Raw genomic sequence first — 144,179 nt, 5'->3', positions numbered from 1 at the left:
GTGGCTCAAAATTACCTTCGTGGAGAATGCACCTCCTCGTGGAAGCACTTGATGAATGGAAATTGCTATTCTGAATTTATTTCTTCTCTTATAATGAAAGTGAATGAACTTTCAGATCTTTATAAAAATTTTAATTGGTTTTTATTCTATCAAAGACCAAACAACTCCAAACTTCCTTTTTTTTTTTTTTGAGACAAAGTCTCACTATGTCGCCCCCTCAGTAGAGTGCTGTAGCGTCACAGCTCACAGCAACCTCAAACTCTTGGGCTTAAGTGATTCTCTTGCCTCAGCCACCCAAGTAGGTGGGACTACAGATACCTGCCACAATGCCCAGCTATTTTTTGGTTGTAGTTGTCATTGTTGTTTGGCAGACCCGGTCTGGGTTCGAACCCACCAGCTCTGCTGTATGTGGCCTGAGCCCTAGCTGCTGAGCTGTAGGCACCAAGCCATTTTCCAAACTTTCAACGTATGTGTATTTTGTGTAAATGTATTTCTGTATACTATAAATATCTTTGTCTTTGTTTGTATTCTGTGCACATGTATAAATACACACACATGCGTATGTGGAAAAGTAAATAAAATGAAAAATAAAACAGAAGTCACAGCAGCACATTACAGTCTTACAATCCTTCTCAGTTATTTTTACAATGCACCACTGCCTAAAGAGGTCTCTGGTGTGCAATACTAGTCTGAAAATCTGACATATGGAGGTGATCCCAAGCACCCACAGTTCTCCTACGGAGCTTTGAACTGATAAGGAAGCCATGCTAGGCTGTCTCCTTAGGAACCTTTTGCAGCTCATTAGTACATGGTAATTAAACTGAGTGTGTTTACTTCCCCAGTCTCAACAGCCTGTCACCACAACCTGAGGAGAGATTTCCTCTTATCCACATTTTGGCACAAGCCTCTGGCCTAATTTCTAGAAATTAGCTCCTTTTAAAACATCACCCCAGTTGTTTCTGAGAACCCACAGGAACCACACCACATTCCCTCTAGGACAAAGAAAGGCCAGAGTTTTCAGGTTCCAGCAGACTTGTCCTGTCATGGCCCAGCTGACCTTCATGAGCTCCCAGCCCTCCAGTGGGATTTTGTTGGTGTGCTCTCGATGGCGTTGGGGTGGGAGTGTCTGCTCTCCCTCATTCCGTGGCACAACTAAGACCAGGCTATAATTTTTATCAAGAATTTCCTGAAGAGTTGACGATAACAGAAATGAAACTCAGAAGGTGGCTTACAACTGCTACTAGAGACCTAAAAATGGGCTTTTTAGCCTTGTGCAGCCTGTGGTGAAGGGCAGCTCAACCCATCCACACCCTAGCGGGAAAGGTCAGACACCCACACCTCAGGAACCAGGCTCCTTCTCTTCTGCCCAAGCTGACTGGCACAATGCCCATGTTCTAGGTACTTTATACACGCTGTCTTTGCTCCTCACAGCCCTGTATCAACAACAACAACAATAATAATCCTCTTTACTAATGGGAAAAATGAGGCTGAAGGAGGCGAAGATCACAAAGGCAGGATTTGGAAACTGCAAGTGTCTGACTTCCTCATATATACCTTCAGGAATAAGCAGACAACTGAAACTCTGATCGTGTTCAGAGCGCTTGCCTCTAACTCATAATGTAATGAAATTCTGGCAGATTCTTGTATGAAGGAGATGAGGGGGCACCTGGCAATGAAGAAGGAGCCAGGGAAGCAGGCAACAGATGATATTCTGGTTAGGCTAGAGAGGAACAGCAGACGCTGAGGTAGCCTCCTGCAGGAAATTTGGAACACCTACTATTATAATACTTTACCCTGCTAATCTCTAGCAGAGTTAAAGTGTGTGTGTTCGGAATTCAGAGGAAGAAGCCTTCCTTCTGGCTGCCTTGCCCGGTAGCAAGAATCTGCGCAGATCTGGGTACTGCACTGCCAATATCATGTGTAGCAGAGAGAGAGAAAGGAAAAGGATGGCGTTTCTGCTGTCCTTAAACAAAAGCTCCTTCCTACTCTAATCTTACAGATGTAGATGTCAGTTAAATTATTGTTCATTTGATGGCTTGGACTGTGAAGGTAGTTTTATATATAAGCCAGAAATTACAGTGTTGCCTTGCAAAGGTGTGGAATGTAATATGGAGACATTAGTGCCAAAAGCTAGAGCCTGGAGATCTCAGGCCAAGGCCAGAAATGGTATGTGAACCCCGTGAAGGAAGTTCACCATTGGAGAGGCCAGAAATCTGAAAAACAATGGGTCTGCAGCCAGTGAGCAGTCGGGAGTCAAACAATTAAGTCAAGGCAAATTCTTCACCAGAGAGACAAGCCAGAATACCAGTTCTCCTCAGAATAATAATAATGATTTATAACTATACCTGCCTGACATAACTAACTGTATATTTTATAATTACTTTGAAAATATAGCCATGTTCATCTACCCAGAAGGAAAAGAATCCTTTTATCATAAGGACACTTGTACTAGACTGTTTATTGCAGCTCAATTTACAATCGCCAAAATGTGGAAACAGCCTAAATGCCCACCAACCCAGGAATGGATTAACAAGCTGTGGTATATGTATACCATGGAATACTATTCAGCTTTAAAAAAAAATGGAGACTTTACATCCTTCGTATTAACCTGGATGGAAGTGGAAGACATTATTCTTAGTAAAGCATCACAAGAATGGAGAAGCATGAATCCTATGTACTCAATTTTGATATGAGGACAATTAATGACAATTAAGGTTATGGGGGGGAGGAAAAGCAGAAAGAGGGACGGAGGGAGGGGGTGGGGCTTTGGTGTGTGTCACACTTTATGGGGGCAAGACATGATTGCAAGAGGGACATTGCCTAACAATTGCAATCAATGTAACCCGGCTTATTGTACCCTCAATGAATCCCCAACAATAAAAAAAAAAAGAAAGAAAATATAGCCGTGTTGATGGCCCATTACTTCATTTTATCTGCTCTGTAATTGTGTGATACAACAGCTTCATCTTCAAGTCATAGCACATTTACCTTCGAGATTCTGTAAGTTCTAACAAGCAATTTGGGTGACAATAATTCCTGTAAAATGTATGAAGTGTGTACACAGGTCAAAATCCGAGCCAACGCTGGGGATGGGGGGTCATGCCTGTGATCCTACCACTTTTAGAGGCCAAGGCAAGAGCATTACTTGAGTCCAGAAGTCCAGAGACCAGTCTGAGCAACATATCAAGACCCCCTCCCCACTCCCATCTATCAAAAAAAAAAATTAAAAATTAACCAGGCATAGTGGTGTGCACCTGTGGTCCCAGCTACTCGGGATCACTTCAGCCCACGGGTTTGAGGTTGTAGTGAGGTCTGATGATGCCACTACACTTTAATTTGGATCACAGAGCAAGACCCTGTCTTTAAAAAAAAAATCTGAGCTGAGAGTGAAATGCCTTTATGAGATTTTATTGCAGAAATGTCTGTTTCCCAACAATGTGATACTATATTCAAGGTAGTTCACACAGACTAAAATACTTCTCCCCTAGTAATGATATAAATATAATATACCATATACTAATATAAATATAAAATATAATATACTAATTTTAGTAATTACATTTATATCATTACTGGGGAAGAAGCATTTTAGCTTGTGTGAACTACCTTGAATATATGCAAATAATTTCCTGAATAACTATTTTAGCTCTACCCTCAAGTATAGCTAACCTCGACTTCATAATCCTAAATTCTCAGGCCGATATCCAAAAAGAACCTTCACTAGAGAACTTCTAGATTTGCACAAGCCTCATCAGAGTAGACAAGCCATACTTGTGTCTGAAGAACAGTGTCCAGTTACCTAATACCCCATTGAATGTTTGATTGAGCTTAGTGTACGACATGGCAAGTCAGGCCTCCCACAGAGAGCAGTCTAGTAGCACTGTGAGCTGCAGCTTAACTGTTGCTGAGACGTTCTCATTAAGGTTCTAGTAACTACTAGAACAATTACTTTCCGATTTCTACTTGTTTTGGAACTACTTGCCAACTTGAGGAAGTTATGTATTTTTATGAAAAGTTATCTTCTAATTGTGAACTTTTTTTTCTCTAAGCCTTGCCTCACTTTGTGTCCTCTCCATTTGAACTCTTAATCTGGGTACATTCTTCAGGGAGGACTTCAGAGATAAGTCCAGAGAAAGTATACACAATCCTCCCCTTGAAGGTGTGAGTGAGTCACAGACTCTGAGGTTCTTTTGCTTCTACTTATCAGCCCCAGAAGGTTTTGCTTAAATAACTACATGTTTCCTTGGACAAATTTCAGGAGGGCTTCCTGTAAGAAAAGCCAATAAAACAAGAAAAGAGACCAAGTTTCCAAGGAGCACTGGCTACAGCTGTCTTTCTGAGCAACGAAGGACCAGAGGATGTGAAGCTGATGGATCTTCTAACTCCCCAGATGCAGGCAGGGGCAGGTCCCCAGAGTCACCCCCTCACTTTGCCAGAGACAGGACAAGAGGAGCCCGGACCCACAGGGCACGAGGCAGAATTTTTGAGGAGCAGTTTCAGAATGAAGCGAGAAGAGCTCCAGTTGTGCTTGAGAGGTTATTGAGTAAATGTTAGAGGGCTGTGTGTGTGATTTTTTTCTGTTCTTCTTAGAAATGGGGCTGTGGACTGTAAATTAGATACTCTTAAAAGCTTTTCAAAGATAAAAATAAAACTTGAAATAAACTTTATTTGGCGTGCATCTTTAGTACCCCAGAGGGTAGTCTATCAGTCTTCACTGTGTAGCAAATCACCCTAAAACTCAGTGATGTAACAGAACAGCTGATTATTGAGCTCTTGGTTGTATGGATTGCCAGTCTGACTGGGCTCAGTGGGACTCACAGCAGCTGGTCCAGGTAGGCAGGCATGCTTTGGGGTGCTGGTTGGCTTTAACTAGGAGCAGGGGGACAAGAAGGCACGTGGCAATGTCTCTTTTTAATGAAAAAAACTCAGAAGTCCCATTGCTTCTCTCATCAAGAAGTAGAAACACTTCTGGAGAGTCTTTCTCCAGTCCTTGAATCTGGACTGAGACTGTAACTTGCTCAGGTCAATAAAACATGCAGGAAGCAAAATTACACCATTTCTGAGCTTAGGCTTCAAGCAAGAAGCCTGCTCCTATCTGCTCTTTTTTTCCTTCTTTTTTTTTTTTTAATTCCACCAGATATCAATGAAATATTAATGAAATGCCATTGAAATCTGAATTACAATTTTGAGGAGAATGCATGGTTCAAAACTGGCTAGTTTAAGTAGAGAACCAGACTTAGACAATATTGTGTTTCTTTAATAATTTAAGGAAAATTCCATATTTCTCTTAGGAAATTGTAAACCTGCGTTAGGTAGGGAGAGGGAGGGAGAGGGGAAGATGGCACTGAGATGCTTTGTCTGTAATAGGAAGGAAGAATTGACCAGAAGGGGGCTTCCAAGAAGGAACAGATAACATGTCAAGGGGGTTTCCAAGGACTGAACAGATGTTTGGTCTATGATGGGGCCTCCAAGGACTGACCAACCAGAAAGAGGTGAAGAAAACACAAAGTGAAGATATGATCGAGGCCACAGAAGAGGGTCTTTGGAGCATGTATAAAAGCCAGGTGACAGTGTCCTGAAATGACCTACCACCAGGTCACTTATACCATTAGCATAGTAAAAATTATACCACCAGTGTCATGACAGTTTAAAAATACCATGTCAACCCCCAGAAATTACCTCACAAGGATAGGAGAGGGAAAGATTGTCCATTCCAGGAATTCTCCCCTCCTTTCCCAGAAAAAGCATGAATATTTCACTTTCAGCTTAGTATATTATTAGGCATAAAAGGACAGGCCCAAACCCTGGGGGCTGCTGTTCTGTCTTGGTCACTCCCTACTGACCTTGAGAGTGTCCTCGCCTTTCTACACTGTCTTTAAACTCAGGGTCTCTTTCACTGGCGGGAGTAGACCCGTTCCTTCTCCAGAATGTGATGTGCTTATTTTAATAGACTTTGACACTTTTCCTGCTTGTACCTACTTGGTCTGCTCGTTTATTTCATCAACTCAGTACCAGTAATCATGCTTTGGTCCTGGGAACCAAGAACCAGGAGTACAGACCTGGTATCTAGTCCCTACCCCTGACACAGTTTACACAGATACATTTAGTTTTTGAAAAATCATTGAACTACAAACTTAGGTGCACTATTTCTAATATATAACCATTAATAAAAACCTTAAAGAAAAAATAAAAACTACTTCTGGTCGGTGCCTGTGGCTCAAAGGAGTAGGGCACCAGCCCCATATCCCATATCAAACCCGGCCTCAGCCAAAAACTGCAAAAAAAAAAAAAAAGAAGAAGAAGACTACTTCTTAAATGCATCCAACATTGAGGTTTTGACATAGGCCCGCACGTGCTTTGGCTGGGTTGAGAAGGGTCACATCTAGTGGCAGCTTGTAACTGTGAGATAATATTTTCCAGAGGAAAAAATATTTCCTTGCACACTACCTGAGATCACGACTCTGGAGTACACTCCTTTTGCCAAATCCTAGAAATGAAAGAAGGATCATATAAGCACATAGGCACATAGACAATGTTCCTAAGTGCAAAGATGCTGCCAGGGGAAAAGAAGATTAGGGTCCCTGCCAGACTGGGTATAGGTCCCTGGGGAGCAAAATGAATCCTGACCTTCTCATGCCAGAGGGTGACATTGATTTACCAGGGTTTTATCAGAAATACTTCGTAATCCTTTACTGTGAGAATTGCAGTTGCAGAGAGAAAATGATTATACTTTTAAAGAATCATTGCAGGGAAATGACCCAATTCATGGACAGTTGGTTCCATCCATCATCAGGGAACAGGGCTTTGTTTCTCTGAGACATGACACTGCTTTGGCTCACATGGGTCTGGATATAGTCAAGAGGAAGTGGCAGGGCAGAAGGGACTGAAATGAGTGGGAAAACAGAATGGGCAGAGGGAAATCAGAAATAGTGAAATCTTTTAAGTTTAGCTTTGGATATACCTTTCACCATAACTCAATAGAAAAGGAAAAAAATTAAAGGAACATCCACCAAGTTTTCCCAAAATAGTTGTCCTCTTTATAATAGAAGTTACTTCTCCATTTTTTTTCTTTTCACATAATACAGGTGTGTACTGCTTAAATTTTGCACCATTTCTACATTTGACATTTGTAACTTAAAAAATTAAAGAAAAACTATTATTGTGGATCTTTGGCTACCTTTGATTTTCTGGAATCCTGGTATCTTTGTAACATAGAGAAATTTCTCTTTAAAGTTGAAGTGCTTCCTCCTAATGTCAAATGTTTTCACAGTCCAGTGAAGTACACAATAAGACAGTTTTTCCTAAGGCCTCATTACTCATTGCCAATCAATTCAGCATTTAGGAATATAACTTTTTGATTGTACTAAGAGTCAGACAGTTTTAGGTCTTTGAATCCTTGGTTTAATAGCTGGACTAGTTAATGTAATTCCAGGAGTAGAATCACGTCAGGGTAGAACAATATAGAGCATTGTGGTAGTCACATTTGGGGGATATTTTTCCCAACTATTCTAGGGACCTATAAAATATTTGATTTCCTTCCATAAAACCAATCAAAATGGGAATATGCTGTTTGCTCTCTGGGATGATATCTAATTGTAGACTTTTTGACTGGGAAAGGATTTTTAGGCATTATCTACACCGATCTCTTTTTAGATAAAGGAACTGATGCCTCCAGGGGTAAAATGAATCTGATATGTAATGAGAGTGTTCAAAACAAAAGCCACCAGAGACTAATGCATTGGTTTAAATTAAACTTCTATAAACAGATTTCTCTCCTTGGTATAAAACAAGCTTTAATATAAGCTTTAAAATTATTTTGTGAGTTTCAAAGTGCTAAAGATAAATTTTTACATTTGTTCTGTAATCTTCTGAGTTCTATCGGGTAAAACAGTGAGGGCCTCTCCCAAACTTCAGCTTACTAAATGCTTTTACTTTAAAATGCTTTTCACAGTTCTCAAGTTCCTGTCTATTCCTGAGTGGATGAACCTCACAGTACCTAAGCTAGAGTTAATATCTGAAGATCATATGGAAACAGACTGTAAGCGAGGGCCACAGAAGGTAGAAATCAGAGCATAACATCAGAAGTTATTCTTCCATTTTAGTTTTTTTTTTTTTTTTCTTTGAGACAGAGTCTCAATCTGTCACCCTAGGTAAAGTGTCATGGTATCTAAGCTCAAAACAATCTCAAACTCTTGGGCTTGGGCCATCCTCTTGCCTCAGCCTTCCATTTTAGTTTTTCAATTGAAAATAAGAAAATGGGCCAAGTACAGTGCCTATAATTTTAGCACTCTGGGAGGCATAGGCAGGTGGATTGCTTGAGCTCACAAATTTAAGACCAGCCTGATCAAGAGTGAAACCCTGTCCCTAGTAAAAGTAGCCAGGTCTACTAAAACTAGCCGGGCATTGTAGCAGGAGACTACAATTAGTCCCACCTACTAAGGAGACTGAGGTGAGAGGATTGCTCAAGCCCAGAGTTTGAAGTTGTTGTGAGCTACACTAATGAAGTTGTTAGCTACACTCTACCTAGGGTGACAGAGTGAGAGTCTATCTAAAAAAAAAAAAAAGACGCAATTATAAGAGGGACTTTACCTAGCAAATGCAAGCAATGTAACCTGGCTCTTTGTGCCCTCAATGAGTCCCCCAACAATTAAAAAAAAGAAAAAGAAAAGAAAATCCTATGAGAAAAATGGCCTCTGAAAAAGGACGTAAAGGGCTTCTATTACCCAATCTGTTTTCCTGCAGCTGGAGGATATTTATTTGATGTTAGTCTAACAGAATTTAGTCCAAAATGCCTGATTTCTAAGTTAATGCTCTTTGGGTGGCAAGATAGGAATGATCAAAGGCAAATTTAATGTTGAAAACAGGTATGATTTCTGAAGTTGGATAAGAAACTATGGTCTTGTGTGTTGAAAACAGGAAAGCATATAGCTGTGGGGAGAGTAAAAGTCAAAGGCCTGGAGTATTAAAGCGTTCTCCCGGGACTACTCTGTCAACACCTGGAATTGCCTCTTAGGGACCATCACATCTTTTGGGCTGGGCTTGCAGTGATAACTGGACTTCGGTCCCAAACAGCTGCATTTCTGATTTAATCTGTATCCGTGTTCCATCTCCATTCTTTCATTCTGTTTAGAAAGGAAATTTATGCCCACCCCCTGACCTAATTGTTTGCCTGATATATCCTCCTTTTGGCAAAATTTCACAGAATGAAAAGTTGGTTCCTATGTTTAGGAAAAGGCAGAACTGTGATATTTTAATGCTTCATGTGCTGGTTAACCCTTTGCTATTGTATACTAGAATTAAAAAGAAAAAAAAGCACACATGATAATGGGGAGAGTCCAGCAAAAATGTATTTCTTTAAAATGGTAGCAATCAAATATTGAAATCAGCTAGACAATTCTCGTTGTTATGAGAGTTTGTATCGAAGAGGAAAAAAGAGCACCATTATTTATCTATCACCATGTAAGCCCAAATTAACACTGAGGTTTGTTCCTGATAAACTAGGCTAGGAGATAGTAGAGCAAAGCCCTGAGTGTCACCCTTCTAGTTTGATATCTAGTCCAAGCACAGCCATCTCTGTCTTTTAAGTCTATCACAGGTGATGTTCTGAAGTTGTCATGGAAATATACTCCCTAATTTGACTCTCTCATCAAAACAATAGGACCAAAGTTTGGCAAGAGGCCATGGTCTCCCTATTGAGGGCCTGTTGGAGGGCTGTCGAATGTCCCTAATCCACAGAAAGCTCGTACCCAACACACAGAATCTAGTGTGAACACCTCCAGAGGACACTGTACTTAAATGGGACAAACATTGCCAGGTTAGCTTAAATCCCTCAACTGTAACAACCACACTTACTATCTCCACTCAAACCTCCATTTCTCGCTCATGATTTAGAATCTGGGTGTTGGGAGACTGAGAAGGAAAGGAACCTGAGTCTGTGGCAGAGAGGGAGGGAGGAGAGTGCCTGGCCTCATTCTGGAAAGCCAGCATGTGGAAGCACTTTGCCTGTCATCTAGAGGACACCTGTGGTCAGCCGACACACGAGACACACACTGAGGTCCAAGGAAGCTTATTATTGAGTGACGCATTCAGCTCATCCTTAGAGACAAGTTGGGTCTGCCCTTTCCCAAGCCTGAAGTTTGAAAACTTCCTTATCTTAATCTCTTTAATACTCAAGAAGAAGAAACATTACATAGGACTGTTTTGTTTTGTTTTTTTCCCCAAATGCAACTCTAAATGGCCTTGTCTTACTAAACCACTTTCATTTCCCCCCTTTGCTCTCATTTCCTTCAGACACTGGTACCCTCAGACGTGTGAAATTAATTTCAGATCAATCACTTTAGGCACTGGTGTTCACATTTTATTGATTTTTTTAAATTCATTTCCTTATTTTTCCCTGAGGGTAAATCTCTAAACAAAACATTCTCCTGAGAACACTTAAAATCATTTAGTTGGCAGGTAGCCAGTTTCTGCATACAGTTGATGTTAAGTGGCTTAGATGTACACAAGAAGCAAAGCCTAGTGTTTTATGGGCCAGTAATGAGGGCACACATTCACGATGGCATCTTAGAGGGCCCTCTTTCCCTTGCACACTTAGAATGGTGGGAGGTAGTGATAACTAGGTCTGTCATTCTGTTTTAGAGACCAACAACATTGGTCTACCAACAACAAATGTTGTTCTACCAACAACATTTCCATGAGGTAAATAAAAATGGTGGCTTGTTCCATTTTCCATTGACTACCATGATCATTTTTATCCCACCATCCATCCCATAAGTTCCTTTTTCTTTATTTTTTTTTATTTTTGAGACAGAGTTTCACTCTGTTGCCCAGGCTAGAGTCCCATGGCATCAACCTAGCTCACAGCAACCTCAAACTCCTGGGTTCAAACCATCCTTCTGCCTCAGCCTCATGAGTAGCTGGGACTACAGACCCCTGCCACAATGCCCAGATAATTTTTCTATTTTTAGTAGAGATGGGGGTCTCACTCTTGCTCAGGCTGGTCTCAAACTCCTGAGTTCATTCAATCCACCCACCTCAACCTCCCAGAGTGCTAGGATTACAGGTGTAAACCATCTTGCCTGACCATCCCATAGTTTTAAATGGAAAACAACTTTCCTGCCTGGATCAGACTCTGAAATACACTTCTCTGCTTTCCTTCCACCCTTTAAATGTGATCATCGAATAAAAAGTCTCATGGCTTGAGATCAGATGGTCCTTCAACACACTTTGGGAAGATGTCATTTCCACTAATAGAAATCACACTGAGTATTTGCATAGCACTCTGTAATTTTAAAAGTACTTTCAGAAGGTATTATTTTGATTTAAAGATTCTATCCTGTAAAGATGGCTTAACCTTCAACCTTCTTGCTGTTAGCTGATGAATTCCTCCTTGCTCTTTCGATGCCACACAAAATGGCATATTCTTGTGAAAATTAAGTGATTATTTTTCTCACTTGGAAAGAAACTAACAGGTTGTATGTCATTTTGTGTGAACTCAAAAGAGTTTAAAAAGACCTTTTCAAAATAGTTCAGGAGATCTTGGAACAATGATACATTCATATCGAATATGTTTAACAACTCAAGGTAAGGACAAACTAGTTAGTTTCTAAGTTTTGTTTTGATTTTTTTCTGTTAACTGTGCAAGCTACATTGTATTAAGAACTATTTTTTCTTTTGAAATTTTTTGAAAATGCAGAAAAGCATAAAGAAAAAGATCACGAACACTCATGATTTCACCACCCTGTACTGACACTTAGAAGGTTTTATAATTATAAAAAAAAAAAAAGTTGAAGTTCTTTTTGAGATTCCTTGACTTTCTAGAGTGTGTTTGTAGAAGAGGAATCACAGAAGAGGGCCGTCATTAATTCACAGTCTCAGTCTACGATTTCCCATTTTCCCTATGTGTGGCGACTTTGGGGAGACCTATTTTTCTGACATGACCATCTCTGTTGTGATAAGAGCTGGGGTAGAGCAAACAATTAAATTCTGGGACAATCTGTCTCCTCCACCAATATTGCCAATATGCTACGTGCTGTTTACTTAAACTGGCCATGCCTACCTGAAAAATGAATAAAATAAACAAATGGTGTAAACAACCAATAATAATTACTATTGAGCATTTTGTGGGCTAACATTTCATTCCTGACCTGGTACAAATTTCTCTATGAGTTTGGGGAGATTTGTCACTGCTCATGATATTCCAGACTATTTTCTAGTATGACAAGAAAAATACACTTAATTCCTAATTTTATAGTGCTAGTGAAGCGACACATAGACTATGACTATAATTTCCCCTCTAAGCCAGAAAACACTCAGCACTCCTATCTTTAAAAGGTAATGGGTTGATTTCTAAATTACTTTAAAGGGTGACTGTTTAAATGTTAACCTGGGTGCTAGCTTTCTCAGGGAAAGAAATAGGAAGATGAAACACAGGAACATTCCTAGAAATGAGTGTGTGATCTCTGTGGTGCTTACAGTAAATTATACGAATTCTAAATTTATGTTTATGTGTTGTGGCCCTATTAAGCTGATATAACTTTTCCATTAAGTGGGCAGGTAGATTTCCTGTAGTACCCCTGATTGCCTGAAGAGGTATATTGTTTTTTTTGTGTTTCCATTACAACATAGAGACTGAGGGAATCCTCTGTGGTATTTTCACATAGGTTGTGAATCTTTTATCTGAGGTTGTATTTGTATCTGGAGGGTGAATATTAATAGCCTGTTGGCAGCAGAGCGACTTTCTTAAAAAAGGGGTTTCCCTGTGTATGGGTGGATTAACCTTTCAAAATACATGTTTCTACTTAAACCACTTAGTTACTGTTTGATTCAAAGAGTCATAAAGACAAGGTCTTCGTATTAGACCTTGTAGTGCACTTACCTAGATCTGAGAGGGACTTTCAGTGTAGAACATGGTGAGTAACATAATGCCTTGGTCCTCTACTTTCATTTTGCTTACTTACCAGAGTTCGCTGTAACTTGAATTTCTTTTTAAAATGCTCTCAAATTAAAAAGACGTGTGTGATTGATTATGAGCTCAGTAATATTAGCAATTAAGATATGCTATTACATGTTCCAGGTGGGAAATAAGCTAGAACTTGGTATAAAAGTAAAAATGTGTGATGTTTCCTTTAAAAATATTTTAGAGTTTTCACCAGTTAGCCCCTTTGTGCACATTGGATAAAATAGGCTTTTGAAATGATACATTTGGTATATGAATGTTGTCCTATTTGCTTGATTATTTCTAAAAATTCTGTAAATAATAATTAAATTGAAATAGTCATATGAACAATTTTAGGATGCCTGCCCTCTTAGGGTACTGCAGTGCTTAATAATCTTGTTTTAGCAATGAACAGTGAAATCCACTCAGCCTGCTTCCCTGGAGGGCTAGTTTCATTGTGTTCTTCATGGTAACTATAAAATGGTGGTGTTGTGGAGCAAAAAAAGTTCTGAAGGAATGTATTATAAACATTGTATTATAATGTAATTATAAAATTATATGACTTTTATTTACATAGTCAAATTTTCCAAAGGTGATTAGAAAATAAACTTACCTAGGAATACATTAAGTTAAGCAGTCTAATTGTCCTCTAAGAGAGGTGAATTTTAAAAACCAGCAGGGGACAAAGATAGACTACATGCCCATAGCCATAGTGGCAACTTTTCAGTAAGACAGCAACAATGTTAAGATTCAGGCCTGGCCCCAAACTCCACTGCTGTGCAATGCTGAGGAGGGCATCCTTCTCTGGAATTTCAGACAATGCCCGAGGGCATAGTCTCCCAGAGCATTCTTTCAAGAGGCACAGCAACCTAACCTGTCCTCACAGCAAAGGGCCTGCGTGGGGCCTTAGCATAATAGGCAAGAAGCAAATATTTGTGGGATGGAGCAGTGTTAGTAGACTATTTTAAGATACGGTCTTCTTGATTTTTTGAGACTTTTTTTAAAAAGTCAGCATTGTAATATATTTTAAAGTCTCAGAGATAAAAAGAAATACATTTCCTTATTTTCTCTTCTTTCTTTCACTCTCTGTCTCTCTCTGTCTCTACCTGTGTCAGTCTCTCTGTCCCTTCCTGTCCCTCCACCTCTGTCTCTGTCCCTCCCTGTCCCTCATTCTCTATCTCTGTCCCTTCTTCTCTGTCTCTGTCCCTCTCTGTCCCTCATTCTCTGTCTCTGTCACTCTCTGTCTCCACCTGTGTCTGTCTCTCTGTCCTTCTCTGTCCCTCCTTCTCTGTCTCTGTTCCTCCCTGTCCCTCCTCCTCTGTCTCTGTCCCTCTCTGTCTCCACCTGTGTCTGTCTCTCTGTCCCTCTCTGTCCCTCATTCTCTGTCTCTGTCCCTCTCTGTCCCTCCTCCTCTGTCTCTCTCTGTCTCCACCTGTGTCTGTCTCTCTGTCCCTCTCTGTGCCTCATTCTCTGTCTCTGCCCCTCTTTGTCCCTCCTTCTCTGTCTCTGTCCCTCTCTGTCTCCACCTGTGTCTGTCTCTCTGTCCCTCTCTGTCCCTCCTTCTCTGTCTCTGTCACTCGCTGTCTCCACCTGTGTCTGTGTCGCTAACCCTCTTGTCACTCTGCGTGTCACTCCATGTGTCTCTCATTGTCTTTCTCTGTCTGTCCCTCCCTTTGCTCCCGCTCTCTCCCCAGCACATATACGTTTAGCTAATATGTCATTGGCTTCCAGTACTACTTACCCATTGAAATTTACAGCCACTGCACCATTCCCCAGCTTTAATAACCCTAATGAGGCATGAACAAAGAAAAAAATAAAAACTTTTAAACATGGGAAATTGAACATTAAACTCAGTTCCTCTTGTTAAAAGCACCTAAAACCATAGTTGCCAAAGAGACCCGTGGAATAGTGTAGAAGAAACAGTCAAAAGTCCCATATATTTAATCAATCAATACTTAATCATGGTACCTAATTCCTCAAAAGGCCTGTGGGTCTCTTTATCCTGGTAGTGGGGGTGGGGGTAGAGTAGGTGTGAGAACGGGAAGGCAAAATTGGTTACTAAGGGTTTTGTCAGCTTAGTACTTCCTGCTGAAGATAAAACCTTAGGCCTCACTTTAACTGTTTAAAAAAATTTTTTTTAATAATGTATATTTTTGTGTTTACTTTTGAACAGAATAATATTCCCTACTCTCTACTGTTAATATATAAATATAATCAGTAAAAAATAAATACACATCATATACACACACACATATATATATATGCCCTTAACACTACTCTTTAGCTCTTTGACCATTGATTTCTAAACATTGCTTTCTCATTAAGATTAGAAAATGAAGAATTCTCAGAGGGAAACCTGTAGTCACAGGTATTCTCCCATCTTTTTGGAGTTGTGACAGTTTAGATCTTTCAAATATTTGTTTCATGAAGGATAAAGACCTGAAAACAAAAGCAACTCACTTTTCACATACATGTCCTCAAGTCTTGAAGAAAGAAGCAAGAATAAAAAATGTCCTTCTACTGAAATTGTGCAGAACATGGGTAAAAAATCAATTATATCTGAAAACACAGCCAAGATTAAATATTGCTACGGGTTTAAAGTAAAAACACACTATGGGGGAAAAATTGTTCTAGTGGTTGCAACACACAGTCCAAACAAATGAATCCTTTGATTGATCTAAGAATGTAAAAACCCTTGGATGACAGAGAAAACAGTCACAGCGGGGCAGTTAGTACACAGTTATAGATGATTGTGGTGAGTAATCAAAATTAATCATTCTCTGTCTTTGCTAATATGACGTGTGTCCTACAAGAAGAAAGGATATCATTTGTAATATAGTACTAAGCAGCATAATTAATAAAATACATGTGAAGGTAAGTGACCCCTTTGTAGTCTTAAATTATATCTTAAATTGCAAGTATGATGAAGTGTTTCCTTTTGATGTGAATAAATGTAGGTAAATAGACTAGGTTATGGCCAGATGACTTTCGGAATGTATCCTACACTCTGGCTACATCGGTATGTGGCCAGATTCACTTGTTTTTCTTCATGTTTGGAGAATACATTGTCTTTTTAAAAAACTCTTTACTTAAAAGTTGTTCAAAAATATTCTGGAAAAAATAGTTTACACTTTTTTAACGATAAAAGGCAAAACAACTGCAGACATTAAAATAAGAGAAAGTGTATTCAGTTTAAGTGGGAAATGTGCATCCCTTTTGAACTTTTCATGTAGAGAGACACATAAAATACAGACACAGTATCAAAACAGTCAAACTTCATTTATAATGAAAAGAAATGCCTGTCATCATTTAATTGGAAAAAAATGAGCAGAAAGATTCTTAACTTCAAAGTATTTAATATAGACAGGTTTAATCCTGCCTGGATATGGGTCAAAACAATAAGATGGGTTTCTAATTTGAGAATATTCTGATGCTTGTTTAAAAACAAAAAAAAAATACAATCAACAAATACAACCGTAAGTGTTAACACTGAGATATAATTAGCCTGAGAGGAACTAGAACTGAAATTCAGTGCTGGGGACAAGTGTCATCTCAATTTTTCATTATCAGCAGAGAATTGGAATCACAGAGCTGAGATCAGTCATTGTTATTCATTACTATATGGAATGGTCTTTTATTTATTTTCATTTGAGGATCTGAGAAAGCATAGTTCTTTGTGTTTGTTAATCTTGGGATAATAACCCAGATGTTAAAATTCCAAGGATGTTAAAATTGCAATATCTGTGTCGCCCTAGGTATTTAGATTTAGCACAACTAATTTTGATAATGATAATAACAATAGGCTTTTTGAAAGAATAGTCTCTGACATGATTGCTAAAAGTTTGATGCAGGTCAGAACACACTATCCTCTTTCCTTCTGGTTACCCATGATCTCTTTTGGTGACAGCAGTAGACAAAATGGTACTATGGTTATGCAGATACCTACTGAGCTGGTTGGACACGAGAGTTTAGAAAGGTGTTCTAATCCCACTCCCACCAGCAGTGTAGAAGTGTTCCCTTTTCTCCACATCCACGCCAACATCTCATCTTACAAGGGTACATGTGAAACTTAGTAAATGTAGAATATAAATGTCTTAACACAATAACTAAGAAAATGCCAGGAAGGCTATGTTAACCAGTGTGATGAAAATGTGTCAAATGGTCTATAAAACCAGTGTATGGTTGAAAAAAAAAAAAAAAGAAAGAAAGAAAGAAAGGTGTTCTAGGATGTAGTTCTGGTGCCTGCACCTTGTGCTCTGAATCCGAAAGGCAATGATGAAATGCAGGTGAGATAGCAAGGCATTTACCTCATCTTCTAGTCTTTTTGGAGCCCTATATTCCCCTCCATCTTTTGACTACTTCCTAATGAGATAGTAGAGCTAATCCAAAGTTAAAGTTTGAATTATTTTTGTACAACACTAGCTTTTAATTTGCTTATTACTTGCTAAGATACATTCAAAATAATATATAATTGTAAAACAAAATTTATTACTTGGAAACAAAATCCGAGTGCATAAAGATTTCTGATAAATCAGCTGAGGTTGGCCTTTATTATCCTTAATTTAATAGTGAGGCTTTTTCTTTACTACCCTTTCAAGTGGGTGAGGATCTTTCTGGAAGATTACTACTATTAGCAGGAGCCTAAGGAGGGGCCAAGGCTGGCTCATCTCTAAATATAACAGAAAGATCAATTTTTTCCACAGGTTTCACATAAAACAAGCACATATTCCCATAAAACAAGTACATCTTTAATCCCACATTTTTGTGATTTTTGAGCATAATAATCAACATTCATGAATAATAACATGCCCAATAACATTCATGTTCCATGAAAATTACTTTACCTTAGGCTTCCCAATGGGTTTTGAACAGTAAATAAGACTTAAATTTCACCACCAAATTTATTTAGAGCTTACTATTTGCCAGGTAACACTAGAAAAATTATCTTATAGTGTAGATGAACTGGAAGATGCTTTTAAATGCAGTATCTTTGGAGTATGTGAAGGCTAGTGATTTGTGGACATTGATTTTGTATCCTGTGACTACTGTATTCCTTAATCACTTCCAGGATCCTGTGGTTGAGTCCCTGGGGTTTTCTAAGTATAAGATCATATCATCAGCTAAGAGTGAGAGTTTGACCTCCATTGCCTCCTTCTCTTGCCTGATTGCATTGGCTAGAACTTCCCGCACTATGTTGAATAGCAGTGGCGATAGTGGGCATCCCTGTCTGGTTCCAGTTATAAGTGGAAATGCTTTCAGTTTTACTTTATTCAGTATATGATATTGGCTGTGAGTTTGTTGGAGATGGGCTCTACCAGTTTAAAAAATGTGCCATCTATGCCTGTTGTCAAAAAGGGGTGCTGAATTTTGTCACATGTTTTTTCTGCATCTATTGAGAGAGCTCAACTACAACCTGAATTTTACCTGACAATTGCAAACAATGTAACCTAATCATTCATACCTTCATATTAATCTCAAATTAAAAAATAATAAATGCAGTATCTAGTCGCAATCATTATATTTTTTCTTTGAGGAAGGGAACTATTATCCTTACCTTGAAGAGGAGGACATTGAACTATGCCCAAAGTCACATAGCCTGATGAGTAGAAGAGACAGATTGAAACCTATATCTTTTGACTATACATCCAATCATCTTTCAAAACACATTTTTTTTGTTGTTGTTCCAGTTTGGCCAGGGCTGGGTTTGAACCCACCACCCTTGGCACATGGGGCTGCTGCCCTACTCACTGAGCCACAGGTGCCGCCCTCAAAACACATTTTTAAAATATTAATTTATAATTTAGGGTATTTTAATAAAATTCTTCAGTAGAAATTCACAATAATGAATATTTCCCAAAACAGAGCTGGGTAAAAACCCAGAATAAGAACATGCTTATCTTACTGCAGAATGAGGGACTATTTTACGGACAACATATTCTTCACAGGGTAAAAATTCTGGTTGGTAATATTTATTTCACTGAGCCTCTAAGAAACATGCATCAAGAGCAATTTTGCAACAATCCTAAGACACCTAATTTTCATAGCACGTATGTATTGGAAATACTCTTACCCATTGTATATGTCCAACCTCTTCTCATTTCAGAGATGGGGATAAATATCTTATCCAGGGATAAGAAAATTTAGTGATAGCCCTGGTGACAGGCAGAATTTTGATCTCTGGACTCTTAGTTCAAGAACTTTTCTAATTTCAGTCCCCAGGCATCAGTTTTGCATGTAGAAGAAATGCAGGGGCGCTGATGTTATTGAGCTATAGAGAATCTGTGGTGGCAAAATACTTTATTGCTATAAAACAAAAAGACTTCTTAGAAGGAAATAGGTGATAAAAGTCCCCTGATTTGACACCTTTCTCAGAAATATGAAATGGAAAAAAAAAAAAAAAAGCCTATAGCTCTTTTGGGTATTTCTTTCTTTTGGTTTAGCCAAATAAGTATAGCCAAAAAATCTCTTTCTTCTTCTCAATTTCCCTTGAGCCTTTACTGTAAATGAGAGTGGTGTATAATTTTCCTCTCCTCCAATTTCTTCCACACTACAGTCAAAGGTCGATAAGTACCTCTTAGGTATTGGAAGCACATTTTTCATTAGAGGAAATAAATGAATGGAAACTTACAACATATGCTTTATTGTTTTGAATGGCAATATATTCTTAAAAATATTGAATATTTGCCTAATTTTGCATAAAAATTATCTTAAATATTGTAATTGTATCTTATCTTTGTTCTTTTAAGTTTAGACTAGTCTTACAGTTACATGACAAGCTTTATTGTTTCTATTTCTAAGCTAAGTGGAATCCTTTTTCTTTTTTAATATGTTTGGAGATACAAGGACCGATAGGAAGTTCTAGGGATAAATTTCTTTCATACATACTGGTTATTTTATGTGTAAAGGATGACTTAGGCCAAACTGAATAGTAAAGACATTATTAAAAAATAATACTCAAGATTTTTGTATTAAAAATATTACATTCCATGTGTAAGTAACTACTGGTATACTTTATATTCCATAATTCTTATATTCCATGTTCATTAGGCATTTAACATATTCTAGGCTCTGCTCAAGGTACTAGGAATTTGGTTGTAAACAAAACAGACACAACTGAATAGAACTTAAAGTCCAATGGAAAAGAATGGCCTAGAGCAAATAGTCACATCTACCCCAAGTATTGATAGGAAATGACAACTATGTTCAATCTTACTGAGAGGAAGTGTGTACAGTAGTAAGAGGGATAACCTAAGCAATTAGTAAAGGGATTTATATAACTCAGAACATCAGGAAATACTTAATTTTGAGGAGAAGAATAATCTAAGAAAAAGCTAACAATTATAGCCGAAGGCAGTGTGGCATCTTCAAGGAATGGACAAAAAACCCGTTGTCTCTGGAAGGTGATGGGAAAAGAGTCTAGAACTTCTGGATCAATGGGGGAGAGGAAGCATTTTTGGTCATCATAATGATTGCAGGCCAGAGATGGTAAGCATTTTGGAACACTAGGAAATCTCCCACATGACAAACAACTGTCAATCCTAACTCCCTAATGTTGACGCATTAGAGAAAGGACTTTTACCACTCTCTGAAATGGAAAATCACAAAGGTTTGTTTGTGAGGGTGGGAAAAGGGATGATGACAAGATCAAATATATGTTTTGAAAAGAACATTGTGGCTGCGAGGAGAACAGATTGAAGGGAGCCATGAACAGATTGAAGGAGCAGAACACTTAGGATGTTACTGTAAAGGTCCAGACAAAACTAAGTGGTGTTCTGTTTTACAAGCATTGGAGAGAACTTCTAAAATGCTTGAGATTATTTCTTATCAACTGAAATATTTTTAAACTTTTAATTTTAATTTTTTTTTGGAGATAAAATCTCTCTGTTTTGCAGGCCAGAGTGCCCTGGTGTCAGCCTAGCTCTTGGCAACCTTACATTCTTGGGCTCAAGAGATCCTCTTGCCTCTCAAACTCCTGAGTGGCTAGGACTACAGGTGTGTGTTACTGTGTCCACCTAATTTTTCTATTTTTAGTGGAGACAGGTCTCATTTTTGCTCAGGCTGATCTTGAACTCCTGAGTTCTCTCCATATTCTGGCCTTGGCCTCCCAGAGTTCTAGGACTACAGGCATGAGCCACTGCACCCGGCCTTATCAACTGATAGAACTGAACATTAAGCACAAACAATAGTTTGTGCTAAGGATATTCACTTATTTCTACCTCTAAAAGTTGAGTAGTGTGTTTACCTAGAATCATTTGTACTTGTTCCCCTAAACTATTGGCCATTTAGCTCCCCAACTCATTTTTTCTGTTGTGTATAAGTCACTTAATTCTACTTTAAAGAGAACAAAACATGGAGAATAAATAGCACCCGTGTTGCTCTGCTCCCTCAAGAATGAACATAATTTTGATTCTCGCCACAGTCCCCAGGGCTGGCTGCACACATACTTGGTAGTCATAATCATAAAAGTTTATACTTCCAGGGACGCTAGAGATGTTCCAATTTGGCCATTCTTCTTCAGAGGGAGACTGACGCTTAGAAATTAACTGATATGTTCAAGATTACTCCTCTAGTTAATTTGGACCGGAAACAAATAAGTACAAACTAAAAACAATATGATTTCTGACCTAGTGCTTTTTGTCTTCGTGTTTTATTCTTGCCAATAACAGGAAGGACCTCAAAATTATTGTTCTCCATCATCTACATTTTGGCAACAAATATTCATGTGTTGGAAGTTTAAGAAATCCATGAAAGTTGATAAAAGTAAACAGAATTTTTTTAAGTAAATGGACGTTTTCTAAAAAAGCATAGTATTTTATTTGTTCACTTTGATTTTTTTAAAATAAGTTTTAATGCCATGAGGCAAGATATTCATTCACTTGTTCATCACAGGCCCTACCATCACCTATTGTCACCAATTTATATCATCTTCCTGACGCTGCAGGCATTTTCCCGCTCATCAGTGAGATTATTACTCTTTTCCCAGCCTTCACTCAACTCACATCACAGACTAACCGCGCTGTCCATGACCTCAGTAACACATGCAGATTGGCACTCAAGGTGTGGTGAATGCTGCAGCTAAGGATGTTCACTTATTTCTACCTCAAAAACTAGAATCAGTTTTGTTTGGTCCAGTAAGCTTTGTATGACAACTTTGCTCTTTTTTTTGGTAATTACATAATTTCAGCAAAATTTATATAAGCTGATGATACATTAATACAAAAGATTAAAAGAAAGTATTGTTTTAATACAAGCTAATTTGAATATCTTGGAAATATCCAATTAAGGTGAGTTCCCAAATTTGAACTGGATGTGGATGAGACAAATATAAAAGATGGCTAAAATATCATTAAAACTTAAAAACATTTCATTTTCAGACTGCTTTGTGTCTTAAAATTCTTGTTCCCCTGTAAAGAAACTAAAACTAAAATTCACAGAGGATTCATTGTGGGCCAGAAAGCCCACAGGAACGACCATCCCTAGATCCTTAGAAACAGAATGTGGCAAAAGATATACACTTAATTTTCAGTTATACTAAATTAATACATTAACACATTATTCTTTATGAGACTCGGTTTTAACCAATATTTTTTATTAAGTATCTACTTGGACATCTCTTACATGAGTAAGAGGGCTTTCTATATATTCTTAAATGCCAAAATGTCATTTCCAAAAAGTGAATGTGCTTTTATATATGCATGTGAATGTACATGTTTTCAGCACATTATCTCATAGAATTCCTACTATTTATTATGTATTGGTATAAGGATAAGAATGTTCACAACACTTTAGTGCTTACCAAGGACATGTCATCCTAAATGTATTAAATATGTTCAACATTTAGTTTTCAATTGAGTGAAGGCAGATACTGGAATGAAACAGTTTCTAGGTACGTATTTATTATGATTTCTAAATTGTATACCCCAGAAGGAAGTACATTTTCCACAGATAAATATGTGTAAATAAACTTGTCAGTTTATAGTCTTCTCTGTCTTAAGTAAAGATTTCATGTCTTTGATTGTACTTACATTTTGACACATTCCAACACTATAACATAAACTTGACCAACATAACAAACTTGCATAATAGTAGAATTCTTTGGCAATTTTTAACGTGACACTTTCAAGGTCTGTCAAACCTATTTGTGCAGACTTTGACTATGACTGGCAATACTCACACCCTGGTCCTTGAATCTGACTTTAGAAATCCAAGTGTGTTAAAAGTTGTCACCACAAATGTTGAAAAGCTCATAAAATTTGGTTTGCTTCCAAAAGTAAGTTTATCCTCTGAAGTTGGGTTACTTTGGAACTGTGGATTGTGTAAACTTCTGCTTAAACAATCACACAGCTTATGACCTTCCCTGATGTACTGAAATCTATCCAAGAATCCAGGACATCTTTTGGTTAAGTTAAACAGAAAATGGCAGCTGTTTCTGTAGCAGTACAGGAACCCGTATTAAACAGAGGAGGCAAAGGAGGGAGACAGGAAGAGAAAGAAGGAAATAATCAGATGATTGAAACAAAAAAAGACATGTTTGTTTTGGGCTAAAAAAGAAGCTGGCTGCCTCTCTGAAGAGGTACTCCTATTTCTGTGGTCTTTAATTGTAAATCTTTTGGTCTCAGAAACCACGTGTGTCTGGAGCCAGGCTCAGGAGTAGTACAGACCTTTAGTTCCAGCTATTTATGAGGCAGAGACAGGAGGACTGCTTGAGCCCAAGAGTTCAGAGTTGTAGTGCAGTGTGCTATTCACAGGAGTCAGGGAGGGATGGTAGTGGGGGCTGGGAGGACAGAAAGAGATTGATTTTGTATGTAGTTTATACTTGTCTTCTCCAGGAACTTGAAGTTAAATTAATAGTAAAAATATCTGAGCAACCACTCTTGGCCACAGTAAGTCCTACTGTCCTCAAATTCTTGTGTCAATGTCACTTATTTTCATTTTCTCGTCTTCTGTCTTGTACAATCACACATGACTCCTTCATTCTTTTATTCTTAAAGTATTAGGTCATTACCATGAGCTAGGTACCATGCTGGGTTCTGGTGATATGAATATAAGTCACACCTGGTTTTTCATCTCTAAGGCTTATCATCCTATTTTCACAACAGGATGATGAATTCTTTGAAGTCAAGCACCTGTATTATTACTTGAAATCACAGACTCAGAATTTTAGAGTCAAAAGGGGCCTTAGTATAATATTCTGAATCAACCCCCAAGCACCGAGCTCTCCCACTATGACTGTGACCCAAAATGGTGAACTGCCCACAATTATTTACCTCCTTCCTCCTGAGATCCCATTAAAAGGACGCACATTAACAAATGTAGTGTATTAAGTATATGCCAGGCACAACTGTATGAATTTTACACAACGTATTTAAGCCTCATGACAGCCCTGTGCGGCAGGTACTACGTTATTATCCCCATCTCATAGAAGAGGAAACAGAGGCCCTGAAAGATTTCAATCCCCCCGGCTGGAGTGGCTGGACAGTAGGCATAGATAGGAGTCGGCATTCTCCTTTCTGCGCCTGCTCTTAATCAGGTGCGACTCTGCTTCTGTAGATGCAAAGAAAAGGCATTTTATAAGGCAGTTTATAAACAAGGAAGGAAGGCAGCTCTATTAATTTTCACCATCTTATATTTTTAAACCAACTGATACTGTGTAAACTGATTTTCTCTATCTTATTCCCAACAAGACAGCTTAGCTTTTCCCAAAAATTTTCAAAAGAATGTGCCATAAGTTCTAAAAGTAATTTCAGAAGAGGGCTCTCAGCATTTCATTCATAGCAGCTTTGTTCTACCAGGGTAAATGATTTCATGGACATGCCTCTTTTAATGAGGACACGATGATCTCATTTAAAGGTTCTGTGTCCTACGGACCACAAACATGCATGGTTGGAATAATGGTTTCTTTGGTGACCATAGACATGAGAGAATGGGAGGATCTGTTGCCTTTTATCTGAAAGCTAACAGATATCAGCATACAGCAGCAGACACTGTACCCCATAACCAAGCAGTAGAAACCTGACTAGTTAGATTTTAAGAACTTATGGATGAAATGCCTGGGAAATCCGTCTTGAAAGTATTTAGATAAAATTTGCTTTTTCGTTCACTGCGTTCTGTCTAATTTGTTTGTTTTATTCAGGATCTTTCAAATATTTAAAATATCTAGTAAATAAAAAGGTTTCGAGTTATACTATACAAGAAACTGATCAACCACCATGAAAGGTAACTGCTGTACACCTGCAGAATCTGAAGTTTGGGCCATGGTGCCTCTGGGTTCATCCAATCAGGTGTTTCCCCACTTGTTTGCATATCTCCTCACCAGCCAATCAAAATTCAGGGTGTGTGTGACCTCCTCCCCCAAAAAGACTGTTTCTGTGCTCTGCTCAGTGAAAAATTACAGGAGAGAGAACTTCAGTAGAATTCTTTATCTTATGGTTTGATGTTACCCTAACTCTTAATTAGTGGAGATAAAGTTCAGAGTGGCACCCAAATGTTTGCTAAAAGCTACACTTCTGAAGTTGTTCATTTTCTCTGAGATTAAAAACAAGACACTGGTATTGAGAAGGCCCTGTGTCCTCAGGTCCAGCTTGATTTTATTTATTTGCTTCTGCTTGAAAGAGGAGCCCTTCAAATTGTGGAATGCCTTCTTTTCCAATGTCTCTTTTGTTACTGTTGAGTTAGAAAAACACGTCTATCTATAGAAATGAAAAGAATTTGTAGAAACAGATAAACTAGAGATTGGATTATGCCTGGGATATTGACTTTTCTAATTATTACCAGTTGATAGAACAATAACAAATGTAAAATTCCAGCCCAGGAAAAGACAATTTAGAAAGGAAACACAATGTTCAATAAAATAATTAATACCTTTCAGACAATACCTGTCTTGTCTGTTTCCAGGGCCTCAGAGGTATTATTCATGGATCTTAAACTATACAATTTTAAATTTGGAGATTTCTCTTTCCACATGACCTGTTTGGGGTGTTGAACTAGAATTCAAATAAAGCAATGTCATTGCCTAAGAAATATATTTCATGAGGTATATTTGTAATGTAAAAGTTTTGTTCATTACTTTAAAAATGTATTGCTATTAAAATTGATTTCATTTCAAACTTAAAATTTCATCTGTATAATATTCAATTATGGACAATAATAAAACTAGTGCAGTAGAGTCTAGTGGTTTAGTGTCCAATCCTAGATCAGTCATTAATTAGCCAAGTCATTTGTCTAAATATCAAATTCTATGAGTCCCTGATGCTCTAGGATACATGTATAATTTCAGATAAGCAGGGAAATTTAACATTTTTAAAAGTGATTTTAGGAATAATGGAACCATTGAGGACATTTATAAAACCTTACTATACAGTTATTTTATTTCACTTATTAATTCAATTTTTAAAACTTCATCTTTTGGAAATAGGCACTTATTAAAAGTCATTCTATCAGGTCACATGTCACTTGCCTTCCTGTTCAGTGCATTTGCAAAATTGTGAGTGCCACAGAACGAAGCTGGGAGTTAAAAGATAGCTGTACTAGTTGGTGGTCCAATTCCTACAACAATCCTGAAAGACATTTGCTTTCATCTAGTAACTGGCTACCATGGTGGTAACAGATGACTTTTAAACAGCTGTCACAAGCTAAAAACAAAACAAAACAAAAAAACCACCCTCCCACACTGTGTTCAGACAGCTTGCCAATAGCTGAAATGAATCCTTCCTAGAGTATTTTAACAAACGTTGTTTTCTTTTTTGTTTTTCTGAAGGCTGTTGCAATTAAACAGAAAAACAAAATTCAGACAAACTGGCTTCATGTTTCCCATAAACCTAACTCTCAAAATTTTCTAATGGGATCACAGCAATTAGTGGTTTCCAGATGCATTTAAAATGTGTTAATTGCCCGCAGGAATTGGCTTTTAAAACATACACAAATCTTCAAATTCTTCAAATCTCAAGATTCTACTACAAGTCCCGTGAGGAACTATGCTGTCGTGTAATGTTTGTCCACAGTTTGATGCTTAAGTTGACATTACCAGGAAATAGGAAAAAATGGGAAATTAAAAATTTCTGCCTTAATCACAGTTTTTTCTCCTTCTCTTTTAACTTGTCTCATTACCAGTTCCCTTGTTATCCTGAAAACCATAGAAATAATTGCTACCTCCTGCTGGAGAAAAAAGTAGCTATGAATGGCCTTCTAAAAAGAAAGCTCTTGGTGTCATTGGGCCAGTAGGGACTTCTGGAGAACTCATTTCTGTACTATGGGTAATTAAACTACAAACATGTCAGTCTGACAGCGTTAGTAGTTTACACCCTGTATGTCTGTTGGAATGTCCAGCTTTCTTTCACTTGCTCCTGGATAATTTCTACCTGTCACAAGAATCTGCCTTAACTGAAAGATTGAGGCTGTGTTTACACCCAGTGTTTCACCTTTGATTGAAACTAGGCAGAAGGTAAGCTTGTGGTCTGTCTTCTCGTATCTGGCAAGGCTGAAAACAAGACATGAGATTAAAAACATGGCTTTCAATGGAAAAAATGCATTTAACAGGTGTTTTCTCCTTCAGTGACTGACATAGATAACTTCCCTTGAGACACATCTGAGCCTCCTGTAAATACTTTGTTTTTTTCTTTTAGATTCCATGTGGACAGCTCATGAACCAAAATGAGAAACTAGTAATGTTCACCAATCAGTATGAAGATTCTGAAAGGTAATAACGTTGTATTTAAAAGTTATATGCCTTTAATGGCAATATTCTAATTGGAGCTCTTCTGCTTTCCAACAAAGATGGTGACATCTACTAAGAGTAGATGAAAATCTGTCTGGGTGGAACCATGTAGAAAAGATAGAAAAAGATGAGGACTCACAATGTGGGCTATCTGAATCCATTTTCTTTCCCTATTATCCAAGGGGCAAGAATCATGGTAGACAATGGTTATTAGATTTATAAAGTATTTGGTAAATTTCCATTAACAATACTTGATACTTAGGATAATTTAATGACACAAATTTTCTCCTAGGAAATAACTATTTCAGCCATAAGGTGAGGAGGTAGCTGTATCTTTTCAATCCTAATTTGTTTAATCCTTAGATCAGATATGAGGCGAGACGTTACTAAGTTTCTTACCAAAAAATCTCTTCCTTGGCCACTTTCCACATTCTTTCAATCTTTCAAGGTTTTTCTCAAGCCTCACTCTATTTGTTGGCCCATAGAGTTATTTCTTTGATTTCTTATTTGGCACCTTTTATGTGCAAGTTATTGTGTGAGCTGCTTGCAAAAGGTGAATCAGATACAGACCTTACTCTCGAGCTGTTTGCAGTTTAGAAGTACAAAGCCACACACAAACCTGAGTACAATATATTGTAGGATGTTTTCCTTCCTAAGAGAGACACAGATGAACTGCTCTGGAAAATTAGAGGAAGGTGAGATTTCCAGAGATTAGGATAGAATGCACCAAGAAATTGTTTGACCCAATTTCTGGCAAAGGGGAAATGAGAAGAAAGATGGAATCAGAGATTTTTTTTTTTTTTTAAATCAAGCTCAGGCAAGGCTCAAACTCACAGCTCCTGGTTTGCAAGGCCACCGTTCTAACTGAGCACAGTGCTCAGCGAGGTGGAATCAGAGAAACACAGAGTGTTCCAAACTGAAGGCAGAGTGTGTGCAAAGATGTAGTGGTAGGAACGTTGAGTACTTGTTTCAAGACCAGAGACCAGTTCATTTGGCTCCCACATCTGTCATGTAGTATAAAAGAAGGAGACTCCGTTGGCATGAGTGAGGACTGAATAGCTGGGAATGTTTCCGTTTAGAAAGACAAAACTTCTGTTTTGCAATACCTCGCAGGTGAAGAATAATTTAAAGAAGAAAAATACTCAGGTTTTTAAATTAGTGTTTCTCAATGTGAGGATTCTCAGACCCTGCGTGCCTGGAGACATCTCACGTTCTCTGTGAGAATCTTCTCATTAAAAGACACCCACACATATTTCCAAAGTGAAAATTCTGACTGAACGAGGGAGGCCATTACTATTTTGAACATGGGGTTGCTATGAGGCTAGGGCAGCAAGTGTGTTGAATAGAAATATTGATTTCTCCCCTGTAAAAATACATTCAGTATTTTTAACAGGCATATTAGAATTTCATTGTCTACAATTTAGCATTTCATTATCCACGACTCTTTATTACTCTGTAACAGTGAACTGCATATAGGACTTGCCTTTCCAATATGATTTCATCCACCTGAAGAGAAAGACCCAGTGTACCGGGTTTGTGATAGGCATTGATCTATTACATATAGATTTCTATAAAACAAAACTAAAACTTACATTTATATCACAGGAATAGTCTGAGGCCTAACTTATTATAGTAACAACTTTCTAAGATACTATAAGCACGATGGAAAATATACAATGTTGAACAATTTCCAGAGATGAATGGTATCCCATTCTCCTTTGGTAGCTAAAGTACATGTTTGACAAAATTTTACACTTCAAAAAAGAAAGAATGAAAGAGAGAAGAAATGGAAGAGAAAAGGAAGGAAAGAAGGAGGGGAAAGAGGGACCCACTGTTTCTCAGAGGCAAGGGCTACCTCACCCCACACTCACACGCCCACAAGCCGTTTCCTTCCCTGTGGAGAGCTGCAAGGACTTTATCTAAGCTCTTAAGTCCCGTTTTATTGACTCCACTTCACAGCAAGGCATATTAAGCTTCAGATTCTCTCTATTTACTAATGACAAAAATTATACCAAATTCAGTAATTAACATTTTTTGTAGTGGTTTAAAACTTGTGTTTCTGAGAGCGAGAAAGAGGCTAAGTCCTTTGATAGTGATCTGAAATGTTCAGAAGATGGTTTTCAAGTTAACCCATAAGGTCTGTATGACTGCAGGTGCAGAAAGAAGGATGAGGGGAGGAGGGATGTGCCACAGTCTATAGCTTTGTTTGGGGAAGTGGGAGAGAAGGAAGAAAGCAGAGAAACGAGAGGACACAGGGCACGAACAGAAAAGTGAGCGCCCAATGACCTTTCTCTCTGTCACTCCTGAACCGACTCCTTTTCAATTGAGGTTCTGCAAGGGTAAAACTTGCCATCGCCTGAAGGATCATGTTTTGATACTATGGTTGCCACAGCGAGCACCCTTTCAAAAGAAAAGTAAAGGAGAGGAGGAAACAACTTCGATTTTCAGTGGGTGGCGATTATCAAAGTAAATACAGTATTTTGTAGATTTTATATTTCACTTTAACATAATCTTGAAGCATATTGTTTTAAAAGAAGCCCCACGGTTATAATCCTGGGATCATTCTTTTCTGAAGTGCTTTTATAATAATGCCGGTTCCTGATTATAATTTTGCTAAAGCAGATGTTCCCCTGTCCAAACAAGTCCTTTAAAGATTTTTTTAAATGGATTATGCATTCAGAAAATTACAATCATAACCTTGCAAGGAAAACTATTATGATCATTTTAGCCTGAAGCAGAGCTCATCTCAGCAGAATCAAGTGAATCCAAGTTCTCATGATGTGCCATTGTACCTGGCATTGAACTCATTCACAATAGCAATTGTTCCACTTAATCTTAAACAAGGTCAGGTATCATCATTTATTCCTTGCCTCCTGGTAAAGATACATTGGTTTTCATCTGCCCTTCAGGAGCTCCTGTTACTTTCCTCGTATTCAAACCCTCTATGTAAACCACTGGTGTACTTTAAGAAAATTAAACGATAGTTTTGTCTTTTTTTCCCTCCATGTGAATAGCACGCTCCCTTCCAGATGCAGTATTGAGCAGCCAGACAGCTGCTGGCTATTAAAAGTCCTTTAAAGCTCCATTATTTCTCTCATAAAGAGAAGAGAAGTGTAGGGAAGTTTATGGGGTGACAGGCAGATGTTTTAGTTGGACTATGTGAGTAGTAAACAAAAGCTAAGATGATCTCTTTTATGATACCATCAACATTTTTACAATTCTTTCAGCCTTTTTTATGTTTAACCCCTTTGTATCGGACCCTACATTAAACTATTCTGGAAGGACAGAATAAAGAATCGCACATACTGTCTATCTGCTGTTATGCTTTCTCACAAAGACAGACATCTCTCATGATTATCTTCTTTTGCTGTTTTGTTCTGTGAAAGGGTAACCTATTTTGAAAAGCTGAAAAAATATTTTTTAGGACACAGAACATCATAGATCATCATTTTTTCATAAATTTTATCAATTTATGTATTTACTCGTAATTCAAATGTGTCAGTTTTCTAGAAATTATATTTCTTCAAACTAATTACATCAAAGTCACACTGGGTTTCTGGACAACAGCTTAATTAAGTTTCTTCTCTTTCCAAACTAAGTAGCTTCTCAACCATGTGTTTATGTGGAATGTATTAAATGAAATTAACTTGTATTGGATAGCCAAACTCACAGAGATTTAAAACAGGGAACTGTGGGAAAACGTATGCTTTCAGCCAGGATCTATAACGCACATTTTGGAAAAACCTGTTCCATGCAAACAAACCCGTGGAATAAACATAGACTTTCTGTTTTCCGTAGCCTTGCTTACACAGAAGATACCTATAGTATAGTGTCGAATCTTTTTTAATATCTTATGCTTACATAAACTCTAGGATTCAAAACAATTATTTGTAAAGCTGTAACTATGTGTCAAGAAGTATTTGACAGATATTGTTGGGAAGAATACCAAATTAGAGTTTCCCAAAATCGATTTTTCATTTATCTGGAAAGGATTGGTACTACCTCCCAGCATGAAATTTGTGTATCTGGAGACTAGACATTGGCCAAGTTTTACCTCAGTGGAAATGTCTTTGATAAAAACTGTGGAGGTACAGAGCTTGCCTGGAGGTCTTAACTAGGCGCCAAGAAGGCCAGAAAACATGCAGCCAGCTGAATGAGTTACAAGTCTGTTCTTCCTGTGTGTGGCAGCTTTGCTCTCTTTCTGCAGAAGACTGTGGAGTTTATCCTTGAAGCCATCTCCTCCAACTCAGTAATTAAATACACAGGCAGAACATTCAGTTTCCGCAACTTCCATTTGAGACAGTTCATAGCTGATTAACATAATGAAAGAGATTGCATTAGCAAAATTCCAGTTTTCGGGGCAATTTGGAAATTCCAAAGTCACAACTCTCTCTGCTACTCTAAGAGGAAGTCATGTAAATGTACTAGGTGAGGAAATAATGGGGGTGGGGTGGGAATAAAAGGATTGGAGTTTGGAAAATTTAATTTGGCTTTGGTTTGGATCTTTTCTCTTTCATTTGTCCACATAAATTGAAATTTTAAATTTAATACCCTTAGAGAACTGGGCTTTTTGTCTCTGATAGGCTTTCACTTGGTGCACTACTTATGTCTCTGTTCAAGCATGGGTTTACTTTAGCGAATAGGTAAGTTACTTCCAGAATTATTCCAAATGTATTTTTATTCCTCACTCTTAGTAATTTATATCATTTTCCAGTCTTTACATTGCCATAGACTAGCCGTCACTACATGTTCTGAATATACTCTTCTGTTAGATAGGATAAGAACTTAAATCGCATATTACCTCACTTTCCAAGCCAGTTGAACTAGAGAATCAATCTTCTGTTTCACATTTAGTAAGTATTTCTAAGCCAGGGACATTTCTGCTTTCCAAACCCAATTATTTTCATTGTTCTGACCATATAAGTTTTTTGATTCCTTTCATATTACCAAATTAGTGTTTTAAATTGTCACAGAAAATACTAGCACATTAAAAAAATTTAAGATTTAAATCATTTGGCAATGTACCTTTTTAAATTTTTCTCTGTGACACATCACACTTTATTTTACAACACAACAGTAAGCTGGACCCTGATACACAAACAGGAAGTTAAAGATAAATGGTAGGAACAAAAAAACTTAAGCGAATTTCATCCCATATAACATCATCATTATTAATATAATACTTTAGTATGACACAGTTGGGAGTGCTACAATTCGTGGTCAGAACTTACATTTGTGTAAGGTTTTAGACCGTTCATATCTTTTCATGTTTATATTTAAATTTAGAGTTGATTATAAGCCACATAGGAAAGTTGTTTTTTTTTTAATTAAATCATAGCTGTGTACATTAATGCGATCATGGGGCACCATACACTAGTTTTATAGACCGTTCGACACATTTTCATCACACTGGTTAACATAGCCTTCCTGGCATTTTCTTAGTTATTGTGTTAAGACATTTATATTCTACATTTACTAAGTTTCACATATACCCTTGTAAGATGCACCGCAGGTGTAATCCCACCAATCACCCTCCCTCTGCCCCCCTGTCTCCCCTACCTTTACCCCGTCCCCCTATTCTTAGGTTATAACTGGGTTATAGCTTTCATGTGAAAGCCATACATTAGTTTCATAGTAGGGCTGAGTATATTGGATACTTTTTCTTCCATTCCATTCTTCTATTCTTCATAAGAAGAATATGTTCCATCTCCATCCATGTAAACATGAAAGAGGTAAAGTCTCCATCTTTCTTTAAGGATGCATAATATTCCATGGTGTACATATACCACAATTTATTAATCCGTTCGTGGATCGATGGGCACTTGGGCTTTTTCCATGACTTAGCAATTATGAATTGGGCTGCTATAAACATTCTGGTACAAATATCTTTGTTATAATGTGATTTTTGGTCTTCTGGGTATATGCCTAGTACAGGAATTATAGGAATGAATGGCAGATCTATTTTTAGATCTCTAAGTGTTCTCCAAACATCTTTCCAAAAGGAATGTATTAATTTGCATTCCCACCAGCAGTGTAGAAGTGTTCCCTTTTTCTCCACATCCATGCCAAGAAATCTGGTCTTGGGATTTTGTGATATGGGCTAATCTTACTGGACTTAGATGACATCTCAAAGTAGTTTTGATTTGCATTTCGCTGATAATTAAAGACGATGAGCATTTTTTCATATGTCTGTAGGCCGTGCACCTGTCTTCTTCAGAGAAGTTTCTCTTCAAGTCCCTTGCCCAGCCTGTAATGGGATCACTGGCTCTTTTCTTACTTATACGTTTGACTTCTCTGTGGATTCTGGTTATTAAACCTTTGTCAGAAACATACCCTGCAAATATCTTCTCCCATTCAGTTGGCTGTTTGCTTGCTTTACTTACTGTGTTCTTGACTGTGCAGAAGCTTTTTAGTTTGATCAGGTCCCAGTAGTGTATTTTTGAAGCTGCTTCAATTGCCCGGGGGTCCTCCTCATAAAATACTCTCCCAGACTGATTTCTTCAAGGGTTTTCCCTGCACTCTCTTCTAGTATTTTTATAGTTTCATGTCTTAAGTTTAAATATTTAATCCAATGAGAGTCTATCTTAGTTAATGGTGAAAGGTATGGGTCCAGTTTCAGTCTTCTACAGGTTGCCAGTCAGTTCACCCAGCACCATTTGTTCAATAGGGAATCTTTTCCCCCACTGAATGTTTTTAATTGGCTTGTCAAAGATTAAATAACGGTAAGTAGCTGGATTCATCTCTTGGTTCTCTATTCTATTCCAGACATCTACTTCTCTGTTTTTGTGCCAGTACCATGCTGTTTTGATCACTATCGATTTATAGTATAGTCTGAGGTCTGGTAGCATGATTCTTCCTGCTTTGTTTTTATTTCTGAGTAATGTCTTGGCTATTCGAGGTTTTTTCCGATTCCATATAAAATGAAGTATTATTTTTTCAAGATCTTTAAAGTATGACAGTAGAGCTTTAATAGGGATTGCATTAAAATTGTATATTGCTTTGGGTAGTATGGACATTTTAACAATGTTGATTCTTCCCAACCATGAGCATGGGATGTTTTTCCATTTGTTAACATTTTCAGCTATTTCTTTTCTTAGAGTTTCATAGTTCTCTTTGTAGAGATCTTTCGCGTCCTTTGTTAGATAAACTCCCAAATATTTCATCTTCTTTGGCACTACTGTGAATGGAATAGAGTCCTTAACTGTTTTTTCAGCTTGACTATTGTTGGTATATATAAAGGCTACCGATTTAGGAATGTTGATTTTGTAACCTGAGACACTGCTCTATTCCTTGATCACTTCTAGGAAACTTCTAAGAGTTTTGTAGTAGAATCCCTGGTGTTTTCCAGATATACAATCATATCATCTGCAAAGAGTCAAAGTTTGATCTCTTCTGACCTTGTATGGATACCCTTGATCGCCTTTTCTTCCCTAATTGCAGTGGCTAAAACTTCCATTACAATGTTAAAGAGCAGTGGAGACAATGGGCAGCCTTATCTGGTTCCTGATCTGAGTGGAAATATTTCAATTTAACTCCATTCAATACGATATTAGCTGTGGGTTTGCTATAGATGGCCTCTATCAGTTTAAGAAATGTCCCTTCTATACCAATTTTCTTGAGTGCTCTGATCATGAAGGGATGCCAGATACTATCAAAAGCTTTTCAGCATCAATTGAGAGAATCATATGGTCTTTTTTAATTTTCTTATGTGCTGAATTATATTTATAGATTTACATATATTGACCAACCTTGAGACCCTGGGATAAAACCCACTTGCTCATGGTGTATAATTTTTTTGATGTGTTGTTGGATTCTGTTTGTTAGGATATTATTGAAATATTATTGAATATTTTTGCATCTATATTCATTAGTGATATTGGTCTATAATTTTCTTTTCCTATTAGGACTTTTCCTGGTTTGGGGATCAGGGTGATGTTTGCTTCATAGAATGTGTTGGGTAGTCTTCCTTCTTTTTCTACATTTTGGAATAGGTTGAGTAATATAGGTACTAATTCCTCTTTAAAGGTTTGGTAGAATTCTGACGTGAAGCCATCTGGTCCCGGGCTTTTCTTTTTAGGGAGATTTTGTATGGTTGATGCTATTTCCGAACTTGATATGGGCCTGTTCAACATTTCCACTTGATTCTGGCTAAGTCTTGGAAGGTGACGTGCTTCCAAGTATTGGTCAATTTCCTTCAGATTTTCATATTTTTGAGAATAAAGTTTCTTATAATATTCATCCAGGATTTTTTGAATTTCTGAGGAGTCTGTTGTTATTTCATCTTTGTTGTTTCTGATTGATGAGATTAGAGATTTTACTCTTTTTTTCCTGGTTAGGTTAGCCAAAGGTTTATCTATTTCATTGACCTTTTCAAAAAACCAACTTTTTGATTTATTGATCTGTTGTATAATTCTTTTGTTTTCAATTTCATTTAATTCTGCTCTAATTTTGGTTATTTCTTTTCTTCTACTGGGTTTGGGTTTGGAATGTTCTTTCTTTTCCAGTTGCTTGAGATGTCCCATTAAGTTGTTCACTTCCTCTCTTTTTGTTCTCTTGAGGAAGGCTTGCAGTGCTATAAATTTCCCTCTTAGGACTGCCTTTACAGTATCCCAGAGGTTCTAATAATTCGTGTCTTCTTTGTTGTTTTGTTCCAAAAATTTGGCAATTTCCTTCTTAATCTCATCTCTGACCCAGCTATCATTCAGCATAAGGTTATTTAACTTCCAAGTTTTTGTATGAGTATGCAGATTTCTGTTGTTACTGAGCTCAACTTTTATTCCATGGTGGTCCGAGAAGATGCAAGGAATAATTTCTATTCCTTTAAACTTACTGAGGTTCGACTTGTGACCTAAGATGTGATCGATTTTGGAGTATGTTCTGTGGGCTGATGAGAAGTATGTGTATTTAGTTTTGTTGAGATGAAATGTTCTCTAGATGTCTGCTAAATCCAAATGTTGGATGGTTATGTTTAAATCTAAAATTTCTTTGCTCAGCTTCTTACTGGAGGATCGATCCAACACTGCCAAAGCAGTGTTGAAATCTCCAACTACCCTGTTTCCCCGAAAATAAGACATCCTCCGAAAATAAGACCTACTTACGGGAAAGATAAGACATCCCCTGAAAATAAGACCTGGCGCATCTTTGGGAGCACATCTTAAAATAAGATACTGTCTTATTTTCGGGGAAACAGGGTATTATGGAGCTGGAGGAAATCAAGTTGCTCATGTCTATTAGAGTTTCTCTTATAAATTGAGGTGCATTCTAGTTGGGTGCATAGATATTAATAATTGAAATCTCATAATATCGAGTATTACCCTTAACAAATATGAAGTGACCATTCTTATCCTTCCTTACTTTTGTTGGTTTAAAACCTATTGTATCTGCAAATAAAATTGCAACACCTGCTTTTTTCTGATTACCATTTGCCTGAAATATGGATGACCATCCTTTCACCCTGAGTCTATATTTATCTTTTAAGGTAAGATGTGACTCTTGTATGCAGCAAATATCTGGCCTGAGTTTTTGTATCCAGTCAGCTAACCTGTGCCTCTTTAGAGGACAGTTTAAGCCATTCACATTAATGGAGAATATTGATAAGTCTGGTAAAATTTTGGGTATCAAGTTTCTCAAAAATCCAGTGGACATTTTTAATCCTTTTGCCACTGTGGAAGTTGGAGTTTGATCAAAAGTATCTGAGTGAGTTTACTTTTGTGGTAGAGGATTGGGCTGGTCATTATGGAGGATAGGTCTGAGAATATCCTGAAGAGGTGGTTTGGTTATAGCAAATGTCTTCTTCATATGAATGTCATTAAAGTATTTAATTTCTCCATCATAAATGAAACTCAGTTTAGCTGGATACAGGATCCGAGGTTGAAAGTTTTTTGCATCAGGAGATTAAAGGTTGATGACCACCCTCTTCTGGCTTGAAAAGTTTCAACAGAGAGGTCTGCAGTCATTCTAATATTCTTCCCTTTGTAGGTAATGGATTTCTTATGTCCGGCTGTTTTCATAATTTTTTCCTTCATATTAACTTTAGTGAAGTTAATTATGATATGCGTGGGTGGTGTCTTGTTGGGATTGAGTCGTGCTCGGGTTCTGAATCTGTCTTCTTTCTGAATTTCAGAATCTTTGGCATGTCTGGAAAATTTTCTTTCATAATTTCATGGAGAAGGGCCTCTGTGCTTATCGAGGCTACTTCATCACTTTCAGGGATTCCAATGAGGTGGATATTAGCCTTCTTCAAATGATCCCAGAGCTCTCTGAGAGAATGATCTGTTTTTGCTCTCCATTTTTCTTCCTCTTTGAGAGTTTGGGAGCGTTCAAAGGCTTTGTCTTCAATGTCAGAAATCCTTTCTTCTGCTTGCTCCACTCTGTTACTGAGGGAGTCCATTGTATTTTTCAGATCTTTGAGGGCTGCAAATTCTTGCTTCAGTGTCAAAATTTTTGTTGGTTTTGTCTTTAAATTCATTAAATTCTTGAGACAACTTTTGAATTTCTCCTCGAATTTCTAATTCCAACTTTTGAATTGCTGGTCGAATTTCTAATTCCAAATTTTCCTCCATTTTATTAATCTTGTTTGCAATCAAAATTCTGAATTTGATTTCTGACATCTCAGCCAGCTGTTTATGAATGGGATCTTCAGTTACATCTGCCATATCTTTCACTGGGGGGGGGGAGTGATCTATTCTGGTTATTCATGTTACCAGAGTTTTTCCACTGATTCTGCCCCATGATTGTTTTACACTGTTAATTTTTACCCTGGAGCTTTGTCGAGGATCCGTACAGTGCTATGGCCTGAGAAACTGGGGACCTGTTTGGTGTGGTGGGGCTAAGTGGTTCTGTTTTGTTTTCAGCTGGTCTCTGTTCGACCCTAGTGAAACAGTTACTCTGGGTTGAAGTCTCAGCTGTGGAGAAATACCAGCAATTAAATCACCCCCCCACACACAGGCAACAATTGGAAAAGAAAAATCAATCCTTCCTACAACCACACACCCAGTGCACCACCTGAATAGTCCTCGGGTGATTGGCTCAGTTCAAAAGGTCCAAATCAATTGTCTCAGTCAGCATCTGTCTCAGGTGGGAGAGTTTAAAAGGTCTCTGGCAACTGGATCACAGGGGTCTGGTGACTACTCTAATACAACTTGCTTCAGTGCTCTGTGGAGTCAGGAGGACCCACCCAGCAAATAGATCAGTCTGGAAAGGTTGATGCCTCCTTCCCCACCTTGCACCTCTGTCACACCCAGTCACTGATAGTCCCACAGGGCTTTGACCCAGTTTCCTATAGTGAATAGATACTCCAGGGGGTTGTACCTGCCTGAATCACAAGGAAATCTATTTCTGCTCAGCTGGGCTACTGTGCTCTGCCTCTGTCTAGCAGGGGGAGGTGAGGCCTGACAAACTCGGGCGCTTAATGGAGGCTGGCAGGTGTTCACTCAGTTCCAGCCCCACCCCTGATTGATGTTACTGACAGAACAGAACAGAACAACTTTGCGGTAATTTGTTTCTGTCCCTGCTAAATTCCCCTGCAGAAAAGAAGCTGCTTTGAATTCCCAGAGTCTGCATCTCAGGCCCTGTCTTTGCTCCTGCAGGTTTGTATTCGGTTACCTGTCAGTTCTAGCCTCCTGTCTTCCTTTGTCTATAGGCTGACAATGCCCTGAGGGCCAGGTGCGTCTTATGCTCAGTAAAGCGGTCTTCTGGGTCAGCCCCACCCTGGGAACTTCCCGGCTTTGCACATGCTTTCTAGTCCCGGCACTCCACCCAGGCCGGTACTGCCTCAGGGAAACCCTTTACTCAGGGGGCGTGCATTTCCGTCCCAGATCTATTTGTTAGTGGTTGCCACCTGAGTAGATGCCCTGCCTCCTCTGGTTGCCCAGGGAGACAGGGGGTGTGGCTTCAGAATATCTGGGAGTGAGCCCTATTGTTGCTAAAAGACGGCTGCTTGTCTGCGCATCGGGGCACCGCCACTCCGGTGTGGTTCTCTCTCAGCTGACCATCCTCTCCTCACTCCCGTTCCCCAGAGTCAGCACTGACCAGCTGCAGTTTAGGCCCTGTCCACACCCCTCAAGAAATCACCCACGAATCTGGACTCCTGGGGGATAGGCCTCCAGACCTCAGAGTGACAGTGGAGGGGAGTGCTGGGAGCTCAGAGTTGCAGGTAGAGAATATATACAGTTTTATACAGTTTTATGCCTGGCAGGAGAATGCCATGGCACCCTAGTAGGGGAGGTGGGTCCAGTTTTTAGAGGGTCTCTCCCATGGAGTGTAGCGGGAGGACCTTTGAACTCTGCTCATTTGTTTGTGGGGCACTCCGAGCTGTTCTCATGGGGGAGGGGACTCCCGTCTGCTTGGTGATGGATTTTGTACCTTTTGTTTGTATCCTTGTTGTCTCAGCTCGCCTCAGCGGGGTTGATGTGCGTTCTTCAAACTTCTCTCTTGGTGCAGCTCAAATCCACCCAGTTACCTGCTAAATTTTCTGTCCTTTAACTCTCCTTCTGGACGGGAGCCTCTGTGGAAAGCTGGCTTCAGTCAGCCATCTTGTCTCTGCCACCACATAGGAAGGTTAACATCATTATGTGGTTCTTGCTTATTTCCAATGACATCTGTGTCTTATTGATTGCTCATGGAAGTGAAGAGCAGATCACAGTGAGTGGCACATGGTCAGTGCTTTGAAATATTTACTGAATGAAGGGATAACTAGAGCCTGCCCTTAGCAGAACACTTCTCTAACCATTACACATTAACTTGCCACCCTGCCATCATCTTACCCTCTTTGCCTTTCTCTTGTTTCCTTTTTGAAAATAGTTTTTGTTTCCTAATTACAAAATTCAAGCATGAATTAAAAGTCAGTTCTTTCTGTGTATGGTAGTTCTAAGAGGTGCTATATTTATATAGAAGGCTTTTGTGTTTGCAAAATACAGACAAGAAAGAAAATCTCATGTTTAATCACACCATTCAAGATAACTACTAATAGAATTTTTCAGCTCTCTCTCTCTCTCCCTCCTATTTTTTCTTTAAATATGAGACAGTAGTGAAAAGGACATTTTTGAAATCTTTTAAAAATAGGTGTATGATTAATATTTCCCAAGTGAATATCTATAGTACCCAGTTTTATAGCTTTATTTTGTAATTACAAATTTGATTTTTATGCATCGATTCTCTGAGACATTGAGGTTTTCTGAGACATTTACTATTAGGAACAGTGCTGCACAAACATACTTGTATTTAAATCTTTGGACACAGTCACTTTTATTTTCCTGGGATAAATTCCTAAAAGTGGAATTGCTAAGTGTAGGAAAACTTAAGGCTTTCGATACTTATTTCCCAGGGCTTTCAAACAAGATACCAATTCTCCCACCCCTTCCCCATCCGTCTCTCTCCCCTTCCCTCCATCATCATAGGCTAAAGTTATGTTTCATTTTTCATATGCAAGTGTGAATTATTATTAATTGGTTTCACAGTAGTACTGAGTATATTGGATACTTTTTTTTCCATTCCTGAGATTAATTTTTATTCCCAATTTCTGTTTATTGTGGTACTGATTTTAAAGTTCTGAAGTAAAACAGTCTGTGTATTTTTGTCTTTTATAAAAATTGCCATAAAATATTCAAAACTATGAACTTGAAAAAAAAAATATACCAATTCTCCTTCCTGCTAAGATGCCAATTTCTCTTCCTTCTAAGAGTCGAGAGAATAATTTTTCTACATTGTTATTGCTCCAAATGTCACATTTCTTTACTAAAAATGAATACTACTCTTCACTAGAGTTGAGAATCAGTCTTTAACTCAGTGGTTGGCTTTCCAGATGTCTCTCTCACTGAATGAGGCAACATATCAACAGTATTTTCACTGCAGTCAATCCCACTGCTCTTTTTTTCCCTTCTAATACTCTTGACTTCTTGAGCTCTCTGTCTCTCCAATTTGTACTTTTGCTCTTTGGCCTATAGTGCAGTTTTTTCATTTTTTTAGGACTGTCTTTAATACCTCAGCAGTTCTTATTTTTACATCTTTTCTGGGTGTTCAATTTTTATATTTTCTAGTCATGGAGATTTAGGACTGACTATAGGTATTTACAGCAAAAGTGAGGGATAAGATCTCAGTGACTATGGATGACCATGTGGACTTTCACGCTGCCCCTACCTCCACCCAGCCCTGCTCTGTGCCATCTATCCCAGAACCCAGAGGCTTGTGGCTTCCACCTCCCAACAAAATCAGTCTCTGGCCGCACCTGTGGCATTAAGGCTAGTTGCCTGATTACATCTGTTCATAGGACAGGAGACCTCAGGAATTCCGTGCTCCAAAATCATGAATTTGTTCCCTTGCTTTCAACTTCTTTTTCAGTCACATCAAGTGCTCAGCCTCTCAGATTCCGTGGGGAAAATTTCTTTGCTGGCTTTCTCTTGAGAAAATTTCTCTTGCTGGTATTTAAAACCTCTAAATACACAGGTTTTAATTTTCTCTGCTTTGGTGAATCAATTATGACTTCTGCTTTTCTTCCTCCAAAACAGTGGTTCTTGACCTTCCTAATGCCTCCTAATGCCACGACCCTTTAATACAGTTCCTCATGTTGTGGTGACCCCCAACCATAAAATTATTTTCATTGCTACTTCATAACTGTAATTTCACTACTGTTATGAATCGTAATATAAATATCTGATATGCAGGATGTATTTTCATTGTTACAAAGGGGTTGTGACCCAGGTTGAGAACCGCTGCTCCAAAAATTGGTTGAAAAGAACCTTCACATAATATTGTCTGCTCTCCCAGTTCTCTTTGTCTTTGTAGGTAAATAATAGCTTAAGAAATTCATTTCTAAGGATTTTAACAGAGCTTTGAGAAAAAGAAAAGAGTTAAATTCTATACCTATTTATCAAAACCCAGGGCAAGGAGGAAGATTTGACCTGAGTGGGATGGTGAGAAATGGAGAAATAAAACCAAGAAAGACAGGAAATGAGAGATGGGAGATGGGGTGGCGTCAGAAGAACTGATGTTTCTGATGACCACAGAGGGGAGTACCTGAAACGTGGAAACAGCTTTATTTATACAGTATCTTAACAAGGGTGTGTAAATCTTAGCACATGGGGTAGAGATCATCCTTAAAGAAGAAAACTGTGTGCTTACCAATAACAAGGAAAGTATGCATGACTTTCTGACTTCTGGCAGGTGAAAAGAATGTTGTTAAAGGAGGAGAAGTGGTTGGGGGTCTCTCCCTGAGCATTTCCCAGGCTGTGGGGACCCTGCTGCCCATAGCCCACTCCCCACATCTATTGATATAATACTTACCTGTTATTAAAACAGTAAATCAAGATCAATGGTAAGAATTATTTTGTGAGACTTGGTGTTTAGATATTATCTGAGGCTTATGCTTTCTGATGTATTTTCAAATCAGTGATGGTGAATCATCAGGTATATCTACTTCCAATTAACTTCATCAAGTTTTAACAATCCACCTGTTTCATTTAATGCTTTGTACCCAAATTCTCCTTACTGATCTCAGACCCTGCCCTCTTTCTGTTCACACTTGTCTAGTATACTTTAGACCAATCCCTTATTTTTAGCCTCTCTGAATCACTTGGTTTGGGTGTGTTTCGTCTCTTGAGCATAGCTTTGTGTTTTGTTTTGTAAGTTCCACGAAAAAAAATCATTAAATACTCTTGGACTATAACTAACAAATGCAAACAACGTAACCTAATTGTACCCTCAAGTAAATCTGAAATAAAAAAAAAAATAAAAACTAAAAGCAAAATCATTACATTGCTGAATTAAGCCTTGTTTACATTTGTTGATATGACCAATATGTATAGTCTCAGTTCTGCCTTAGTATTCAAGGGTAGTGGTAGATTTCTATATTTCCGTCTCTCCTTGATCTTTATTTTTTTTCTCATTTTTAGTATTTATTTTTGTATTTAGGAAATCTGGGATTTGTTTTAGTGTCTTTACACTGACAACTTTTGAAATTCCCTTAGTCCTCTTTCCTTACTTAGACTTTCACTATTCGTCTTGTTTGATTTAAATGATGTCCTTTTATGATGCATAACCTTAGCAGCAATCATGGAGCTTATTTTACTTACTATTTTCCTCCTTCTCCTCCAATTTGTAAAATTGATTTTACTTAGAATACATTGTCCTTTGCAAACTATCTTTTTAATACTAGTTTTCACCTTTGTTTTCGTTCTGAGTATATTCTTAGATCTGCTACTGTTTTTTGATGCTCATCATTAGTCTGTTTGCCAGAGTTTCCTTTAAATTTGATCCATTTAAGACAGCTTAGCTAGATACAAAAATTCGTAATACTGTTTCATTGCTGTCTTGCTTTGTGTAATTGGGGGGTTTTCTTCTCCTAAAGAACTATTTTTTTTTTCTGATTCCTGAAAGTTGAATAATTTTACTGGATTCTGTCTTGTAATTTCCGAGGTATGTGATAACCCTTTCAACAATAAAATTAAGGTTTCATTTTGTTTTGGAAAAAGGATTCTTTATTATAGTTTTAAAAATATTTCTACCCCAGTGTTTTATTTTCTTATTCAGGAAACTCCAGCGTGGACTTGATTTGTTTTACTGTCCTCTGTACCTAGCACTTTCTTTCTGATCCTATTCACTTCTCTGTATTATTTTTGTTCCTTTATCAAAGTCTTTTATTATCTTTGGAGTCAAATATGTTTCTTCTTGGACACTTTGTGGTTTAGCCTTCGCCTATGGAATAATTTTTATCTTTTTTTTCTATTTCTTTCTTGAAGTTGGTCATAGTTCATTTTAAATTGTGCTTATTTAGAGATGCTTAGCCCTTATTTGGTTGGATGTTATATTACAGTTTTTTCCTACTCCTTAGCTAATTTGCTGAAATCAAACAGTATTTGCTATCGTATTCTTACCATTTTTATTGGATGCTGCCTATCATTTTAGAATCTTTTAAAAAGGGAACATTTTCCTTTGGTGAGAATAATAGGTGTTTCTATGTAGATAGGGTGAGTTGGTTTCTAGTTCAAGGGTACCTCTGGTGGTGGAGATCAATGCTTTCTCTTTAATAGTTGGTATATTTTCAAGTTCGATGTATCTTCTAATTTTGTTTCTGTAAGACTCAATTCCACATCTTGCTTTCTGATATCCTTTCACTACCAAGATTCGCAAGGTACTTTCTCTTTCCAAGTCACTGTCCTCTCCTTCACAGGGGCGACTTCCCAAGGCTGCCACTTTCAGGAGATAGTTCTCCAGGACTCTTTTACATTCAAGCATGTCTTGTGAGCACAGGCACTGGCTGCCTCCGCTCTGGACTATCTTTTCAAAGATATTTATAAAACAAACATCTTTTAAAGATGAAAGTAGGAGCGAGCCGGGACCCGCGGCGCAGCGGAGGGCCGAGCGCCCCTCTCTGCCAACACTGACGGTCTCTTCCTCCCCCCACGCAGCCTGCCCGCGTCCCGGAGCCTAGGCACCGGATCCCGGCAAGGGTGTGGCCCCGGGGCCGGCGCTCCCAGGGCTCCCGAGCCAGCGAGAAGCCGAGCTGCTCCAGGAGCTGAGGAGGACAGCGGGGCGAGGGCGGAGCGGCCGCGCGCCCCGGGCGTGAGCGCCCACCCGCCGCCGCCTCCCGGCCCCGGGGTCCGGCCCTGCGTGCGCCGCGGGTGAGTGCGGGCGGGCGGAGCTGTGGGCCGGCGACTTCGGAGGTGACGCTGGCTCGCTTTTGAGTGGCCTGGGGACAGCGAAGAAACCCCCCAATGGAGGACTTTTCTACCAGGACCTACCGCACCAGTGGCCTGGACAACAGACCCCTGTTTGGGGAGACGTCGGCCAAGGATCGAATCATCAATTTAGTTGTTGGCAGCTTAACATCTTTGTTGATTAGTAACGCTGATCGGTGCTTTTGTTTTCCCTCAAGTACCTCCAAAACCGTTGAATATATTTTTTGCGTCTGCATCCCTTTGAGTAGTATTACCGCCTGCATACTTACCTACTGGTATCGACAAGGAGACTTAGAACCAAAATTTAGAAAACTCATTTATTATATCATATTTTCTATCATCATGTTATGTATATGTGCAAACCTCTACTTCCATGATGTGGGAAGGTGAGGCTACCCAGGAGAAATACATACCAGGACTCTTCAATTTGACAAAATAGGACAGCGAACAATTGTTGGATATGCTGAAGAGTCTCCTGCAGAAGTCTGAGACATGATTTTCATGTTAATCGTAAATCTAAATTCCCTTTTGCAAGGGAGACATATAGATCATTTTGCTTTTCCTTTAAGAGCTGATACTGCACTTAAAATATTCCAACTTTCACTTTTGAAATTAAAATTTTTTATAATGTAACTGCATGGCAAAAGGCTATGTAACAAACAATCTTGCATTTTAAGACAAATATTCTTTTATTTCTGTTAAACTGAATATACAATTGTTCTCTAGGCAACCAACTTTTGCTTATAACTACAATTAAATTTCACATTAACAAAAAAAAAAAAAGAAAGTAATATCTCCTTCATCTCCTTCTGAACTTAAGAGCATTATTGCTTGTGGTCTTGGAAAATAGTATTTTCTTTTGTAGCAAGGATAGACATATTTATTGTCCAATATAAATTTGTCAACCTTCCCTACAACTAGGGTTCCTCTTCAGTAATGGAATCCACTACCTTGTAAGTGCCACCTGGCTCTCTTTGCACCTCAGATAGGAATTTCACTTGAGGAACTAGCCCAATTTATTAACAAGTGCTAATACTCCAGCTACTGCTATTGCTCTGAGCAATAAAGTATTTTGTCTCTGACATAAGATAAGAGCCTCCTCTCTGCAGGATCCATGAATGAGACATGTGCTAAGTTGTTAGTTTGCATTAGGCTGGTCGCAGACTCATCCTGGTTCTTGACAACCGCCTTTGTCCTCATACTTGATTTTTGAGTCCTCAGGCATATTTTCAGACATATTCTGAGAATTTTCATACTTGGTCTTTGAGTCCTTGGGAGCCAGTTCTCAGACATGTTCTGAGAATTTTCCCACCCAGAATGCAACTTCATCTTTTTCCCCTCCCCCCAAAATAGCCAGTATATTCTTTTTAAAAACTGGATATTGTGAGTATTTTCAAATACATACAAAACAGAATACTCTGATGACCACCTTAGCCATCACAGCGACTTCGCTGATTCTATTTCTTTTATTTATACCTACTTCCCCACGCTTGGATTCTCTTGAAGAAAATTCAAACTGTCACAGAAGAGACAAGACAAATAGTTAATTTTTTCATTTACCAGTTTTCAAGGTACTGAAGACTCTTTCTCTCTGGAGATTCTATTGTTGTTCATCACCACTAGACCTCCACAGGTTTGCTCCTGTTTTCGACCCAGTCCTCCCCAAACCTGCATGATTTCTAAACCTCCTAATGTGACTCTTTGGAGATAGGGCTTTAGGAGATAATTAAGTTTAAATGAAGTCATAAGGCCAGGATTCTGGTAGAGGGGGATTAGTGCCCTTATAAGAAGAGAAACAAGAGAGCTTACTCCCACTCTCTGTTTCCACATATGTGTGCACACAAGAGGCCACGGGAGCACACTGCACGCCAAGAGAAGAGGCCTCTCAATGAAACCCACCTGCTGGCACCTTCACCTTGGACTGCCTAGTCTTCACAACTGTGAGGAATAAACTCCTCTTGTTTAATCTACCCAATCTTAGGTGTTTCCTTACAGTGGTCCAAACTGACAGAGACCTATTAATGGTATAGGTGCTACAGGTGCCCATTAAGGATTTTATTTATTCTTCTTGTCAGTCTGTAATAATTTTGTAGGCTGTGCAGAGAAATTTGAGTTAGGCCAACTACTAATACCTAACAGGCATATAGAAGTCCAGGAAATATATTGGAAAGTGCTCCTTAGGGAACCACAGTTTCTTCTATTATCAAAGATATGGTTTTCAAACTGGTTAAATTTAAGACTTTTTTTTTTTTTTTTTTTTAGAGTCATAGTCTCACTTTACCTCCCTTGGTAGAGTGCCATGGTGTCACAGCTCACAGCAACCTCCTGGGCTTAGGCAATTCTCTGCCTCAGCCCCCTGAATAGCTGGGACTACAGGTGCCCACCACAACGCCTGGCTATTTCTTTTGTTGTTGCAGTTTTGCTGGAGCCAGGTTCGAACCCACCACACTCAGTATATGGGGCTGGCACCTTACCCACTAAGCCACAGGCACCGCCCAATGTAAGACTATTAAGTAATGTTCCAGAGTACAAGGATTTATTTCATCTCTATGAAATGGTAATCTTTCCTTTTTTTATTATAATGTATACATTATTGGAGGATGGTAAAATTCCCTCTCATCAATGGCTCAGGATAACTCACACCTACCCTTTTGAGCAAAGCTGATGGCAAAAGTTCTTATTTATTTAGGATCAAAGGGCATCCACTCTCTCAGGGACACCACTTTAAATCAGTATTGTGATTAAGTGTGTGGTTTCTTGAGTCAGACTCCCTGAGTTCAAATCACACTTTTCAGGTAAGTCACTTGATCTCTCTAAAACCTTCATTTTTCTCCTCTTCCTTGTAAGTATAAGAATAGACATGATGATTAAACAAGGTAATATGTACAGAGCCCCTGACACATAGTAAGCATTTAATCATCGTAGAGATGTATTTAAATCTACCAATTTATGTGTGGTGTAGAAAGTGGCTTTAAAAGATTTCACATTTTAATAACTTTCACATTTTAATAACTTTCTCTTTACATAGATGCTGTCATATAAAATTAGGTACAACTCCATTACAAAAAAAAAAATGTGCCACCAACTAGGATTTTGCAATAAGAAATATACTAAAAGAAGCACCTGGTATTGGCCCATAGTAAAATGCAATAAATATTTATTAAGTGAATATAAAAATCATGTAATAAAATAATGTGATTGATTTAATCTCACTCCATTTGAAATTAAAGGGTTGAAGATCTTCAATCTTCTACAATTGTTTAATGGAGTTTCAGAGGTATAAATACACATGATACATGCCATAACTTATTGGTCTGTTTTACAGGCTAATCTGGAAGATTTTTGTCTCCTCTGGGCTCACTGCTCCTTTTATGTATGCTTGGTTGGGTTCATACAACCAATTATACCCAGTGAGATGTCTTTTTGTGACAACAAATGTATAATCTTTTCCACACAAATTCTCCAACACCAACTGAGTGACCAACAATTCAATTCAATTTTGACACCATCAGGAGTTAGTACAGATCCAGAGGGTTAAGGCTCTTTCCTACAAGACTGTTCCCACTTCAGAAACCCAGCTGCAAGTCCAGGTGACTGCCTATGCTTCTGAGCAACTGGCTATAAATTCAGAGATTCACGTAACCCTCTCCTGATATTTAGTCATTCACTAGAAAGACTCTCAGAACTCAGAACAACACTTATATTTACTAGTGTTATATTGTCAAAGATATGGTTACTAAACCTGCTTAAATTTATAAGGGATCACTATTATAAGGGGTACAACTGGAGCAGCCAAATGAAAGGAATTCATAGGGCAAGGCATGAGAGGGGGCACTGGCACAGAGCTTCCCAGCACATCAATGTGTTACCAACCAGGGAGCTCGCTACACCTGCTTGTTCAAGACTTTCTACATCTCAGTCCCCAGCCCCCTTTCTTTCCCTGAAAGTTGGGGTAAGAGACTAAAAGTTACCACCCTCTGATCACCTGTTTGGCCTTCTGGTGGTCCCACCCTGAAGCTATTATCTTTGCACTGGACCCTGAGAGTCTTATTGTAAATTTAGATGCAATGATCAAATGGACTGCTTAGTTAAAACAATAAAAGGCATTCATTTCTTACTTGAAATTCCAAAGATATTAGGTATTCTGTACCAGGAATCGGGGACAAGGGGTATACTTTTTCTTATATCACCCCCAATTTTGGGCCTCCTAATCTAAATTGCCCTTCTCCTTGGGGTGGTTACTAAGCCCCAAATCTGGACTTGTTGCTTTCATTCACACTTACTTTAATTCAGTGTTAGAGCAGTTGAATAAAGCAATTTTTAAAATCACCAAACTTATAAAGTAATAAACGTAAGATTTAATGATATATCTCAAACCTATAGTCCTAGCACTCTAGGAAGCTGAGGCTGGTGCATTGCCTAAGCTCAGGAATTGGAGACCAGCCTGAGCAAGAGTGAAACTTGTCTCTACTAAAAATAGAAACACTAGCCAGGTGTGGTAGCAGGTGCCTACTGGGGAGGCTGAGGCAAGAGAATTACTTGAGCCCAAAGAGTTTGAGGTTGCTGTGAGCTATCATTCCATAGCACTGTACCCAGGGCAACACAGAGAGACTCTGTCTCAAAAATAAAATAAAACAATAAAATAAAATAAATATAAGGATATGTAGCAACTACAAAAAATTAATTGACCGATTCATTAATGCTTAACTATTATAAATCATTCACTCAAGGATCCTGGTTTCTACCAAACTTGAATTTAAATTTGATGGAATTTTCTTTAATTTTTTCCTGGGACTTAAAATTACTCTTTTTGATTTAGAAGTTTCTGGTTTACCATTGTGAAAGCTTAATATCTTTTTATGCTTTGAGTTAAATATGTCATTGTTCATTGGTTTTTTTTTACTGTTGTTTAAGGCTACTTTTCTCTCTATTTCTGAACAATGAACTTTCAGGGTTCACTCATCTTTGTTAATTTCCAGTAGTAGGTAAAAACAGCAACAAATAAACAGCAAACAAAAAACTCAGACCCCGCATACCCTGTTTTCACTACTAGACCTTCCATGACTGTTCTTTTCCAATGAAAAGATTTTCCTCTAACCAACCACCTCTTTGCTTTCAGCTCTTTGCCCTTTGGAGTCAATTCTTAAATTTATTTTCAGTTTGAATTGAAAGGTCAGGGAGCAACCCCCATAAATACAAAATTAGATAGTTTTGTACCCTTAGGTGCTGAGAACAAGAAAAAACCCAAGATATATCCAAACCTAACATTGTGACATTTTTAAATAAATTTGTATTTTAAAAGGTCGGACCAATAAGTTTATCTTAAACTTAAAATGCCTCTGAGAATAAAGAATAATCTGTAGATTATTTTTAAGGAACAATTTGATTATCATTTTATTTAACTTACCTGAGGATCAGGGAGTAATAATAGCCACCTTATCATGTTCAAGTGAGAATTAAGTGAGATAACCCATGTAAAGTATTTAGCAAAAGGCTTATGTTGATTAAGGCTTGTATATTCATCTACCTACTCAACATGTCTACTAGGTCTTATAAATTTAAGTCTTAAAAAAGAAAAACCTTCAAAAATAAAACTCCTCATCTCTCTAACTATCCCAAATGTGTTCTTCTCTCAGTCTTCCCTGTATCAGAAAAGGGGCAATTTTCTTTCCTCCAGTTGTTTAGTCTAAAAGAACTTGAAGTATCTTTGAGCTCTTCCTCTCTCTCCTTCTCCCTGCCTATTGGCTAAATACAAATTATTCCCTGAATCCAACATTTTCTCCTCACTACCACTCTGTCCAGCACACTACCATGCCTAGACTGCATAATTTTAATACTTGCCTAAGTGGGCTCTGTCCCTTACCCTTGCCTGCCTACAGATTATTCTAAACTAACAACCAGAATGATCTTTCCAAAATATGTCGCATCAGATCACTCTTTTGTTGAAAATCCCCATCTACTCAGAGTAAAAGCTATACTTTTTACAGTGTCCACAAGCTCTCCTTGACCTGGCTCCCTTTCCAGTATACCCTGCAACTACTCTCCTGCCTACCTCTTTATATTGCAGTCATATTTTCCTTCTGTGTTGGTCATTGGGCACACAAAGCAAGCTCTAGCCCTAGGGTCTTTGTACTGGCTAGCCTGCAGAGAATACTGTTTTCTCAATAAGCCACACGGGACTTACTTCCTGGGAGCCTAGTACAAATTCCACCTTTCAATGCAACCACCCCTTTTAAAATTGCAAAGAAAATCATTAAAACCACTTTAGAAAATAACCAAGAAATATTATTGAAAGTTTTACTGTTTACCCTTGGACCCAACAATCTAACTTTGGTGAGTTTATTCTATATAAATAAAATGCCAGTCTGTAAGAATATATCCAGACAGGTATTTCCATTATGTGTTGATTATAGTGACATTTAAGAGAAAAGTAATTAGAAACAACTTGCTATTCCATCACAGACAAATAATAAACAAATTTGCTCCATTCATAATCTTCAAATATTATTTGACTATTTAAAATATTAGAGGAATATGTATGAACTGATGAAATATTCAGAGATTTCTGCAGGAATGTAAAATAATCAAATAATTAGCAGAGTCATGTAAAACATGATTATATTTATATATTTTTAAAAAGGAAAAAAATATTACTATATGTGTGTATATATGCATACACTGTATATATACGGTACTTACTATATGAGCACAGAGAAAAATATGAAATACTGTTTTTAATACTAATTATCATAACAGAGTAGAATTAGGGAAGAATATCATTAACTTTTTCTTTGATGTTCTCTAATATTTATTAAAATGAGTGTTTTTTGTAAATAAGTATTCATAGCAGTTTTACTTGTAACAGCAAAATTCATCCTTCAACAGGTGAATGGAGAAATAAATTGCCGTATACAATACAATGGAATACTATTCAGTAGCAGAAAGAAACATTGATATGTACAACTTGGGTGGATCACAAAAACATTATTCTAAGTAAAAAGAGTAGATCTCAAAAGTTTACATACTGGCCAGGTACAGTGGCTCATGCCTATAGTCGCAGCACTTTGGGAGGCTGCAATGAGAAAATTGCTGAGGCCACCAGACAGAGACCAGCCGGGTCAACAAAAAATATGTAAAATTTAGCTGGGTACAATGGTGCATGCTTGTAGTCCTAAATACTCGGGAGGCTGAAGGAGGAGGATTGTGAGCCCAGGAGTTCAGGGTGTAGTGGGCTATGATAACAGACTGAGTAACAGAGCAAGATCCTGTCTCTTAAAAAATAGTTCACATACTGAATGCTTCCATTTATATAACATTCTTAACGTGACAAAATTAAAGTGACAAAGAACAGATCAGTGGTTGTCTGGGCGTGGGTTAGGGAGAAAGTGTGACTATAAAGTGGTAACATCACAAAATTTTGGGGAGTGATGGAATAGTTTGTATTTTGCATGTAGTAGCATTTACACAAATCTACACGTTATAAAATTTTACAAAGCTATACACAGACAGTTTTTACAAGCAGTGCGTGAAATCTGTATAAAGTCTATACGTCAGTTAATACCAATGTTAACTTCCTGGTTTGATGATATACTGAGGATATTTAAGGTGCTATGGTGAGAGGAAGCTGAATAAAAGATATGTTGGAACACATTATACTATTTTCACCACTTCTCCTGAGTGTAAAGGTGTTTCAAAATTAATTTTTTTGAAATCTTAACTTAAAAACAAAGCGCACCAGACAGGACGTTTTTGAGATTTTGTATTATACTTTAGCATGGCCAAGGCGCTATTGGTGTCAAAGGAATACCCAGGGAAAGGAGCATTTAGAAAAGGATAGAAAAGTTCACCTTCAAAGAGAGCTAGGGAATCAGACTTAGGAGGTACTGGCTGGCCAAATAAAAAATAATAATAATAATAACAATGAGGACTCAAAATATATGCAGTATAACCAAAGTTACAAAGTTTACATTCCTAGTGAGAAAGTAGCAACTTATTCACATGACTGCTATATTCACAGAGCCCCTGCCATAGCTCCAGACATCAACCAAGCAAAAACTTGGGATAATATTATTTTATTCAGGTGTCCAAGTTTATAGGAAATTTTCTCATCTTATTATTTGGGGGAGCAGATCAGTCAGGGTGACTGTGATACTTCTGATTTATCTCACCTTGTTAATGAAAGCTTGGCACTTGTCCACAAAGGTACATCAGAACAAGAACAAGTGGTTGAGAAGAAGGAAAGAGAAGTTTATTACTTTACTGACAAAGGAGGAAATATGGAAGTCTATTGTCTCAAAGTCTAAATTTTCTGTACACAAGCAAAAACACAGTTTTTAAAGGGAGCGGGAGGGCCCTTGGTTTTAGGCTATCATTGTTTAATTGCAATTGATGGTTTTCTGAAGATAATCCTGTCACCTTCCCCCTACCTTGGAGGCCCACCCAGGCACTAGGCCTCCATCTGGACAGTTCAGCTGGACCATTCCCTATAGCACAAAGAAGAAACATTCCTCTGCCCCTCCCAACCACCACAGCAGGCAGGCATGCAGATTTCAGTTCCCAAAAACAATGAGAGAGGTTCGAAAGAGACAGAAAACATGTTTGCCATTTTTTTTCAGGCCATTCCCTCTGTTACATATTTCCTACTCTCAGTTTCACACTTAAAAATCTATGGGAGAATGGGCAACTACCCTGTTACATATTCCTCCTTATCAAGTTTACCTTTCCATATCTACGGGAGGAGGGTGATACAGTCTTGAGCTTCTTACTTCCTGCTGAGATGGGGCAACATGTTAGGTAGAAGATTTATACTTGTGTATACACGCCATTGTAAAACTTGTGGCAATATATTTATAACAACAGATTACCAGGAGAAAACATAATAAGCAACAACTAGAACAGTGAGGATTGACTACATGAAATAAACTGTCACCTTGGACACAGTGTCTGATACGGGGCTGGGTTAGAAAAGAAATGTGGGCCTCGGAGTGCAGAGCTATTACTTGCATTTGTAGGTGATTCGAGAGACCAGTTTCTGTAAATTCAGAAATCATATACAGCATTGAACAAGGTCTAGGATGACAAATCCAGCAGCAAGATGGATCTAGGGTATTTACTTTAATTTACATATGAGAAAAATGAGATCCTCATGCACATAGCAGGTTCTGGTATATAGCCACTGAATAAATTAATGCAGGTATTAATTAATATACAAATGAATGAACTAAAACTTGCCCAAATTATAGCCGGTTAGTTAATCTAGGACCTATGTCTTTCTATGACAACACAAGCACAGGAGAACAACATGCAGATGTATATTGCATGAAGCCATGATGGGCTCAGCTAAAAACACTCTTAAAAACATTCTAGCTCTAAATTTGCCTGGAGCAAAAATCATGATGCCCATGTGGAATAACCATATTTATGTCTTCCTCTTAGAATACCTATTGTATTTTATTTGGGGGAGGTTGTTTATTTAATAAGGAGGCACGCAACACAATTCTTAGAGAACTAATTTTAAACACATGAAACACAAAACAATGCCTAAATAGCCAGATGTTCTTCCCTGGCCCCTGCTGTTCTGTAAGAAGCCAAACTGTGACCACATGCCATCTTGCACAGAATGTCTTCATTGTTTCTGTGGTGGGTCCTCCTGTGGCCCTTCTAAGCCCTAAAGAAAGCATTAGCATGGCCACCCTATTGTTTCTTCTCATGGAAGATTTGATTAGCATGTTTTCTGAACTTTCCTCCTACCTCAAGACTTCCTTTCTTGCCCCCTCCCCATCCAGACTCATCAGAAATGTCCATTGACATAGCGTAGAGTCCATTCACAAGTTAACTGTAGTCATCATAGCCACCAAATTTCCCCCTTGACCTTCAACTCCTACTCTCTTCCCTAGCACACAGTTCCACTTTTACTAATATTCAGAGTGTCTTACAAAAACTGGCCTTTACTTTCACTCTCACCTAGCAGATCCAAAGAGCCAGTTTCACTTTGTGACACTTCCCTTGGTTTAGTTCTACCCATGGTAAGTTATTTTCCAGTACAGTTAGGTTTGTTCCCTTAACAAAGCCTGAATGGAGGACTTGATTGGCCAGCTGGGCTGGAGTTGAAATCTGCTGGATAGAAAGGCACAAAAAGCCCTCTGAGGAAATTTCAATACAAATAAACAAACAAAACGTCTATGGGGGAAAGGATAGCCATGGGGCCTGATGGCTGGAAGTAACCCTCTGATTATTGAATTGATAACTTTGGCAATAAGTGTCAGCCACATTTCTCTTTGAACTAGATTATTCTATCATAGGAAAAGACAGCACTTTGTTGGTGGTTACCAAAAGCACCGCTGGAGCCTGCTGGCCATGGCATCTGTGCTCAGGGTCTCTTTATGAATCCAGAGACTGCTAGTGACCCAACAGCTGCCAACTGCCAAAACTCTGTGTGAAGATGAAAAACGTTGCTCAGAAATGTGGAAAACCCCCTCAGCCTGACAAGTTCTAACTAGGTACAGTTTTGAGAAACTAGGTCTAAATAAAGACTGCTGAGGGCCCTACTATAGTTTTTGAGAAATCCTGGACAGTAAATATTCCTCTTCTTAATTTAAGACTGTGCAAAAGGGAATTTGTAATTTTTGTAGTATCTTCTTTGTAAAAAATCCTTCCCCAGTTGTCCTAGTAGAGCCATTGTTCAGCATTCTCAGGTATGGTTGGTGTCATCTATGTGGTGAGAACAAAAGCAAGGGGAACTTCCTTCAGCATATCTGTGTCCATTTAGCAGCAGTAAAGGAACCCGGTGAAAGTGGTCATGATATTGCAACATACAAATGGAAAAAATGCCAAATGTCAGCCCAATATTGCCAGATAAGGGCTCTGCCTCTGACAGTGGTTTTGGAGAGAGACACGGTTTCCAGGTTGCCACTAGCCTATATAGAGCATCTTTGTGTAATTGAGAAAAATGTGCTCCAAGTGTGTGCAGCTGGGACAAGGGCTCTCTTGGCTTAGCAAGTGGAGGATGGGCCACATTCCAACCTTCCCAACTAAGCCAGGATCTCTTACATTGGGTGGCCAATGTGCTCAGGTAGCTGCCCTGACAAATTACCTGTTCTAATGTCGCTCCAAAAGGATTAAGCTTCCTTTGCTTCCTTTCTTCCCTGGAAACCAAAGGAATGCTCACCACTGGACATTGTGAACTTAGATCTACACGATCAGCTTTCTCTGGAGCATTCTTTCTCTGCTTGTTACAGTTTGGCACACACATTTGGTTCTAGTTGAGTGTGGGGGAATTCGGGAGATAAAAATCAGTTCAGTGATATAAGCCTGATCTCACATCTCTCATCTTGTCATGGGTTGAAATCTTTAATCAAAGCTTCCCAGGTGCCACCTCCTCTTCCAATTCATTGACCCCCCTCCTTTAACCAGGGACGTTGGAGTCCTTGTTTTTTCTGCTTATCTACCTTTGCCAGACCAGGGTATTTCCAAAGTAGAAGTATTCTTTTCTTATAGATCCCATCATGACTTGTTTTACTTTTGAATGAAAACTGCTGTCTAAGTAACAACCAACTCTGTGGCTGTCTTTAGGCTCAATACCCTGTCAATGTTACAAATAGGTTCTGAAATGTTTCCTAGCTCTAGCGTTCATCCTTCTGACTCCCTGAGGTTGTGCCACCACCATCTCCACCAGCATTTCTCGGGTTTCTTTTTCTCTGGATTTTCTGTAGATCATCTGTTTTGTTTTTCATTTTGTTTTGTTTTGTACTGTTTTGCTTTGGACTGTCTCCTCTCTCTTATCCTCACTCAGTACTTTCATTTTGGACCTGCCATGTTGCATCAGGGTTTTCTCAAATCTTTTCGTTTAGTTGGTTGGTTGGTTTTTGAATTTCACTAAACTTCCTCTTAATTTTTTTACAACTTTTTATCTCTGGCCATCAAAGAGGATCTCTTTAAAAAAGATCTTTCCAAAAGATTTACATGTTAAAAACAATCTCTTTCTCATACCCTCCCTAATTCTACACTTTTATTAAAATCATCTAAATGGCTCAGAGCTATCTATCTATCTATATATATATATATGATGACATAAAACACTAGATACTCATATGGATCACAACTTGACCCCTAATTGCTTTTGAAAACAGGAATTGTTTGCATAACATATTCCATGATTTTATTAACACTTTCTTTGAAACTATTTATATTTTTCAAATAGATCTACTAATTTTTGACTTTACCTTATATCAATAAATCTTCTTAATAGTTGAGTTGACCTTCACTAGATCTGTCAACACATGTTTATTAAGGAACTTGACTACTATCTCCAGCAAGATTTCTAACTTGGTCCTTGAATTCCTCGAGATTTCTTGGGTGATTGTTGATTCCCAGTATTTTGTTATATTTAGGCTTGTTTTTGTTTGTGTTTGTTTTGTCGTTGTTGAGACAGAGTCTTACTTTGTTGGCCAGATTTTGAAAAGATCCTTTGAGTACTTAAGCTTGGACTTAGGCATTCTTAAAGCGAGCAGGGGTGTAGGTATATCCAAAGTCTTTGACAGTAAAGCCAAAAACCTTACTGTTAACTTTTAACAGTCATCTGCTTGTCCTTTATGAGTACAAATTTTACATTGCCCCACTGCTTTCTAGTTGGTTTTTGCCCATGTTTGGTGGACTTAGAACATTGTGTTTTTTAAAATTTATTAAGATTTTTAGTCGAGTCTATTTGTGTTTGTTTTTGAGTGCTTTAAACTGAATTTTTATTCCACCCATGGATCTTTTTATACACAGACAGAATAAGAATTTTCTTATTTTTTATTTATTTCAACAATCTGATGATACATTAATCAGAAAAAGTAAGAGGCTTGGGGACATAACAAAAAAAAAAGAAAAAGTAAAAACATAAAGCATTATATATCTCATCTCAATTTTTAAAAATATGTACACTAATACAAAGAAAATAGAAGCAAATCTACCATGATTTTATTAGAAATTTTCTACTTAGAAATTGCATTATTATGATGATTATTACAAAAGTATTTATACAAAAAATTAAAGTATTTGTTATCCCTATTTGTTTATTTATCCAGCATTTGTTGAGATTTTCCTTTGCCAGATATTTACAGTTATTTTTGGTATAAATGTATATTCTTAAGAAATTATTAACTATTTTCAAAGTCAAGGCTATATACTTTATATCTTAGATAATTTATAATTCCATTAAAAAATTGTGACAGATCATTTGGTTTTCCAAATCTCGCTAGAATTCCAAATTTAATTGTTATGATTTCCATTGCCTAGTCAACCACATACAATTACTTCCTGCACCAAATCCTGATTTTTAGCTCCTCAAGACCAAGTATTGAAAATCTATTTCTCTTCTTACTCTTTTTTTACATATTATATTTGTTATAAAAAAATACTATTAAAAATTTCTGCCTCTGCCATTATCACCAATCTGTCTTAATTCTTTACCTTCTGCAATTTATAAATACAGTTTTAAAATAGATTTTTATCACAACATTATTTTTAGATACAAAAACTATAAAACAAAGTGTTATAGACCTTGTCATTTATTTCTGAATATGGAAAATGGATCATTTAATCCTGGCTGAATACAATGTTAACAGGTCACGTTGAGCATGTAACTTAATTTCTTAGTTAATCCTCAACTAGAAGACTAGGAAAAGGGTTTCTATCTCAAGGTGGCCATCAGTAGGTGGAATAAAATCGAGCATGTGGTGTTTAGTGCAATGCCTGCCTCCATAATCCTGCCATCACTGTGACCAGCCTGGATAGGAGGTCTGTGTATTTGTGTATATTTCAACAAGCAGCAGTTGGGTGAGGGTAATGACCATTTCTTTAGTAGAGTGTGACTGTTTTCCATCCATCCTATCATCACTCACAAAAACAATATCACTTTACCCATCTGCTGGCCCATTTCTGCTGTGGAATGCTATCTGGCCCTTGTAGGTTACCTCTCAAATGCTAGTTATATGTGAGACATGCCTGCTGTGAAGTATTTAACTTACCTAGTTTTAGGGATTTTTCTTCAAGTCTTTTTATAGTTGCATTTTTACAAATACCAGTGTTGGTTTTTTTGTTAATGTTATAAAAAGATATATGAAGAACAAAACAGTTTTATACCAGATAACTGGTTTACTTTCAGTCTCTCGTGGTTGTCATGACCCTTGATGATTTCCATCTGAATTTAATGGTTTTTTATGTGGGTCCCTACAAAAGTTTTGAGACAGACTGTGTTATGGTCCATTATTTCACTTCCAAGAAACACATTCAACAGTGTCCTTTCTGATTCACCTATGCAAGTTTGAACTTGCCCAGCTTTATTGGTATTGCTGGGAGGGCTTCATTTGTTTCCATTCATACTGATTTTTACTTTTCTTGATTTTTGTGTATCTCAAAACTTTCATAATGACCCCCAGATATTTTATAATAAACAAAGAGAAACTAATGTGTCTATTATTTTGCATAAGAATAAATGATCCACTATCTATATTCAGAAATAGACAAGGCCCATAGTACTTTGGTTTTATAACTTTTGTATCTAAATGCAATATTGTGATAAAAATCTATTTTAAACCATGTGATGTTCTCTGATGTCAAGGCTCATAACATTGTGTGGGTTTTTAAAAGTAATTTAAAGACACTTCTTTTATGCACATTTCTTTCTTCTGGAATCTCATTCAAAATCATGGGGCTTGATTTTGAATGCAATGCAAAAAGCTTTTGAAAACATTTTTATTGAATTGAATAAGAAAAGTCTTTTATGGGTTTTGTTTTTTCTGTTATGCAGGGATGTTAGCACTGACCCACAATTCCAAAAGCAGGGTTCTATAATCTGAGGAATTCAGCAGAGCCTATTTGTTTACTATAAGAAGTCCACGGGGAGGTGAAATGCCAGCCATTGTGTCAAAAGTGAAGACATTCAAGGTTTGGGAGTTTTGTTCCTTTTGTGTTTTCACTTTAAATATTATGGTAGGAATATTCATTTTATTTTCTGGAATCTTTGGGCTAGAACAGACCATCAAAGTAATTTATTTCACACAAATGCTATTCTTCCACATCCTTTTAGAAAAACAAAACAAAACACTAAATCATCTTAGTTGCTTTGGTTTGCACTAATCTCACAAATTCCAATTAAGATTTATTGGACTTCATCTTATTTCCTGACACGTAATGAAATGCTGATTTAATATTTATAAAGTGATTTCTACATTGAGCAATTTAGATCTCATTATGAAGTTTAATATTTTAAGTACCTTCTCTTGAACTTTTAAAATAATTTCAAATTTACCAGAAATCTCTAAGAAGTGAACAAAAATATATTTTCCTCATCCATTTGAAAACCATTTACCACTGGGTTGACTTAGCATGCATGTCTTACAAACAAGGACATTGTCCAATTTTCCACTAGATGGCCATTAAAATAAGAAACATCGGTAAAGTAGCACCATCTAATCCTCAAACCCCATTTGGATTTTTCCAGTTATGCTGTCAAGATACTCCACAGAAGAAATGATCCAATACAGAATCATACATTCCATTTAGATTTCCATAATTTTCAGTCTCTTGCAATCTGGAGAAGTTCTTCAGTTTTGGCTTGAATTTCATGACCCACTACTTTAAAGATTATAGGCCTGATATTCTACAGAATGTTTCTTACTTTACTTTTGACTAATGATTCCTCATAGTTGAATTCTGGTGAGATCACAGATGTGAAGCTGTTTCTTTTAATACATATGGTCACAGTTTGGGTTTTTCTTATTACAGGTGACTTTAGCATTGCTCATTTGATGACGGTGGCATCTGCCAAGATACTCTAGTGAAAAGTTATTCTTTAGTATTTCCTTTACAATTCACTAAGTATTTGGGGGGCAGTATGAAATTATGTAAATATATCATTCTTCATCATATTTTCAGCCCCTAGTTTTAGCATCCATTGATATTTCTTATTTGAATTGTTAATATGCTGTTTGTGATATAGTGTCATTTATGCTCCACATTTATCCGTAGGCATTCCAATGTAAAGAAAAGCTTTACGTGATCCCCATTTATGTTTACTTGAAAATTCCTATTTTGAAGAATTATAATGCATTCTTATCATTACATATTAAATATTTTGATGTTCAAAGTGTCCCATATTTAATCAATTCTTTGAGTACTTCCTAATTTCTGTTACAAAAGAAATTCCAGGCTCATCAATTTCACATATGAACAAAAGGCAAGAATAAATATGGATTATTGCAATTTTTATAAAGCTAGCCTACATATGACAATGTAATGTCTCATTTCTGGTGGCACTTTCCCAGGCTTTTCATCTAGCTAATAGAGCACAAGCTACCTTTCCTCAGATCTTTGCACTGGTTTTTGCTGGAGGCAGAACAAAATATGATGAATCAAATCATGATTGTTTATTTTAATGCATGGGGTAAGTCTATGTATTTAATTAGAACTGTTTCTGAAAAGCATCTGCACATAGGAGGAAAGCCATTTGATGTAAGTCTATTATGTAAATGTCCAACAATAATTGCAAATTAAGAAAAACTTCATAAAAAAAAAGTGCTCATTTCAGCAGCACATATCCGAAAATTAGAACAATCCAGAAGAGTTAGCATGGCCCCTGTGCTAGGATGAAGCACAAATTCATGATGCAGTCCATATTTTAGGAAAAGAAAATGAAAGAAAGAATTTTTATTAAAAGCTTTAAAATAAATAAAACAAATGAGCTATAATTATTACTCACATGTTCACCACATAGTCTCTAGCCCCCTAACCCTTACCCTTCTTCAACTCAAAATTCAGAATGAAAACCTTAAGAAAAAGTGTGAGCAGCACTTCTGAACAGCATCAGAAACTTTCTCCCTGAACTGATTTCAGGGTGCCCTCTAGAGGCATCACTAAATTGATGCAGTATTTCCAACAGTAAATGAACTCAAGTGTAGATGCGGATTGGAAAACTGCCTCAGCTATCTATCGGTCTGCATCGGCCCTCCATTTGAAGACCCAGACTCAAAAAACACTGGTGAAGTGAAATCACGAATTATAATCATGTCTTGAAATGAAATTCCAAAGCAGATGTGAAAAAAACACATTAAATTCATGTTTCAAATAAGTATTATTTAATAATTAATTATATAGGAATCTAAAATATGTCCATTATAAAATTGTTATACAATTGCAAAGCATGCAGTGACTAAACAATTTAATACCTAAAACACAGCCATAAAACGCATATATTTCTCACCATCTTTGCTATAATTTAAGAGACTTTGTATACAATTATTTTATTAATAGTTGTTTCTTAAAGAAAAAAAATTTTCAAATATGTGCCCTGATGATCTTCAGCTTTAACAGTACTGGTTTGAATTAAGAGGATAATTGTAAGATAGTAATGCTTTTTGTGATGATAATTTTTACTTAAATACATAGTTAAAAGATAACAATGACATACTAGCAAAAATATTGTGATTATTGGAAATTGAATGTGGCATTATTCCTCTCCGAGCTTTTGTGAAGAAGCACTCTGAGAGTGTTAGGGAAGTAATAGTTGCCTTCAGTTAAGGTTTTAGCCTTATATTCCCAAGGAATCTGTTATTGTTGTTGTTTTGAGACAGAGTTTCATGTAATGAATAGTTTGTAATTAAAGGTACACTTAGCTACAATTTCCCAGTTGCCCTATGTATGGAGACTTCATGGGCAACTGTTGGGATACTCCACACAATGAAGAATAAATGTGAGTAAGCAGGCAATTATAATACAACAAAATGTAACAAGCTGCATAATGGAAGAAAACAAGTTGCTATGGAAACACATAGTAGGAGCATCTTCTTCCATCTGGAATTCAGTTTCCCTCCCACACAGACGGTGAGAATTGGAGGGTGGGTAGACTGTAGCCAGACAAAAAGGCCAAGACATTCATGTATCCAGGTATCTGCTGTCGAAACACATGTATTCACAGACTCGAGGTTCTGTTTCGACCTGTCACTCTGCTTTGTGAACAAGATTGCAGCACCCAGGCAGAACAGTCCTGATACTGAGGCCAAGCCTACATCAGTGGGATACTTGTAGGAGAATATGATGTTCACAAAACTTTGTTTGCTGCTAACCTTTCCGTGGGTCTTGCACCAACAGCTGCAGCTGCACTCTCTGTCTGCTCCAAGCTGGCTCCTCTGCTGCCACAGTCCTCCTGGGCACAGACACAGGAAGTCTGGCTCGGATGTGCAGCATCAGCACAGTGACCTGGGACATCCAAAAAGCAAAGAGGAAATAAACAGAAGTCCAGCCGAGAAAGCAGAATAAAGACGGGGACAGAGTCCATGCTTGCCAGAAACATGCGCCCATCCTTTGGGCTTTCATTTCATTTTTAAGCATTTGTTTAAGTTATTAAACCACACAACTTTGGGTTAAACTTGAGGAATATTCACTCTTGCACAAGGACAATGCTACTTTTAAAAATCTCTGAGCAACATTTTTCTTTTCGACTGCCTTTTAAGCCACAACTATTAATATTTCTAATTACCAAAATAATTAAGATACCTGAACTTAATTATCTAAAACACACATATATAGAATGATTTCCCCATGAAGTAATTTGTTTCTCCCCAAAGAGCCAGAAGCAAACTGAAAGTATGAATCATAAGAACAAAAAGTAAAACCTGAAAATCACTATTGGATTAGAATCTTTTCAGACAACACTTCTCATTCTGGGTCATCAGAATTCCTGGTCTTTGAACATTTGGAAACACTTCCATTAGAGAAGAACCTATTACCAATTTTTCTTTGTCTTATATTTAAAAATGATATTTATTTTTCAGAACCTTTTCTGAACAGAATGAGCTGTAACATAAGATCAAAGTGGAAGCTGTGACTTTGGTGGTGGGCTGGGAGGAAACGTGGACATTTGAGGAGAGTGAGTGTGTGGAGGAAGGAGGAATACTGGCATCTTGAATTCTTGCCCTGGCTTTACTGCCACCTGAGCCTCATTTCCCTGTCATCCTAAATGCAGGAGATGAATTAATCATCCTCGGGTTATTTCCAAGACTGTGGTTATCTGTTTTGTCTATTGAGTATAGTCTTTTTCATCAGGAATGTATACCACTTGCCAATACTAATGAGTCAACCATACCATGGAACCATAAAACCAAGCCCAGGGGTTTGAGGCTGCGTGTTCACCATGTGTCATTAAAGTCAACTGTATAATCAATGGTCAGAAAGTACCAATATCTAGGGGTTTTTAACATACAGTTTACAAAATGTTGAAAACATGACTTTCAGGTAAACACAAAATGAAGATATACCCAAGATTTAATTCAACACATTAATTAATAAAGTATCCAGAAAGAAAAGGAGGCTCATAGAAAGAGGATTTGAGGAGCTTAGTATTTACAGGCAATTCAGTAAAAGAATGTTAGAAGAAAATGGTTCGATTAGATACAAATCTTCTCTACAGAGCAGTAGACTATAACCTTTGAGGTGATCTTTTCTACCAGACAAGATTCTATGAGTTAACAGTGCATAGGCCATAATCAACTAGTGAAATTTAAACAAACAAACTTCAGACAAGCCATGCCCAAGCCTTGGACGTGTTCAAAGACATCCTGCATCCTTTAGGTAAGTTTTTGGAGATTTTTGTACTTGAGACCTTTGAACAGATAATATAAGTATGAGGATTCCAAAAATACCTGAAAGCCATTCTGTGTCTTTCTCTGGCCTTCCTGGTTGCTCACTGGTGTTATAAGACAGATTGTTACTTCGCAGTGTTAGTCTAAGGATAAACAGCTCACAATCTTGCATGACTTCTGGGAAACTTTTTTTTTTTTTTAATTTCTCTTGTTGAATTGGCTTAACCAACTATCCTATTGGTAAAATCTACTTCACTGCAATATTTCTATTTACTTTCTGTGTTGATTTATTCTTGTGAATGAAAGGTAGGAAGGAGGGATTACATGAAAGGAGGTTTTTATCTGTCAGTTTAAAGTAAGCTGTGAATAAGCCAAGGGCCTAAAAGGATTTAGCAAGTGTCATTAAACTCTGTCACCCTCCCCTTGAACTCTTAGCCTAACAATGTTGCCTCCTCTAATTCTCTGTTCACCTGCAATTTAGTAAGGAGGCCACCTCAAATAAAGATTTTAATAATTGTGTTTGATTAAAAGATCCATTTCTGAGTTTTTATGGTTCGTCCATGGAAGAAAGAAAGAGGGAGTGGAGGAAGAAAGAGAAAAGGGAGGAAAGGAGGGAGGGAAGAAAGAAGGAAGGGAGGAAGGAAGGAAGGAGAGAAAGAGAGAGAGAAATTTCTTAGACAAAAAAAAAAGGCTCCATGAAATTTGATTTTAAAGTCATCACTTGTGACAGTAACAAAAGCAAAAGTTTGGTCAGTGTGTTCCAGCCTTCTAGTGGTAAATGAACTTGACAAAAAACTATAGACTTTGTCTTCAGAAAGAAATAATACATGCATAATTTTTTATTTAGTTTTATTTGGGATGATTTACAGACTCCCTGAATCCTATCCAAGTCAAGAACTCACAACTTAAAAACTAAGGAGTTATCAAAAAACCAAACAGGCCAAGAGTGAATTCTTGATCTTTATCTCATTTCTCTCAAGCCTCTGCTAACATCTGACTTTACAAGCCACCTACATTTAAATTGGAGGCACCAGTAGGTTGTTTTCTCTACACCTGAAGGAGAAATGCCTGTCAAAATGGAAAATCTAAAACAGATTATTTGGAGTAATACAGCCGTCCATGGTTCTGCTGTACTGACAATTCCTAGCATCACTATAAGCAGAATGGTAGAGTGAAAAGCCGTGTGCTTCAGCATGAACACTTACCCTACCCATCATCAGTTATCATCAGTATCTTTAAAGAAGATACTTAACCCCACTGACTCTTAAGTTTCCTAGCTGAAAAATAAAGATGAGTAAAGGCTAGCTAGGACTGGTGCATAGACCACTAGAGTCATAATACTCAATGAGCTGAGTAGATTCAGGGACAGATGCCACGGTGGAGATAATATGTACCTGGTAGAACTAATGCAAGGATTATGCAGGATTTTTTCCGTTTGTGTTTAGTTCAGGAGGGCATTTTTCCTTTTCTATTCTGTTGCCAACCTCAAGTCTTAGTGTTATTTTAAAAGTATAAGTATGTTGGATGAAATTATTAAGTGATTTGAAGAAAAAAGCAGGGTTTATAAACTTTAATTAATTCTACTCAATTGTCATAATTTTGAACTTTTTAGGGGAAAAAAACCTTGATAAATACTTTCTTTTGTAAAATAAATCTAGAGCAAAGTGAAATTCATGAAGCATAATGAATTTCACTAGTTAAAACCAGGATGGTAAAAATATTTTCACATACTAAATTCTTACATTAATTAAAGGATAATCCAAAAGATTTGGTAAGGATGTTCCAAAACTCAAATAGATGACATGATTGTTCTTTATTTAAGGGATGACTAAACTTTTTGACTATCTTTGAACAAATGGAAATTTTTTGCTTTTTTAACTTTTTTTTTTTTAAGTAACATACTAAGTTCATGGCTCCCACTTTCCAACCTAGACTGTTTTGTGACTAGTAATAACAGTAGTAGCAATTACTGAGCACCTAATTACCTGGGACTGTGCTAGGCATTATGCTCATGATATCACCAATCCTGCATTGTTTTCTTTTTACGCACCAGACCAATAGGGCTCACAGAAGGTAAGAGACTGACACCAGGTTCCACTGTCACATTCACCTTTAGAAGCCTATTTACTTCTTGCTGCATCACAGCGTCTCTTGGCTTCATATGTAAGTCTGAGGCATACTCATTAGAGTGACAGTGGCAATGGAAAAATACTGGCAATGAGACAAGAAAGTGAGTGCAAATCCTACCTGCGGTGTAATCCTTGGGGCTCCCTCCTGTGTCCCTCCAATTCCCAGATGGGTTCCTGGGTGCTCAAGCCCTCTACCTGCCACAGTGCTCATCCCTGAGACCCACCCTCTCCATAGGTGTGGCCAGAGCTCACCACCTCCTGGCACCACCAAATGGGTCTCTTCTCTTTGCTGTCATTTTTCCTCTTCCCAGAGTGGCCAAAGGCAATGATGCTGAGGTCAGCACCCGGAGCCTCAGTCTCCGCAAAGTCCAGAGACCCACCATCCCCTGAAGGGCAACCCTGTGGCTATGGTCCTGATGGACATGTGCAGAGCTATGTCTGCAAAACGGAGTGAGGGCCTCAGCTCGGAGGCCAAAACTTCACACACCTGTCCAAGGGAAAAGGGAAGGGTAACTGTTGGCCTCTAAACACTATTAAGGCTGAAACACTTTAAGAATCTCTGCATGTGTTTATTTCTATAAAAAGTCATTACCTTCAAATAGTGGATACTCAATTAATTATGGTTGCATTTTTTTTCTTTTTTTTATTGTTAAATCATAGCTGTGTACATTAGTGCAATCAAGGGGCACAATGTGTGGGTTTCATATACAATCTGAAATATTCTCATCAAACTGTTCAACGTAGCCTTCATGGCATTTTCTTAGTTACTGTATGTAGGCATTTGTATTCTGCATTTAGTAAGTTTCACCTGTACCCATTCTAAGATGCACCATACGTGTGGCCCCACCCAGTACCCTCCCTCCACCAAAACCTTCTGCCTCCCTTCCCCTTCCTTGGCCCTTTCCCCATAGTCTTGTGCTATAGTTAGGTTATAGCCTTCATGCGAGAGCTATAATTTAGCTTCATAGCAGAGCTGAGTAGATAGGATACTTTTTCTTCCATTCCTGAGATACTTTGATAAGAAGAATATGTTCCAGCTCCATCCATGTAAACATGAAAGAGGTAAAGTCTCCATCTTTCTTTAAGGCTACATAATATTCCATGGTATACATGTACCACAATTTGCTAGTCCATTCGTGGGTCGATGGACACTTGGGCTTCTTCCATGGCTTAGCAATTATGAATTGGGCTGCAATAAACATTCTGGTACAGATGTCTTTGTTATATTGTGACTTTTTGTCTTCTGGGTATAAACCTGGTAAAGGAATTATGGGATAGAATGGCAGGTCTATTTTTAGGTCTCTAAGTATTCTCCAAACATCCTTCCAGAAGGAACGTATTAGTGTGCATTCCCACCAGCAGTGTAGAAGTGTGCCCTTTTCTCCACATCCACGCCAACCTCTCTGGTTTTGGGATTTTGTTATGTGGGCTACTCTTACTGGGGTTAGGTGGTATCTCAAAGTAGTTTTGATTTGCATTTCTCTGATGATTAAGGATGATGAGCTTTTTCTCATGTGTTTGTAGATTGTGCGTCTGTTTTCTTTAGAGAAGTTTCTCTTCAAGTCCCTTTCCCACCCTGAGATGGGATCACGTGTTCTTTCGTTGCTAATACATTTGAGTTCTCTATGGATTCTGGTTATTAGACCTTTATCAGAGGTATAACCTGCAAATATTTTCTCCCATTCTGAGGGCTGTCTGCTTGCTTTACTTACTATGTTCTTGGCTGTGCAGAAGCTTTTTAGTTTGATCAGGTCCCAGTAGTATTTTTGACACTGCTTCAATTGCCTGGGGAGTCCTCCTCATAAAATATTCACCCAGGCCGATTCCTTCAAGAGTTTTCCCTGCACTTTCTTCAAGTATTTTTATAGTTTCATGTCTTAAGTTTAAATCTTTTATCCAGTGAGAGTCTATCTTAGTTAATGGTGAAAGGTGTGGGTCCAGTTTCAATCTTCTACAGGTTGCCAGCCAGTTTACCCAGCACCATTTGTTAAATAGGGAATCTTTTCCCCACTGAATGTTTTTAATTGGCTTGTCAAAGATCAAATAACAGTAAGTAGCTGGATTCATCTCTTGATTCTCTATTCTGTTCCAGACATCTACTTCTTTGCTTTTGAAGGCAGTAACAGCTGAGCTCAAGTGTCCATTCTGAAGTTGCTGTTAGTGTTTCCTTGCCTAATGATTTGCATTTCATTTTTTATCAGTCCTGTGAGTTTGAGGTTATTTTGCATACATTTTAGAGAAGCATCTAACTTGATGGTTAGATTTGAATTAATGACTAGATGTTGTGAGTTAAATCTCAACATGGAGTCACATTCACTCCATAACAAGTACTTATTGAGGTCCTACTATGTGCTAGGACAATAACCCCCAATGTTTTTGACACCAGGGACCAGATTGATGAATGACAGTTTTTCATGGACTTGGGTGGAGAGGGGAATGGTTTTATGAAGATTCAAACACATTACATTTACTCTGCATTTTATTTCTATTATTATTACACTGTAATGTATAATGAAATAATTCTATAACTCACCATAATGCTGAATCAGAGGGAACCTAGAACTAGATCTTCGCAGGTGCAATTTACAGTTTGCACTGTAAATTCTCACTCCTGTGAGAATCTAAGGCCAATGCTGATCTGGGGAAGACAAAGCTCAGGGAGTGATGTGAGCAACGGGGAGTGGCTATAAATACAGATAAAGCTTCATTCCCTCACCTGCTGATTCCTAACAGGCCCAGAGCAGGATACTGCTCCGCGGCTCAGGGATTGGGGACTGCAGTGCTAGGAGACAGCAGAGGATCAAAATAGACCAAGGTCCTTCCACCACAAGACATATGCAGGACATACATGGGAGTGAAGGAGAACAAAAATATGTAAACCAGAAATCAAAATGATACAAAGTTCAAAGGAGAAAACAAAACATAATTAAGGGACAATAATGATGGCGCTGAGAGAGCCAGTTCAGTTAGGACAGCCAGCAGAGGCTTTCTTAGTAAGGTGACATGAGAGCTAGGGCCTGAACGAAGGGAGGGAGGAAGTCACGCAAAGGCAAGAACAAATGCCAAAGCCTAGAGTGGGAACTGCCCTTGGCTCGTTTGATCAAGTGTGAAGGGCAAACATGTCTGGAAGGAAAAAAACCAGGAGGAAGTGAGCACAAAATGAGAATCAGAAAGAAAGCAAGCAGCCCACAGTATCTGGGGGCTTGGAGATCAGAGTGGATCATCTCAAAAGGATCCTGTCTGAGGTCTGAAACGCCTCAGCAACACATTCATCACAGAGGGATGTAATGTCAGAAGTACTGTGCCCTCTTGGAAGACCAGTCAGGCTCAGAATAGATCAGAAAGCTACCTCAGGAGCTGAACATTTCATTTAGTCCATTTCATTGTTCTTTGGGAATCTAATTCATCTGAAAGATTTAGGGCAGTTATTAAAGAAATGTTGTGACTCTCAGGGCTATAAGAAACCTTGAAGATACGTCCAAACTCAATCTCTGCGTGTACAAATTTAGAGGCTATGAAGGATTTACTGCACACTCAGCAGCTTGTCTCTTAAAATGGATCATATGTGGGACATTTCACAGCCTAAAAAACAAAGATAAATAATGAAGGTCAAGGTGCATGTTTAGGGATTTTTTTTTATTTTAGATAACAGAAACCAAGCAAAGCTAGCTTTAAAGAAAAAGTTAGAGGTATTCATTATAAAGACATGGAGTGGTTTATAGAATCCAAGTATAGGGAGGCAGCTAGACCTCAGAAAATGCTTCTTCTGAACTAGAAAATTGTCAATATTCTCTCCATCTCTCTGTTCTGCACTTCTCTACCCATCTGCTTCATTGTCAGCTCATTCTGCACGCAGAAGAGAATCTCACTGGCGAAGATGAATCGGTGGTTTATTCTTGTTCAAATCAGTTATAACCAAGGAAGCAAGGTCAAAGTCATTTCAGCAAGCATGACCATCAGAGCCTACCACCGGGAGCCACTCTCAAAGAAGGTGGAAGATCAGGCAGATTCATGATCAGGCTATTCATCTACATATATAATTTTTCTGGAGACAGCTTTGAGGAGTTCTCCTGTAAGAATTCCTTCCCTAGTCCAAAGGGTTGTTTTAGGGGATGAGATAAGATAGAGGTAGACAAAAAAAGGATTCAAAAAAATTATACAATTAATGCATTTTTCTGGTGAGTTACGTTTTTAATGAGAACATTTCTCCATCATGCCAACATGATATAAAGGGAAAGAAAAATCTGATTTGGGAGAAGGTCTGTTTTAAATCTCAGTGCTATCAGTGAATGTGACTGTGAGCAGATCGCTCTGGTTCTTAGCTAATGGAAGCCATTGGACTAGACTCACCTTAAGTAGCTTCCAGATATTTTTTGACTATAATATAATATACATTTGGCAGCAAGTAATTGTGTAGGGATTTGTACTCAGGTTAATTGATGATACACAACAAAAATGGTTAAGACAGGCTCTAGCATTCTATAGATCTAAGTTTGATCTTGGCCTGCCAGTGTTTCACAGTTTGACTTCATCTAAGTTAGTAAGTTAGTTAACTCCCCACTCAACTTTGTTTATCTGTAAAATGCAGAGGACAGTGACTGCTTTGATGGGTTGTTATGCCCATTGAATAAGAAACTATACTGGGTGCCTATAGTCCCAGCTAATTGGGAGGCTGAGGCAAGGGGATCTCTTGAGCCCAAGAGCTGGAGGTTGCTGTGAGCTATGACACCACAGCACTTACCAAGGTGGCAAAATGAGACTCTGTCTCAAAAAAATTAAAAAAAGAAAGAAAGAAATTGTACCAAAGTACCTGGCTCACTGTGGGTGTTCAATGCTTGTCATTGTTGTCATACTGTGACAATCTCTGAACTTATCTGTGTCTTTCATTACCACTTTGTATGAGTGTGCAAGTAAGGAAAAATTGAACTCTAAAATACTCTTTGAAGTGATCTTATAGCATGGACTAATGAAAACAAAATGGGGTTAGAGTTTGGGAGACTCCAAGGTATCATACACAAATAACACCTCTGTGTCATTCATAGGCTCACTGTATCCTGGAATAATTTTTAATTACCTTTGTGAAATGTGACTTTCCCATTTCCTCCTGGACAGATGTGAAAGCATGGAGCTGGACAAGAAAATCCGGGATCTGATTGAGGGAAGTACTTCTCTTGACTCAAAAAGGGTCACCCCAGAGGCTGTTCCACGTCACCAAAATTCATGTTCTCCAAAGGTAAGAAAACACCTTTCAGGTCTTTCACCTCCACCTCAGTGTGCCTTTGGACAGTTGATTCACCAAGAAGAATTTATGGGGACTGTCCCCAAATCATTTACAGTTAGTCATGTACTTCCTTGTCGCCTGAGAGGATAAAGTGAAGCAGTATAGAATTTCTCATACACAGTCACTTCCTGTTGCTGAAGAAATGCTTCAGCTGAAGGCACTTTCCAGTTTAAAGTGTTCAGGCGGCTATGACTACAAGAAAGTGAGGAAAGGATCATGCTATTAGAAAGAATATTTAATACAGAGACAACTCTTTGGGGGAGAGGAAGTAACCCAGTTAAGTAAACCCATTTAAACTGGGTTACTAAAGTCAGCACACTGATGTCCTTGGATTTGTGTAGTTGTTGTTTTTGTTTGAAGAAAAACGCAAGGTTATACTGATTGAAGGAACTGTTTGAATTTCCTCTTGTTTTAAGATATTTGTCTTCATGTAAGCAAATAAAATTCAAGGGTAAGTTCAAGCTAGGAATTTTGTGAACAACTTTCTACAAATGCATCATACATAACAACAGGAACTCAAACTCAGGAGTTCTCCAAATTAGAAACCATCTTTAATGATGATGACAAGAAACTTACCAGTAGATTGGAAGCACAGCTGACATAAAAGGATTAAATAATTTATATTTTTGTTTAAAAATAACTTCAGTTCTTCTTTCCAAAGTAATTCATGCTCATTGTAGACAATGTATGCTGGATAAATAGAGAAAACTACAAAAATCATGCAGAGACAGATTTACTATGGAAATAATGGAGCTTGGGCTCCCTTAAACAAGTACTTGCATTTTATAACTAATGTGTATCCAAAAAGGTCTATTTTTTTCTTTTAGAGGAGGTCCCAGAAGCACATGGGTCTCAGGCCTTACTAAACATAGATCGGCTTATAGGAAGCAGCCGCAGAAGCACCACTTGTAAAGAGCATCTTTTAGCATTTGGGAAGTCCCTGTGTCTTGTCACACACACACACACAATCTGTTTTGCTACCTTTTCACTTAGTATGTTATGTACCCTCCATGCCTCTTTCTTTCATTCATGTAGTAAATGGTACACATTCTTAAGGTAGGCATTTTTTCCTGTTTAAAGACTCACTTCTTCCTGAGAAGGCTGCCTTTATTTTTGAAGTTGTAAGTGAACCTTTGCTACTGGTTAGGGGGTCCGAAAAGGCTTCCTGCTCCTCTCACATTGTCCTACGCTCACCCCAACTCCCAGCCTTCATGTATCTACCTCTATCTCCCAACTAGAACTCTGTTCTTTGGTGGAAATGTGTGCATTTCCCAGTGATTTCATTGTCTGAGCCCAGGAAGAAATTTCTCCCACTCAGTCCCATCCTCACATTCTCTGGTTATGGTCCTCTAAGATCCGTTTTCTCCGGACTGACTGCCCTCCCCATTCTGTTCATGCTGCCTTCTGCATCCTTCCCAAGTGATAAAAACTTTTTTCTCTGTGCTTATGACCGTACTCTTGATAACAAACTGTGTCTCCTGTTGGTGCTTAACTGAAATTTGTGTCTGCCTCTAAAATGCTGCTCATTGGCTCATTGATAGGATTCACTCATTCTGTACTCCACATGCCCAGGCAAAGGACAGTGGATTCTTAGCTGACATTTTCTATCCTCCTTGTGAAGTGTGAGGCAAAGACATCTATTGAGATTGAGAGAGCAAGAGGTAAGGTCCAAGGTTTAAGGGCATTGGGGAAGATATGGAAGGGCCATCAGGGGACAGGGAGATAGAAAAGATGATTAAGACTGAAGTGAGTTACTGGGTGGCAGTGAGGACCGAGATGAGTTTGAAAACCACCTCAGTACACCAGGCGAATCACTGAGTGCTGGGCTTCCTATATCCTCAGCATCTTCATGACCTTGCACCAGCTGAGAGTGGGCCCATTTATCCTCCACTTTAGACATATGTGAGACCCCATACTATTTTATGGGTAGTATTCTAACTCCTACATAGAGTTAGTTTTGTTTGTTTGTTTTTGAGACAGAGTCTTACTCCATCACCATGGGTAGAGTGCCCTAGAACCATCACAGCTCACAGCAAGCTCAAACTCTTGGGCTCAAGTGATTGATCCTCTTGCCTCAGCTTCCTGAGTAGCTGGGACTACAGGCAGCTGCCACAACACCCAGCTAGTTTTTGTATTTTTAGTAGAGATAGGATCTTACTCTTATTCAGGCTGATCTCGAATCCTTGAGCTCAAGCAATCCACCCATCTTGGTCTCCCAGAGTGCTGGGATTACAGGCGTGAGCCTCCATGCCAGCCTCCAGGGCCAGCTTATTGATCACAGCATCTAGGCCCTTCCTGCTTCTATCACACCACTAATAGCCTCCACCTAGATTCATCCAAAGGTCACTGCATCTTTATATTCCATTTATCTTCTCATGTGTATTTGACTCTATTCACTAATTCAGCATTCCTAAAATGTCTTAGTTCATTGACATCTTTTGTCTCCAGCCTCTCCTCCTCACTCCCCTTCACTGGCTTCCCTCCCACCACCTGTTCCTGTCACAGCAGTGCGCTTCAGGGATCTGTCCATTAGTTCTTGGCTCATTAACCTACAAAATTTAAGACAATAACTCCAGACACACGTACTTACTAAACATGGAGTTCTTTTCTACATGCTGTTTAATTTCACTCAGTATTCCCAAAAGTTAACTCACATCCTATATCTACATGTCCCACCCCCATGAACCCCTACACACACATTTTCTATTCCAGTTAAAGGATCACTATTCACCCTGTCTTCCAAATTTGAGTGTAACCCTGTCTTCCAGAGCCACCAGGCTGCATGACTCCAGGTGGCACAATTCATAGAATAGTGCCATCTTCCTTTAGCCCTGGATCCTTCCCTAAAGGTGTTACCTATTCTTCCTTTATAATATGTTTGGACTTTGTCCCTTTTCCTTTGTCAACATAGCTCTTGCTAAAGGACAAGTGCTTAAAACTTCCAGGTAGGTTTTTGCCTATATCATAGACTCCAAATGACTTTGGATGATGTATAAATTCCTTCATGATATAGGCTCTGCCCACATTTAGAACAAACATTAGAAGGATCTAATATTTGCTGAGCATCTATCATGACAGGTTCTGGTGTAACTATTTTATACTTTTCTTGATATCTACAGCAACACTTAAGCACAGCTATCTTTGTCCTCATTTTCCAGATGAGGAAATTAAGGGTTGTAGATTTTAAAACATTCCTAAATTCACAAAGTTATACAATATAATTTCAGGGTAAAAAGCCAAGCTTGTGCGTATTTTTTTACAGTGTTATGTTGTAGTCTCCAGGCTCTGCCATTTCTCAGAATGCACCCTGTGTTCTAGCCACTCACCATCCTTTCCCAGCCCTTGAAGTTTTAAGTGCCGTGCCTGTCATGTGCTGTTTGCCCTTGCTCCCTTGCCCTCTGGATGAACTGTCTAGTATGCCAATCCAAACCCTCTGTAATGCCTCTTCTGCCCTCCCTCATCCCGCACAGCATCACTGGAGCCCCTCCCTGCTTTGTCCCAGACCTCTACCTTCTTTATGTGTCATTCAAAGGCTTTGTCACTTTAGCTTCACAGTCATTTATGTATCCATGTGTTTTCCTCTCCTAGTCATAAACTTCTTTAGGATGGGGTACAATGTGTCACATGAGAGTATAACGTATCACAACATAGATTTTTCTAAAAAGTGCAGATAGTAAACAATTGGTTTGATTTCATGAGCCACAGTAAAGCTGGATTTACTATCATTTTATGCCTAGAATTCATCTAGAAATAGTTCTCACGGTGTGCAGGGGAGTGTCGAATGTACACTCACAAAGAAAGTCTCTCTGTTCTTGTGTGGAAGCCGCCACCTGGCCTTGCCCATCCTGCTTTCCTGGCGTTACTGTTGGTTTTCAGGTAGTTTCCCATTTGTCCCTGCTGTGTCTAAATGTCTGCCCTGCCACTCTTCCCAGCGCTGTTGGGTGCCGCTCTCTGTGCCAAGTGTGCTCACTGCAGGGTATATCCCCCTGAGTCCCAGATGCAGCAGAACAGTACTGCTCCCACCACTGAAGTGGAGACACTTGTTCTTTTCCCTACCACACCCCCACCCCACCGTCTTGCACTTCCATTGTTTGCCAGAATGTCCAAGTCCTTTCCGTTTTCCACTGTTTGGATTTTCCTGCTGCCTGTTGAGTGCTCTGGGCCAGCACTTTGCAAAGCATTTTTATACCTTAGCCCACATAATTTTTACCTTTCTACAGATAGGGAAATTGAGGTTCAATGAGGCTAAATAATTCTCTCCTAGTCTTACAACTAATAGTATTTAGATTCTGGACCTAAATTCAAATCTTTCTAACTAGAACCATGGCCATATACTTCTCGCTTTTAACTTCCCCTCCCTCACATATAAGTTATTTGGGAACTGGGCCAGAGTGCCAATTGTTATTCAGGAACAGTACTGTCACCACTATAATCCCACCTCTCTGGGCTTTCAGGTGTTTTAGCACCACACTTGGATCAAGCCACCGTGACTTCCCTCTCTCCCCAAAGACAGAACAGCCCCTGAGAGTCTCCATTCTTCATCTCTATAGACCTCTAACATATCCTTCTCAATTGTCCTCCGAAGGTATCTTTTAATATTTGACTCCTTGAGAAAACACAGGTTAGTTTCCTGCTGGAATCTCTGCTGAATTACTATTTACACAATAGCACTCTGCAGAAAGAAATCTTGTATTTGGAACAAAACAAAACTGTTTACATTGTTGCTGAGATATTAATAGAACTAAAAAATATATATATAAAAAACTTCCATTCGGTTAAGACAAGGGTGAGCCAAGAACAAAGGAACTGTGGAGGGCTTTTTATACTTAAGGATGAGCTAGACTCCCTTTCCATAAGCAGGAAATTTATTTTTTTATGACTTTACGAGATGGGAAGGGTGTGACTGAATGAAATATGATTTAATGAAAAAGCCTGAGATATATGTCAAGTTCCCTTTTTGCTCAACTTCTATTGCCAAGAATAGGGAAAGAGGGAGAATTACTATAAGCAAAATGAGCCGACTGACTCATTGTTTTGAGGAAACAGGAAAACATTATTGATGAACATGAGGAACTCCACCAGCATAAAAGTACACATTAACTCTCTGTGAGAGTTGAAGAAAGTTAGCAAAAGAAGGTCATTTGGTCTTCTACACAAAGGAAAAACAATTATCTAAGTGAGAATAATAATAAGATTCCAAAAGAGTATTAAATCATGGTTATACATGACCAATATATAGTTCTAATACTATGAGAAAACTAATATTGAAATATTAAAATATAAACCTATAATTACATGTCTTCAAATACAAAAGGAAGGGATGAAAGTCTTGAAATGTATTTCTTGGATAAGCAAACTCATTTCCAGTAATGTTCGGAAACAAGCACAGAAGCTAGGAGTGGGGAAAGAAGCTTCTGGCAACCTGGGGGAGGTCATTTACTTGAGCTGTGTATATTTCTTTTGTCTGCCAAATTTGACTAAGATTTTAGTCTTCTGATTCTAAAAATATTATAAAGGCTCAAGATTAAAGAGATTTGTAGGTAAACTGGCCATGTTGTGTTTCCCAAAATGTCACCATAGAGTTAGTTTGATCCCATGTAGAATTTATAGCATATTTTTCCTTCCATTCATTTCAAGGATTTTAAAAAACTTCCATTGTAGTGAGTGTCAGGTACACATCCAGGCAAGGAGATCTTGCAGTGTATGCTCAGCTGGAACCCTGTTTTATAGTGAACTATGCCACTGGGCATTATGGGAAAACAGACGTGGCTCTGTAAGCTAAAATTGGGCCCCAAGACAAAAGAATTAAAACTCTTTAAAAAAAGAGACAGAAGCTCTCCCCAACTTTTGAGAGGGGTCTACTTTTTGGAGAGAAGGTTCTATTCAAGATAGGAGAAGTGAAGCAATTGGAATATAAACTGAGGTTCCCTCTCTGGATAACGAGGAAGCACTTTTTTTTTTTATTATTATTTTTTTTGTAGAGACAGAGTCTGACTTTATGGCCCTCGGTAGAGTGCCATGGCATTACACAGCTCATAGCAACCTCCAACTCCTGGGCTTAAGTGATTCTCTTGCCTCAGCCTCCTGAGCAGCTGGGACTACAGGCGCCCGCCACAACGCCCGGCTATTTTTTGGTTGCAGTTTGGCCGGGGCTGGGTTTGAACCCACCACCCTCGGTATATGAGGCCGGCGCCTTACCGACTAAGCCACAGGTGCCGCCCTCGAGGAAGCACTTTTGAGTAGAATGGTCACTTTCTTTTTTTTTTTTTTTTAATTGAAAAGTAAATTTATTTCAGGTTAATGTGAAGGTACAGATAACCAGGTCAAAATATTTGATTTTGTTAGGTAGAGTACCTATTGTGATTATATCCCTTACACAAAAGGTATGCCAAACAGCCCCCCCATGCCCATTCAGTGAGAGCACCCCCATGCCCCCTCTTTACCACTCCCCCCAACTTGAATTAAAATGAGTTTTTCTCCTATGTGGGCAGGCACTAGATCATCTACTGGATTCATATTAGTATTGAGTACATTAAATACTTGCTTTTCCATTCTTCTGATATTTTACTAAAAAAAATGTGTTTCAGCTCCATCTAGGATATTATAAAAGATGTGAATCTCCATCTCTTTATGGCTGAATAGTATTCCATGGTGTGCATGCACCACAATTTGTTAATCCATTCCTGAGGGGATGGGCATTTAGGTTGTTTCCATGTCTCGGAAATTATAAAAATTGGAATGCTTACTTCTTACTCAAAGGTTGTCTGTTCCATCCATCACTGGGAGAATTTGCCCCAAGTTCTATTACAAGAAAAAGGGGAGTTATAGGAAATTGGGAAGTGCATGTTGTCTTCTGGAAGATGGAAGCAGTAGGTGAAGAGGACTCCCCCTGCCTTAGTGGAAATGGTACTGGCCACTCCAGTTTTGTCACTGGGGTAGTCAGGGAACAGCAGGACAACACAGGGATGCTGGTGGCAGAAGGCCCCGAGACTTGCAGTGAAGAGCAGCATCTGTGCAGAAATCATACAAGTCAATTAAAAGACTATAAGGCCCCCAGCACCCTGCAAAGAGAAGGGTTTCTACTAAACAAACACACCAAGTCAAAGGTATTATCATTACTTTATCACTCTACCTTTGTTTTCTCCCAGACTTGTACAATTCCAAAGTAAATCTGAAGAATTCTGGACACGTATCCCATCTTATGCAAGGAGAAAGAATAGCATAAGCCTCTGGGTTAAGAAATTTGTGAACTGATGACAACATTAAGGAAGCAAAATATTTGTCTTGGGAGATGTCAGAAATAACATCTTTCCGAGAGATTTTAGCAAATGTGTTCTTTATGTTCTTGATCTGTTTAACCTTGCGACAGGATGTGGATCTCTCTTAGGGACTTCCAAACTCAAGCTGGGTTTTGGAATCTAAAGCCTCAATAAGCTTGCTTTCTCAAATAAGCCTTCTCACTCCTAGTTTAGTTAAAATTGTTTTAAGTGAGTGTGGGAAAGGTACTAGCAAAGTGGACACTGTCAGCTCTTGTTAAATAACACATCAGTCTACTGTCCACCTTCTAGATGAAATCTATTAAAAGTCTTTTCTTACCTGATTTTTTACTTGTGGAGAAAATGAGGCATGACCCACAAAGTTTATGAATGTTTTCCTATAGGATTCTGGAATAAGTAGAACAAATTAGATCACTTATTCTTTTTTTTTTTCCAGTAAGGAAGACAGCTATACTGATTTCTTTTTAGAATCATTTATTTCACCAGTGTATGGTGCCCCATGATCACATTAATGTACGCAGCTATGACTTAATAAAAAAAAAAAAAGAAAAAATAAAATCATTTATTTCTATTATTGAAGAAAAATTAGCAAATGTTTGCGGCTTTTTCAGGGTAGCATAGTGGGGGATTTTCTTCTGACTCAGGCCCATTTTCAGAGAATATGCCCATGATATGCGTTCTTGGTTATCACCCGTGTCTGGAGTCCTCCCCACAGGCTTCCTACACCTGTCTGTCATTTTAATATGCACATATTTTCTTAATTTTTATAATTATAATTTTTGTTATCTAAATATCGTATCTCAATCTATGGATATATTGTGGAAATACTGGCTCAGAAAGAAGGTAGTCTTATTTTACTGGAAGTATTTATATGAATAGAGATGACTACTTGGCAGGAATAATGCAGAAAGGATCCCCTCATCAATGGAATGGTCCCCTCTAATCTTTAATCAGATTTTATATTCAAAAAACAGAAAATATGTGAGAGACACGTGTGTTTTGCTCATCATTATATTCTAGTACTTGGCACAGTACAAGGTCCACAGGCCATAATCAACAAGTACTTATAGTAGGAATGCATACATGAATGAAGGCGAGGTCACTCCAGGCGCAAAGTACAAGAGGAAAACAAAGGGTTCTGCACTGACATAAAATAATCAGAGATTCATTTCCTTCCAGAGAAGAGAGTTTTGTTTTGTTTTTTAAATCCAAACACAGAATTACAGTTTTTGAAGGCTAAATTTCTCTTTTCTGACCACTAATTTTTGGCAGTAGAAATTAATCCCTAAGCAAACAGTGGTGGGAATTGGCAAGATTTTGTTTGACTAGCACTTCAGAGCTCAAGCCAGCTCCTATCTAGCCCTCCAGAAAGTTCAAGTTCCATGAAGCTTTCTTGAATTATATGTACCTAATGACTTGGGCTCCGGCATCAAACAGGGAAATGATATCTTGTCCAAAAATGTTTAGGTGTGTTATTCATGTCTCCTGCCCATAGGTAAAAAGTTCTTTGGGGGAAATAAAGCAGGGGAACCAAATGAGCTCTGACATAAGTTCAGCCACCCACTTGTCCTGTAATGACCAAAGGCGAGTCATTTACAAGTCTAAACTTCCACTTTGTCCTCCTTAACATCAAAAACGCCTCTTCTGGAAACCTCACAGGATTGTTAACAAAGTTCAAATTGAAGCAGATAAAATGTTTCAAACCACAGAATTCATTTGTGCAAAATTGTACTTTTCTTTATTTTCTCAACTAAATTTTTAATTTAGTTCCTGCATCCTATCCCTTAGAAAATAATTTAACCTAGCTAAATGAAGAAAATATCTGTCACTTCAGTGTTTTCTAGGCAATTTATATTTTCTGTATACTCATGCACAGGAATTCTCACCTCGCCCTTCCCCTCGTGGCATGTAGTATGTAAGGGTTTATGGAGCAGATCTTGTAAAGTAATTTGGGTCCAATAGGTGGCCAGGCATAGCAAATACAAATACAGAATGCTCACTTAAGTTTGAATTTCAGATGAACAAAATATTGCACAGGGCATACGTATTCAAAAAACAAAAACAAAAACAAAAATCATCTGGCCATTGCATATTTCTCTGGCACTTCAGTGTGGATTAGCAATCTACCACATGACACTGCAGTGGCACGGATGCAGTCTACCCCGATGTCTTTTCCTTGGTCTCTATCCTCAGTAGCAATCACTTAAGCTTCCAGGTCATTTAGCACATCTCCTGTCCTTAGGTCCATGTGGTAAATGCTACATTGTCTTCAATCTGATGCTGAGGCTTCCTTAAATCCATTAAGCCTGTTAGCCCCTTTTGGATCCTTCCCAGGAACATAGGAAATCGCCGAATCTGCTTCCATAGCATTCTGGGGGTTGAGATGTCTCTGAGTCTTTCTACCTAGGCATGTCACAAGGCCACCTCAGAGCTGGGTGCATCATGCTGGTGAGGGGGAAATTCTCTTCGAGTCTTGCACCTTCCCTGGACTTAGCCCAGGAGAAAGGCTGACGATCTGGGCAATTTGACTGATGATGGATGAGTCCCCAGAAACAGGGGAGTACACTGAGTTTCCTGGAGAGGATTGAGCAACATTCAAGCAGAACTCTTTCCTCCTCACCCCACCCTTTTTAAAATTTTCCCCAGGCAATGAAACCTTCACCTCCTCTAGTGGGGCAGATGGTGGAAATGGTGAGGATGAGTTACATTGACTTTTCCCACCCTTTCTTTCTATCAGATGTTCATGGTATAAGTTTTTATGCCTTACTTCAGGCTTTTCCCCTAACATTTTATATTATATTAAAACTTCAAATGTAAAGCAACATAAAGATTTCATGGTATACACCCATATGCCCATCCTCTAAATTCTGCCGTTCACATTTTACTCTGTTCACCACATAGCTGTCTGTCTATCCACCCGTTTTCATCCATCAATACTTGTTTTTTTTAACACATTTCAAAACAAATTGCACAAAAGAAATTCACTTTTAACTTTTTTAAAATTGTTTTGAATATACTAGCTCTTGCTATTCAAATGTTTGATTGTTAAGATGGTCTCTAGAGTTTGGAGCCTCGATTTTGTAATTCATAGGCCAAACAGGGGTTGTTTTCCCCTAAAAATGGGAAACTTGTGATAAACTTAATCAGTCCTGAGGCAAAAGATATCTCTGACTGAGCAAAGAAAGGACTAATTACATAAAATAAAGAGCAATATGTGTTTGGGAGAGGGTCACCAGTTAATACTTCAAGGTGTTTATTTATCTCATAATATGTTCTATATATAGCGCTGTGCAAGTGTAATATTGAAGACTACAGTTATGCGTTTTTAATTCTCTCCCTAGTATGTATAATGTTTATATTGTTTATTAAATATTCATCAAGATAAAGAGAAAAGTTTTAAAGGAGCTTTTGTGTGGAGGCTAAATAATATTGATCACATAGCCAAAATAGGAAAGGGTGAAATATTTACCTAAACAGGAACATTTTTTGTACAGAGGGGATCTCACTATGGTGCTCAGGCCTGTCTTGGACTCCTGGCCTCAAGTGATACTCCCACCTTGGCCTCCCAAAGTATTGGGATTACAGATGTGAGTCACCACACCCAGCCCAAAGACACATCCATGTTTACTCTACCGGCCAAAGAATGCTTCCGAGAATTTATAGGGATGTGGCGTGCTCCTCTTGAACTAATTCTGAGAGAATTATTTTCAGGTAGAATGATGCCAACTATGACCCGTGACTGATAGCTCCTTGTTCCTTTCTTTCACCATATTTCTCTTTTTGATTTTTTTGTTCTATATATAATATTTTAGTTACTTCAAAAAAAGAGGACTCTTTTCAATAGCCTTGGAGACCTGGAAGGAAACCTCTGTTTCTCTGAAAGTGATTTCAGCTAGTGAAACTTCTCATGAAACAAAGCTTGACTAAAAGCCAGACTCTTCAGATCCCTGGCAAACATGAGAGGGTGGAGGGGAGGTGAATAGAGCATACGTAACAGAACACCCAGTTCATTCCTAGGGCTGGCCCATTGGAAGCTTCATTTTTCTCAAACCAAACCTGGGGTTCTTCAGAAGAGTTATTATTTATTCATGAATAACTATATAGCTCTCTGAGCTAATAGAAAATCTGTTTGTTATTTATCTACATAGCAGAAGGGGCATGGTTATTTTAATGAACCATGGAAAGGTATGGGATTTCCATTTAATAGAAGCCATCATCCCTAACAATGTGTATGCATCAGAACACTTTTACCAGGGAGACCCAAGGACAACAATGCCAAGGATCATATTTCCTGGGATGAAAATGTTCTTTCAAACCACTTTTCTAGGTCAGTATTACCACATCCACTGGATTATTACTACCAAGTACAAAGATAAGGCTGAAGTAAATCTTAAACATTATATAACTACAGTATACATGTGTGCATGTATGTTTCAGAAGAAAAATGTTTTTACATTACCTTTTTTTTCTTTTCTCATGATCAGATTTTAGTGTTGATAAAGTGTCACTTTATTTAGTGTTGATAAAGTCTCCAGGAAATCTCTGCTTCTATCTCAGAAAGTCAAACCCTTATGTGAATTATAACTTCGTTTTTAGAATTCCAAATTATTTGATTCCCACCTGTATTTTTGAATACTGCCTTATGGCAACCTTACTCTCTTTCACGCAAGTGAAACAGACCAAGAAACCATAAATTGTGTGTATAGTTATTTAGTTAGTCATTCATTTATTCAGCAAAACATGTTGAATACATACTGTGTGCCAGGCAACTCAGTGCAAGAGTGCTGTGGATGCAGAAATGAATACAGAAACATATAAATATAAGATTTTACTACTTAGCAAAGTGCTCTTATGGCTTGTTACAGGAGGTCAAGAGGAGGTCAGAGGGCAAAAGAGGCATTAACTAGATTTTCCAGGTCACCAGGTTGGAGGGAGGGTCCAGGAAGGGGGTATTGAAGGTGGCAAGGGTATAGAACAGCATGACTCATTTCAGGAAACAGAGGTAAATCAGTATGGCTGGAGTGCAGGGGAGAGTTAGAAAGTGGGAAGAGATATTAAGGATAAAGAGAGGGCCAAATCTTGGATATCCCATGAATGATTCCTTTTTAAAGGGCTTGAATTTTAGTAGTTCTAGGCTTCCTCCTATGCATGGATATTTTGTAGGCAAGACTAATGAAAAACTTCAGTGATGGACTGTAAATTCTTTTTTTTTTTTTTTTTTTGAGACAGACTCTCACTATGTCATCCTCGTTACAGTGCTCTGGTGTCACAGCTCACAGCAACCTCAAACTCTTTGGCTTAAGCAATTCTCTTGCCTCAGCCTCCCAAGTAGCTGGGACTACAGGCGCCAGCCACAATGCCTGGCTATTTTTTGTTGGAGTTGTCGTTGTTATTTGGCAGGCCCCAGGCTGGTTTTGAACCCTCCAGCCCCTGTGTCTGTGGCTGGCACCCTAGCCGCTGAGCTACCAGCGCCAAGACATGTAAATTCTTTCTTTACTCTTTTCAGCAACACATTCTTTCCATTTTTGTATTCTTTGCCTCTTTATTTACTCTCTTTCCTCCAGGTTTAGAGTAACGTCTTCCACTCCCTCGTAGTTGATTTGTGCACCTCCAAGTATCTGTCATTTCCATGTTTTTACCTGTACCACCTGTTACGGTCCTCCTCTGAGTGAGAGTCAGCTAATTAAAGCTAAAATGTTAGTGCAAAAAAAAAGATTTCACTTCAGACGGGTCGTGAAGAAAATCTCAACCTGACCTACAGAAAAGATAGTCTTAAACTTGAGAACCAAGTCTAACCTTTCTGCTGCATGGATTAGATTTGCAAACAATGCCTACTTTTCTGTGCAATAAATTATTTTCTCTTTTAGGTCTGTAAGAATGAGGAGCACTTACAGAATTATGTATGACTCATTAAGTTCTACAAATCTAAACTCACATTTAGAAAGCATTGCCAGAAAATCTTACCTTGAGGGAAACAAGTAAGCGAGCTGTCAAAAAGTCAACAGTTACCTAATTGCTCTGGGAAATATAATGAATTTGTAACAGTTAGGCTACTGAAGAAACAGTTGGATTGCCCAGGCTTTCTGGGGTTGTGAACTTCCTCCTCCAGTGGGAGAAACTACCAGTAAAGGAAGAATGGCAATTTACATACCATAGCTAGGCTGAGCTGCCCCAGGGCTTAGTCACAGCCTGCCTATTTGAGACATCCTGGGAAATCCCGATTTGGAAGAGAACAAAAGTTAAAATCACAGTTGTTGTGCCTCTAAGTTTATTCTGTGCAATTCATATTCAGAGTTACTTCTGTTTATTTTTCATAAAAAGCTATTGCTGTTATCTTCTATCATGAGTTAGCTCTCACCCTAAAAGATACTGTAAGAGACATATTTTTCCTTGTTTTACTTCCTGCTTTCCAAGACTCCAGGAAAAACAGTTTCCATGGCACATCTTGCAGAGGACACATCTAGAATGAGTGCAGCAGAAAGTTCTACGGAGCATGCAGAGGTAAGAACACATTTCTAGAGGATGAATTGATCACATCTTGCACGGATACCATTTCTAGCAGTTAACTGTGCATTGATTAATACGAGTAGAAAGAGCTAGTTGTTTTGGTTTGTTTTTTTTTTAAGATAAGATTTGCTTTATATTTTTAATCAATGTTGTTTAACGTAGAAAAAGTATCTGGGTAACTGATACATTGCCTCTAACTTCTCTGAGCTACATTTTTTCTTTTACAAAATGAGAGGATTAAATGTGTCCAAATTCCTTTCAGCCTATTCCTGTCCTAACTATATAGGTTCCATATTTTGCCACTGACTTACAAGAATTTCATTCAATGTGAAATCTAAAAAGAATACTATTGCTATGGTTAGAAATAGAACATATTACCTATGGTAAAACTATTACATATTTTTCTTTAATTACTGCAACAGTTACTTGTTAATTAAATGTAGTAAAGTGCTTTCTTGAAGTTTTGGGGATTTTTTTCTGTTTTTTAAATAACCAAGGTACAATGGTAAAATAAATGTAACTCTATTGTTGATTTGGGTATTTGATCTAGCAGTCAGACATTGAATATATTAGAAGCTGGTATGGCTGTTATGGTAGATAAATAAATGCCCAGACACTTCGAACACAGATTACACTTTATAAGGAATAATTATAGGGAATTATTTATAGGGAATATCACTCTGTAAGCGGATCTTTACTAGAACCACTGAGTAAAAATCTTTATCAGATACCTTCACTAGCAACTGGAAAACAAAATAAATACAAATGGAAAGTTCCCCCGAATCTTTATATTTAATTGGTTTTGCTTCATTTTAATGCACACCTGAGGCATATGAACCAGGGTAAAACGCTGATTAATTTTCAGTGAAAGGCCTGGTGATACATGCATGGTTTACAAGCCATTCCTATCCACTGGCTTTCTATCTTGCTCTTTCCCCTCCTCCCCTGCTTATAATTGAACGTACTTCTAAGTTTCAGAAATATGTAGTCCTACCGTTATCAATAGCTTCTCTTATGGATTTAGTAACTAGCTTTTCAGTAATTCTTGTTCATAAAATAAAAATCAAGGGTCAAATAATTTACACTTTTCTTCCAGAGAAAATTACTTTGGAAGGGAAGAATTTTAAAAAGCACAGTCTCTTATTGTTCCACACCCGGATTCCCAGAAGGCAGGGACAAATAAATGTTCGCTGGTCACAATCTTTATATCAGAAATAGAAAGGAGACTTTTTGAGGACCCCAAAATCATGTTTCCAATCATGATCTAGAATGGAAGGATTTTGAACTTTAGTATGAATCAGGATTACCTAGGAAATATATTGAAAATAAGAGGTGCCCTGGCTCTCCTTCCAGAAATTCTGATCCATTGTTCAGGAAGCTTTGCCTTTAGCCTGCCTAATGGTGACTGATACACTCCTGTGGTGGGAACCACTGTTCTAGGATCCAGTCTCACCATACCTCTCCTTTGCTGAGCTTAGGTCACACTAAGTAGGACTGGATCACAGCATCTTTCAGATTAAAGACTCTTAATGTTTAGTCTGTCGTAATCCAGAATGGGTCCAGTTTCTTAGAATGGACCCATGTCTCTTCAATGACAGCGCCTAACATACTTGATACCTGGGTTTGGAGTCACTCTCAGTGCTTAGCCAAACCAGGTTCTTAAGGTCAAGAGCAAGTATAACCAATCATTCTGCATTTATTGACCCACAGAGAACTTTCTCTTTTGAAATGTAGTCTTATCTATAACACAGGTCTAAATAGGAAAAAGCTTAAGGAAATGAAAAACTCCATCTATACAGATATAAAAGATCATCAAATCCTAAAAGGCTAAAACCTAAGTAAGCAAGGATAGAAAATACAATTTTATAAATAATTCTTATTGGAAAAAAGCCCTTGAAATCCTGATGATTGCAAAAGAGCTATTTCCTATAAACATTTCAGGCAAAGGTCAACATGTTTTGAAAATGAATATTTTTTGCTCATGAATATTTTTAAGTACTTTTGTATCTACAGTAACTATGGAGCCTGATACTGAATGCAGGTGTAAGGGCTATCCTCATCTCCACTTCATTGTATACTTCCGTGACTCAGATATGAGATGGTAGTAAGACGATTGACTTACAATACAGGAACCAGTCCTTTATTTAAGTCAGTTTTGCTGGTGGTCAATTTAGGCAGATAGCCATTTCAGGAGCTTTTGTTCGTTCTTTAAATGAATACTCCCAATCCTGAAAAATAAATATCTAAAATGAAAGGGGATTAGCTTTTCCATGATAATAATAATTTATTAGCCATCTAAGTTTGTAATCTAATGACTTTATTCAAGGAACTGACTAAAATTATGCAGTGCCAGTTAATCTATGCCCACCCCTATAACATACTTATAATCATGGTCATTAAAGATTTTGGTTTTGGGGGGAGGTTAAATTTTATTTATTTTTATTTTATTATTATATATATATTTTTAGAGACAGAATCTCACTCCATCACTCAGGCTGGCGTGCAGTGGCCCAAACATAGCTCACTACAACCGCAAACTCTTGTGCTTAAGTAATCCTCTTGCCTTATCCTCCAGAGTAACTGGACTGCAGATGTGTGCCACCACGCACTGCTAATTAAAAAAAAAAATTATAGAGACCCAGGATCACTAGGCCAGTACTGGGATTATAGGTGTGAACCACCACATTTGGGATTGAAGTAGTTAACTTGTTCTAGGTTTGGAATCAATTTGCTGCATTTCAGCTGCATGTGTTCTTTATACTTGATTGTTCTATGTGGGTGGCTGTGGAAGTTTTGAGACAGATTATGTTATGGTCTATTATTTCACTTCCAAGAAACACAGTCAACAGTGTGTTTTCTGATTCACCTGTGCAAGTTTCAACTTGCTCAGCTTATCAGTGTTGCTGGGAGGGCTTCATTTGTTTCTGTCTGCACAAAGTTTATGTTTCTTGATTTTTGTGTGTCTCGAAACTTTTGTAATGACCCACATATTACTATTCCGACTTTTGTTAGGCATACTCTTCAGAATCTTACACACATGTTCATGGACACAGCTATTAAAATGACTTTTTAGAAATAGTTACTATGTAAATATCTGAAATGTACCCATGAAACTTACTTCATTTCTATGAATTGTCATTTTTTTGGAAAAAGATTGAAATCTACATTCATGACTTGGCGCCCATAGCACAGTGGTTACGGCGCCAGCCACATACACTGGAGCTGGTGGGTTCGAATCCAGCACAGGCCTGCCAAACAATACAACTCCAACCAAAATATAGCCAGGCGTTGTGCCAGGCGCCTGTATTCCCAGCTACTCGGGAGGCTGAGGCAAGAGAATTGCTTAAGCCCAAGAGTCGGAGGTTGCTGTGCTCTGTGACACCAAGGCACTCTACCGGGGGTGACATAGTGAGACTCTGTCTCAAAAAACAAAACAAGAGATCTACATTCATGAAATTTGCAATCCTCATCTCTGTCTTGCCCATTACAGTTTTATAGATACATTTATATTTTATTAGAGCATTATTTGGGTAACTAACCCATATAAAAGAGTCTAAAATATAATGTGAAGCTGATTCATTAATACACATGCACTTACAGTGGAGGATTTTTACTGGTAAAATCAGATATTTTTATAAATCACAATTTGAGAGTTGACCAAAATGCCCGAGATTTGTGAAGGACAGGGTTTCTCCTGCTTGTTTTATAAACTGTTTTGTTTTAATCTTGTTTCTTTCTTTGTTTTAAGTGCACTCAATCATCAAGAAGAAAGAATGGGACAAATTCTCTTGAACGAAAGATAAGGTGTTTGGAAAAACAGAGGAAAGAGGTAATTTAGAAGTGTATTTGAAGCCATGTGTGTGGTGGGTTAATGCTGAGTATGAAATAGTGTATTACCTCGTGCTTTTTATTTTTATCAGGGCATAATATTTATTTCTAGGATACTAGAAAGCACTATTTTGAGAAAAAAAATTTTTTTTATTCATCCACGTATCTTGTACTCAGTCTTTGTGTTTGTGCAGTGATGACTGAAAAATAACAAAGTCATAAATCTGGTAATCATAATCCTGAGTTTCTCAAAACTTAGATGCTCGCTTCACATAGACCATGTGGCTTATCACCTGTATCCTGCACGCCTTGCACCTTGACACACCTTGAAACTCAAACTGTTAAAGACTTTAAGTACAGATGACTTGTAATTTTGTTTCTCATGCCTTCTATTCATCTTTTATACTGCATAGAATATTTCCATCTGGAAAAACTATGGCAGAGTAATATTGCTGTGGCATAGAAATATGAATCTCTAAAAATGCCAACAGATCAGATATATTTATATAATAATATGATATAGTCTTATACTAAATAACTGTATCTATTTCCAGCATAAAACATACCTTGTAACTGCCACTCTGGATTAGGTATTTTGTTTTGTAATTAGGAGGTCTTACTGTTTTTCAGTCATGGGATATATCTTTTCAATGTCTGTTCCATGTTGATACGTGTTGGCTTTTCTCTTAATGTAGGAAGGGAAAACTCCCCTGCAAAAATGCTAAACCACAGATCATAAGTGTTCTTTCTGCCTTCTAATTAGCAGATAGTTTTAAGATCCACAAATTGTTTGCAGCCTAAAATTTTCCTATATATTTCCTATGACAACACTGTTATTCCTTGAAAAGCTATACTTTAAAAAAGGTGATATTGGCTCCGCGCCTGTAGCTCAGCGGCTACAGGGCCAGCCATACACTGGAGCTGGCATGTTCGAACCCAGCCTGGGCCTGCCAAACAACAATGACAACTACAACCAAAAAATTAAAATAGCCGGGCATTGTAGTGGGCGCCTGTAGTCCCAGCTACTTGGGAGGCGGGGGGCAAGAGAATCACTTAAGCCCAAGAGTTTGAGGTTGCTGTGAGCTGTGACGCCATGGCTCTCTACCGAGGGCAACATAGTGAGGCTCTGTCTCAAAAAAAAAAAAAAAAAAGCTGATATTATCCATTTGTTGAGAAAAGCACATTATTTCAAGCAAATGACTATCAGTTAATGGAGTCTAGGATTTGTTAATATAAATTCTGTTTTCGAAGAGTTGGAAAAATATTTCATTATAATAATTAAACACAGAGAACACTATGGAAAAGTTTGAGAAAAGATCCTTTATACATTAATGAATCTTACCCAAAACTATCATTACTTGCAAATTTTTGTCAGATTGTGATTGGATTAAACAAAAAGATGAAATTTTGAATTAAGAAAACTTAAAAGTTGCTATTTAACTAGTTTGTCAAGATGTATCTAAGACTTAAAAGTTTTTCATACGCAAACTGATTATTAAAAGATGATTCCAAGGCCAGGTGCAGTGGTTCACACCTGCAATCCCAGCATTCTGGTAGGCCAAGGCAGGTAGGTGGATTGCTTGAGCTCAGGAGTTCAAGACTAGCCTGAGCCAGAGAAAGACCTCTGTCTCTAAAAATATAGCCAGCATTGTGGTGGACACCTGTAGTGCCTAGCTACTCTGGAGACTGAGGGAAAAGGATTGCTTGAGCCCAAGAGTTTAAGGTTTCTGTGAGCTATGATGCCATGGCACTCTACTGAGGGTGACAAAGTGAGACTCTGTCTCAAAAAAAAGATCATTTCAATGAAAGGGAGAGCGTTTCTTAGCCCAATCAAAATTTGAAGGAAGGAATCTCGTCTTCACCCATGGTTTCTAAAATTTCAGGAATGGTGCATCTTAGAATGGGTACAGGCGAAACTTACTAAATGCAGAATACAAATGCCTACATACAGTAACTAAGAAAATGCCATGAAGGCTACGTTGAACAGTTTGATGAGAATATTTCAGATTGTATATGGAACCCGCACATTGTACCCCTTGATTGCACTAATGTACACAGCTATGATTTAACAATAAAAAAAATTAAATTAAAAAAAAAAGTTTCATTTTGACCAAATTTCTAGCTGGGCAGAAATTCTGTTTGATTCACCAAATTTTAATAATTTCAGCTCCTAGAAGTTAACCAGCAATGGGATCAGCAATTTAGAAGTATGAAAGAGTTATATGAAAGAAAGGTAAGCAACTCCATTTGGTATTTTCTTTAAATCAGTAATTCTGGTGGAACCAAGCCTGTGAACACTCACATTGATTTCAGCTACAAAGAGACTTGTGGGTAGCCAACTGTTGAAAAATGAGGGGAGGGATGCTGAGTATAATATTATTGGCCTCTTGGTAATGAAGATTAATGATCAGTGTCAGTGAATTGTCTTGAGCCTGGTTAAAGAAAGGTGCTAAAAATAGCCTTCAGCAATGTATCAAGAGTTCTTGTGCACATTTGTCATGATTTCAGAGTATCCTGGCCTCAGCTTTGTCACTAGCAGCCATACACACACAAGATTACATGTGATATGAGAGATGGTTCAAAGTTCACACTGTTTTATGCAAGTGTTGCTCCAGTTCCTTAATTAGATAGCAAAAGCTATTTTCCACAGATAAACAGTGGTAACAGTGAAAGTGTGAGGGAAAATGGGGCATTCCCCTCTTTCCTCTAAAGTACATTTGCTGTCAAAAAGCTTTTGCTTTAGTGAGAAAGGAACTTTTTGGAGAAAATCTCCTTTAAAAATTTAAAATCATTCTATCTTCAAAAAGACAAAAGAGAAAGTAAATTCCCTTAAATAAAAGAAACTTGACCGCAAATAATTCAGCAGCATTTGCTCCTTTCTTCCCCATTTTGATACCCAGAAATACTAAATTTAAAAGGTGCAGGCACCAGGCAACGGTCAGGCCGCCTTGCAGTTATCTATGCTGCCCAGAAAGAACGTTTAAACTGCTTTCCTGAAGCATGCAAGCGTGCGAAAACACGGTGCTAGCTATGGCTGTAACTCCCATTTAGGGAGATGCACCCATCTCAAGAGTCTCTCCCGGGACCGTGGTCACTCTAACGTCTAATTTAGCATCTAGTAACATTACGCGCTGCAGATCACAAAATCAAAAGCCACGTGTGTTTTTCCTCTGGGCTAGGCATGTTCTACCGATTCCCTGGCGCTCGTCGCCTTCTACGGAGAGTTAAGAATAGAGGGACAAACCTAGAGACCTAAGTCTGTGACCTAAGTCTTTATTTCCCCTGGGGTGGGGGTGTCTTGAGGGAAGGAAGAGCTGGAGGCTGTTGGGGGGGGAAGGAATGCGCGCTTTCCCCCTCGGACCTAGCCCCCTTTTCAATGCCAACATCCCGATCTAAGTTAGCGGGGTGCAGGTAGAACCTCTCCACGGGGAAGTCCGGAGTGGGCGTCTCCGTCCCTCCGCGCCCGGCCGGGAGTCTGTCCAGGGCGGTGTGAGCTTCCCGAGAAGTGTCTGCAAGTGTCTGTGAACCGCCTCGCAGGTCGCAGAGCTGAAGACGAAGCTCGACGCCGCAGAAAGGTTCCTCAGCGCCGCGGAGAAGGAGCGTCTCGAGATCCCGCGAGAGGACGAGCGGCCGCGGGGCCCGAGCCGGGAGCAGCGGCGGCGCGAGGAGGTGGGGCCGGGCCGGGGCGACCGCGCCCCCGGGGAACGAGCGACAGCCGGGACTGGTTTCCCGCTGAAAGCCCACGGTTTTATTCACCTCGGCTGGCTGCCGGGCCACCGACGTGTGCGGGTGTGGGGGTTACGCAAGTCCCTGAGAGCCACAAATAAGGCCACTTCTCCGGAATAAGAGGGAAGGCCGTGCCCTGCCCGCTTCCTCCTGTGGCCCGAAAGGGCGGGCAGTAGTTGGTCATCCCTACCCGGAAAGGGAGAAGTCAGCTGCAGATCTGCTGATACCTTTCTAGGGCACTTCTAGGTGAAAATTATAATTTTTGTTTTTATTCATATGCAGTATTTTTATTACTAGTATTAATAATATGGCAATATCTTGTATTTATACCGTATAGCGTACAGAGAGTTTTACAGATAGGTTTTAAGCTTGAGATCATAAAGATATTAACTTTTTTTTTTTCCTGAGACAGTCTCACTTTGTCACCAGCTGTAGAGTGCGATAGCATCATAGCTCACAGCAATCTCAAACTCTTGGGCTTAAACAATTCTCCTACCTCAGCCTCCCAAGTAGCTGGGACTACAGGTGCCCGCCACAAGGCTCAGCTATGTTTTAGAGACGGGGTCTCACTCTGGCTCAGGATGGTCTTGAACCTGTGAGCTCAGGTGATCCACCCGCCTCGGCCTCCCAAGTACTGTGATTACAGGCATGAGCCACCGCACCAGGCCAATACATTTTTTAAACGAATGTTATTTCTGCCATTTATTTCCCACTTGTGAGAAAAATTATTTTTGCCATAGTAAAGATGAACAAGCTAAGAAGTAAGGAGGTTGGCTTGCCAGTGTTCATAAAGTCGTTATGTTACAAAATGGGACTTGGACCTAGTTTCCAGATTCTAAGGCTCCATTAGTCGGGGCATAGCACTGGGTAATAACAATTGAGATGACAGTTTCTCCTAAAATGAGCTGTTTTTCTTCCTGGTTTTACTCTAAATTATTGGACTTCATGAATATTGTAGAAAATGGGAGGAAACCTTAAATTCTTAAATTTTTCTTCGTTAAGAAAAAACGAAGGTATAAATTTTCTCAGGTGAAACCTTATCGCTGATATCTTGGGGCATTGGCAATATTTTAAAACAGGAACAAACCTTAAGGCAGTATTTAAAATCATCACAGACCACTCCAGTCCAGGTTTTCCTACCTTACTGATGATGTTATTTGTCTCAGTGAGACAAAACAGGAAAACAGATTTTGGCAACTCCCTTTCTGCCATGCAGTAGTCATTTTCTTTTCCAAGTACACCCTAACCAGGAATCTTTGTCATTTTTCCCTTCTGCAGTTGGGACCATTTTCTAGTTGGAATAATTTTCTCTTAAATTTTCTAAATTAGAAAATAACTGGCTCATTTTCTGAGTATACAGGTCCACTCTATTAACTAAAAGCAAATAAAAATGTTTTCACTTTTAAAGAAAATGAATTACCTAAAGTGGATTTTTAAAATTTCATTGTTGTTTGGGAAATATGAATTACTAAAATCACATACTTTAGCACATGTATTAACTATTTTCTCATCTTGAGTTACCAAAATTGTGCAATATTTGTCTTTACCTGGTTAAAATCTCAATCTCATTAAGAATCCAATTTACTTTACAAAACTTTTGCCATCTGATGTATACCACTAAGAGATAGGAGACTTATTGTCTGAATCCATAACCTGTTAGTGAGTGTCTAAGTGCGGAACCTTTAGTCATTTAAAATTTTAAATGATGATCTAAAAAACAGAAGACTGGTAGGAGGCAATTGAACTAGTTGATTCCTACATTTGAAAAATAATAATCGCAGCAATGTAGTGCTTTGGATAATTATATTTAGTGAAAGGTTTTATTTGTCTAAAAATTGTCCTCTCTTCCCTTTCTGTAGTACAGAATGGTGTATAACTGAGCTTTGAGATATTTAGTATTGTTTTATTGCAAGGACAGTTTTTTTCTATTTAAGATTTTCAACTATTTTTCTGATTCACTTATCCATCACTTTAGTGACAGTATATGGGAACCTGTTTATTCTACAGACCCATGTATTTGACCTTTGAAAGTAAAAATTGGGGATCTTGATTTTTTTCCCCTACAGAACTTCTAAGGTACTCCACTAAGTTTGGATAAAAGAAAAATTTGTTCAATACTAACACCTGTCCACCCAAAGAATATTGCTCCAATGGAACGTTAAGTGAAAATCTTCCAGGTCCTGTTATTACTTTATTTCAAAAGGGTGACCCTTTCAATCTGCCACAGCAGCTGATGTATCAGGATTTCTACAATATCATCTCCTTTAACATTTATTGACTTTGTTTTCTTGCTTTTTACCTCAGAAGGAAAAAGAAAGCCTAAATGAAGAATTACATGAATTGAAGAAAGAGAATAAGCTTTTGAAAGAAAAAAATGCTCTTGCAAACAAGAAGAAGGAGCATTTGGAATGTGAAATAAAACGCCTTAATAAGGTATCAGGCTGGGCTACGCGTGGGAGATCAAAATGAGAGCTTCCTATATAAAAGCACATTCTTACTGAGAGTCACAACAAAATCTAGCCTGCATTGTGGGTCCCAGCCTTGGGGGATTGCACAACACTTTCTCTGTGATTTTAGAAATCACTCACATCTGCAGCTTTCAGCCCTCATTGGGTAAAGAGGCTTTAGAGAACGTATGTCCCTGCAAAGAATTATCACAAGAAAGAGAAATAGGAGAAATTATAGAAGACTCTTTTTTATAAATGCCCCCCCCCTTTTTTTTTAGTTTGAAGAACCACATAAAGCAAGTGGGTGTTTGCGAACAATAACGTATCTCTTGGTTAACCACAAAAGCTTCCTGAGGAAATAAGCTGCTCTTTAAAATTATCACTATGGAGTTAGGTGTGATACTAACTATATGGAAGGAAGCATGCAAAATGCCATCCCCCAGGCTGAGATGGCGGCTATCCCAAACCTAAAACTAACCTTTATTGGTGTGGGGCAGGAAAGTGCAAGTGGTTTAATACCTTAGCTCCAACTTAATTCTTCAAAGGTACTGCCTGTGAATTGCAGCAAAAGAATGGTGATGATGTGTATGTGTGTATTGTTTTATGGATGTATTACTTAACTATTATGGGGAAATGGTGTCTGACTAATTCGGGGGGGGGAAAGTCCTTTGCAGTTAACTTTTCCAAGAGCCAAGCCTCATGCAGAACATAGGAATGCAGTAGCACATGGTTGATTTGAGAGATGCACCTCTCAACTACATAGCTTATGACCAAAGCCATAGAAATGGTCTTTCTTCTAAAACAAGAGTAAGTTTTGGCCTTAAAAATGTGCTCAAACCCTGCATTTTGGACTGAGTGCTCATGGCCGTAGTTAACGAGAGTTCAGAAGTGTCATTTAAAGATCCTCAAAGCATTAAGTACATGCCTGCCTAGCTGATAGGATGTTTTATTACAGATGTGATCCTATATTAGGATCACAAATTATTCTTCGGAAGAAAATGGGAAAGTGGAGATTGACTTCATAAATAATATACTTTATCCTCTAAGAGATAAAAACAGTGTTTAAACATACAAATTCAGGGCAAATACGTATCTTTTTTTCTTTTATTCTCTGCTGGAAAATCTTCTACAAATGAATTAGAGGAACTAAGAATAATTGAGATTATATTAAAAATCCCTCCCATTTTTGACTCCCTATTACAAGTTTTCTTACACTTTCTAGTTCATTTCCCTAAATGTGGGCACGAAGATGTAAAGCTTGTAGGTATCAGAATAGCCAAGAATGCTGGTTTCCTGCTTATGTCCATGTGCACGGCTCATGTTTGTGTATCTGTATTTATAGTTCACAGAAAATTTTCTAAAGTTAGAAAAGTAATAATTTTATCATTCTGGTAAATATATCATAAAATCTCAATGAGAAAAATTAATTTTAGTAAAACTCAGATTTCTATACAAATGTCACCTCCCAAAGATGACTTTCTTGGTTATCCTAATTAAAACAACATACTCTACTGCTGGTATTTCCTGCTTTAATTTTTTCTTGGAATTTATTACTATTTATGTTTAATGCCTTACATTTAATGTCTTATTTGTTTTCTATCTCTCAATCTTGATTGTAAAAGCTCGAGAACTGCAGAATTTTGGAAAGCTATTTTCTTCACTAGGCACAGTAGGCACAGTGTCTAGGGCCCATAATACTTTATGGAGCCCATAAATATTTTTACTTTCACTTAAAATCAGAATAAATAATAAGATTTTGTTGAAAATATGTTTTAATATGTGTAGTAGAGCCTCCAGAGTTGACCACTTCCCTACATTGACCACCACCTTACGTTGACATGGTTTTCACAGACCAGACACACGCACCACATGTACATATCAGCACAGTAGGCCTAGTTCCTTATGTTGACCACATCCCTATGTTGACCAGTTTGTTATAGTCTCCCTAGGGTGGTCACCTTCCAGAGGCTGTACTGCATTTGTTTCTATAACAAGACAGTTATAAAATATAGTTTTAATAAGTGGTTTTATGGAGAAAGGGACTCTCAAAGGCAATGTGTTAATGTGGTCCTGAGATTTTTTTTCTGTTTTGTTCATTGCTTTTTCCTTAGTGCCTAGAATAGGATTTGCTTACAATAAGTTCCTAACTATTTCTTAAATGGGTAAATGAAAGAATGGATGAATAAATGAATTTAATTAGATAGTATATAATGTGTTCAATAGCCGATTTTGAACCTAAGGTTTATGCATCAATGGCAATACATTACTTTTGAATAGTAAGGAAAATAAAAGGACACTTAAAGCCAGAAGAGATTTATTCCACACATCTGTACCTTCAATTGTCACTTAAAAACACAGATATAAAGGGATAGTTATGAAAAGGGTTTTTTCTCAGTTAGCACATGTATTATGAACCTAATGAAGTAAGATGCTATTGTTCTTCTATTTTACAACAAATATTTTTCTTTTCTTTTTACCACTGTTATAGAAGTTACTCAAAATGTTGACTTCAGTGGCTGATTGCACACACCACTCCTCACAGCATGGAATTTGGGTCCTACCCTACTGGTGCAAGCTGACTGCCTGCTGACCCAGTCCCTCAGCAACAATTCGTAATATGTCAGCTTAGTAATTAAGTTAGATTTTCAGAAGTTCACCCAACTATGTGTACTCAAACCAGTTTATTTGCTTTGAAGAAAAAATATCCAAGGGTCTTATTTTCATCAAGCCCTTGAGGAGAAGCCAGATGTTTAAACAAAGTGATAAAAATTTATCTGAGGCTAGTCAGCCAGTGCTGCCCATGGGCAAAATTGGTTTGTCTGCCATTTCACTAGTGTGAGATGGGTAGGTTTGCTTAGTAGACCTGCACTGATAGAAAACAACTATTCTAGAATAGGTTACAGGTTTTTTGTTCAAAGAAATTAGGAAACTGCAAGATGGGATAAATATCTATTAGACTCACCTTTCATTTATGACTCATTTGCAAAATTTCTGGAATGCTGACTAGCATGAAAGTAGACCAGGAAAAATAACAAGACCCACAAAAGGACTTTATCTGTAGGTATGGGATAAGGACCCAGCATATTTGATCGCCATCATTCACTTAGCTCACTCCACCCTAGATTCTCTCTACTACTATTCAAACATTTTTTAAATTTTTTAACTATTCTGATATTTCCTAGAGCTTAATATAAATCCTCACCAACATAAATTATTAAACAACTTTTATTGTTTCTTTAAATTCTTCCCAGAGGAAGAAAAAAGTTTTTGTTTTTAATACAACTTCTTAAAAAATGATAGTCGTTCACTAAACAGTATTTATAGAATTCTAAGACATTCTTTTAAGAAATTCCCAGTCTGTCCACACATACTCAAAACCACTAATTTGCTTTTCCTATCCTACCTCTATGACCACATCGTATAGTCATGCAGGAGAGTGAGTTACCACAAATATCATCAAACAGACACCATTGAAATTACTGAAGAAATACTCACAAAGGAAGTGAAATTTTCTTATAGCTCTGAAAATGAACCTTTTCTATTTGCACAGAGGACTCATTCGATAATGAGCAAGTAGTCATAATGTGGGCTTTGAGGCCACGCCAGGATGAGAAATGTTCCATCATAATATATGGAAGTGTATAATAATTGTATTGAGCTCATCATGATCCCAAAATCTTCAAAATAGAGGCAGTGTCTTTTACGTGATATGACCAAATACAGTATATGTAGACTATCAGAAGCTAGTAAGGATGATAATCTTTTGCTGGTGAACATAAGTATCACTTATTTTCTTAGTCCCCTCATCCCACAGTAAAAAGATCAACTTAGGGTGGCACCTGTGGCTCAAAGGAGTAGGGCACCGGCCCCATATGCCGGAGGTGGTGGGTTCAAACCCAGCCCTGGCCAAAAACTGCAAAAAATAAAAATAAAAAATAAAATAAACTTATACTGGATATCAGAAAAGCAGAGAACTCTCTCTTCCCTGTAGTGAGTTAAAGAATGTTTTAACAAGAAATAAATAGGACTTGGCTAGGCCAGAGCAAAAAGGCAGCATAATAGAGCTGGTAGATAATGAATCTGCATAGACTCACATTTCTGTGTATTTTCCTTTCTCCTGTTGGGGACATGGTACAGTTATATAGCAGAGTATTACTCAAAACATCATCTGGGACCAGAAAAATCAGCTTTGAAGCATATTCTCAGACCCTACTCCCAGATCTAATTCAGAATCTTCGAGGGGCGGTGGCTAGGCCTGGGTATGGTTACTACCTCTGATGCTTCCTAACGTTTTAGCATCATCTATTGAATTACTTTTAATTAGGTCAGAGAATCTAGAAAGGGCAATAGATGTATTTTCTTTTCCTAGTTGGTTAGGTGGAGGAGAGGCCAACACCAAAACCCCCTAAATATTAACAAGGATTGAATAGCATAGGCATCATCAGGGAGAAAAGGCAGATTCTTAAAAAAAAAAAATATATATATATATGTGTATACCAAAAAAAACAGAAAAAAGTAATGTAAGCAGCATCATAAATGAAATTCTACCTTTGGGTGCATTTGAAATGATTTTAGCAATTATAAAGGAATTCATATAACATGGGAAGTCTTAGATCAACAGTATGCTCATCTTCTAACATAGGCTCTTCAGGATGCCTTGAAAATAGAGTGTTCTTCGTTTCCTGAGGACTGTTTAAGGAAGTCTGAAGAGTGCTGCCATGAAGAGATGAGAACAGAAATGGAAGTTCTCAAGCAGCAGGTGAGGGTCTGGAAGCGGCATAAGCACAAGGAGAAGATAGGGCCTGTTTTTCACACGTCTTTGGACACTTGTCTTGCTGCTCAGAATGTGTCAAAAGTTTTTTCATTTATTTTGATTAGAATTGTGCCATTTTAAGGCTTGATAGGAATAATATAGAGCAGGAATTCACTCTCACACTTTATAAAATAGGGAATTGAGTTTCAGCTGGATTAAATGGCTTACCCAAGATCGCAGTTAAAAGAGGGGCATGCTAATTAACCTTTGGGAGAGAATCTATTAGCATTGAGTCTAGAGAGTTTCATGTAGACCTGGTTTATTTTAAACTCACTACTATTCCAAATTCTGGACCTTCTCAGAAAATAGTAGAAGCCAGATTGTGATTTGGCGTCTGCTGGCCTCCAGGCCTTTGAATAGTAAGGGCAATTTTAAAGAAAATACTTTGCACTGAGTATAATCACAGAACAGCCAGGTTTGCTCAGCTGTTCCAGGTATGGATAGCACCACCTAGTAATTTACTGACACACAGCAGCGTCCTCCTGCCAACTTGCCCAACCTCACACTGTTGCCAAGTGGACAGCAGGAGTAAGGAGCACCTGCACTTTCTGCCCATACCTATTGGCAGCACGGAACTGCAGGCATATAGCACTGTCTGGACTACTTGTGCCTAAATTGCGTTCAGTCGGCTGGTGTTCACTTAGCTGAGGGGCCAACCATGCATATCCCATCTCTTTTCCTGTGAGAGGTTCTATAAACTAAGACAGGTAAAAAGCTGGAACTGTTGATAGCAGTATCAATAAATACAGGATACGTATAAGAAACCTAATCCCTGGATCATATATTATCAATAATACCTATATTAGTAGTGGGGGAAAGGATGTCACAGAACAAAGAGTTGAAAGTATTCTTGTTCCTGGGTATGATTTGTTGGCTGTTTTTGCTCTGAGTAAGTTGCAATTACAAGGGTTTTGAAGTAATACACACACACACACACACAAAACTGAGCAATTGTGTTATTGTTGTTATTCACTTTATTGTTATTATTTCACAGGAAATAGCCCATCTGTAAATAGATCCAAAAATTCCATAACATTTGATAGTGAAGTTGGGTTTTCTCTTTCATATATTTCATTTGAATAATCTGCTTCATTATATTCAGGATTATATACATGTAAGGTCAGATAATTAGGTTTGTGAACTCATTCTAGAAAAAGGTGCTACATGTGCTATTGCTAAATATCAGTGCAGTCACCTTTGAAGTACTCCCCTTGGGAAGCTCTGCATCAATACCACTGCCTAGTCTGCCCTTCACTAGTTCCCAAAGCAGTTTTGTTTATGACATTTTTTTTATTGTTTGGGATTCATTGATTACATTTGTTAGGTAAAGTCCCTTTTATAAATGTGTCCCACCCCTAAGAGGTGTGCCATGCACTGTGCCTCCCATCCCTGCTCTCTCTCCCACCTCCCCTCTCCTTGCTCTCTCATTCCTCTACCCCCCACCTTGTATCAAATCATCTACTGCCTTCCTATTGGAATTGAGTACATAGGATTCATGCTTCTCCATTCTTGTGATGCTTTACTAAGAAGAATCTGTTCCACCTCCATCCAGGTTAATACAAAAGATGTAAAGTCTCTATCTTTTTTAATAGCTGAATAGTATTCCATGGTGTACATATACCACAGCTTGTTAATCCGTTTCTGGGTTGGTGGGCATTTAGGTTGTTTCCACATTTTGGTGATTGTAAATTGAGCTGCAATAAATAGTCTAGTGTAAATGTCCTTATGATAAAAGGCTTTTTTTTTCTTCTGGGTAGATGCCCAGTAATGGGATTGTAGGATCAAATGGGAGGCCTAATTTGAGTTCTTTGGGGATTATTCCCCATACTTCCTTCCAAACAGATTGCATTAGTTTGCAGTCCCACCAGCAGTGTAAAAGTGTTCCCTTCTCTCCACATCCATGCCAGCATCTGTAACTTTGAAACTGTGTGATGTGGGCTATTCTCACTGGGCTTAGGTGGTATCTCAGGGTAGTTTTGATTTGCATTTCTCTGATGATGAGGGACAATGAGCATCTTTTCATATGTTGGTTAGCCATTCATCTGTCTTCTTTAGAGAAGGTTCTAGTCATGTCTTTTGCCCAGTGATCTATGGGGATTATTGTCTCTTTTTTTGTTGATTAATTTGAGTTCTCTGTAGATCCTAGTTAGCAAGCTTTTGTCCAGTTCATGATATGTAATCCAAAGCAATTTTGGAACTCTTTTTATGGAATGGCCATCAGGTATAACAATTAAATTCATAAACTCTTCCTAGAAAAAGTGCTACATGCCTCATTGCTGGATATCACTATGGTCATCTTCAATGTATTCTCCTTGGCCATCTGATGACCATAGTGATATTCATCAACGAGGTGCCCAGCACTTTTTCTAGGATGAGTTTGCAGACTTCATTGTCTAACGCCCATAGCTTGAAAATAAACCCATAAAGAGAATAAGGGTAATATACCCAGTGTCAAATCTCTGTCAAATTCTCAACCTTAAAGTACTGTTGGTGCTAGCCAGTGTTCCTTTGCAGGGGGAAAAAAACCACACTGGCTATGTTCAGACATTTTGTCTTGGTTGCTCATATATAGTGTACATCATGTGCAAGAGTCACTCTGACTCATGGAGTTTACAGTAATGTTTTAGTTCATATTTTATATATTTGTATATAAAATATATATAAATATATATTATATATATAATATTTTATATATTTATAGACCGTGGCAGGTACTAGTTTTTCATAATCCCCAATGGGAAATCCATCTTCTTAGTTTAGGGGTGGCTCCATTGATGACTTTCTGCACATGTATCTTAACTGCACATTTCTTTTTTTTTTTTTATTAAATCATAGCTATGTACATTGATATAATCATGGGGCATCATTCACTAGCTTCACAGACCGTTTACCAAGTTTCACATATACCCTTGTAAGATGCACCACTGGTGTAATCCCACCAATCCCTTTCCCTCTACCCACCTCCCTCCCTCCTCCCTCCCCTCCCTTTCCCCCTTCCCCCTATTCTTAGGTTGTAACTGGGTTATAGCTTTCATGTGAAAACCCTAAATTAGTTTCATAGTAGGGCTGAATATATCGGGTACTTTTTCTTCCATTCCTGAGATACTTTACTAAGAAGAATATGTTCCAGCTCCATCCATGAAACATGAAAGAGGTAAAGTCTCCATCTTTCTTTAAGGCTGCATAATATTCCATGGTGTACATATACCACAATTTATTAATCCATTCATGGATTGATGGGCACTTGGGCTTCTTCCATGACTTAGCAATTATGAATTGGGCTGCAATAAACATTCTGGTACAAATATCTTTGTTATGATGCTAACTGCACATTTCTAATTGGGCATATTTCTGAATTCCTGATACAGGCTCAAAGAGGAAAATGTAGAGAATTGCCACCCTAAGTGAGGTGAAAGATAAAATTAAGTTGTCATTTGTATTTCTCCATCACACCATGATGAAATATTTATGAAAAGAGGGTAGAAATGTCTCAGGTTGGAAAGGCCTAGATAATAGCTTTTCTGAAATCTTTTAAATGACTTAAGCGTAAAGGAAGCTAATAGTAACAGCCAGTTAATATTTCATAGGTGCAAATATATGAAGAAGACTTCAAAAAGGAACGATCGGATCGGGAAAGACTTAATCAAGAGAAAGAGGAGCTACAGCAAATCAATCAAACTTCTCAATCCCAGTTGAATAGGCTGACTTCTCAGGTACAAATCAAAACAAAATAATGTTTTCCAGGATATGTGTATTTTATTTGTATTTTTTTCATTTAAAATAATGAAGACTTTTTGACTTCTGTTAGTTGACATTGGATTTTCTTAAGAGGTTAGCACCTAGGACGAAATCATTCTTAAACAATCTTGTAAGGAGATGAAAATGACTAGAAATATATTTTAACTTAAATTTATTAAAGAATTAACCAAGAATTTGGATTCCAAAGTCTTTTATAAAATACAGTTCATTGATCTTTTTCTCATAATATTTATCTTGGTAGTTCAACTAGTTCAACTACCTAGTACTCAAATAGAATGAAGTGGTTTCTAAAGTCTAGTTGTTTTCTTTGAAGAGCTATGTGGGAAAGCTCTTGTCTGCCAAAAATGCACATATTTCTAAACACCATTTACATGTGAAACTGAGGATTTTGTTCAGTGGGTTCCCAGCTTTAATGTAACTGGAGCACTTTCAGAAAGCCAGATAACAGTCACCAGTTTATTAAAATAGAATATATTAAATGAAAGCACACTAAAATTGGGCATATTAGGATAGATTAAAGTAGATGGAAGAAGTTGCCCTGATGGGTAAATACTGATGTTAATGAAGGAAAATGTAGCTAAGACAATTCTGGCTTAAAAAAAAATGAAATGTAACATTTTTGATTTGAAAAATTATCCAATGCTTTTGAATAAATAGAAATTATGGGACGTGCTGTGGCAGCCCTTAGCCTTAAGAATCTTACTTAGTCTTAGAAGAAATTTTAAACTATTAGTCATCTTCTTCCTCCTCCAAATACAAAGTAGGTGATGAATTAAATTTAATTTCTTTTCTGATTTTTATTGAAGGATTAACTTGAAATTCCTGATTTTACAAAGAAAAAACTTTCAGCAGAGAATCCTAAGAAATTAAAGGAATAAAATAGTAGCAAAAATATAATTAAGTAATTTTCTGAAAATAATTTATGCAACCTAATCAGTAACTTATAAAACAGTAGTTACAAAAACATTTTGGTTATTCTTGGTAAAGTAATCACCCTCAAGTTTATTTCTTACATGCAAAACATCCTTAATTTCTTTTAAGTTGTGACTGTATAAATAATTTCATTTCCTGGTATATTTTAGTTTTATTCATTCTACTAAGTTCAGATTGGTGATAAATTGGTATATAAGACTGGCAATGTCCTTGCCATTACAACTTTTTCATTCTAACCAGGAATGTATATTCTTTTTTTTTTTTTTTTTTTTCCCATTTTTTTTTTTTATTGTTGGGGATTCATTGAGGGTACAATAAGCCAGTTACACTGATTACAATTGTTAGGTAAAGTCCCTCTTGCAATCATGTCTTGCCCCCATAAAGTGTGACACACACTAAGGCCCCACCCCCCTCCCACCAGGAATGTATATTCATCTATGTAACGGTATATACTGTATAATCCACAGATCATTTTCTGTGTCACCTGTAAAGTAATTTTTGCTTTATATCAACAGAATAAATGTATTCCCTAAATACAATAGGGTATAATTGTGCTTATTAACTAGGGAACAAACTTAACGATCTCTAAGTGTTATCTCACAACATCAAAGCTTTTCTTTAAAGTAATTATAGCCCAATCATTTATTTTTAAAAAGTGTTCCTCCCTCTGGGAAGAGGATGATAGAACTCATAAGGAGATATAGTAGATGATTTCATGATCTAGGTTAAATATATGTACAGCAGGTTAAATGCTATGATATAATAAAAAGTACGGGCATTACTTTAGTTGAATATCACACATATATTATTTTTTGTCCAAGTAGACTTTAAAGGGATTTTTAGGTCCAATCATTCTGGCACTAGTTGCATATATACCAGAATATATTCATTCTATCACCAAGATGTTTTTAAACCAGCAATAATGGCAAAATAGAAATGTGGTGAAGGGAAAAATACTTAAGGTACCGAGGAGGAGAAGGAATTTAGGGGGAAAGGAACTGGTGTTACCACCATTCTTAACATTCAGTTGGTATCACCTTGAGCAAGTTCTTCAACTTTTCTGTGATTCCCTTTATTCATTTATAAAATGACAAATTTGGACTAGATGATCTCTAAAATTCTTCTTCTAACTCTAAAGCCTCTGTCTTTAAAAAATAAGTTACCTAACCACTCTCAGTATCCTCGCCTGTAAAACATGGATGATGATACCTACTGCACAAAATTGTTCTCAGGGTTAAGTGGGGACGGGAGGGCTCTATAAAAACATCTATCTCAAGTCATAACTCAAAGATGTGTCATAAATTATTTTACTCTATTAGAAGGGCATGCGTTTAGTCATTTCATTTAGTTATATAGTTAAATGCTACTTTCAGTTCCTTGGACTCTAATTCCAAAGCTTGCTTTCTGCAAGACATTCTGCTTTATGCTTTAGAGAAATAAAATACTAATTCCTTCTTGCTATGAAGGAATTCATAATATAATAAAAGAGATATATACAGTCTATAACATTCGCAAATGCTATATATGTGACTTTGCCAACTCAGTAAAATGTATTTTCACTCCCAAATCAATGTTTGTGGTGCTCTCATGATGCATTCTCAAACTCGAGCAGAGCAGCAGGGAAGCTGAGTCACCTGACATGCACATGTCCAGCTGAGATCAAACAAGGGATGCTCTGACTTCTTGTTTCACCTCTTACTCTACAGAAAGTTTCTTTTTCACATTTTTGTGGGTTTTGTTGATGATTTTACTGTTTAAAATGGCCACCAAGCAGAGTGCTGAAGTGCTGTCAGTGTTCCTAAGTGCATGAAAGCTGTCATGTGCCATTGCAGAGAAAATGTGTGTTAGATAAACTTCATTCAGGCAGAAGTTATAGTGCAGTTGACCATGAGTTCAGTGTTAATGAATCAACAATACATATTAAAGTGTCTTTAATCAGAATCACATATAAAACAAGGTTATGTATTGATCAGTTAACACAAATATTTTGACCAGAGGCTCGCAAGAACTGCACCCTGAATTTCCCCTAGGAACAATGGTTCAGTATTCACTAATTCAGTATTTACACTGACTTTGTGGAACATAACTACTGGCAGTAGCAAGAATTAACTATACATAGTGTACATTGCACAAAGTCAGATAGTAAACATACAGCTCTACCAGGGAGGACCACGGAAGGAGGGAATAATTCTGATGAGTGGGACTTGGGTAAGTATCACACAGGTGGGACATTTGCCCCTTTTAGCAATGTGGAACATGAGGTATAGAGATGAAGATGGCATGAAAAAACACATGATTGCAAGAGGGACTTTACCTAACAATTGCAATCAGTGTAACTGGCTTATTGTACCCTCAATGAATCCCCAACAATAAAAAAAAAAAAAAGAAGAAAAAGAAAAAAAAAAATCAGCTTTGTCTAGGTGAATTGGGTATGGGGAGACCCCAGGGTTGTTGACTTTGCTGCATGTAGCTGGGTCTTAGCAGTGAGAAGTCATAAAGTATGACTTTGAGTAAGTTACTCAATGTCTCAGATTTTGACATCCTCATCTCTTAAGATGGAGATAGTAATATTAAGTATCACACGGGGACATTGGGAGGATTCAATAAGTTATTGTATGCAAAGGACTGAGATAAATGTCTGGCCTCTGCATTAAGTGCATATACAATTTCCAATATTTATTGTGGAAGCCTTTGAAAACCAAGATGACCAATTCCAACTTCATTTGGTGAGCAATGGAAGCTGTTTTTATATCTAATCTAAGTAGATCAAATTAATACAGAGAATTACAGTGGCCTCAAAAAGTTGGAATAACATTTAAAACTATGCAACTTTCCAAACTTCATTTGGAAATTTCAAGATGGGATCAATGCATGAGTGGAAAAACTGAAATGTGACTGTTTCTGTTGGCATTACTGTTGTCAGTGCCTCAACCCTTGAGCTTCTGAGTAGGTCATTAACAGCTGGGTCAAGAGTATCTTTGGAACTAATGACACGAACTCTTCCTGATAAACAAACCCCTTTGTTTTGTCCATAGATAAAAGCTTATCAGATGGAGAAGGAAAAACTAGAAAAACAATTAAAACAGGTATGTTGGTGGCTACTTAAGCCCTCTTATCATGGTTGAAAGGGCAACTTTAAGTTTCACTTACACATTTATTCTCATGTACAGCATTTCTCATGGTCCCAATTAAAGGCACACTCTGCTACAGATGGCCTAGAACAACCCATGTTTTTTCATTATCAGCTAAACCATCAATAGATGGACCATGCTTAGGAACCACCAAGGACTTTCAGCCCTAACACTCATGAAAAACACATGCTTTACAGAGCACATTTCCAGTAGCATAAGCCTTGGTGTGAAAGGAGATCACTTTATAGACCCACAAACATCTGGGAAATACATTTCCTTGGTATTTCTTGCAGTTAGTTGCTCGTACAATTTGCAGTGGAAAACGGTAGCAACGATTTTGCTTCTTTCAAAAAAATAACATGTCTTCTTGGTCACTGAAGCATTCTATCCCATGGGTTCTCCAGTTGTCTTAAAGGATAAATGTTATTTCTCTTAGTTCCTAATTTTCTCTCTGGCCTTTAGTTGTCTCTGGCTGAAATCTAAGAAAACTTATTTTATGACTCAATAGATGGTTTTTTCCTTCAATGAGGACCCTCTGTGAAAGTAACTCAGAAACAAAAAGTTAACTCTATATGCTTTTCAAGTGTTTCTGATTTCTTCAAAATGAAGAAATGATTATAGCTACACTTTAGGCAAAATTTGGCCTACGATTCTCATTTGCATCATTCCTGAATCTATGTTAATATATTTACTATTTTGAGTTAGAATTATTCCAAATTAGACGAAACCTTAAGATTAAAACCAAACCTTGTTGTATAAGTAAGTGTCATTGTGACTCCCCGGTTTCACCCGCTGCCAGTGAGCCAACAACATTGTTCTTCCCAGATGTATTTTCCAACCTGTAACTGTGGCTTGGTTTTCCACCTGCGGGATCTGACCCACTCTGGGGCTGTGCAGAACCCACTGGAGCACCCAGTAAGTAAGAATTCTCATTTTGACACACAAATATTTAGTATTCTCTTTAGCAAAAATTACATGCATCTCTGGAGTTTGGGCATGTAATATTGTCTATAGAAATAGCTTCTATTTTCTCTCAGCCTCTAATTTTTACAGTTCCAATGGTCAATGTACAATATAATTATCTTTGAGACACTGAATCCACAGGACACATAGATATAAATAAATTAACTGAAGGATATCAAATTGAGGTAAAGATTTCTTAAACAAATGTAGAACACTTTATATGAGTCATTTTCAATTGGCATACCTGACTACCCCAAGGACATTTTTATATATAAAGAAAAGCAAAGTAGATACAGCCAAACAAAAAAATGAGATGCTTTTTTTTAAGTTGTAAACTTACATTGAACTATTATGGATATGGCTGCATATGTACAAAATACCTTTTGACATTTTCCAATTGAGAGGATTCTCTTATAGGATCCAAGAAACAGTGACCCACTTAAACTGTTCTCCATGGCTGGGTCTGCCCAAGAAAAATGAAATGAACAGTGGAGCAATTACTTGTGAGTGGAATTGATTTGGACAATCAACCTGAATAAGTCAGACCCAAAGCACCCTTCCTTTTCTTCTCAATAGCACTATTCCACCCACCCCCTCCCCACAATCTGAATGCTTGTATCTCCTCTCTATGTTGCCTACATAGAGTCTTTATCCGGGAAAAAGAATTATTCATTTTTCTGCATTTTAGATTTGCTTAGACAGTTCACCCCTTAGTTTTTATCATTTTCTAATGATAAAAAAAAAAATTGAGATTTTTAACAGATTTTCCTGGAAAAGCACTTGCAGAGAACAAGTAGTTTACTTGAAACCTCTTAAAATTTTGTACTTGAGTGTGACTCAAAGTCCATTTCCCTGGGTGGCACAAAGATGTCAGGATTTAATGAGTATCTCTCATTTGACCCCGGTATGACACAGCATACTGCTGAGAATTTAGTTCTTCATGTTACCCGTTATTTTCTCATTTTCCTCATTCTTTACCTGCTTATTTAGTTTTCAGTCTTTACTAAAAGCATTTCTGGGAATCTTCAAACACAGCCATGATTCCTTACATTTTTTTTTTTAAGAATGTGGAAGTAAACTAAGATTATGGCAAATATGAAAAGAAACTTACTTCTGAGTTAGCTACTATAGGTTAGGGAAATGGAGAAATATTCTTGTAAAAGGTTAAGCATAAAATCAACAAGTCATTCAAGTTTAGGAGGAAAATGGCTATTTTTGTCAATCTTTATTTACAGAAGGTAAAAAAGAGTTTACTTTTTATAGCTCATTAAACTTCTCATCATTTAGAAGATCACATGAAATTATCACCAAATAAAGATCTATATTTGAGGAACGGATTCCAAGCCATGTATAATGGCTTCTCAATAGCACTATTGAGAATAATAATACTAATCTTAGTGTAACAGTAGAGTTTACTGTCATATTCAGAGTTAATTTTAAAAGCATATTTCATATTTCTTGCTTTAGCTAAGCCTGAAGTCAATCACATGCAATGATGTTGGTAGCATTACAGCAGATTTACCTTCTTTTGGCATGTCTCCTAGAATATTTAAAATTTGAGGCTCACGTCACTTATCCTATGTGTTATTTGAGATATCTAAAAATAAACGAGAAGATAAAAAACAGAGGTGATCTCATTTCCTCTTTTAGCTTTTTCACAAGCCAAAGAAATCAAGAGCCTAGGTGCCTGAGTGGGGGTAAAGTAAGGTCAGACTGTAGTAAAGCCAACATTTCTCCGTGTCTTGGCAGGTAATTGAACATTTTAGGCTACTTCAGTGGTCTGGCAGCCTTGCAAATGCTCCCTGTTGGCTCATGTTAGGTAAATTTTCATCAAGTTATCTTTAGGAGATAATTGAACAATAGAACAGAAGATCTGTATCCTGTGTCATGTGCAGAAGTAGGAGGCAGGGGTGAGTGTTCAAAGCAGAAAGACAGACCTATATTGTGACCAGGTAAAGCTGAGATTGCTCCGTTGCAAGAAATCAAATACAAAGATGCTGGCCTTGAAGCTATCATGATAATTCAGGTTTATAGGTTATTGTTAATTCCATGCAATTTGTTTGACATGTTCCCTGACATTCAATATCTAGCTGTTCTTAACTAGCGTAAACCCAAGAGAAAATCCCAAGAGAGAAATCTAGTCTCTCTAGACTAAACTGTCAGAGCAATTTAGAGAACAGGTTCTGCTGAAGAACATTCCGAAAGGAAAGATTTGCATTGCTTCACCATCCTGAGCCTTTGTATGCCATGTCCCCACTTCATAGCTTAGATTTCTTCTTTGAACCACTAGAACACTTACATTAAACTTGTATTTTTTTCCTGGCCTTCTCATTGCCTCCAGGGTGAGGGTTTTTTAAAGAGTAATTATTGACACTAAAGTGCTGTATTTTATTTATGGACTATAGTAAGTTTTACAAAAGTGTTTATACTTCTGCATATATCCAAAACCCATCTGTTTTAAAAAAAAAAAAAAAAAGAAAGAAAGTAAACTTGTCTCAACTCCAAAGTAGGAGAAATTCTAACTAAACAGAATGGATTTTAGAGGGATGGGCAGTGATGAGGGAGGTAAGCAGGATGAGTGAGATTGGCGACAGGTTTTAGATAAAAATGACTATGTGTTCCTTGCTCAATAAAAGCCACGTAGCATGATGACATTTTTTTAACTTGCCACTCTGTTTTATTTGAAGTCCATATTGCTACAATAATGTTTTATTGTTCTGCACAGCCAGACTGTCAGTGGTATGCGCTAGACCAGCTTCCGCCAGATGTACAGCACAAGGCGAATGGTAAGACCGCAGATGTATTGAACATTCTTTCATGTTTACATTTTAACGGGATGTGCAGTCAACATATAGTCATTCGTACTCAGGGAGGACTTACTATAAACTTGTGTTACACACACAACTTTAATTCGATGCACCTGGGGTTAAATTGAACTCCTAAAGACAAAGAAAATGTGCAAATGCAGAAATGCAGGAAGCCCAATTCTGGCTTCTGTTCCTATTCCAGGCTCAGAATTCCATCTGGGGTTAGAAAAGAAAACTTTAAGCATATCTGTATTATAACAACAACAACAACAAAGCTCTGTGATGGTACTATAAAGGACAGATGTACATCCTCTATTCCAGGTTGAGTTTGCTAGACAGATGTTTTAAATGTCACTGGCAGACAGACAGAGGAAACCAAAGGCTCAGAACTGTGTTCCCTTATGACTAAATGTCAGACGCCAAGGCAGAGCTGTTAGGTTAGAGCTATTAGGGCAAAGTTGCCCACAACACCCACCTCGAAGAATACTGGGGAAAACTACAAAGTCACCTATAAAGCATTCATAACTAAGAGTACTTTTTAATCTTATTTTTCTTATTTTACCATTCTCCTTTTTTCTAGAATCTGCTATATTTTCTATTGATTGTTTCTAGGGTCTCACATGGCCATCCAGAAGTGGGCTGTATAAACTGAGTTATGATCATAAACCACTGTTGATTCTCATCACATATAATCAGAAGTCATCAATGTCTGAAACATGTCTGAAGTCTCATGACACACAGCTATGACTCTAACTTATTAATTTCCAAAGATTTCAATCTATCTAAAGAAGCTGAAGATGAGTTATTTTCTAATTTCAGGCCATTGAGTTCAGAGCTGAGATCTCGAATTCTAGTTTTTAATACAGGGAGTCTATTGTAGAGCAAAATTAAGGAGCCAGGGATACCATGTATAGTTTTTCAGGTTGTGAACTTCACAAGTTCTGCTGGGGTTGTGATTGTCGTCCATATGAATGGAGTCTCCTAGAGTTGTGCAGTACACAACCTGAACAGCTGTATACAGCAGCACTGGAAGTGTTAAAGTCCATACTTTACTGTAACATCATAGAGAAAAAATATAAAATGAGGGAATGCTATAATATAATGTCCAGGTATTAATCAGAAAACTATAGGACTTTCTTTTTTTCTTTGCTTTCTACTACAAATACAAACAGTGGTGTTAGTGAAGTTCTTGAGTTCCAGCCGTAATGGAGAGCTTTCATAGGAAAAGCATGCTGTTCCAGAATAATCATTGCATAAGGTCTGTGTTTTGAAATCCATTGTTGTATAATAGCTGAATTTCCACCCAATACAATTTTCCAGTTTATATTGTTCTGGCATGAATATTAAAGATTATTTTCTCCTTGAGTTGGAGTTTAATCACTAGAAAATACAGTTACTCAGGTAGAGAATTTATATACCACTTTTGGAGTCTTCCTGGCTCAATGATAAAGAAGCTAATAATCATGAAAAATAAAGATGAGTTGTGGTGACATTCAGAAACTATAATATGCAAAAATTAAATTTCATGGTCAGTGTATGAGCCCTACTGATTTTTGTCTACTTAGGAAAACTATAATTAACTTTGTGATGTATAAACAACTGTGTAACAGTGTCTTTACATATAAAACTATAATACAAAATAAACCTCCATGATGTACTCACCTAAGTATTTTTTAAAATATTACTTATTTGAATCTTCACAACAATGCTATAAAATAGGTTTTATTTTAAACAGTTTTACACATGAGACTGAGGCTTGAAGAATTGAAGTAATATATCTAAACCACATAGTAAAGAGTAGCACTTGGATTAGATTCTTTGGTGTTCAGCATTCTAAAACCTCTGCTTTGAATCATATCCCATAATGCCTTTGAAAACCTGCTCCTCCCCCTATATTAACATTTTCTTAAACTGTAGATATAAAGGTGAGACTAGGGTTCTGATTTGCAAATAAAGTGACTAGCATCTAACTCTCAATAATCTCATCTTCCTGTGAACCCACAGCATACATTATTTAGGCTGCTTACTTGACATTTAGAATGTTTCAAGTAAAAGATGATACTAGGTAAGAGTAAATGGGTAGTTAATACACTGTGAACTAATGTGTGCATGGGCAGGTCTGGTAGAACCTGACAGGGGTACATTGCCATTTGAAACCTGTCATTTAAACACCAACACAGCCCTGTGACTTATCTATACTTAGGAAGAGGGCTGATCATTACTAGGGTACCATCAAAGGAATTCCTTACTCAGAAATCTGCCCACATGGGATTCCCATTGTTCTTTTTCTAGCTTTCATAACTGATGGTATTTCATAGCTCAAGCCAGGTCCCCTGTGAACTGACAAGAGCTCTGAAACCACCCTTGTCACAAATGACTCACGTGGTATCATATAATTTCAGTAGTGATTGTTACTGTTTTTTGTTCATTTAATTAGAAAGTTCCTTTTGATCTGTAGATTTAACTAAATGGCTCAGAATTCCAATACAATAATGTTGTGGTATTGATTACTAGGGAAGCATAGTATTAAAAATCTTTTGATTATACAAATATTTTTGTTACAATAGTAGATATTGTTTTACTGTATACCTAATATACTTATCCACTATTCAAGAATATACTACTAGTCAATATACCATATTTTGAGCTAAAATTATGAAAATTTAACCCATGGAAAGAAAAAAAAGTAGGAAAATTAAACTATTTCTGATAATCTATAAATAAAATTATTTCTTAAAATTCCTATTTTATCCTTATGATAAATACTTATAATATTCTACTTATATTTAAAAGAAATGAACCTTTCAGAAGTATGGATATTTAATTTAATATTGACTAGTATGTTGTGCTTTATAGATCATTCAGTTCTGCTTTTGTTAATTTCCTATAACTCCTGAAAAATTCACTTTTCTGACCCCCAATAATGTATCACCTATTTTTATCTTACTATCTTCCACTACAATTATTCTCCTTATGACAATTAAACCTGAAATAGTAGCTCTATTAAATGTGTATGGAGAAGTAGCTTCATGTATTTTAAAGGTGTGGCAGGTAATGAGTGATTGAATTTCAATAATACCACTAAATTCCCCTTTAACATTTCTGGGGCCTAGAGCAGGAATATATGGAGAGCTGTATGCTGTACACACACACACACACACACACACACGCACACACACACACGATGCCAAAAAAATTTACATACATTTTAAGAAAGGAAAAAACTGTATTAAAATTTTTTTGTGTGTATGTGTATATATATATATATATATGTATGCACAGCTATACACATAAATGAATCAATCTGAGAAGCTGTTCGAGTACACTCTATCCTCCTACCTTGATAAATATACAGAATATTTTCTTCTGGGCTTCCAGAATAAAATTTAGAAGGCTCAGATTCAAAACCAATTCTGTGCCAGAACATGTGGCACAGGAAGACCTGAGTTCAGGTGTCCTGCCGGGAACCCACCATTTTCTCTTCCCACTTTCTGACTAGGAGGACTGCTAAGTGTAGACTTGGGGACAGTCCAGTTGGCACATCCCAACTTCATCCATATGCTCCTCACTACCCTACAAACAGCCCTCCTTAGACAGCCTTCAGGCCTGGGAAGAGGACCACACGAGTCCTGGAAGCAGGCCCAGGGTCATGAGGGCAGGGAATTGAGGGGGTTGTGTTTAGGTGCCAGGATCTTGTTCTAGAAGAAGAGGTAGCAATGCTGCAAAGAGTGATGTGGCTGGTGTGGGGCCAGAGCACAGTCCTCTGACGTGTGGGACCCTAGGAAGGGGCCCCTAGCCAGGGACTAAGGGCTATAGGTGCTGAGTACCACATCAAACAGCCTTCCGGTTCACTAATTTTCACCTTTGCTCTGTTACTATCTGTGGTCATTTTAGAATATTTTGGAGACACATTAAAAATCAACTTTTCTTTCAAAAACTAAAGATTTTAAATAAAATTTTTCAGGACTTGGGGGACATGGATTTTTATCTGTAAAGCATTAAATAATGATGTTTTTAATATATCAAAATCCACAGATGTTGAGTTATAGTTTCTGTTTAGAAATATATGGTTTTACAAAGAACATTTTGCTCTAGTTCTAGCTGTTACCAGAATCAGATGCAAAATGATTTCCATGTTTCTAGAACAATTATTGCATAGTACAGTTAATATAACCTTGAAAAATGTTGTTTGTTTCTTCCTTTGTGAAATGCCAGAAAGCTATGTTTTCTGACTGCTTTGCATGCCAGCCACTTCTGTACATTTCAAATTTTTCATATGGTACAGAGTTTAACTTTGTCTAATGAACTTGAGCTCAATTCTTGCATATTTGGAAAGGTATGAAATGTAGGCTTGTGAGATTGCTTTGGGAGCAAACATAATTATTTCTTTACAATATAGAAGATCAAAGCCTAAATATTATAGTTGGCCTGTGCAAACATCTAATAATCATCTGAATACTGACTACATTCACGTCCTAGGACTGCCATAACAAAATACCACAAACTGGGTGGCTTAAAAGAGCAGAAACTTTTTTCTTCATAGCTCTCGAAGCTAGAAGTCCAAAGTCAAGGTGCTGGCAGGGTCGAGCTCCCTCTAGATCAGTGGTTCTCAGCCCATGTGTCGTGACCTATATGAACTGTGTTAAAGGGCTGCCACATTAGGAAGGTTGAGAACTGCTGCTCTAGATCCTCTAGAGAAGAATCTTTCCTTGTCTCCTTGGGCTTCTGGTAGCTCCAAGTGTTCCTGGGCTTCTGGCAGCATAACTCCAATTTCCACCTCCATCTTCATGTGGCCGTCTTCCTTCTGTATCTGTGTTTGTGTCCAAATTTTCCCCTTCTAATAAGTTCAACACCCTAATCCAAGGTGGCCATTTCTTAACCTGGTTACATGGTTAAGATGTAATCATATTTCCAAGAAAGTTCACATTCACAAGTTCCAGGTTGAGAATTTAAATACATCTTTTGAGGGGACACAATTCAACTCATAACACTAACTATATGCCAGAAACTACTTTAGGTACTTTGTATGTTTATTATCTCATCAAAACTTTATAGCAACCCTATGGCATGAGTACTGCTATTGTCCCTGTATCATAAATGTGAAAATTGAGGCACAGAGAGATGATGTAACCTGTCCACATCTACACAGCTTATTATTGTCTAGGACATGACAAGCCCAGTCTGACTCCAAAAGCCCAGATCATAACCACTAAATAATATGGACTATTCTAAGGTATATGTTAGGTAAAATATAATAGTATTATGCCTTGCATATACATTATTCAAATAAAGTCTGATGGTCCTGTCCTGAAAGCCAATACTATATCTTTATTTCTTTGTCTTTGTCTTTTTATAACTACCTTTATATGTCAGCATCACAAATACTTATGTTAGCAAAATGGCTAGATTCATTTTTGTTTTTCTGTCAGTATGAAAAAATAAAGAAACCACTGTAAATCGTAAGAGCTAGAGATGTAAGAAACAGGAAACTTAGAGGCTTACTTTAATATAATTTTTAATATAGATGAGAAAGTATTAAGAATATTTTTCTTTTGGGCGGCGCCTGTGGCTCGGTGGGTAGGGTGCCGGCCCCATATACCGAGGGTGGCGGGTTCAAGCCCGGCCCCGGCCAAACTGCAACCAAAAAAAAATAGCTGGGCGTTGTGGCGGGCACCTGTAGTCCCAGCTACTTGGGATGCTGAGGCAAGAGAATCGCTTAAACCCAGGAGTTGGAGGTTGCTGTGAGCTGTGTGAGGCCACAGCACTCTACCGAGGGCCATAAAGTGAGACTCTGTCTCTACAAAAAAAAAAAATATATATTTTTCTTTTATAAAATGCAACTTCTTTCTTAGTTATTTTATGATTAGTGTAGAAGATTAATCAAAATTTAGAGATAGATAATTTTATTCCTGTTTATAGATTATTAAAAAAGAATTGCAGGAGAATTGCCTTCTTGCCTCTATTATAATGCTATAAAAGTCAATTTATTAGTCAACTAGGTGATTTAGTTGAAAAAATATTAAAGCATAAAAAATGTTTATACATGCATGAACATACATGGTGGTACATATATTCCTATTTAAAACTAGACTTTATAAGACCATACTAAACATTCTAATTAACACAGAGCCTAGATTAAAAAAATCCATGCAGTAGTCTAGATTAGTCACAATTCCACCGCATAAATAAAATGTCAGTAATTCTCTGAAATGGGATATTAAAACCTGTAGGGGAAAAAGCAAGACCTATATTAAATGTTACATCCCAATTGGGAAGAACGTTCACTTACCTAAGTTTTGTTATAGACCATGCCCAACCGTGTACATTCTAAGGGGTGAGTGAAGTAGAGAATAGAGCCACGGGGTCATCTGCCCAACTCTGCTGTTTACCCCGCCCTGCCAGTACCAACTGAGCTTCGGATTCAGCCAATCCTTGACGTGGTGTACAGACAGGGCCTCTGCCACCAAAGACCCTGGGTCACATTCAGATCACTTCCACATTGTGCTGTTTAACCTACACTCTGGTGAATGCAAAAGCACAGAATGTAACATCAATAAAGAATCAGGGGCACAATTACCAAGTGTTCTTCACCAACCAACAAGGTGAAGCTGACTCTCTCTACCACCATGAAGACCCATGATTCCCTTGGGGAATTTCTCTTCCCTTGCCATTATAACTACACTGAGCCAAGTCTCAGGGCAGAAGTTTCTTCCCACCTTCACTGTACCTATAGAGAAATTTTGCCTTCCCTTTAAGAAACTAAGACCTGTCTTCGTTTTTGTTCAGATTTTCATTCTGCCATGGATTAGTTCATGAGCTGTGTCTCATGGAGAGCCCTCTCTCCATCTAAAACATGGGATAATGACCCTTGATTCTATATACCTACTGCCCAAGAGCATTGTATAAATTACAAAGGAGTTAATTTTTTAAATAGTTTAAGATACCTAGGGATACGTGCCATTAATGAATTAAATTTTAACTTCAGGTTGGTTAGATCAGTGACTTACTTATATGTGGTATTTCTGCGTCCAACTGTGTATTCTCAACACATGATTTTTTTTAATGTCATGACCACAGTTCTCAGCAGCATATTTTTTAAGCCTAGAAAAGTAACTTATTATCTTCCTCTTTGTTTTTTCTTACCAAAATAATTAGTTTAGCATGTCTTTGGTATACCTAATGCAGAGTAGAAAGTATAAAACTTTCAACATACTTTTAAGTTATCATGAATGACACTGTGCTTCGTGGCATTTCTGTGGTTAACGTTCCTGTAGCCATAACTAAACCATCATGGTACTCACTTGTGCATTCTATCCTAGGCCCACTAAAATTTTCCAAATGCTTCACACTGGTCTTCACAGTACACTAACACATCTTAAGAGCACAGTGGATCTTTTCTAGGGTTTGACAATAATATGCCCAGTATCATCTTTTTAAAAATAGTTTATTTGGTAAGTTACCTTTCTCTGGGCCAACCACTGTGCCTAACAGCAAAATATATGACTTACTTTCATAAGCAAATGTTCAAGCCACTGAAATGCCAGCAAGAACAAGAATTAGTATAGAACATTCCTCTTCAAGCATGATTAGAATGAGGCCACAACTGATTTCACAAAATGGTAAGCATATGTCAATGCTTGAAATAATAACCCTCCATTTCCCGCCTCTTGATTTCTCAGTGTAAACTTGTGGGGAGCTCATGAATAAAATTTTTTTTTTTTTGCCAGCCTCGAAGTTTATGTTAGCCCTAAGCCAGAAGAAGAGAAATGAAATGTTAATTTTTAATCTGTAACATTTTTCTGCTGTTTTTAATAGGTTTCTCCTCAGAAAAGAAAAGCAATCAGTAGAAGCTACTTCGACAGAAGGGACAACGGGCAATGGGGCGCTTGGCGGAGGGCCCTCTTTTATATTTCTACCAGGGCTTGTTTCTGCCGCAAGCCCACATCATCTGCTCTGTTATTGTGCGTGATAATGTTTCTCTTTGGCATGGATGGCGGAAAAGGCTTCCGACAGCTAAAATCCTGATGAAGTCTGAGGAACCAGTTATGATACAACCAAACACAACTTCCAGTTTCCTCGAATGAGATTTGGCAGGGGGATTATGTGCCTCTCCTTGCAACTGTCCTTACTGTTGGGTGTACAGGACTGACTCCATGACTTCAGCAACTTCATTTCCAGTGCAGCAATATTATACATTGATTGAAATATATATGTATACACACTATATATATGTATATATATACACACACATATATAGTTGTATATATTTTATATATATATATATAAATTTACAACTCCCAGGGAATAAGGTTTCTAAGTTGTAAATTTTTAACATAGCTCCCATTTTTTTTTCATAGGGGCTTAGTTCTTTAGCCATTTTGACTAGATACGACGTTCATCACTGCTGGCCTCAGCAAATCTAAAAGTAGAATTGAAGAGCTGTATATACTTGTGTACGTTACATGAGTGGATCAATTGGAATAAAATGGTAAACTGGAAACTGTTCTTTACAAAGATCATTTCCTTAAGATTATGAGAAATTGTAAGCCTACTTCATTTTTAGGTGGAATAGATTATGAAAGATAAAGTCCTAACAGGATGGTTGATAGCATGGCTGTGTTCTTATAGATTTACAGAATTAGTTCAGAGATATAGGGATCTATGGTTACATCTGTGTTTTTTTCCCCCATGGATTTGAATTAATAATGAAAAACATAACTGACTTCTCAACCCAATTAAAAAGGAAATAGAGTGTATCCAAATTTTATTGCAATTATATTATACAATGACATGACAGATGTCTACAGATTAAGCATATTTAGTATAATAGCATTAAGTTTATCCATTTAATAAAAATCCTTCCTAAAACCAATTTGAGTTCTTCTTTGTGAGTATATATAAAATAGGAGCGTGACATCTATGGATATATGTACTTCTAGAAGTACCCAAATAAATCCAGACACATCAGCTAACTATCCAGGCAAATAGAACAATCCAGACACCTGCTGAAGCTATCTAGCTTTAACTTCCTACCTTTATGCTGCTTAATTCCAGCTCAAGCTGTTTTAGTTTCAATTTGTGCATATGCTTGAAGCTTTGTGTAATGGGAAGGTGAAAGAGCCTTAGAAATATAAATATTTTCAGCTTCAGCCTTTGGCTACTCTGGCACATAATTCTGGAGAAAGAATTTTCTTTCTCTTATAGTAGTTTTTTGTAGCTTTGTTTTTGCTACTATTTATCAAAGAAATAAATCATTATAAATGAATCAGAAAAACAATACAGTTAACAAGTCAACTGCCTGGAAATATTTGCCACATTTTTAAATTTCCATTTCTTCAGATTAGAGAAAAAGTCTTTGTAGTATGAATTTCTACTCGTGAAATAAATTTACCAACGGAAGTATGCCCACCAGAGTAAAAACTGAACCCCCTTAGTATGACAGTTATAAGTTTATTCAGCAGCAGTAAAGCATGATCTAACTATTATCTGAAGTCATCAGATTACAAATTCACAAGTTGCCGAACATTGGCGGGATTGTGTAAGTGCTAATGTAATGGGAGAAAATCCAAGTGAGCCCTAATTTAATTGGCACTCCCAGTGAGGTCTACAAAGGTGGAAAGGGGACCCCTTGCTAGAGTGCACCTGCCCTTCCCTGAAGACACTTCACAATCCTGGCCTGAGAGCTGGTCCCTCCTGTTTCTCTCCCCAAACCACTCGTTTGGGGATTTCTCTGTCTCAACTCATTATAAAAGCCATGCCCTCCACTGTGGCATGAAAATCATGCGAGGAATAGCTGTGTCCCTTTGAAAGGAGAGGAAGTCACAAGGTCTGCTCTTAGGAAATGTAAAACGAGGGTTTGGGGGATCACAGATAATTTTATCTTTGACTTGAAGGTATCACATGAAGAGAAAGATCAACAGTAATCTGCCCATTCTTTGGCACCTATGGGAATTGGTAGATTCCAGATAAATGTAGTTTCCAAATGCTTACCTAATGCGGCACCCTATACTATACCAGACTGATAGAAACCAGAAGGCTTTAAACAGGGACTGCCAGAAAAGAAGGGGCAGAGACTCCTCCAGGGTGACCTGTGTAGCCATTCGTCACTGGCTATTGCTGGGCAGGGCATGCCAGGGGGAGAGACTCCCCCCTCAGGGATGAGGCAAAAAAAGTGCACATGGGGGAACAGAGGGCCAGTCAACGCAGGTTAAGGTTTAAAGAAAAACAATCAGTGTAAGCCAAGTGGGTTTGAAAGACCCAATCAGTGTTTGCCAGCTAGCTTTGGGTGGGCCAACAAGGCATGAAAGCCCCAAATAACCACGCAGCCTGACAAGCCCTTCTGACCCCTTCCATTGTATGGGAAGCTTTTCTGTCCTCTCTCTGGCATCTGCTTGCCTGAGGTCTGTGACTTCATTTTTAAATTCCTGAGACCGAGAACCCAGGGAGGATAAGAGAAATCCAATGTCGAAATCATACCATATACTCTGCATTGACTTGGTAATAATATTGAAATATACTAATTAAAAGCAAATTAAGACAAAGACAAACTTCACTTACTGTGATACAGTTTACCTGTATTATAAGACAGTTTAATAAATGCTGTATATGATGCTATTTTAGTTAAGTGGCAGTCAGTACACTTTTCAACTTCACTACCATAATTGTTTAATTCCAGGTAACACACAATAACGTTAAAAACTATTACAGAGAACACATTGGGAGCCGTGGGCACCAGTTTACTTATGGCACAGGCACCAGATTTTAACTTTTCTTTCTTGGGGGATTGTATGTTGGTTGTTTGAGAGTGCTCATTGCTTGAGTTCCAGATAAAAGACAGTTTACTTTACTCACTTTGATTTGGTTGTGATGTGATTAGATGAAAACTTTGTTGGGGAGTGTCTGGGAGTTAGGTTCCTCTCTACCTTTATTTTATTTTGTTTTAGACTCTATTTTCCCCACCAACAAAAAGAATATTTTGGACTACATTGCTAATATTATTGAACATGGACTGACTTTTAGAAGATTTTCCTTAGTCTATTTACTGAGCTGTCTCACCCAACAAGAGAGGTATAATGATCCCCTGAATATGGATTCCCAGGATCTCATGGCAAGTAAATGACAGAGCCAAGATTCAAAACTCTCTGAATCAGGGCCATCAAGTTTTTGGTGTGCTACAATTCTGTTTTCTAGATTACTCCAGCAAGTTCTACTTGTTTTTTTGGTTTGCGTGTGTGTGTATCAGCAAGTTGCATTATGGAAGCATACTTCTTAGGAGAAAATATTTTGATAAGAGAAAATTCTGTATGTTGTATGGAATTTGTAAGTTACCTCCTGAGTCAAGAAAAGCATTATTTCATTTAGGCTACCGCATGGAAAAAGAAAAATGTACGTTCAATATTATAGTGTATTAAATAATAAAAATATGGACCTGGACGGTTGCTTTCCTCTATCAGAACATTTAATGTAACTTAATAAAATCAAATCCATTTAATGTAACTTAATAAAATCAAATCCAAACTACATATGATCTCCCAATTCAACAATTCCATCGAACAATTATTATCTAAATACCCACTTATTTCTAAAAATGTCTAGAGAGCACACAACAGCTCACCCAGCTTCTGCCTCTCTGCACTGTTCTTGGTTGAATCTTGGACCCAACTTGAAGGTCCCTTTGCTCTTTTGCTTTTTATCTGTCATTTTTCTTCCAATCTCCCTGGAGATCCCAAAGATAGGAAATCCTAAGGAGAGATAAAATCTGTTTCATTGCTATTGGAGCTACACTATGATCCTCCTTTCTCTGGCTCAAATTTGCTTAACCTCAAAAGAGAAGAAAATAGCTGCTGTAATTCCTACTTTTCAATAATTTTAGAAATTATTTATTTTGCCTAGTTTCTTATATTTCGACCTCTTTACTTTCATCAGTCTTTTGCTCCAAGGGAGAAGGATGTTACTGGGAACAGTTATATTCCCTGTCTTTGTGCTCTATAGAAAAAGAAACTTCTGGCCAGGAGCTGTGGCTCATGCCTGTAATCCTAGCACTCTGGAAGGCTGACTTAGGTAGATCTTTGAGCTCAGCAGTTTGAGACCAGCCTGAGCAAGCATGAGACTCTGTCTTTACTGAAAATAGAAAAATCAGCCAGGCATTGGGGCAGGCACCTATAGTCCCAGATACTCGGGAGGCTGAGGCAGAAGGATCACTTGAAACCAGGAGTTTGAGGTTGCTATGAGCCAGGATAACCCAATGGCACTCTAGCCAGGGCAATAGAGTGAGACTCTGTCTCAATAATAAAAAAGAAAGAAAAGAGAAAAAGAAGGAAACTTGTGTCAGCACCCATCCCACCCCCCCACACACACATACAAACGACACTTGCCACACACACTTATACAAGCCACATACATCCACATCATGCATATCCTCTGCCTCTACCTCCCCCATCCTGTAGCCAACACTACGTGTCTCTGGTTTCTCCATTTATTACAGAGTAGGATTACTCAAATTGGAAAACTTTTTTTTCTCATTTTGTCTCAAATCCCCTTGTATGTATTATACATCCCCAATAACACGGACACACTCCATTCTAAGCTTTCTACAGGAAGTGAGAATGTTGAGATCTAGAACAAATCAACTTTGCCAGTAATTTCTGAGTAATATGGGAGACTTATTAATGTTTGTGGGAGTGTGCGACTTTCTCGGCTCTGGGTACTGCACTCAGAAGTTAAAGTGTTTCCTCTCTACTCTCCTTCCACTTTATTCCATTTCCATTTTGGCAGGATGAGCACAAGCAATGAGGCTGATGACATAATGTTTGGGTAAAGCAAACCCAACCCTGAGGGCTTTCCAATGTGCTTAACTTCTTACTGAGGATTAACTTGCTGGGAAGATCCATCTTATTGACAGATTTTCAATTGTACTGATGCAAGTATGCCTGAGTGGTCTTTAGAGTCCATGTATACGTCTGCGAGGGAACCGTTTCCTCGTCTGCAGCCATCAGATGACAACCGCAATGGTCCACATGGACACACACACAGCTGGCAAGAATAGGCTTGCTTCCACTCAGAGGTCCTCTGCAGATGCGTGGGCAGGCTCGGCTGAAGCAGAAGAAGAATAGAAAAAGGAATCAAAAGAAGAAAATCTCTCTCTTAATGTCCTCGCCTAAAATCTGGTTTGTAGTATATATACAAGAAAGAGAACAGTAAGCTCATGCAGCGTCTCGAGGGAACCCTGGGACTTGAGAATGAAGATGTAGCAGTCAGGACCATTAGGAGACGCAAAACACTGACCCAATAGTGTTCATATTTGGAGTATGTTGTGAAAGGTATTGGTGCTGGTTAAACTGGCTGCTGTGTCACTTCGTGTGTGTGTGTGTGCCTCTTTCAGGGCTATGTCCCCTGCCCTGGGATGGGAGGTGGAGGGAATGCGTGTGTGAGATGTCAGAGTCTGCCCTAGGCTTGAGACACTCTGCCTTTCTCTCAAGGTATCACAAAATTGGGCAAGATCTGGCATATCCAGAATGAGAATGCACTCTTCTCTGCTCCTCTGATTCTGTTCAAATTGTAGAGGTTCTTTCCTCCTATTCCTAAGAGAGAAGACCGGTGTCTCCTAGGATCCTGACGTCTCCTGAATTCTTTAGACCAAAACCACATGTCTTTTCCTTCAAACTTTGTTTTTTCATGCTGTCTTCATACCGCCTTTAGGTCCTTAGAGATTCAAAAAGGCAAGATTGATATTAGTATGGATATACATGGTATGATTTCAAAATGCTCTCAGGACATGTGGTAGTTTATTTGAGATCTCCAGATTCCTGTGTCATAATCCAGACCTCTCTCCTGATTCCTGATAGAGAGCTCAGAGTGTCCCAAACAGAACTGATAGAATCTTTCCTACTAAACCCGCTCTGCCTAATCCCGATCTTCATTTACAGTATTGCCATTCATCAGGCCCCCAAAGCGGAAGCCTCTGAGATAGCAGCCCTTCTGCCCTCTGCCATCCCCACTCCTCTCCAACCCTCTGTTACTCTCCATAGGCTTCACCCGGGCACTGATCCATTCCTGCAGCACCTTCACCTGGGCCACAACTGCAGGACATACGCTTCACACCCTTGCTATTCCCTCCAGGAATGGTTCACACTATTCTAGAAGTGCTGGGCCCTGAGCATCTACTTCTCCTGAATGAGTTCAGTTTTGTGGCTCATCTCAGTACCATTCCAGCTGCATACTGAGCTGCCTCAGCCACGGCACCCAAATTCTGTCCTTAAGCTCCCTCATACAACTTGTGTGTGCAGTAAAAGCCCTGCAGAGATTGATGTGTATTATAGTATACACCGAAGAAAATGATCACGTATCATTAAGACTCTGCAATTGCTTTGGCCTTTTTTTTTTTTTTTTTTTAAGAGACAGAGTCTCACTTTTCCACCCCAGGTAGAGTGTCGTGGCGTCACAGCTCACAGCAACCTCCAGCTCTTGGGCTTAGGTGATTCTCTTGCCTCAGCCTCCCAAGTAGCTGAATTGCTTTGGCCTTATAACAGGATAGTGTGAGGATATAATTCATGACGATGAGAAAATTAAATCCTTGTACAGATGCCATATACTCGCAAAGAATAGCAGAGGAGGGAAATGGAAAGGACAAAATTCAAGTCATGGTTCAGATAGTTCGTTTATGTTCCACCCTTTGGCAACCCAGGAAAACTGGCAGAGGCTCCGGTGTTGTTCAGGCATGTGTGACAGGAAGTCCTAACAGTCACCACGAGGGGCGCTGGAGAGTGAAGTGCTCAGGGCCCAGGCCTGCAATCTAAATTCACAAAAAGACCTATCACTTTCATCTGATGTGTAGATTAGAGCTCCATTGAAGAGTTTATTTGACAAAAGGGGACCTTATTTTAAAAAGTTTGAAAACCAGTCATCTGTAGAATAAAGGACTAAGTCCAAGACAATCTACGACCTACAGCTCTTTCCAGCACATCCCCTGCCAACAATAGCCTGAGATCTTCCCAGCATAACACAGAGCTTTCCACAGAGAAGTCTCCTCCGCTTCTATGCTGCCAACTACACCAGCTTCAGTATACTACTAACGTGCTTTCATCAACTATCCCGCTTACAAGTCTGTTTCACTTGTTCATCTATTCGCTCCTAGTAGAGCAGGAGCCCTATTTATTCTTATATCTCCAACATGCAGCACCATAAGGCATTCTGTGAGTTGGAACAAACATTTAACTTCTGTGAACTTCAGGCTTTCCTTGAGTTATTGTTCCAGACATGAGCTGGAGCAATTCAGCTCCTGAGCCATAACTTGGCTTTCTCTGTTTGACCCTGTCACCAAAACCCCCAAAACTTCATGACAATCTGGATGTAAACTTGGATATAAAAATCAGAACCTTTTAGGTTCCACAAGTAATCTAATCCTTACAATCATTTTCTCATGGTTTGTACAGTCTGTCCTGAAGATTTGTGGAGGCGTGAGGAGGGATTGCATTCATACCATTCCGCTGAAATTTCCTATCGAATATAGTATTTGTGTGCCTGCCTTTCCTCTACCACAACTTCATCATTTTGTTATTTTTGTTTTTACTTTCTCTTCTGCCTGTCTCCATTTAGTGCCCAATCTTTGACTTCTCTGACTCTTTTCTTTAACTTCCTACTCTTTCCCTCCCCTCAGCAGCAAGAAGAACCTTCCTTGTCATAAATATGGCTGCTAATGGCCGTTACTTACTTCTCAGTGTGTCCTTGAGGACTTACCAGGGTATTCTATCACCAAAATCAGACTCCCTGAAATGAATTCTGATGGCTTCAATGTTTTCCAAGTGCTGAGGTTTAAAATGAAGACAATAGTTATTAAATTATGGGACTATTTAAGGGTTCAATTACAAAATACATACAAAAAGCTGAACACAGTGACTAGCACATGACAAGGACTCAATAAATCCTTTGGTTTCTCTACCTATAAAGAAAAAGGTCAGCATGAAAAAGGCCAAAAGGTATGACAAAGAACTGTAAAAGGCCTGAGATTTTATCATACTTACAGATAACCAGTCAGCTCACCACCGTTTCATGAATGCTGACAGAAGACAGGAGATTCCTGAGTCAGAGGCAGAAGACTTCATTACTCACAGCACTGTGGCGTTAGCCACAGTGTTAACATTTTCTTGTGTCAGTTATCTGAACCCTAATTCCTGCAGGGTGAGTGAAGAGGGGCAGGTGACACCTGCATAAGCAGTAGGGTGCATTACAGGAAAGAAACCCTGAGTTTAGAGAACCCCCATCTTTTATAGTGACCAGTAAGCATGCCTGAACTTTGCTCTAGAATGAGATATTATCTTTTTTATAATGGACAGTTAACCTATCATTTATTCCAAAAAAGAGACATTATCTTTTTATTCTAAATCTGTTCACTGCAAAATTACTTTTGCAGATATAATCCTGAGCTCAGGCAGTCACTACAATCCTCTCCCAACAGATACTTGTGCATAAAATCACAATTATTTCTAAATATTATAACAAAATTTTCTATATATTTGAGCCTGAAGTTAAAACTTGGGTTGCAGATATGTTAACTTCTTCACTTATAAATGGGAATACTTCTTATTAATAATTCAATCTTAGACATATTCTGAACCCTTTGTCAATTACATGTTTTAGGCTCAATTATTGGGCAGTATATTTTCTTATTGATCTTGGGTTTATAGTTTATGTGTATACTCAAAGAATGATAAAAAGTAAGTAGAAGATGTTCCTGTTCTCTGAGGAATGCTATTCTAGTTTAATATTCCATTAAATGTATCAGAAAGCCTGCTGCTTTCTTGGTTTTCACAGAATCACCTTAACATCCTTTAGGAAAATTTTTATCTTTCTCCCCACTGGCCTCAGTTTGATCTAAAATGACCTGGGCCCTCACCTAGGAAAGGGACAACCATGCGATCCAGACCAGGCCATTGGGACACTTTTCTGCTGGAATTTGAACTTCCAGCTAGCAGAACCTGCAGAGGTAGCGACTGCTTCCACGGCCCTTGTAATTTACCCTGTTCTACAGCTCCCCAGTCATATTTGCGAGTCACTCAGTATCTCTCCAATCAACTTCTTAAATCAGCCAAAGTTAGCTTCTCAATGAAAGAATCTTAATTAGTCACCAATGGGGAATTCAGAGAGTTTAAGTGAATAGTATTGTGAAGAATATATATGCGTTTTTTTGTTACAATATTTTTAAAAATGGAAGGGGAACTGATGGCAGCCTTATCAAAATACCATCAGATATGATATAATCAGATGATCTAAGCAATTCAAATGTTATACTTGACAGTCTTATAAAATATTACCCTGAATCATAGTGCAGTAAATTTTAATGTATTTTAAAGTGGAAAAATAACATAATAAAAATAAAATACAATGTTTCATTTGAGTTTTTCTCCTAAATCAGGCAAAGCCCCTCAAGAAGATATTTTAATGGAGAATAGTTGGAAAAAGTTACAGTGAAGTAAAGCCACCAAAGCCCATTTCTAATTTCTTTTTCTGAAGCACTTACCTGCATGTTATTTATACTTTAATCAGTTATTAATAAAGAAACCATAGGATACAGAATTCCTTTGTGTGAGAACGCATTTGGTATACCAAATTATACATCTCTAGTTATTCTGTAGCGCAATGTAATTCAAAGACAGAGCAGCTTCTCAGTGAGAGATGAAGGTAAAATTCCTGATGACTTCAAGATTTTCTGTAAATTAGTACAGTTTTGAGCACTCTGTCAGTTCTACACATATCCTAACTCTCATCTTGGTCAATTATCTGTTTTGGCTGCTACTATTTGTCAGTGTCATTTATTAGAAGTTTCTTCATTTGCAGGAAATTGTGTGTGCAGTGGTGGGTGACACAAAAGAAACAGAGACACTTCTTCTGCTTTCTAATGTCTAAGGAAGATTATTAGCAGCTGGGGGAGGAGATCTTGAAGCAAGGCGAGATTGAACTTGCTTTTAATTTCCAATATATTCCTTAACTTACAATGTGTCTCCCAGTATTATCTTCTTTATATAAAACATAGGAGATAGTCGAAATTTGGCAATCGGATTAGAGAAAAATAATATTCAAGTGTTCCACCAAAACTTTGGAAGTCAATTTTAATAATAAGAAAAATTGAAATCCATTTTCCCCAAAAGGACAATTAGCATTTAACTAATTTTATTTGTCACCTTCGGTAAAGTGCTGTGGCGTCACAGCGCACAGCAACCTCAAATTCTTGGGCTTAGGCAATTCTCATGCCTCCGCCTCCGAAGTAGCTGGGACTACAGGCATCTGCCACAACTCTGGGTTATTTTTAGAGACTGTGTCTCACTCTGGCTCAGGCTGATCTCAAAGTCATGAGCTCAGGCAATCCACCCACCTCGGCTTCCCAGAGTGCTGGGATTACAAGCGTGAGCCACCATGCCCAGCCTTTAATTTATTTTAAAAATATTTCAGTTCCATAAGCTACTAAACAGTATGAAAGAAATTAATCTTTTTCACAAAACAATGAAGATTAATCCTACAATATAGATTAATTATTAAGAAAATTTACAAGGTAAAGTGGATATTTTTTAACTATAAGTAAGTGGAAGGCCAATGGTTCTGCCATAAATTCATTTAAAATTGTTTCCAGTTTTAGCATGTGTTTTTCCTTTTTTATTTTTGGCAATAGTATTATCTTTTTCGGTATGTCTTTTTTTATTTCAGATTAATATAAGGGTACAAATAATTAGTTTACATTGTTTTCATTTCTAAGGTAAAGTTCAAATTATACAATGTAAGAGTATACAGCACATCATATGTTTTTCAAAAGAAAATTACCATTAACAATATTTAGCAAACTTAATTTGTCTTTGGACATTCATTCTTGCCTCATCACCAAGTAATTTACCTCTACCAATTAGGAAGGAAAGAGAGAAGGGAGAGTGCTAAATTACTTTTGGGGGCAATAAAAAATATTCAGGTAAGTTTTTTGTCATCAGAAGCAATCAACATAGCTTAGAAGCTAGTATCCTTAAGTCCTGCAAGAGATCTATTTTACCAAATAAAAATGTAATGAATCTATACATCAAAATTTGATAAAAACAAAAAACAAAAAACAAATAAAAACAACCTATCAGATTTAGAGTAAGGTATAGATTCTAGTCCACAGCACCAGGTATGAACAGGAGCAAGTGTGCCTAGTATTAGTGAACCTCAGTTTTCAAAACTGAAAAAGAACAAGAAAACAATCTTGTATAAATGTAATATAAAATTAAATTATACCAGATATGTAATGTTTGGCACTTGGTTTGTGTCCAAGATGTGTTAGCTGTCTTCTGGTTATTGATATGGCTAAAGAGATTTCTCTAGGTCAACATTTCCCAATAGGCCTGAGGGGAGATAATTTTTCCATTTTTTGTAGAAATGGGATCTCACTATGTTGCTCAGCCTGGTCTCAAACTCCTGGCCTCAAGTGATACTCCCTCTTCAGCCTCCCTAAGTGGTAGGATTACAGGTGTGAGAGACATGGCCTATATACTATAATTATTTTTCATTCTACCTAGGTAGATGGAAGGAAGGAAGGAGTGGAGGGAGAGAGGGAGGGGAGAGGGGAAGGAGGGAGGGAAGAAAAGGATAAGGTGTAGGTAAGACAGAAGGAAAGAATTTTTCTAAAATATTAATAGTTATCTATAAGAAGGAGGATTATGGGTGATTTTTATTTCCTTTTTCCCCATTACTCTAAATTTTCTGACGTAAGCAAGCTTTTAGAACCAAGAAAAAAGAATTACCATAAATTTCAAATTAGTGAAAGACACAATGATGAATCTTCAGTGTAAAAAATACAAATATGTATGTAGTTGGCACTTAATTTTAATTTAGCTTGTATGTCTGTACCCATGTAAATGCAATATATATGTATATATGTACAAATACATATACGGAATACTTGTATTCCTTATTTATTTATTTATTTATTTTTATTGTTAAATCATACCTGTGTACATTAGTGCAATCAAGGGGTACAATGTGCTGGTTTCATATACAATCTGAAATATTCTCATAAAACAGTTCAACGTAGCCTTCATGGCATTTTCTTAGTTATTGTATGTAGACATTTGTATTCTGCCTTTAGTAAGTTTCGCCTGTACCCATTCTAAGATGCGCGTAGGTGTGGCCCCACCCATTACCCTCCCTCCATCCTGAACTCCCCCCTCCCTTCCCCTTCCTTGGACCTTTCCTCATAGTCTTGTGCTATAATTGGGTTATAGCATTCAAGTGAAAGCTATAATTTAGCTTCATAGTAGGGCTGCTAAGAAGAATATGTTCCAGCTCCATCCATGTAAACATGAAAGAAGTAAAGTCTCCATCTTTCTTTTTTTTTTTTTTTTTACGAAATTAATGATTTATTAAGGGATGGCTGGTGCTTGCTCAGGCACAACAGCCAAGTCTCCATCTTTCTTTAAGGCTGCCTAATATTCCATGGTATACATGTACCACAATATGCTAGTCCATTCGTGGGTCGATGGGCACTTGGGCTTCTTCCATGGCTTAGCAATTATGAATTGGGCTGCAACAAACATTCCGATACAGATGTCTTTGTTATATTGTGATTTTTGGTCTTCTGGATATAAACCTAGTAAAGGAATTATAGGATTGAATGGCAGGTCTATTTTTCAGTCTCTAAGTATTCTCCAAACATCCTTCCAGAAGGAACATATTAGTGTGGATTCCCACCAGCAGTGTAGAAGTGTGCCCTTTTCTCCACATCCACGCCAACATCTCTGGTTTTGGGATTTTGTTATGTGGGCTACTCTTACTGGGGTTAGGTGATATCTCAAAGTAGTTTTGATTTGCCTTTCTCTGAAGATTAAGGATGATGAGCTTTTTTTCATGTGTTTGTAGATCGTGCATCTGTCTTCTTTAAAGAAGTTCCTCTTTGGGCGGCGCCTGTGGCTCAGTCGGTAAGGCGCCAGCCCCATATACCAAGGGTGGTGGGTTCAAACCCGGCCCCGGCCAAACTTCAACCAAAAAAATAGCCAGGCGTTGTGGCGGGCACCTGTAGTCTCAGCTACTCGGGAGGCTGAGGCAAGAGAATCGCCTAAGCCCAGGAGTTGGAGGCTGCTGTGAGCTGTGTGAGGCCACAGCCCTCTACCGAGGCCCATAAAATGAGACTCTGTCTCTACAAAAAAAAAAAAAAGAAGAAGTTTCTTTTCAAGTCCCTTGCCCACCCTGAGATGTGATCACTTGTTCTTGCTAATACGTTAGAGTTCTCTGTGGATTCTGGTTATTAAACCTTTCTCGGAGGTATAACCTGCAAATATTTTCTCCCATTCTGAGGGCTGTCTGCTTGCTTTACTTACTATGTTCTTGGCTGTGCAGAAGATCTTTAATTTGATCAGGTCCCAGTAGTGTATTTTTGATACTGCTTTGATTGCCTGGGGAGTCCTCCTCATAAAATATTCACCCAGGCCAATTCCTTCAAGAGTTTTCCCTGCACTTTCTTCAAGTATTTTTATAGTTTCATGTCTTAAGTTTAAATCTTTTATCCAGTGAGAGTCTATCTTAGTTAATGGTGAAAGGTGTGAGTCCAGTTTCAGTCTTCTACAGGTTGCCAGACAGTTCACCCAGGACATTTGTTAAATAGTGAATCTTTTCCCCACTGAGTGTTTTTAATTGGCTTGTCAAAGATCAAATAATGGTAAGTAGCTGGATTCATCTCTTGGTTCTCTATTCTGTTCCAGACATCTACTCTGTTTTTGTGCCAATACCATGCTGTTTTGATCACTATCGATTTATAGGTCTGGTAGCGTGATTCTTCCTGCTGTGTTTTTATTGCTGAGTAATGTTTTGGCAATTCGAGGTTTTTTCTGATTCCATATAAAACGAAGTATTATTTTTTCAAGATCTTTAAAAACATGACAATGGAGCTTTGATAGGAATTGCATTAAAATTATATATTGCTTTGGGTAGTATAGACATTTTAACAATATTGATTCTTCCTAGCCATAAGCATGGTGTGTTTTTCCATTTGTTAACATCCTCAGCTATTTCTTTTCTTAAAGTTTCATAGTTCTCTTTGTAGAGATCTTTCACGTCCTTTGTTAGGTATACTCTCAAATATTTCATCTTCTTTGGCACTACTGTAAAAGGAATAGAGTCCTTGACTGTTTTTTTGGCTTGGTTATTGTTGGTATATATAAAGGCTACAGACTTATGGGTGTTGGTTTTGTAGCCTGAGACATTGCTGTATTCCTTGATCACTTCTAAAAGTTTTGTAGTAGAATCCCTCCTGTTTTCCAGATATACCATCATATCATCTGCGAAGAGCGAAAGTTTGATCTCTTCTGACCCTATGTGGATACCCTTGATCGCCTTTTCTTCCCTAATTGCAATGGCTAAAACTTCCATTACAATGATAAAGAACAATGGAGACAGTGGGCAACCTTGCCTGGTTCCTGATCTGAGTGAAAATAATTTCAATTTAACTCCATTCAATACGATATTGGCTGTGGGTTTGCTGTAGATGGCCTCTATGAGTTTAAGAAATGTCCCTTCTGTAACAATTTTCTTAAGTGTTCTTATCATGAAGCAATGCTGGATATTATCAAAACCTTTTTCCGCATCAATTGGAAGAATCGTATGGTCCTTATTTTTTAGTTTGTTTATGTGTTGAATTACATTTATAGATTTATATATATTGAACCAGCCCTGAGATCCTGGGATAACTCCCACTTGGCCATGGTGTATAATTTTTTTGATGTGTTGTTGGATTCTGTTTGTTAGGATCTTATTGAGTATTTTAGCATCAATATTCATTAGTGATATTGGTCTATAATTTTCTTTTCTTGTTGGGTCTATCCCTGGTTTGGGGATCAAGGTGATATTTGCTTCGTAGAATGTGTTGGGTAATATTCCTTCTTTTTCTATATTTTGGAAGAGGTTTAGTAATATAGGTACTAGTTCTTTAAAGATTTGGTAGAATTCGGATCTAAAACCATCTGGTCCTGGGCTTTTCTTTTTAGGGAGATTTTGTATAGTTGATGCTATTTCAGAACTTGATATAGGCCTGTTCAAAATTTCCACTTCATTCTGGCTAAGTCTTGGTAGGTGGTGTACTTCCAGGTATTGGTCAATTTCTTTCAGATTTTTATATTTCTGAGAGCAGAGTTTCTTGTAGTATTCATTAAGGATTTTTTGAATTTCTGAGGGGTCTGTTGTTTTTTCATTGTTACCATTTCTGATTGAAGAAATTAGAGATTTTACTCTTTTTTTCCTGGTTAGGTTGGCCAAAGGTTTATCTATTTTATTGATCTTTTCAAAAAACTAACTTTTGGATTTATTGATGTGTTGTATAATTCTTTTGTTTTCAATTTCATTTAATTCTTCTCTGATTTTGGTGATTTCTTTTCTTCTGCTGGGTTTGGGGTTGGAATGTTCTTCCTTCTCCAATTGCTTGAGATGTCCCATTAAGTTATTAACTTCCTCCCTTTCCATTTTCTTAAGGAAGGCTTGCAGTGCTATAAATTTCCCTCTCAGGACTGCCTTTGCAGTATCCCAGAGGTTCTGTTGATTCGTGACTTGATTGTTGTTTTGTTCAAAAAATTTGGTGATTTCCTTCTTAATCTCGTCTATGACCCATCTATCCTTCAGCATAAGGTTGTTTAGCTTCCATGTTTTTGTATGGGTATGCAGGTTCCTGTTGTTATTGAGTTCAACTTTTATTCCATGATGGTCTGAGAAGATGCAAGGAATAATTTCTATTTTTTTTAAATTTGCTGAGGTTAAATTTGTGGCCTAGGATGTGGTTGATTTTGGAGTATGTTTTGTGGGCTGATGAGAAGAATGTGTATTCAGTTTTGTTGGGATGAAATGTTCTGTACATGTCTGTTAAGTCCAGATGTTGAATGGTTAAGTTTAAGTCTAAAATTTCTTTGCTTACCTTCTTTTTGGAGGATCTATCCAGCACTGCTAAAGGGGGTGTTAAAATCTCCAACTACTATGGGAACTGGAGGAAATCAAGTTGCTCATGTTTGTTAGTGTTTCTCTTATAAATTGAGGTGTGTTCTGGTTGGGTGCATAAGTATTAATAATTGAAATCTCATCATTTTGAGTATTACCTTTAATAAATATGAACTGTCTATCCTTATCCTTCCTTATTTCGGTTGGTTTAAAGCCTATTGCATCTGTGAATTGGATTGCAATGCCTGCTTTTTTCTGCTTTCCATTTGCCTGGAGTATAGATGATCATCCCTTCACCTTGAGTCTATATTTGTCTTTTAATGTAAGATGCAATTCTTGTATGCAGCAGATATCTGGCTTGAGTTTTTGTATCCAGTCAGCCAACCTGTGCCTCTTTAGAGGACAATTTAAACCATTCACATTAATTGAGAATATTGATAAGCCTTTCGAGAGTCCATTGGACATTTCTAATCCTTTTACGACTGTGGAAGTTGGAATTTGATCAAAATTTTCTGGGTGGGTTTATTTTTGTGGTGGAGGATTACACTGGTCTTTATGGAGTATAGGTCTGAGAATATCCTGGAGAACTGGTTTAGTTGTGGCAAATTTCTTCAACATGTGAATGTCATTGAAGTATTTAATTTCTCCATCATAAATGAAACAGTTTAGCTGGGTACAGGATCCTGGGTTGAAAGTTATTGTTTTTTAGGAGATTAAAAGTCTGTGACCATCCTCTTCTAGCTTGAAAGGTTTCAGCAGAGAGATCTGCAGTTATTCTAATATTTTTCCCCTTGTAGGTGATGATTTTCTTTCATCTGGCTGCTTTCAGAATTTTCTCCTTCATATTAACTTTTGTGAAATTGATTATGATGTTTCTGGGGGATGTCTTATTTGGGTTGAGTCGTGCTGGAGTTCTGAAACTGTCTGCTATCTAAATTTCAGAATCTCTTGGCATGTCTGGAAAGTTCTCCTTCATAATCTCATGGAGAAGAGACTCTGTGCCTTGTGAAGCCACTTCATCCCTTTCGGGGATCCCTATGAGACAATATTAGTTTTCTTTGAATTGTCCCAGAGCTCTCTGAGTGATCTGTTTTTGCCCTCCATTTCTCTTCCTCTTTGAGAGTTTGGAAGCGTTCGAAAGCTTTGTCTTCAATGTCAGAAATCCTTTCTTCTGCTTGCTCTCTTCTGTTACTGAGGGATTCTACTGTGTTTCTCAGATCTTTGAGGGCTGCATCTTCTTGACTCAATGTGTCAAAGTCTTTGGTTATTTGGTCTTTGAATTTGTTGAATTCTTGAGATATCTTTTGGGTTACTGCTTCGAATTCTAATTCAATCTTATTTGCTATCCAGATTCTGAATTCGATTTCTGACATTTCAGCTATTTGTTTGTGTATGGGATCTTGTGCTGTGTCTGCCCTATTGCCCCATTGATACTTGGGGGAGTTGATCTGCTCTGATTATTCATATTGCCAGAGTTTTTCTGTTGATTTTGCCTCATGATTGCTCTTCACCATTGCCTCTGGCCATCCTCAGAGTTGGGGAGGTGTATCTTCAAGATTAGACCCAGCAGGATCACTCTATTGTTGCTGGATCTTTGTAGGGAATGACCCTGTGTAGTTCCTCTGGGGCTGTCCCATACAGGGAGTTCTGGTTGTGGGAATACTTGTATTTCTATAAAACTTTCTCCAGGAGGTCTTCTGTCCTGATGGATGTGAAATGACTTTCTTAAGAAAATTTAAAAAGACAATCACTTTATTTAAAAAGACAAAAACATCTCTTGCACTTTTTTCTCACAATGCTCTGTTTAACCTCCATTGCACTTATCACCTTTTTTCATAGTATAGTTATTCTTTAAGTATTAATTTGTATATTTATTTTAATTGATACATATTTCTCACTTTAGGGTACATGTGATAATGTGATACATTCACATAATGTATAAAAATGAAATCAGGGTGAGGGGACGTCCATGATCTGAAATTGTATCTATTCTTTACACTAGAAGCATTCAAATTATTCTCCTCAAGCTATTTTATCACAGCATATTTATTAATTATGTTTATAATTCATTGCCTATCTTTTCCTGTCTAGAATATCAGCTCATCAGGGCTTGGATGTTTTGTGCATTTTGTACACAAACATATCCCAAGCACCCAGAATACTCCCTGGCACATATTAGGCATTCAAGAAATATTTGTTGAATTAGTGAATATGCAAATTTTGATATACTCCATAACAGAAAATAACGCACATTAAGTGATTTATAAATTTCTGAATTTTCAGCATCGTATAACACAGGGTGTCCCAAAAGTTGCCAGACATGGGAAAAATGAACAAACTCTTACTGTATTTTATACTATATATTTTTGTATTTATGTGTCAACACATAAAGAAATATTTTGCAAATATTTTCTAAAATTATGTAATGAATATTTTGTAAATAAAGGAACATTTACCTCCAATTTCCCATTTTCCCTAGGTTTGCAGTGACCTTTGGGACACTGTAGATTTCTGAAAGAAGCCTGAGGTCTCTTTAGTATAACTAAATATTGTTTATCTAAATTACAAGTACGTAGGATATTCAAGTACATTATTTCTTTTATGCTAAGAAACATTTATAACCAGTTTTCTAGTAAAATAAAATCTTCTTGAGGTCTGCCTTTTAAAATATTTTTCATTTCCAAAGAGATGATTAAGGACTCCTCTTCTAATTATTTTGTAATATGATTCTGTCTTAGCGATTCATTAAAATAATATCCCTTTGACCCTTTTAATCTTGCTAGAGGGGTGAAAAATCTATAATCTAGCTTCTGAGGATAATGTAGAACATAATAAGAATATGCACTATGGACAAAATTATCTATATCAACTTCCATTATATTATCTATACAACCAACACTGTGAGACAGGATCCTAAATTGAATGCGTAGAACTCCCCAACGCTCCTAATTTTCCCTGAGAACAAATTCCTTCCTTCTCACTGTCTTGCCCCATCTTCTCTCACAAAGTATCACAACCCCAGAAGCAGGCAGGCAGCAAGGCCAGATGTAGCCTTCATGAGTTTGTGCACATTTGACCACAGAGAGCCCTGGGAGCTGTGTTGGGGGAAGAGGCAGCCAGACAGAAACCTTTCTCTCCTGCGCTTATCCTGCAGAGCACATCACCATCCTTCTCATACTTTTGTACACCCTATCTGGGAAAAGAGGCCATTACATGTTAGGCTACCTTAACTGTGGTGACCTGGAGTCAGAAATGAAACTTCCAGATGCAGGAGGGATGGATGGAAGCGTTCTCCTCCTGTTTTTCCTTTCTTTATTCCCTCAGAGTGTGTCTCTCCTTCACTTACCCACTCTATTCTAGCAGGGCAACTTCCATTCTTCCAGTTTCTTCTTTGGCCTTTGGGGATATTCATTTCTGTTGTTTTACAATGCATTGCATAGCAGACACTTGTTTTCTTCCTAAGAGCCCCTTTTCTTGTTATAGAATCCATATCTTTTTCTTCGGGTTGGAAACATTAAAATTCTTCTATTCTTGCTATTTTGAAGCACATTAAGCACAGATATTTGAAGCACAGATGACAATCTTCTGGTAAATTCCAATGGCAAGAATGTAAAATAAAAGTTTGAAACTCTCTTCCCCAACCTGTGCCTGTGCCCAGGCCTAAAGCTGGAACATCATTTCCTTACCTTTCATGCAAAGGAAATAAGTTAGATCCAGAATTTCTATAAGTTTTACCCTGAAGCACCTTTAATAGCAAGACAATAATAAATGTGTGTGGAACATAGACTCTTTCGGAAGATCTCCATCATAGATGAACAATTTAGGCCAATTTTGCAGTCTAAGTCATGGCATATATTTGTTCTCATACCTAAATACTGAATAAACTGAAATGGCAAAAAATGTGCCATGCACTTTCTGTGACTACTTGCACTGCAAACACACTGTATTCCTTCAGTAATATACACTCTGTATTTTTTTTTAATTTCAGATTTTAAAAAATCAGGGTATATACAGTTAGGTTACATTCTTTGGACCTGTAGGGCACAGTCTGAGTTCCATGAGGCGAAGTATGATGTAGGGATATATGGCACACTACATTCTATAGTGTTAACCATGGACAGAACAGCTTCTTCCTTTTCTAAAATGTTAAAAATTTGTTTCCTAAATGATGTTAGACTGCAATATCATACACTGTCAGTAGGTGCCACCACTTAACACAATTTGCCAGAATGTGGAAATTCCAACTTTAACACTCATAGACTTAATTAGTACACTTTAAAATTCGTGTCGTAAGTGTAGAAAATGCAAAAAGTGATTTACAATAGGAATGCTTTACATAAGGAATCTAGAAAAAGTTAAACTCTGTACATAAACGCTATAAAAAGAGGCTATGTGAAATGTAGTGAACTCAGAGAAGAATGGATGCATCTGTGGGAAGGCGTTCATTATTTTATTAGAGTTTGGAAAGCTAAATTTGATATGATGATAGATCATGCCCCTATTCTACCTTTTAAAATAAAAGGCTTATTCACAAATATATTAGAACAATTATCTCTTCTTAAAGAAAAATAAATAATGCTATAAAGCAGTGGTTCTCAACATTCTTAATGCAGCAACCCTTTAATACAGTTTCTCATGTTGTGGTGACCAGCAACAAAAATAATTTTATGGTTGGGTGTCACACAACATGAGGAACTATATTAAAGGGTCGCGGCATTAGGATGGTTGAGAACCACTGCATAGAGCATTATGGTGGAAAACAAGTGGGAATTAGAATTGAACAGACTCTGGTTTGATCTCAGCTCTTTCACTCACTGTTTGGATAATCATAAGCAATTTTACTGAATCTTTTCTTTTGATTTTTTTCACAGAGTTTTTGAAAAATTAATAATGTATATAGGCCAAGCACAGTGGCTCATGCCTATAATCCTAGCATTCTGGGACGCTGAGGAGGAGAGATTGCTTGAGCTCAGGAGTTGAAGACGCACCTGAGTAAGAGTGGGACCCATCTCTACTAAAAATAGAAAAACTACCCAGGCATTGTGGAAGATGCCTGCCACTCAGGAGACTGAGGCAAGAGGATTGCTTGAGCACAAGAGATTGAGGTTGCTGTGAGCTATGATGACACCGCTGCACTCTACCTAGGGCAACACAGTGAAACCTGTCTCAAAAAAGTAAAATAAAATAATAAAAATAATGTTCAGAAATCATCTGCTACATAGTAAAGGCATTCAGAAAACAGGAGCTATTGAGAGTAGCCATGTTTCAACATGAATAAAGCATTGCCTGGCGTTGGTGCTTGTATTATTTTTCCAGGGTTGCTGTAACACTCCATTCAAAACTCTTTTCAGATTATTTTTAGAAAATGCTTTAACAATGAATTGTTAAGATCTCCATGCTTAAAATGAGATTTTGAAGTATAAAAAACAAAAGTCATATGTATGCCATGATAGGAATTTTGGTTGCAATAGGTTTTATGAGAAAAAAATTGAGCATAACAACAATGAAGACACAAGCTACCAAAACCTGTGGGACACTTCAAAAGCAGTCCTAAGAGAGAAATTTATTGCATTAGATGCCTATATCTGAAAAACAGAAAGAGAACACATCAACAACCTAATGAATCATCTTAAAGAAATGGAAAAGGAAGAGCAATCCAATCCCAAACCTAGCCGAAGAAAAGAATAACCAAAATTAAATCAGAAATAAATGAAATTGAAAATAAAAGAATCATTCAGAAAATTAATAAAAAGTTGGTTCTTTGAAAAGATAAATAAAATTAATAAACCATTGGCCAGATTAACCAGAAACAGAAAAGCAAAATCTCTAATAACCTCAATCAGAAATGAAAAGGGGGAAATAACAACTGATACCACAGAGATAGAAGAGATTTTTTTCTGACTACTCCCAAAAACTTTATGCCCAGAAATTTGACATTGTGGAAGAAATGGGCCAGTACCTGGAATCACACCATCTTCCTAGACTTAACCAAGAAGAAACAGATCTCTTAAATAGACCAATATCAAGCACTGACATTGCAGAAATAATAAAAAAGCTTCCGACAACAACAACAAAAAAGCCCAGGACCAGGTGGCTTCATATCAGAATTCTGTCACACCTTCGAAGATGAGCTTGTACTTATACGGCAGAACCTATTCCAAAATATTGAGAAGGATGGTACCTTCCCCAACATGCTCTATGAAGAAAACATGACCTTGATTCCAAAACCAGGAAAAGACCTAACCAAAAAGAAGAATGACAGACCAATTTCACTAATGAATAGCAAAGCAAAAATACTCAAAAAGTCTTAGCTAATAGATTGTAGCTACATCAAAAAAATTATACATAGATGGGCGCCCATAACTCATTGAGTAGAGTGCTAGCCACAGACACCAAACCTGGAGGGTTCGAGCCTGGCCCAGGCCTGCTAACCAACAATGACAACTGCAACCAAAAAATAGCCAGGCCTTGTGGCAGGTGCCTGTAGTCCCAGCTACTTGGGAGGCTGAGGCAAGAGAATCGCTTAAGCCCAAGAGTTGGAGGTTTCGAAGGGGATTGGTGGGATTACACCAGCGGTGCATCTTACAAGGGTATATGTGAAACTTGGTAAATGGTCTGTGAAGCTAGTGAGTGATGCCCCATGAATATATCAATGTACACAGCTATGATTTAATAAAAAAAAAAGAAAAGAGTTGGAGGTTTCTGTGAGCTGTGATGCCACGGCACTTTACTGAGGGTGACATAGTGAGACTCTGTCTCAAAAATAAAAAAATTATACATCATGATCAAGTAGGCTTCATCCAAGGGATGCAAGGTTGGTTTAACATATACGAATCTATAAATATAGTACACCTTGTCAATAGAAGCAGAAATAAAGACCATATGATCCTTTCAATAGACATAGAAAAGCATTTGACAAAATTCAGCATTCTTTTCTAAGAATGCTTAAGAAAATAGGCATAGGTGGCACATATCTTCAGCTGATTGAAGCCATCTTTTTTTTTAAGTATTTATTTTTATTCTCTCTGAATCTTCTCATTGGACTCTCCCTTGTTTATTTTTAGCTCAGTATCTTGAAAGCTCCCCACTTTCTGGCCAGTGTTCTGGTGGCATTGGTAGTGATGGTTGTGGTGATTTTTCATTTATGGATGCTTAGGTTTGTCTACAGCATTATTAATAACGAGATCTGAGTTTTGAGAAGCAGTTTACCTGGACAAGGAATGATGTCATGGTGGCTGTAAGTCAGTTTGTTCCTTTCACAAGACAGAATCATGCATAATAATACTAAGATTAATCAAGATAAGGTTGAAGGACCAGGTGTGGTGGCTCATGCCTATAATTCTAGCACTCTGGGAGGCAGAGGCAGTGGATTGCTTGAGCTCACAGGTTTGAGACCAGCCTGCGCAAGAGTGAGACCCCATCTCTAAAATAGCCAGCATTGTGGTGGGCACCTGTAGTCCCAGCTACTTAGTAGGCTGAGACAAGAGAATCGCTTGAGCCCAAGAGTTGGAGGTTGCTGTGAGCTATGACACCATAGCACTATACCAAATGGCAACAAAGTGAGACTCTATCTCAAAAAAAAAAAAAGAGAGAGAGAGAGAGAGATAAAGTTAAAGGTTTAACAATTTAAATTTAAATAAGCTATCTTGACAGTAAGTATTTTTTTTTTTTGCAGTTTTTGGCTGGGGCTGGGTTTGAACCCGCCA

General features: G+C 37.9%; 1 protein-coding gene, 1 non-coding gene and 1 pseudogene across 2 annotated transcripts; all 3 read left to right on the top strand.

The window, feature by feature from the left end:
• The first annotated feature begins 45,358 nt into the window (after positions 1-45,358).
• Positions 45,359-45,748, top strand: LOC128573415 (transmembrane protein 243-like; annotated as a pseudogene).
• Positions 45,749-61,879: 16,131 nt separating this feature from the next.
• On the top strand, positions 61,880-61,985 carry LOC128592674 (U6 spliceosomal RNA). The gene has a single exon (XR_008381967.1). It is a non-coding gene; the product is annotated as a U6 spliceosomal RNA (small nuclear RNA).
• Positions 61,986-72,183: 10,198 nt separating this feature from the next.
• TNIP3 (TNFAIP3 interacting protein 3) lies at positions 72,184-121,402 on the top strand. Its single transcript, XM_053573586.1, has 12 exons — positions 72,184-72,303; positions 86,043-86,129; positions 89,884-89,964; positions 92,131-92,196; positions 93,501-93,632; positions 95,994-96,122; positions 100,779-100,895; positions 104,537-104,662; positions 108,677-108,727; positions 109,598-109,687; positions 112,461-112,521; positions 120,358-121,402. The coding sequence occupies exons 1-12, from the start codon at positions 72,193-72,195 to the stop codon at positions 120,387-120,389; spliced, it is 1,083 nt and encodes a 360-aa protein (XP_053429561.1). The 5' UTR covers positions 72,184-72,192; the 3' UTR covers positions 120,390-121,402.
• The last annotated feature ends 22,777 nt before the right edge of the window (positions 121,403-144,179 follow it).

This window comes from Nycticebus coucang, chromosome 1, assembly GCF_027406575.1.
Source record: "Nycticebus coucang isolate mNycCou1 chromosome 1, mNycCou1.pri, whole genome shotgun sequence".
Taxonomy (NCBI): domain Eukaryota; kingdom Metazoa; phylum Chordata; class Mammalia; order Primates; family Lorisidae; genus Nycticebus; species Nycticebus coucang.
The sequence above is the reverse complement of the archived record's forward strand: the minus strand, read 5'-3'. Positions and strand labels throughout refer to the sequence as shown.

Bases quoted from the DNA above. Each gene is read 5' to 3' on its own strand.
- TNIP3 (XM_053573586.1), top strand. From the start codon at position 72,193: ATGGAGCTGGACAAGAAAATCCGGGATCTGATTGAGGGAAGTACTTCT. The intron at 92,197-93,500 runs GTAAGCAACTCC...ACCGCCTCGCAG, and splicing joins AAGAGTTATATGAAAGAAAG to GTCGCAGAGCTGAAGACGAA. The intron at 100,896-104,536 runs GTGAGGGTCTGG...AATATTTCATAG, and splicing joins TGGAAGTTCTCAAGCAGCAG to GTGCAAATATATGAAGAAGA.